At 40.5% G+C, this 144,179-nt stretch overlaps 3 protein-coding genes across 19 annotated transcripts in view; 1 reads left to right on the forward strand and 2 right to left on the reverse strand.

The window, feature by feature from the left end:
- Positions 1-12,408: 12,408 nt before the first annotated feature.
- On the forward strand, positions 12,409-28,388 carry rnf223 (ring finger protein 223). 2 transcript variants are annotated; one of them, XM_016997981.2, is made up of 3 exons: positions 12,409-12,651; positions 21,242-21,375; positions 24,754-28,388. In XM_016997981.2, the coding sequence occupies exons 2-3, from the start codon at positions 21,324-21,326 to the stop codon at positions 25,692-25,694; spliced, it is 993 nt and encodes a 330-aa protein (XP_016853470.2). In that variant the 5' UTR covers positions 12,409-12,651; positions 21,242-21,323; the 3' UTR covers positions 25,695-28,388. The 2 variants fall into 2 exon arrangements, with proteins under 2 accessions (XP_016853470.2, XP_008120318.2); XM_008122111.3 differs by lacking the exon at positions 21,242-21,375.
- On the reverse strand, positions 15,403-111,723 carry LOC100564881 (tyrosine-protein phosphatase non-receptor type 11). 5 transcript variants are annotated; one of them, XR_010001353.1, is made up of 17 exons: positions 91,931-92,442; positions 85,860-85,982; positions 67,617-67,811; positions 63,953-64,145; positions 61,855-61,974; positions 60,186-60,299; positions 57,992-58,088; positions 57,631-57,710; positions 57,357-57,512; positions 51,742-51,873; positions 49,395-49,549; positions 46,193-46,260; positions 45,053-45,204; positions 41,239-41,339; positions 40,627-40,736; positions 40,279-40,526; positions 15,403-15,672 (listed from the first exon to the last, which is right to left on the reverse strand). XR_010001353.1 is itself a non-coding variant. In XM_062965582.1 (16 exons), the coding sequence occupies exons 1-15, from the start codon at positions 111,652-111,654 to the stop codon at positions 40,652-40,654; spliced, it is 1,785 nt and encodes a 594-aa protein (XP_062821652.1). In that variant the 5' UTR covers positions 111,655-111,723; the 3' UTR covers positions 40,055-40,526; positions 40,627-40,651. The 5 variants fall into 5 exon arrangements, 4 of the variants coding, with proteins under 4 accessions (XP_062821652.1, XP_062821653.1, XP_062821651.1 ...); XM_062965582.1 differs by lacking the exons at positions 15,403-15,672; positions 91,931-92,442 and adding an exon at positions 111,641-111,723 and having other exon boundaries at positions 40,055-40,526; XM_062965583.1 differs by lacking the exons at positions 15,403-15,672; positions 91,931-92,442 and adding an exon at positions 98,319-98,452 and having other exon boundaries at positions 40,055-40,526.
- An 11,426-nt stretch (positions 111,724-123,149) lies between these two features.
- agrn (agrin) overlaps positions 123,150-144,179 on the reverse strand; it is a 471,015-nt gene continuing 449,985 nt past the window's right edge. For 6 of the 12 annotated variants that reach the window (XM_062965817.1, XM_062965810.1, XM_062965812.1 and 3 more), the window contains 5 exons: positions 143,115-143,138; positions 141,181-141,213; positions 138,547-138,771; positions 127,518-127,621; positions 123,150-125,981 (listed from right to left, as the gene is read on the reverse strand). In XM_062965817.1, the coding sequence (XP_062821887.1) occupies positions 125,824-125,981; positions 127,518-127,621; positions 138,547-138,771; positions 141,181-141,213; positions 143,115-143,138 (544 nt within the window). In that variant the 3' untranslated portion in view covers positions 123,150-125,823. The remainder of the gene's footprint in view (positions 125,982-127,517; positions 127,622-138,546; positions 138,772-141,180; positions 141,214-143,114; positions 143,139-144,179) is intronic. The other 6 variants (XM_062965816.1, XM_062965815.1, XM_062965820.1 and 3 more) reach the window with 3 other exon arrangements.

Below are 144,179 nucleotides of genomic sequence, written 5' to 3' on the forward strand. Positions count from 1 at the left end.
TGATGGACTAGGACAAAAACCACAGATTATTTAGGACAGAGACCAGAAAAAGAAATATGAGGCAATGTCTCAACAAAAAGATAAGGTTGATCGTGTTGTCGAAGGCTTTCATGGCCGGGATCACAGGGTTGTTGTATGATTTCCAGGCTGTATAGCCATGTTCCAGAAGTATTCTTTCCTGACGTTTCGCCCACATCTATGACAGGCATCCTCAGAGGTTGTGAGGAATATATATCCATGTTCCAGAAGTATTCTCTCCTGATGTTTCAACCACATCTATGGCAGGCATCCTCAGAGGTTGTGAGGAATATATGTCCATGTTCCAGAAGTATTCTCTCCTGATGTTCCGCCCACATCTATGGCAGGCATCCTCAGAGGTTGTGAGGAATATATGTCCATGTTCCAGAAGTATTCTCTCCTGACGTTTCGCCCACATCTATGGCAGGCATCCTCAGAGGTTGTGAGGAATATATATCCATGTTCCAGAAGTATTCTTTCCTGACGTTTCACCCACATCTATGGCAGGCATCCTCAGAGGTTGTGAGGAATATATCTCCATGTTCCAGGAGTATTCTCTCCTGACGTTTCGCCCACATCTATGGCAGGCATCCTCAGAGGTTGTGAGGAATATATGTCCATGTTCCAGAAGTATTCTCTCCTGACGTTTCGCCCACATCTATGGCAGGCATCCTCAGAGGTTGTGAGGAATATATCTCCATGTTCCAGGAGTATTCTCTCCTGACGTTTCGCCCACATCTATGGCAGGCATCCTCAGAGGTTGTGAGGAATATATATCCATGTTCCAGAAGTATTCTCTCCTGACGTTTCGCCCACATCTATGGCAGGCATCCTCAGAGGTTGTGAGGAATATATGTCCATGTTCCAGGAGTATTCCCTCCTGACGTTTCGCCCACATCTATGGCAGGCATCCTCAGAGGTTGTGAGGAATATATATCCATGTTCCAGAAGGATTCTCTCCTGACGTTTCGCCCACATCTATGGCAGGCATCCTCAGAGGTTGTGAGGAATATATATCCATGTTCCAGAAGTATTCTCTCCTGACGTTTCGCCCACATCTATGGCAGGCATCCTCAGAGGTTGTGAGGAATATATGTCCATGTTCCAGGAGTATTCCCTCCTGACGTTTCGCCCACATCTATGGCAGGCATCCTCAGAGGTTGTGAGGAATATATATCCATGTTCCAGAAGTATTCTCTCCTGACGTTTCGCCCACATCTATGGCAGGCATCCTCAGAGGTTGTGAGGAATATATATCCATGTTCCAGGAGTATTCCCTCCTGACGTTTCGCCCACATCTATGGCAGGCATCCTCAGAGGTTGTGAGGAATATATATCCATGTTCCAGAAGGATTCTCTCCTGACGTTTCGCCCACATCTATGGCAGGCATCCTCAGAGGTTGTGAGGAATATATATCCATGTTCCAGAAGTATTCTCTCCTGACGTTTCGCCCACATCTATGGCAGGCATCCTCAGAGGTTGTGAGGAATATATGTCCATGTTCCAGAAGTATTCTCTCCTGACGTTTCGCCCACATCTATGGCAGGCATCCTCAGAGGTTGTGAGGAATATATATCCATGTTCCAGAAGTATTCTCTCCTGACGTTTCTCCCACATCTATGGCAGGCATCCTCAGAGGTTGTGAGGAATATATCTCCATGTTCCAGAAGTATTCTCTCCTGACGTTTCACCCACATCTATGGCAGGGATCCTCAGAGGTTGTGAGGAATATATATCCATGTTCCAGAAGTATTCTCTCCTGACGTTTCACCCACATCTATGGCAGGCATCCTCAGAGGTTGTGAGGAATATATATCCATGTTCCAGAAGTATTCTCTCCTGACGTTTCACCCACATCTATGGCAGGCATCCTCAGAGGTTGTGAGGAATATATATCCATGTTCCAGAAGTATTCTCTCCTGACGTTTCACCCACATCTATGGCAGGCATCCTCAGAGGTTGTGAGGAATATATCTCCATGTTCCAGAAGTATTCTCTCCTGACGTTTCTCCCACATCTATGGCAGGCATCCTCAGAGGTTGTGAGGAATATATCTCCATGTTCCAGAAGTCTTCTCTCCTGACGTTTCGCCCACATCTATGGCAGGCATCCTCAGAGGTTGTGAGGAATATATCTCCATGTTCCAGAAGTCTTCTCTCCTGACGTTTCGCCCACATCTATGGCAGGCATCCTCAGAGGTTGTGAGGAATATATGTCCATGTTACAGAAGTATTCTCTCCTGACGTTTCGCCCACATCTATGGCAGGCATCCTCAGAGGTTGTGAGGAATATATGTTCATGTTCCAGAAGTCTTCTCTCCTGACGTTTCGCCCACATCTATGGCAGGCATCCTCAGAGGTTGTGAGGAATATATCTCCATGTTCCAGAAGTATTCTCTCCTGACGTTTCGCCCACATCTATGGCAGGCATCCTCAGAGGTTGTGAGGAATATATGTCCATGTTCCAGAAGTATTCTCTCCTGACGTTTCGCCCACATCAATGGCAGGCATCCTCAGAGGTTGTGAGGAATATATGTCCATGTTCCAGAAGTATTCTCTCCTGACGTTTCGCCCACATCTATGGCAGGCATCCTCAGAGGTTGTGAGGAATATATGTCCATGTTCCAGAAGCATTCTCTCCTGACGTTTCGCCCACATCTATGACAGGCATCCTCAGAGTTTGACGCAGGGACTACGAATACACAACACACATATACACACATATACACCACCTTCTTTACATTGAGCTGAAGGTATTATTAAGGCCTCCTTTCCCCTTAGGAGCTCATGATAGTGCAGCAGATTAAACCATTGAGTTGCTGAACTTGCGGACTGAAAGGCCGGCAGTTCAACTCCGGGGAGCGGACTGAGCTCCTGCTGTTAGCCCCAGCTTCTGCCAACCGAGCAGTTCGAAAACATGCAAATGTGAGTAGATCAATAGGTACTGCTCCGGCAGGAAAGTAACAGATCTCCACGCAGTCATGCCGGTGGCCACATGACCTTGGAGGTGTCTACGAACAACACCGGCTCTTCGGCTTAGAAATGGAGATGAGCACCGACCCCCAGGGTGTACGTAGATCAATAGGTACTGCTCTGGTGGTAAGGTACCGGCGCTCCATGCCGTCATGCCAGTGGCCACTTGACCTTGGAGGTGTCTACGGACAACGCCAGCTCTTGAGCTTAGAAATGGAGATGAGCACCGACCCCCAGGGTGTAAGTAGATCAATAGGTACTGCTCTGGTGGTAAGGTACCGGCGCTCCATGCCGTCATGCCAGTGGCCACTTGACCTTGGAGGTGTCTACGGACAACGCCAGCTCTTGAGCTTAGAAATGGAGATGAGCACCGACCCCCAGGGTGTAAGTAGATCAATAGGTACTGCTCTGGTGGTAAGGTACCGGCGCTCCATGCCGTCATGCCAGTGGCCACTTGACCTTGGAGGTGTCTACGGACAACGCCGGCTCTTGAGCTTAGAAATGGAGATGTGTACCGAATCCCGGAGTGTGAGTAGATCAATAGGTACTGCTCCGGTGGTAAGGTGCCAGCGCTTTGTGCCATCATGCCAGTGACCACTTGACCTTGGAGGCGTTTATGGACAACACCGGCTTTTCGGCTTAGAAATGGAGATGGGCACCAACCCCCAGTATGAGTAGATCAATAGGTACTGCTCCGGCAGTAAGGTAACGGCGCTCCATGCAGTCATGCCAGTGGCCACTTGACCTTGGAGGTGTCTACGGACAACGCCGGCTCTTCGGCTTAGAAATGAAAATGAGCACCAACCCTCAAAGTCGGACACGACTAAACTTAATGTCAGGGGAAAACTTTACCTTTACATAATAATAATAATAAACTTTATTTAGAAGTAAGGAGTTAAAGCTTAACTCCAGAAGGCAATGCTGAATTAACAACCAGTCTGTCCCAGTCTATCCTGTTTTCTGGGAGTGGTGGCTGTGAGGTTCCAGACTTATGTAAAAGATGTGGTTATGTTTATTAGAGAAATTAAGGCAAGGTATGGTTATGCAGTTAGTGTGTAATAAAGATATTAAGGTGAGTGATCGGTTGGGAGGAGGTGAGTGTACAGAGTGACTCGTGACTGAGCTGGAATGGGATTTTCAAAGGTTAGAACTACAATATCCAGCATCCACAACAGTGAAGGCCAGATTGTAATGTAGACGTCAATTGTAAGATCTGGAGCTCTGTATCTGTTTATGGGCTTTATATTGCATCCTTCCAGATGCTGTTGAGCAGAAACTCCCATCAATGCAGCTTAGAACAGTCAGCAGAGAGTGCTGTTGGGAATTATAGTTCAATGAGCTCTGCAGTAAGACATATTCTTGCCTCCAAATCCCAGAGGTCTATAGAAATTGGTTCAATTTATTTTGATGTCGGTTTCTAGCCATATTCATATTCTATGAACCGTATATACTCAGCAATGGAGCCTGCAGGCTATTGCTTGCAATATGTGATGTATTTCTCTCTTCTCCTCCCTTATCAGTGTGTTTTCTTTTGCAAAGCCTCCCTCGCTCTTAGCCTGCAGGCTATTGCTTGCAATATGAGATCTATTTCTCTCTTCTCTTCCCCTATCAGTGTGTTTTCTTTTGCAAAGCCTCCCTCGCTCTTAGCCTGCAGGCTATTGCTTGCAATATGAGATCTATTTCTCTCTTCTCTTCCCCTATCAGTGTGTTTTCTTTTGCAAAGCCTCCCTCGCTCTTAGCCTGCAGGCTATTGCTTGCAATATGTGATGTATTTCTCTCTTCTCCTCCCTTATCAGTGTGTTTTCTTTTGCAAAGCCTCCCTCGCTCTTAGCCTGCAGGCTATTGCTTGCAATATGAGATCTATTTCTCTCTTCTCTTCCCCTATCAGTGTATTTTCTTTTGCAAAGCCTCCCTCGCTCTTAGCCTGCAGGCTATTGCTTGCAATATGAGATCTATTTCTCTCTTCTCTTCCCCTATCAGTGTGTTTTCTTTTGCAAAGCCTCCCTCGCTCTTAGCCTGCAGGCTATTGCTTGCAATATGTGGTGTATTTCTCTCTTCTCCTCCCTTATCAGTGTGTTTTCTTTTGCAAAGCCTCCCTCGCTCTTAATCAAGGGAATATTTTGAAAAGAGAAAGACGCCCTTGCAAGTCAGGAAGAAGAAAAATATATATTCATTAATCTTATGAAAGCATTTTCCCCTGAAATATTTATTAAACTCTCCTACAGATATATAGGCATTAACCCCTTGCAAGCTTTTGCCATCATCTTTATATGTGTATCTATCTATATACATTAATGTTATATATGAATTTCCCATCATATGTTTGCAGGTCTTTGCAAACCCTTTATACATATAGATCCATGTACATGTGTATCTGTAGCCATACATATACACTATTTTAATATATGAATTTACCCTCATATGTTTGCAGGTCTTTGCAAATCCTTTATGCATATAGATCCATGTACCTGTGTATCTGTAGCCATACATATACATTATTTTTATATATGAATTTCCCCTCATATGTTTGCAAGTCTCTGCAAATATCTATGTAAAGAGAGATGTCTGGATAGATATGAATATATTCTTACCTACCTATATATAGGGTTTGCAAACATTAGAAGGCCCGGGCTATGGCGCAGGCTGGAGAGCAACCCAGCTGAAACCAGCTGCAATGAATCACTCTGACCAGGAGGTCATGAGTTCGAGGCCCGCTCGGAGCCTATGTTTGTCTTGTCTTTGTTCTATGTTAAAAAAAGGCATTGAATGTTTGCCTATATGTGTAATGTGACCCGCCCTGAGTCCCCTTCGGGGTGAGAAGGGCGGAATATAAATCCTGTAAATAAATAAATAAATAAATAAATTACGGGGGGAAATGAACACACAAATATATATAGACATGTCTAGATAGATATGAATATATATATATATATATATATATATATATATATATATATATATGGCTTGCAAATATTGTAGGGGAAATGCACACACACACACAGAGGGATTTGCAAACTTTTCAGGGGAAAATGCTTAAGTGAAATTAGTATCTATAATTATAGATCTATATCTAGCTCTGCATTGTGTATATAAGCATTGAATGTTTGCCTGTTACTATGTTGGAAGTCGGCCTGAGTCCCCATGGGGAGAGAGGGTGGGATCCAAATGAAGTTGTTTATTATTATTATTATTATTATTATTATTATTATTATTATTATTATTTTATTATGGCACAGCAAACAAGATAGATATGCTGGATTTCGTATCACAAAATCACAAGTCGAACACTTCCCACGTCTAGGACTGTGTGATGTATTTTCGGATGATGCGTGCAGATCCCAGTAGAGTGGCCTTTTGCAATTGGCAGATCGTGATTTTGTCAATATCTATTGTTTCCAAATGCCGGCTGAGATCTTTTGGCACGGCACCCAATGTGCCCATCACCACCGGGACCACCTTATTATTATTATTATTATTATTATTATTATTATTATTATTATTATTATTATGTTATTGTTGATACCATATTGTTTTTATAGCCCCTACTTTCCCACTTATAGAGCTAGTTTATTGTTTTTCTTTGAAATACGGTAAATATTCAAAAACATTTAACCTACTGATGCCTCGATTAATGAAATTTTATTGGTACAATAGAGTCTCACTTATCCAACGTTCTGGATTATCCAATGCATTTTTGTAGTCACTGTTTTCGATATATTGTGATATTTTGGTGCTAAATTCGTAAATACAGTAATTACTACATAGCATTACTGCGTATTGAACTACTTTTTCTGTCAAATTTGTTGTATAACATGATGTTTTGGTGCTTAATTTGTAAAATCATAACCTATTTTGATGTTTAATAGGCTTTTTCTTGATCTCTCCTTATTATCCAACATATTCGCTTATCCAACGTTCTGCCAGCCCGTTTATGTTGGATAAGGGAGACTCTACTCAATATTTTTATTTTGAAATTTACCCATAGCTGCTGCATTTCCCACCCTTGGCTTATACTCGAGTCAATAAATTATCCCAGTTTTTTGTGGTAAAATTAGGTGCCTCGGCTTATATTCGGGTCGGCTTATACTCGAGTATATACGGTATTCCCCTTTCCCACTTTTGTTCATCTTTTCCCCATTTTTAATCTGGTAAAAATATGTAAAAAAAAAGCAACGTATTCTCGGCATCCCCACTGCTAGAGATGCATACCAAAGTGAGGAACAGATGCACCCGCCTGCTTGTTCATTTAGTCGCTCTTTCGCTGCATCCTCTGGAAAGCACTGAAATGCTTAAAGAAATGCAAATGACACCCGGCAGAAATACATACATGAATATTTCTTCCGATCATTTGCATAGCCCCTTTGCTCCGAGTGCTTATTATTTGCAGCAAACAAAGCAGCACGTTTATTAACAGCCATTACAGAAGTGTAAAGTACTTTAATTGACTCTGCTTCGCCTTTCTTTTCTCGTCCATAAGGAATAGGAGAAGTTTCAGGCTGATTTGGTACCTAAATGCTTGGATAATTCTGGTGATGGACTAGGACAAAAACCACAGATTATTTAGGACAGAGACCAGAAAAAGAAATATGAGGCAATGTCTCAACAAAAAGATAAGGTTGATCGTGTTGTCGAAGGCTTTCATGGCCGGGATCACAGGGTTGTTGTATGATTTCCAGGCTGTATAGCCATGTTCCAGAAGTATTCTTTCCTGACGTTTCGCCCACATCTATGACAGGCATCCTCAGAGGTTGTGAGGAATATATATCCATGTTCCAGAAGTATTCTCTCCTGATGTTTCAACCACATCTATGGCAGGCATCCTCAGAGGTTGTGAGGAATATATGTCCATGTTCCAGAAGTATTCTCTCCTGATGTTCCGCCCACATCTATGGCAGGCATCCTCAGAGGTTGTGAGGAATATATGTCCATGTTCCAGAAGTATTCTCTCCTGACGTTTCGCCCACATCTATGGCAGGCATCCTCAGAGGTTGTGAGGAATATATATCCATGTTCCAGAAGTATTCTTTCCTGACGTTTCACCCACATCTATGGCAGGCATCCTCAGAGGTTGTGAGGAATATATGTCCATGTTCCAGAAGTATTCTCTCCTGACGTTTCGCCCACATCTATGGCAGGCATCCTCAGAGGTTGTGAGGAATATATGTCCATGTTCCAGAAGTATTCTCTCCTGACGTTTCACCCACATCTATGGCAGGCATCCTCAGAGGTTGTGAGGAATATATGTCCATGTTCCAGAAGTATTCTCTCCTGACGTTTCACCCACATCTATGGCAGGCATCCTCAGAGGTTGTGAGGAATATATGTCCATGTTCCAGAAGTATTCTCTCCTGACGTTTCGCCCACATCTATGGCAGGCATCCTCAGAGGTTGTGAGGAATATATGTCCATGTTCCAGAAGTATTCTCTCCTGACGTTTCACCCACATCTATGGCAGGCATTCTCAGAGGTTGTGAGGAATATATGTCCATGTTCCAGAAGTATTCCCTCCTGACGTTTCGCCCACATCTATGGCAGGCATCCTCAGAGGTTGTGAGGAATATACATCCATGTTCCAGAGGTATTCTCTCCTGACGTTTCGCCCACATCTATGGCAGGCATCCTCAGAGGTTGTGAGGAATATACATCCATGTTCCAGAAGTATTCTCTCCTGACGTTTCGCCCACATCTATGGCAGGCATCCTCAGAGGTTGTGAGGAATATATGTCCATGTTCCAGAAGTATTCTCTCCTGACGTTTTGCCTACATCTATGGCAGGCATCCTCAGAGGTTGTGAGGAATATATATCCATGTTCCAGAAGTATTCTCTCCTGATGTTTCAACCACATCTATGGCAGGCATCCTCAGAGGTTGTGAGGAATATATGTCCATGTTCCAGAAGTATTCTCTCCTGACGTTTCACCCACATCTATGGCAGGCATCCTCAGAGGTTGTGAGGAATATATGTCCATGTTCCAGAAGTATTCTCTCCTGATGTTCCGCCCACATCTATGACAGGCATCCTCAGAGGTTGTGAGGTCCGTAGGTCCATTGGGACTACGAATACACAACACTCACGGGCGCTTAACTCTGTGATGCATTCATAACTGCGACATAGGATTCCAGCCAGCCTTCCCATATACATATACAGTAGAGTCCCACTTATCCAAGTTTCTGGATAATCCAAGCCATTTTTGTAGTCAATGTTTTCAATATATCGTGATATTTTGGTGCTAAATTCGTAAATACAGTAATTACAACATAACATTACTGCGTATTGAACTACTTTTTCTGTCAAATTTGTTGTATAACATGATGTTTTGGTGCTTAATTTGTAAAATCATAACCTAATTTGATGTTTAATAGGCTTTTCCTTAATCCCTCATTATCCAAGATATTTGCTTATCCAAGCTTCTGCCGGCCCGTTTAGCTTGGATAAGTGAGACTCTACTGTACCTCACAACTCCTGAGGATGCCTACCATAGATGTGGGTGAAACGTCAGGAGAGAATACTTCTGGAACATGGCCATGCAGCCCAGAAAATATACAACAACCCTATAAAGATGATCCATCGTAGTCTGGTTTTAGGTCTAGTACTGAGATGGCTTTGGATGCCTTGGTGGATGACCTCTGCAGAGAGCTAGACAAGGGGAGTGTCTACTTGTTGGTTCTCCTGGACATCTCGGTGGCTTTTGACACCATCAAGCATGGTATCCTTCTGGGTCGGCTCTCCAGAATGGGTCTTGGGGGCATTGCTCTGCAATGTCTCCGCTCCTTCCTGGAGGATTACACCCAGTTGGTGAAGCTGTGGAAGACCTGCTCGGACCCCTGGCCATTGACCTGTGGAGTCCCACTAGGTTCCATTTTAACTCCCATACTTTTAACATCGACATGAAACTGCTGGGTGAGGACATCCAGAGTTTTGGAGTTCGGTGCCATTTGTATGCAGATGACACACAACTCTATTACTCCTTTCCACTGAATTCCAAGGAAGCCTCCAGGATCCTGAACCAGTGATGAACTGGATGACAGCTAACAAGCTGAGGCTTAATCCAGACAAGACAGAGGTCCTCCTGGTCAGTTGTGAGGTCAATCGGGTCTAGCAACCTGTTCTCGATGGGAGTTACACTCCTCATGAGGACACAGGTCCGCAGTCTGGGAGTTCTTCTGGACTCAGCGCTGACTCTTGAAACTCAGGTGTTGGTGGTGGCTAGGAGGGCCTTTGTACAAGTCAAACTTGTGCACCAGATGTGACCGTACCTCAAAAAAGCTGATCTGGCCATAGTGGTCCATGCCTTAGTTACATCTCGGATAGATTATTGGAATGTACTCTACGTGGGGCAGCAGCCAGGTTTCTAACGGGAGCTGAATACAGGGAGCACACCACTCCTCTGTTAAAGCAGTTCCACTGGATATCTGAGGTTTGTGGTTTTATGAGGTATTTAGTAGGCATTAGGCATGAGTGAATTCCTCGGAATCATTGTTAATCGTAATAAAATCGTACCATTTTGGGTTCCGAACGGGGTTCCGAGGTTGTTTGGTGATTCGGAATTAACCTTCCAATTCGAAGCGTTGGAGCCCATTTATTTAATGGCCTCGGAAAACCTTCGGATATATGAGAAAGCATTTTAATTCAATCAAACTTTGTTTGCAGAGAGGAGCAGCCTAGCGTGGCCTTGCCTCCTTGTCCAACAATCAGTGCTAAGTCTTGGCAGAAAGGGAAAAGCGTTTAATAAGAGACCCATAGAAAGCAACCAATTCCTATATTTAGCCTTCTCTGGTGTCTCACCAAACTACAATTCCCAGGAATCCATAGCACTGAGCCAGGGAAGATCAAGTGGTATCAAACTGGATTCATTCCATGATTTAGATTTTTTTTTATCGTGTCAGATGCAACTTGAGAACAGGGTTGTTGTATGTTTTCCGGGCTGTATGGCCATGTTCCAGAAGTATTCTCTCCTGACGTTTCGCCCACATCTATGGCAGGCATCCTCAGAGATTGTGAGGTCCGTAGATCCGTTGACGCAGGGACTATGAATACATAACACTCACGGGCGCTTAACTCTGTGATGCATTCATAACTGCGACATAGGATTCCAGCCAGCCTTCCCATATACATATACCTCACAACCTCTGAGGATGCCTGCCATAGATGTGGATGAAACGTCAGGAGAGAATACTTCTGGAACATGGCCATACAGCCTGGAAAACATGTAACAACCCTGTGATCCCGGCCATGAAAGCCTTTCTCTTATGCCCCACAAGCTAGGGCTGACAGACGGCAGCTCACCCAACTTGAGAACATACTGCAAGTCGCTTCTGGTGTGAGAGAATTGGCTGTGTACAGAGATATTGCCCAAGGGATGTCCAGATGTGTTACCATCCTGCTGGGAGGCTTCTCTCATGCCCCACAAGCTAGAGCTGACAGACAGCAGCTCACCCAACTTGAGAACATACTGCAAGTTGCTTCTGGTGTGAGAGAATTGGCTGACTAAAGAGATGTTGCCCAGGAGATGTTCAGATGTGTTAGCTGGGCGGCTTCTCTCATGTCCACGCAAGCAAGAGCTGACAGACGGGAGCTCACCCTGTCTCACAACATTCAGGTTGGCAACCCAACCTTTAAATCAGCAGTTCAGTCGGCACAAGGGTTTAACCCACTGCACCACCATGGCTCTCTCAGCAGTGTAGATGCACCATAGGTTACTAATCCGTAACTGCAATATACTACTACGGACACGCACCCAAAATTGGAAGACAATCATCCTTGAACTACGAGGGATCACCTAAGTAAGTAAGTACTACTACAGTGCCAGCCAAGATTGGTTGTCCTCATGGGAAAATCTCTGCCTTGGGAGGAGAATAAGGATGATGAACAACGTATAAATCTAGGATTTATAGACTGAGGTTCTGCTTGAAATTCAATGCGGGAAGGCGGTCACGCATTCAACATGTTCTGTTCCTAGTACATTCCAAAATGTCCTGAATTCACACAGTCCCAACCAGATTGAAGAGAAAAGAAAGGCCTTGGGAACCATGGATAGTTTCTTGAAAATTAGGACTCCGATCCGGAGCAGATTGACTGTAATTACAGCCCGAGATTGACTTCCTCCTTTATCTTCAAAAATCACTTTCGACACAGTCTGAATGTCAGCATTGTGTGTCGTGGGAGCAGAGCCAGAAATATTTCTAAAGGTATGAGATCCATACAGGAGTGAGCATAAGTAAGATGCCTTGGAAGATGATGTATGTTTAACATCCATCTTCCAGTTTAAGCCGCTCCAAGCAGGAATGTTTTCCCATTCTTCAGAAAGGCCAAGCCAGGAACTTTGCTCAATTGAGCCGGAAGCCCCGCCTCCCCTCACCTGGGAACTGGGCGAGCCAGCCAATGGGAAGCCTCGCATTGCCATGGTGAAGGACAGGTAATGCCGAGGCATCTCACCTGTCCGGCCGGAAAGCATAAAAGAGCCTGGAGTCATGGCCCGGCTGCTAGAGATGTCAAGGCTGTCCTTGGAAGGAAATACTCTGGGAATACTATTCATGCCGTAAAAAAACAACTTTGTAAGCACAGGAAAGTAGAAGCTGGGCCTGAGGACATCCTTTGGGGATAAGAAAAGGAGCCGGAACATGTTTTCAGGTTGCTGAGATTCCTCAATTTTTGGACAGGTAAGTTATTTTTCCTTCTTTGTTCCTTAGAATTCAATGTTTCTTTGAGAAACTGGGAATGTTTGTAATCCACCTGTTTTTATTCCCAAGTTGCTTCTGGTGTGAGAGAATTGGCCGTCTGCAAGGACGTTGCCCAGGGGATGTCGGAAGTTTTACCATCCCGTGGGAGGCTTCTCTCGTGTCCCCGCATGGGGAGCTGGAGCTGACGGATGGGAGCTCACCCCGCTCTCTGGATTTGAGCTACCGACCTTTTGGTTAGCACTCCTGCCGGCACAAGGCACCACCGGGAAATCCAAGCGAAGTCTATCTTTTTTTATGTTTTTATCATCTTTGTGGGAGGCTTCTCTCATGTTCTCGCATGGGAAGCTGGAGCTGACGGAGGGGAGCTCACCCCGCTCCCCGGATTTGAGCCACCGACCTTTTGGTTAGCAGTCTTGCCAGTATAAGGCATCACCAGGGTCTCCAAGCAAAGTCTATCTACAGTAGACTCGCTTATCCAAGCTTCTGGATTATCCATTGTAGTCAATGTTTTCAATATATCGTGATATTTTGGTGCTAAATTCGTAAATACAGTAATTACAACATAACATTACTGCGTATTGAACTACATTAGTCTCACTTATCCCAGACTCGATTATCCAAGGTTCTGGATTATCCAAGGCATTTTTGTAGTCAATGTTTTCAATATATCGTGATATTTTGGTGCTAAATTCGTAAATACAGTAATTACAACATAACATTACCGCATATAAAAGAATAAAAGAGGATTTCCTGTGGCAAGATGTATTGTTTACCCGTAGAAAAAGTCCTGCTTCTTCCATAAAGGATTTTTTTTATTGTGTCAGAAGCGACTTGAGAACATACTGCAAGTCACTTCTGATATGAGAGAATTGGCTGTCTACAGAGATGTTGCCCAAGGGATGCCCAGATGTGTTACCATTCTGCTGGGAGGCTTCTCTCATGTCCCTGCAAGCTAGAGCTGACAAACAGGAGCTCACCCAACTTGGGACCATACTGTAAGTCACTTCTGGTGTGAGAGAATTGGCTGTCTACAGAGATGTTGCCCAAGGGATGTTCAGATATGTTACCATCCTGCTGGGAGGCTTTTCTCATGTTTCCCACAAGCTAGAGCTGACAGACGGCAGCTCACCCAACTTGAGAACATACTGTAAGTCGCTTCTGGCGTGAGAGAATTGGCCATCTACAGAGACATTGCTTGGATGTGTTACCATCCTTCTGGGAGGCTTCTCTCATGCCCCGCAAGATAGAGCTGACAAACGGGAGCTCACCCAACTTGGGACCATACTGTAAGTCGTTTCTGCTGTGAGAGAATTGGCTGTCTACAGAGATGTTGCCCAAGGGATGTCCGGATGTGTAACCATCCTGCTGGGAGGCTTCTCTCATGTCCCCGCAAGCTAGAGCTGACAGACGGCAGCTCACCCAACTTGAGAACATACTGTAAGTCGTTTCTGGTGTGAGAGAATTGGCCATCTACAGAGATATTGCCTGGATGTGTTACCATCCTGCTGGGAGGCTTGTCTCATGCCCCCACAAGCTAGAGCTGACAGATGGGAGCTCACCCAACTTGGGACCATACTGTAAGTTGTTTCTGGTGTGAGAGAATTGGCTGTATACAGAGATGTTACCCAGGAGACTCCCGGATGTTTTACCATCCTGCTGGGAGGCTTCTCTCATGTCCCTGCAAGCTAGAGCTGACAGATGCGAGCTCACCCGGTCTTGCGGATTCAAACCGGCAACCTTCAGTTCAGCAGTCCTGCCGACACAAGCGTTTAACCCATTGCACCATATGAAAGATACAACGTAAAAAGGGAAAGGGAGAAAAATGTGGAGAATTTCCTATTCACCAAGGCATCCAAGCTATCTTGGATGTCAGTACCAATATTTCTTTTTTTCCCAAGTAGATAATAATAATAATAATAATAATAATAATAATAATAATAATAATAATAATAATTGGGACCCTGAAGAAGGAGACAGAAGGCCTGATCCTTGCAGCCCAGGAGCAAGACATCAGAACAAAGGCAATTCAGGCCAAGATCGGAAAATCAGCTGATGACCCAAAATGCAGACTGTGCAAGGAAACCAACGACACCATGGATCATCTCCTCAGCTGCTGTAAGAAAATCGCACAGACAGACTACAAACAGAGGCACAACTATGTGGCCCAAATGATTCATGGGAACTTATGCCTCAAGTACCACCTCCCAGCAGCAAAGAACTGGTGGGATCACAAACCTGCAAAAGTCTTGGAAAATGAGCACGCAAAGATACTGTGGGACTTCCGAATCCAGACTGACAAAGTTCTGGAACACAACACACCAGACATCACAGTTGGGGAAAAGAAAAAGGTTTGGATCATTGATGTCGCCATCCCAGGTGACAGTCGCATTGACGAAAAACAACAGGAAAAACTCAGCCGCTATCAGGACTCAAGATTGAACTTCAAAGACTCTGGCAGACACCAGTGCAGGTGGTCCTGGTGGTGATGGGCACACCAAAAAATCTCAGCCGGCATTTGGAAACGATAGACATTGACAAAATTACGATCTGCCAGCTGCAAAAGGCCACCTGACTGGGATCTGCAGCATCATCTGAAAATACATCACACAGTCCTAGACACTTGGGAAGTGTTCGACTTGTGATTTTGTGATATGAAATCCAGCATATCTACCTTGTTTGCTGTGTTATAATATATAATAATAATAATAATAATAATAATAATAATAATAATAATAATAATAATAATAAACTTTATTTATACCCCGCCACCATGAGATAATCTGAGAACTGCTGAGAGATGGCTAAAGCATAATTGGAATGGCTTCCAGGGGATGAGGCAGCCTTTGAGCCACAGATTTTGTTTTCCGGTGACTCTTCCTCCTTGGAGACACACTGACTCTTGATCATTGAATGGCAATGGCATGAGATGAAAGGAGGAGGAGGAGGAGGAGGATGTTGACGTGGTGCCAAGAGGTCTCTGCAAGCCTCTCGGGCTCTTGCCTGCAAAGCAGAAAGAAATGAATGCAGGTGACAAGCGGTGCAAATATTTCCAGAATTTGTACGGGAATCAGGTGGCGCTCTGGATAGCATTAGCTAATGTCAACAGAAACAATGGAGAGGAATGCTGGGAGTAGAAGTAAAGAAAATATCTGAGCAACCACTCAGTGGGTGGAAAGGAATCAATTTTCAGGTTTATCATGTCAGAAGCGACTTGAGAACATACTGCAAGTCGCTTCTGGTGTGAGAGAATTGCCCGGATGTGTTACCATCCTTCTGGGAGGCTTCTTTCATGTTCCCACAAGCTAGAGCTAACAGATGGGAGCTCACCCGACTTGAGAGCATACTGCAAGTCGCTTCTGGTGTGAGAAAATTGACCGTCTACAGAGACGTTGCCCAGATGTGTTACCATCCTGCTGGGAGGCTTGCCTCATGTCCCCACAAGCTAGAGCTAACAGATGGGAGCTCACCCGAATTGAAAACATACTGCAAGTCACTTCTGGTGTGAGAAAATTAGCCATCTACAGAGACATTGCCCGGATGTGTTACCATCCTGCTGGGAGGCCTGTCTCATGTCCCCACAAGCTAGAGCTGACAGATGGGAGCTCACCCGACTTGAGAACATACTGCATCTGGTGTGAGAGAATTGGCTGTTTACAGAGACGTTGCCCAGGGGTGTTACCATCCTGCTGGGAGGCTTCTTTCATGTTCCCACAAGCTAGAGCTAACAGATGGGAGCTCACCCGACTTGAGAGCATACTGCAAGTCGCTTCTGGTGTGAGAAAATTGACCGTCTACAGAGACGTTGCCCAGATGTGTTACCATCCTGCTGGGAGGCTTGCCTCATGTCCCCACAAGCTAGAGCTAACAGATGGGAGCTCACCCGACTTGAAAACATACTGCAAGTCACTTCTGGTGTGAGAAAATTAGCCATCTACAGAGACATTGCCCGGATGTGTTACCATCCTGCTGGGAGGCCTGTCTCATGTCCCCACAAGCTAGAGCTGACAGATGGGAGCTCACCCGACTTGAGAACATACTGCATCTGGTGTGAGAGAATTGGCTGTTTACAGAGACGTTGCCCAGGGGTGTTACCATCCTGCTGGGAGGCTTCTTTCATGTTCCCACAAGCTAGAGCTAACAGATGGGAGCTCACCCGACTTGAGAACATACTGCAAGTCGCTTCTGGTGTGAGAAAATTGACCATCTACAGAGACGTTGCCCAGATGTGTTACCATCCTGCTGGGAGGCTGGCCTCATGTCCCCACAAGCTAGAGCTAACAGATGGGAGCTCACCCGACTTGAAAACATACTGCAAGTCACTTCTGGTGTGAGAAAATTAGCCATCTACAGAGACATTGCCCGGATGTGTTACCATCCTGCTGGGAGGCCTGTCTCATGTCCCCACAAGCTAGAGCTGACAGATGGGAGCTCACCCGACTTGAGAACATACTGCATCTGGTGTGGGAGAATTGGCTGTTTACAGAGACGTTGCCCAGGGGGTGTTACCCTCCTCCTGGGAGGCTTCTTTCATGTTCCCACAAGCTAGAGCTAACAGATGGGAGCTCACCCGACTTGAGGACATACTGCAAGTCGCTTCTGGTGTGAGAGACTTGCCCAGGGGACATTGCCCGGATGTGTTACCATCCTGCTAGGAGGTTTCTCTCATGTCCCCACAAGCTAGAGCTAACAGATGGGAGCTCACCCGACTTGAGAACATACTGCAAGTCGTTCTGGTGTGAGAGAATTGGCCATCTACAGAGACGTTGCCCAGGGGACATTGCCCCGATGTGTTACCATCCTGCTGGGAGGCTTCTCTCATGTCCCCCACGCTAGAGCTGACAGACGGGAGCTCACCCCGTCTCACAGATTCAAACCGGCAACCTTCAGGGCAGCAAGCCAACCTTCAGGTCAGCAGTTCAGCAGGGGTCACCACAACATGAGAAACTTACTAAGGGATCGTGGCATTAGGAAGGTTGAGCTCTATAATAATAATAATAATAATAATAATAATAATAATAATAATAATAATAATAATAATAATAATAATAATAATAAATTATTATTATTATTATTATTATTATTACATCAACTGCAAAAGGCCACCCTACTGGGATCTGCACGCATCATCCGAAATTATATCACACAGTCCTAGACACTTGGGAAGTGTTCGACTTGTGATTTTGTGATATGAAATCCAGCATGTCTATCTTGTTTGCTGTGTCATACAATATAACAATAACAATAATAATAATAATAATAATAATAATAATAATAATAATAATAATAATAATAATATCACACAGTCCTAGATGCTTGGGAAGTCTTCGACTTGTGATTTTGTAATACAAAATCCAGCATGTCTATCTTGTTTGCTGTCATACAATAAAATAATAATAATAATAATAATAATAATAATAATAATAATAATAATTTATTATTATTTATCTATCTTGTTTGCTGTGTCATAATAATAATAATAATTTTATTTTTATACCCCACCCCATCTCCCCGAGGGGACTCACGGCGGCTTATATGGGGCCGGGCCCAGGTAACAAACAATATAAAACTCAAACAATAGAAAACAAACCAAAACCAGATAAAATCACATATACAGTAGAGTCTCACTTATCCAACACTCGCTTATCCAACGTTCTGGATTATCCAACACATTTTTGTAGTCAATGTTTTCAATACATCATGCTATTTTGGTGCTAAATTCGTAAATACAGTAATTACTACATAGCATTACTGCGTATTGAACTACTTTTTCTGTCAAATTTGTTGTATAACATGATGTTTTGGTGCTTCATTTGTAAAATCATAACCTAATTTAATGTTTAATAGGCTTTTCCTTAATCTCTCCTTATTATCCAACATATTCACTTATCCAACGTTCTGCTGGCCCGTTTATGTTGGATAAGTGAGACTCTACTGTACCAATAAACAATAACATACTTTGGTAAAAACCTGGGTTGGCTCTCTCAGCTCCAGCTCCATGCGGGGACATGAGACAAACCTCCCACAAGGATGGTAAAATAGAAAACATCCCTAGGGCAACGTTCTTGCAGACAGCCAATTCTCTCACACCAGAAGCAACTTGCAGTTTCTCAAGTCGCGTCGGACACACACAAAAAACTATAAATTTGTGCAGTGTAGGACAATCCTTGGATTGAGTTGAAGAATTCTTGGAATGTTGGTTTGAAAACAAAGAGTCAAAGTTAGGCTGCCTTTGATTATATGGAAGCTCCTTTCGGATTACATCAACCACCAGGAATACAGATCCTTAGGCAACCTGAATATCCCAGTCAGCCTGGGCTTGGGTCTAATTATTATCTTTACAGTCCAGTATTGGGTGAGTAATACGTGCTGCTGTTTCAGCGTTAAGGCCGTGGCACCTGACTCGTGGATTCTTTGTCCAGGAATTGTCACATGGAGCAGCAGAAGGTGTGTCACATCCCCACCGGAGTATGCGTTTTGTCAGCATCTCGTGAGGATGACACAGTCCTCCTGGGTTGCATTTGAATTGTCCAGCTCTGCCTCGCTCCTGAAACAGGTTCGACTAGTTTAAGCAGAGGCACATCCATATGTCTTGCTTATGGCTCCAAGCATCGCTGGTTGGCGTTGCAAAACTGACTTCATTAGGCGTAAAGGTTAATTCTGGGGATTTGTGCTCATTTCTAAGCCGAAGAGCCAGCATTGTCCGTAGACACCTCCAAAGTCATGTCGCTGCATATAATTATAATTTACAATAATATATAATAATTATAACATATTGTATATACATATAATATTCATAATATTATATTGTAATACGATATAATACTAATAATACAATATAGTAATATTAATTATATACAGTAGAGTCTCACTTATCCAACATAAACCGGCCGGCAGAAGGTTGGATAAGCGGATATGTTGGATAATAAGGAGGGATTAAGGAAACGCCTATTAAACATCAAATTAGGTTATGATTCTACAAATTAAGCACCAAAACAAATTTGACAGAAAAAGCAGTTCAATATGCAGTAATGTTATGAGTAATTACTGTATTTACGAATTTAGCACCAAAATATCACAATGTATTGAAAACATTGACTGCAAAAATGCGTTGGATAATCCAGAATGTTGGATAAGCGAGACTCTACTGTATTATATTTTACATGTAATATTACTAATAATATTACAATATATTGATACAGTACAATATAGTAATGGAGCGCTGTTACTTTCCCGCCGGAGCAGTACCTATTGCTCTACTCATACCCTGGGGGTTGGTGCTCATCTCCATTTCTAAGCCAAAGAGCCTGCATTGTCCGTAGACACCTCCAAAGTCATGTGGCCACTGGCATGACTGAATGGAGAGCCGTTACCTTTCCGCCGGAGCAGTACCTATTGCTCTACTCATACTCTGGGGGTTGGTGCTCATCTCCATTTCTAAGCCAAAGAGCCTGCATTGTCCGTAGACACCTCCAAAGTCATGTGGCCACTGGCATGACTGCATGGAGAGCCGTTACCTTTCCGCCGGAGCAGTACCTATTGCTCTACTCACACTCTGGGGGTTGGTGCCCATCTCCATTTCTAAGCCGAAGAGCCGGCGTTGTCCATAGGCACCTCCAACGTCATGCGGCCACTGGCATGACTGCATGGAGCGCTGTTACCTTCCCGCCGGAGCAGTACCTATTGCTCTACTCACACTCTGGGGATTGGTGCTCATCTCCATTTCTAAGCCGAAGAGCCGGCGTTGTCCGTAGGCACCTCCAAAGTCATGTGGCCACTGGCATGACTGCATGGAGCGCTGTTACTTTCCCACCGTAGCAGTACTTATTGCTCTACTCATACTCTGGGGGTTGGTGCTCATCTCCATTTCTAAGCCGAAGAGCCGGCGTTGTCCGTACGCACCTCCAAGGTCACGTGGCCACTGGCATGACTGCATGGAGCGCTGTTACCTTCCCGCCGGAGCAGTACCTATTGGTCTACTCACACTCTGGGGGTTGGTGCTCATCTCCATTTCTAAGCCGAAGAGCCGGCGTTGTCCGTAGACACTTCCAAAGTCATGTAGTCATTGGCATGACTGCATGGAGCGCTGTTACCTTCCAGCTGGAGCGGTACCTATTGATCTACTCACATTTGCTTATTTTCGAACTGCTAGATTGGCAGGAGCTGGGGCTAATTCCGCTCACGGGATTTGAACCTGGGACCTTTTGGTCCGCAAGTTCAGCAGCTCAGTGGAAGAGTCTTGTCCTTCCCCATCGGTTCAAGCATAGAATCATAGAATAGTAGAGTTGGAAGAGACCTCATGGGCCATCCAGTCCAACCCTCTGCAAGAAGCAGGAAAGTCTCATTCAAATTTCAAAATTCAATGTCTATTCTTCCTCAATCGCAACTTTGATCATCTCGACTCTACATGTGCTGATTTTCCTCTGAAATGTTGGAAGGTAATAGATGAGCTCCCATGTCTAGACGCAGGTCTCCAAATTCGTCCGTCGGAGACCACTCTTGCAATTTATTGTCCAAATAGGCTGTCTGTTGCCACTCTCCCCAGTCAATTGGGCTTGTCTGTCTGTCTTAGGCTCTGGTCCGGCTGCCACCACCTTTTGCCACCACTGAGCAGGGCAAATAGATTCCCTCTCGGGAGATCCCTTGTGGGTTTCATGGAGACAGCAACACTCCTCTCTTCTCAGCTGAGGAGCAGCACCGGCCGGGGTATGTTTTTTCATGTTTTTCTTCCAGCAACTCTGGCTTGTTTCTTCTTTGCCCTGCTTCAGCGGTGACAGGTGGTGGTGGAATTCATGGCAGCTTCAGGTGGCAAAGGTAAACTTAAGAATGTGCTTGCTTTGCTGGATCAAGCTCCTTTTTTCCAAGATGATGCTACTACTTACATGCCGGGGAGTGGCTTTCCTGTGTTGCTTCTTGTGCATGGCGGATGGTACTGTTTTGGATGTCATGGTGGACGTATTTTTCTGTATTAAACTGTATCCTATACTGTACCAAAGTAGTTAGCATTGGATACTACAGGCACCAGTTTTGCTGCCCAGGACTCGCCATGGGCTATAGGGTAAAGATTTCCCCCCAACATTAAATCTGTGGGTTGATGCTCATCTCCATTTCTAAGCCTAAGAGCCGGCGTCGTTCGTAGACACCTCCAAGGTCATGTGGCCACTGGCATGACTGCATGGAGCACCGTTCCCTTCCCACCGGAGCAGTACCTATTACTCTACTCACACTATGGGGGTTGGTGCCCATCTCCATTTCTAAGCCAAAGAGTCGGCGTTGTCCATAGACACCTCCAAGGTCATGTGGCCACTGGCATGACTGCATGGAGCGCCGTTACCTCACCGCCGGAGCAGTACCTATTACTCTACTCACACTCTGGGGGTTGGTGCTCATCTCCATTTCTAAGCCAAAGAGCCGGCGTTGTCCATAGACACCTCCAAGGTCATGTGGCCATTGGTATGACTGCATGGAGCGCCGTTACCTCACCGCCGGAGCAGTACCTATTACTCTACTCACACTCTGGGGGTTGGTGCTCATCTCCATTTCTAAGCCAAAGAGCCGGCGTTGTCCATAGACACCTCCAAGGTCATGTGGCCACTGGCATGACTGCATGGAGCGCCGTTACTTTCCCGCCGGAGCAGTACCTATTGATCTACTCACACTCTAGGGCAGGGGTCCCCAAACTAAGGCCCGGGGGCCGGATGCGGCCCTCCAATGTCATTTACCTGGCCCTCGCCCTCACTTTTATAATATAATATTTTTATATCAGTTTTAATAATATAATATATTGTATATACATATAATATTGATAATAATCTTATGTTATACAATATAATACTAATAGTAATACCATATAATAATATTAATTATATGTTATATATTACATATTATAGAATAGTATAGTGGTATAGTTCAATATAGTAATATATAATGCTAATATTGTGTTATGCTAATAATATAATATATTGTATGTACATACAGCTGCTCTGAGTCCTCTTCGGGGTGAGAAGGGTGGGATATAAATGTAGTAAATAAATGCAGTAAATAAATAATTAATTTTAGACTTAGGCTCGGCCAAAATCTGACATGACTTGAAGGCACACAACAACAACAACAATCCTAATTAACTTAACTATCTCATTGGCCAGTAGCAGGCACACACTTTCCATTGAAATCTTAATAGGTTTATGTTGGTTAAAATTGTTTTCATTTTTAAATATTGTATTGTTATTTCGTTGTTGTGGTTTTTGCACTACCAATAAGACATGTGCAGTATGCATAGGAATTTGTTTGTATTTTTTTTCAAATGATAATTCGGCCCCTCAACAGTCTTAAGGATTGTGGACCGGCCCTCTGCTTAAAAAGTTTGGGGACCCCTGCTCTAGGGGATGGTGCTCTTCTCCATTTCTAAGCCAAAGAACCAGCCTTGTCCGTAGACACCTCCAAGGTAATGTGGCCACTGGCATGACTGCATGGAACAGCGTTACCTTCCCGCTGGAGCAGTACCTATTGATCTACTCACACTCTGGGGGATGGTGCTCATCTCCATTTCTAAGCCAAAGAACCAGTCTTGTCCGTAGACACCTCCAAGGTCATGCGGCATGACTGCGTGGAGCGCCGTTACCTTCCTACCAGAGCAGTACCTATTGATCTACTCACATTCGAGGGGATGGTGCTCATCTCCATTTCTAAGCCAAAGAACTAGCCTTGTCCGTAGACACCTCCAACGTCATGTGGCCATAGGCATGACTACAATGAGCACCGTTACCTTCCCACTGGAATGGTACCTATTGATCTACTCACATTTGCATGTTTTTGAACTGTTAGCTTGGCAGAAGCTGGAGCTAACAGCGTGAGCTCACCCCACTCCCCAGATTCGAACTGCCGCAAGTTCAGCAGCTCAGCAGTTTAACCTTCTGCGCCATTGGGGCCTCCTACGTCAGTCCTAGAAATGAACAAAAATAACCAAAAAATGATTTAAATCATTAGATTTCTGATTTTACTGTAGGGTCTCGATGAGCCACTGTGTTGCAGGATTGAAGAATATTAGTTTGCATTTTTGAATTAGGGTTAGTAGTTGAAAGGTACAGGGGACACAAAACAGCTTTTGCTCACAGTTGGGTTGGACTCCGGTGGCACAGGGTGTAAAAGCGCTGAGCTGCTGAACTTGCGGACCAAAAGGTTGCAGGTTCGAATCCAGGGAGCGGAGTGAGCGCCTGGTGTTAGTTCCAGCTTCTGCCAACCTAACAGTTCGAGAAAATGCCAATGTGAGTAGATCAATAGGTACTGCTCCGGCCGAAAGGTAACGGCGCTCCATGCAGTCATGCCGGCCACATGACCTTGGAGATGTCTACAGACAACACCGGCTCTTTGGCTTAGAAATGGAGTTGAGCACCAATCCCCAGAGTGTGAGTAAAGTAATAGGTACTGCTCTGGTGGGAAGGTAATGGCGCTCCATGCAGTTATGCCTATGGCCACATGACCTTGGAGATGTCTACAGACAATGCCGGTTCTTTGGCTTAGAAATGGAGATGAGCACCAACCCCCAGAGTCGGACACGACTGGACTTAATGTCAGGGGAAACCTTTACCTAGGGTTGGACTCACACTCCTGGGTCACAATTTGTACCTTTTTCGATCCTATGAAATTCTACCAAAGTCCACAACTGTGCCACACCATGACTTTTTTTTCGTGTCAGGAGCAACCGGAGTTGCTTCTGGAGTGAGAGAATTGGCCGTCTGCAAGGACGTTGCCCAGGGGACATTGCCCGGATGTTTTGATGTTTTACCATCCTTGTGGGAGGCTTCTCTCATGTCCCCACATGGAGCTGGAGCTGATAGAGGGAGCTCATACATGCTCTCCCCGGGTGGGATTCGAACCTGGCAGCTTTCAGGTCAGCAACCCAACCTTCAAGTCATGAGGCTTTTATCCTCTAGGCCACCGGAGGCTCCCTACTGTGTTACTGTATTGGAGGAAGTGGTTTGAGATCTTTAAAAAGTTCAAGCAAATATAGAAATCAATTTTTTAACAGTGCTGCTCAATGCCGATCCACTCATATCCTCACGTTTCCTTCTTGTTTCTCCACAGGTTCCATCATGTCCTGCTTCACTCAGATATGGCGCACGGAAGTGCCGGAATCCCCTCCTCCCAGCCCCACCAGCCCCGTCCCGGCGGCACCCCATGAGATCCCCATCCCGCTCAGCCCCATCGTCATCACCTCGCCCTCTGCTTCGTCCCACTCCTCCGAAAGCAGACCCTCGGTCTGTTCCCCGGTCTCTTCTTCCGTCTCGTCCTCAGTGTGTTCCCCGGTCTCGTCGTCAACCTCTCCCTCCATCCGCTCCCCCATCTGGTCTCTGGTCCGCTCCCCCGTGGACGGGAAGACCCGGCTGGGCTCCCCCACGGACAGACCCACCTCCCCCATCGAGTGCTCCATCTGCTTCAACACCTACGACAACCTCTTCAAGACCCCCAAAGTCCTCCGCTGCAACCACACCTTCTGCTTGGAGTGCTTGGCCCGCCTGGCCGCGGCCCGTCCCCGCAGCTGCCTCGAGGACGAACTCCCGTGTCCCTTTTGCCGCCAGATCACCGAGATCCCCCTCGAAGGGCCGCCGGGACTCCAGACCAGCAAGGACCTCATGGCCACCCTGCCGCCCGAGCACCAGCGGGAGAAGATGATCTGGATGGAAGGCACCAAGATCTGCTGCCGGCAGTCTTCGGATCCCGAGAACGCCGACGCCTGCATCAGCATCGACATCGCGCCCAGCAAACCCGAGGTGCCCCAGTTGCCCCCGGAAACCTTCATGGGCCGGTTGACGCGTTGTGACATGTGTGACGACTGGAAGCGTGTGCTCCTGCTCTCGGTGCTGATCATCATCCTCTTCTGCATCATCCTATGGCCGCTGCACTGCGCCATGAAGACGGGCAACCTCCGCTGCTTCGCCAGGACATACACCAGGCCCAGTTACGTGACGTATCATCACCCCACCACCCCGGCCCCAACAGTGGGTTCTGTGGGTCCTGCAGAGTGACCCGATGCTGTATGATGACTAGAAGCACGTTCTCCTGCTCTTGGTGCTGATCATCATCCTCTTTTGCATCATCTTGTGGACGCTGAACTGGGCCTTGAAGACAGACAACTTCTGCTGCTTCTGGCAATTACGTGACTTATCATCAGCCCACCACCCCTCACCCCACAGTGGGTTCTGTGGGTCCTGCAGAGTGACCTGATGCTGCCGGCACTGTGACATGTATGATGACTAGAAGCACGTTCTCCTGCTCTTGGTGCTGATCATCATCTTCTTTTGCATCATCTTGTGGACGCTGAACAGTGCCATGAAGACAGACAACCTCCGCTGCTTCTGGCAATTATGTGACATATCATCACCCCACCACCCCAGACCCCACAGTGGGTTCTGTGGGGCCTGCAGAGTGACCTGATGCTGCCGGCACTGTGATATGTATGATGACTAGAAACATGTTCTCCTGCTCTTGGTACTGATCATCCTCTTTTGCATCATCTTGTGGACGCTGAACTGGGCCTTGAAGACAGACAACTTCTGCTGCTTCTGGCAATTATGTGACGTATCATCAGCCCACCACCCCGGACCCTACAGTGGGCTCTGTGGGGCTTGCAAAGTGACCTGATGCTTCCTGCACTGTGGGGTGATTTCTCAGGGAAATAAAGCATCTGCCTTTCTGCACAGCTTCATCCCCTGGCATATCCGGCTCGATAACAATATTTCTTTAGAAGGATCAAGATGCACATCACAGAAGAAACCTTCTTTCCAAGATGCTGTCTTGGGTCTCTCTCTAACTTCGACTTGCTACAAAGCAGAGTGAACAGTTCCGGCATAACCCACGGTTTTGTCACTGACTCTTCTACGTTGCCACTTGTCCATTCTTGCTGCTCTTTTAATATATTAAAAATATTGCCTGTTAGGTATTAATGTCACGGTGGCGAAGTGTGTTAAAGCACTGAGCTGCTGAACTTGCAGACCGAAAGGTCCCAGGTTCAAGTCCGAGGAGCGGAGTGAGCACCTGCTGTTAAGCTCCAGCTCCTGCCAACCTAGCAGTTTGAAAACATGCCAATGTGAGTAGATCAATAGGTACCGCTCCGGTGGGAAGCTAACTGCGCTCCATGCAGTCATGCCAATGGCCACATGACCTTGGAGGTGTCTACGGACAACGCCGGCTCTTCGGCTTAGAAATTGAGATGAGCACCAACCCCCAGAGTCGGTCACGACTGGACTTAACGTCAGGGGAAACCTTTACCTTCTACGTTGCCACTTATCCATTCTTGCTGCTCTTTTAATATATTAAATACATTGCCTGTTAGGTATGAGGGCTATCCAGAAAGTAGGTTACGTTTTGGATTTTAAAAAGGACAAAGTATAGGAGAAATAATTTACCATATGCAGCTGAAAGACACCTCCAAAAACTACAATCTCATGTAATCCCCATTGAAATTTAGCCATGTTTCATATAGATAAATGAGTTTGAAAAGTACTGCTCCAGTAGATTCCCCGCTTGTGTCCTCAGCTCTTCCCCCTTCTCCCTTCCTGCAGCATAGACAAAACGCTGCGCTGCCAGCCACGCCCCCATTATTGGAAACGGAGGAGAGAGGCGGCAAATTTACTGGGGCAGACCTTTTCAAACTCATTTATCTATATGAAATGTGGCTAAATTTCAATGAGGATTACATGAGATTGTAGTTTTGGGATGTGTCTTTCAGCTGCATATGGTAAATGATTTATCCTATACTTTGTCCTTTTTAAAATCCAAAACGTAACCTACTTTCTGGATAGCCCTCGTATTAATGTCACTGTATACTAGGCATGTGGAGGAGCCTCCGGTGGCGCAGTGTGTTAAAGCACTGAGCTGCTGAACTTGCAGATCAAAAGGTCCCAGGTTCAAATCCCAGGAGCGGAGTGAGCACCCGCTGTTGCTCCAGCTTCTGCCAACCTAGCAGTTCGAAAACATGCCAATGTGAGTAGATCAAAAGGTACCGCTCCGGCAGGAAGGTAATGACGCTCCATGCAGTCATGCCGGCCACATGACCTTGGAGGTGTCTATGGACAACGCCGGCTCTTCGGCTTAAAAATTGAGATGAGCACCAACCCCCTGAATTGGACACGACTGGACTTAATGTCAGGGGAAACCTTTACCTTATACTAGGCATGTAAAGATGAATCGAGATGACTGGCAACGTCTTAAATACCAATGCGTATTCTCTCTCTGTAGAATGACTCCACAACCAGGGCCAGCTGTGCAATGAGTCCTGTTGCATAAGCTGTGCAAGACATTGTTATGCATTCTTGCAACTCACTAGAAAGGTTAGTGAGATGTAAGTACTGTACACCCCTTTACATTATGGTAAAGTCGAGGCAGCATCTAAACCACGGCTCTTATAAATACCAGAACCGCCCTGACCTCCAGTATATGCCCTGTGGTTTAATCTATTCTCTTTTTTACTGCATATGGCCACATAAAATACTCAGGGGCAGACCTTTCGCAAGGTTGAGACAACACTGTGATTGCCTCTTTCTCTTCTGGACGTCTACCAAAGACCAGTGTTATCTGTTACGGTGGAAGGATAATTAAAAAGAAGAGAAAAAAAAAGACTGATTTTCATCACCGGCTCAGATGAAGCTTATTTGTGCCTTATACTTTTAGGAAAGAGGATGTATTTAATTTTTTATGTCTTAATAAACATTTCAGTTTTATAGAGATGGTGCTGTGTGGTGCTGTTATACGGATAGTGCTTTCCCGAGAGTCGCTTTTGTTTCATTTTGCAAGGTCAGGGAAATCATTCTCAGCCGATAATAGCACGGTAAGAAAGGGCATTTTGACAAGCAGAGTTTCTTATGGTGTACTAGCTGTGCCCGGCCACGCATTGCTGTGGCTAGGATTTAATTTTTCTTTTCTTTTTGTTGTATGAACGTAGAGGCGTGGATGAGAGGTTGTGTTGTCAATTTTCAAGTTTGTGGGGTGTTTAGTTTAGTTGTTTTGTCCGGTGCCGTGATTCCATTACCCTTTTATATATATAGATATAATTGCATGATATGTGAGCCACTCCGAGTCCCCATTGGGGAGATGGAGGCAGCATAGAAAAATAAAATAATAATAATAATAATAATAATAATAATAATAATAATAATAATAATTATTATTATTATTACAGTAGAGTCTCACTTATCAAAGCCTCGCTTATCCAAGTTTCTGGATTATCCAAGCCATTTTTGTAGTCAATGTTTTCAATACATCATGATATTTTGGTGCTAAATTCATAAAAACAGTAATTCCTACATAGCATTACTGCGTATTGAACTGCCTTTTCTGTCAAATGATGTTTTGGTGCTTAATTTGTAAAATCATAACCTAATTTGATGTTTAATAGGCTTTTCCTTAATCCTTCCTTATTATCCAAGATATTTGCTTATCCAAGCTTCTGCCGGCCTGTTTAGCTTGGATAAGTGAGATTCTACTGTATTATTATTATTATTATTATTATTATTATTATTATTATTATTATTATTTTATTATGACACAGCGAACAAGATAGATATGCTGGATTTCATATGTTGTTACTATGTTGGAAGCCGGCCTGAGTCCCCATGGGGAGATAGGATGGGATCCAAATGAAGTTTTTTTTTATTATTATTACTATTATTATTATTATTATTATTATTGTTATTATTACACAGCAAACAAGATCGATATGCTGGATTTCATATCACAAAATCACAAGTCGAACACTTCCCAAGTGTCTAGGACTGTGTGATGTATTTTCGGATGATGTGCGCAGATCGCAGCAGGGTGGCCTTTTGCAGTTGGCAGATCATAATTTTGTCAATGTCTATGGTTTCCAAATGCCGGCTGAGATCTTTTGGCACGGCACCCAGTGTGCCGATCACCACCAGGACCACCTGCACTGGTTTCTGCCAGAGTCTTTGCAGTTCAGTCTTGAGGTCCTGATAGTGGCTGAGTTTTTCCTGTTGTTTTTCGTCAATGCGACTGTCACCTGGGATGGCGACATCAATGATCCAAACCTTTTTCTTTTCCACAACTGTGAGGTCTGGTATGTTGTGTTCCAGAACTTTGTCAGTCTGGATTCGGAAGTCCCACAGTGTCTTTGCGTGCTCATTTTCCAATACTTTTGCAGGTTTGTGATCCCACCAGTTCTTTGCTGCTGGGAGGTGGTACTTGAAGCATAAGTTCCAATGAATCATTTGGGCCACAGAGTTGTGCCTCTGTTTGTAGTCTGTCTGTGCGATTTTCTTACAGCAGCTGAGGAGATGATCAATGGTTTCATCAGTTTCCTTGCACAGTCTGCATTTTGGGTCATCAGCTGATTTTTCAATCTTGGCCTGAATGGCCTTTGTCCTGATGTCTTGCTCCTGGGCTGCAAGGATCAGGCCTTCTGTCTCCTTCTTCAGGGTCCCATTCGTGAGCCAGAGCCAGGTCTTCTCCTTATCAGCTTTTCCTTCAATTTTGTCAAGGAACTTTCCATGCCATGTTTTGTTGTGCCAGCCGTTAGCTCTAGTTTGTAGTGCGGTTTTCTTGTAGTGGTTTCTGATTTTTGACTTCAATCAAAGCAGGTTCTTCACTTTGCTTTCCATATTCTGCCAGGGCATTTTCTTCTTCTTTGACTGCTTGTTTTACTTGTAAGAGTCCTCTGCCCCCTGATCTTCTAGGCAGATATAGCTGGCCAAAATCACTGCGAGGGTGCAGTGAATGATGAATGGTCATGAGTTTTCTTGTTTTTCTGTCCAAGTTGTCCAGTTCCGCCTGTGTCCAATTTATAATGCCAGCAGTATATCTTATGACAGGTATGGCCCAGGTGTTTATGGCCTTGATGGTGTTGCCTCCATTGAGCTTGCTTTTGAGAAATAATAATAATAATAATAATAATAATAATAATAATAATAATAATAATAATCTAAACCAACTCCTCATGCAATAAAGGCAAGAAGTGAGTGTTCCACAGATGATCAGTAACAAAGGGAACTGTAATCTAATTTGGACGGCACCAAAAATGTATTTTGGACTATAACTCACAGAATCCCCATCAACCCACATGATCAATTTCCAAAAAGGAAAAGCTTCTGAGTTCTGATCATGCTGTTGGAGAGTCTGTATCCTGCAGTCAAACAAAACAAACTCTTCAGTTCGATAAATGTCTTAGTAGATGAGCTTCTGATTTTCGGAAGCAAGAAAAACTCCAAAGCTCCACAATCTCAGTAGTCTGTTCCCTGGTGGTTTTTAGCAATCCTCAGTATTAAGACATCAACCAGACAATCTATATCCTTTTAAGCCGGCATCAGTCAATTCCACCACCTCCCTATGTGCTCAGCGTGAGGGGAAATATATATATTATACGTATATCCAGAGCAGCGAGGCATCAACAGTTCCGAGTCACTCATCAGGACTGTTTGCTGAACCTTTTCGGAAACACATGTTCAGCAAAGGTCACCATGTTTGTACTTATTAGGAGCTTGTTTATGTCAAAGTGGATCGCTGTTGGCAATGTTCGAGGCTTACTCAATTTTTTGTTGGTGCTGAGTATATTATATATCCATATGGGAAGAAGATGACGACATAGGATCTACATCCGGCTATGACTCAGATTTTGCAATGCAAAATGGAAACGTACATAAGGCACAAAGCATGGGGAACAAAAAAAATTCAGAGTGGCCCCAATCTTCCCTCAGCCAAGAAGGCCAGCTTTGTATTTTAATGTTGAAACTTGTACTATTTTACGTACCGTATATACTTGAAGACAAGCCGAGTTTTTCAGCCCTTATTTATGAGCTGAAAAAGCCTCCCCGGCTTATAATCGGGTCAAGGTCAGCAACAGAGCCTGCATGCTATTGCTTGCAATATGTGATCTATTTCTCTCTTCTCCTCCCTTATCAGTGTGTTTTCTTTTGCAAAGCCTCCCTTGCTCTTAATCAAGGGAATGTGCTTATAATCTGGTCAAGGTCAGCAACAGAGCCTGCAGGCTATTGCTTGCAATATGTGATCTATTTCTCTCTTCTCCTCCCTTATCAGTGTGTTTTCTTTTGCAAAGCCTCCCTTGCTCTTAATCAAGGGAATGTGCTTATAATCGGGTCAAGGTCAGCAACAGAGCCTGCAGGCTATTGCTTGCAATATGTGATCTATTTCTCTCTTCTCCTCTCTTATCAGTGTGTTTTCTTTTGCAAAGCCTCCCTTGCTCTTAATCAAGGGAATGTTTTGAAAAGAGAAAGACACCCTTGCAAGTCAGGAAGAAGAAAAATATATATTCATTAATCTTATGAAAGCATTTTCCCCTGAAATATTTGTTAAACTCTCCTACAGATATATAGGCATTAACCTTTTGCAAGCTTTGGCCATCTCTGTGTACCTTTATATGTGTATCTATCTATCTACAGTAATTTTATATATGAATTTCCCTTCATATGTTTGCAGGTCTTTGCAAATCCTTTATACATATAGATCCATGTACCTGTGTATCTGTAGCCATACATATACACTATTTTTATATATGAATTTACCCTCATATGTTTGCAGGTCTTGCAAATCCTTTATACATATAGATCCATGTACTTGTGTATCTGCAGCCATACATATACATTATTTTTATATATGAATTTACCCTCATATGTTTGCGAGTCTCTGCAAATATCTATATAGAGAGAGATGTCTGGATAGATATGAATATATTCTTACCTACCTATATATAGGGCTTGCAAATATTACAGGGGGGAAATGAACACACAAATATATATATAGACATGTCTAGATAGATATGAATATATATATATCTATATATATAAAAGGGTAATGAATTTTCGGCCTAGTATAAAACAACAAAACTACACATCCCAGAAACACTAAACTTGGCAGCACAACCCCTCATCCATGCCTCTACGTTCATACAACAAAAAAAAGAAAAGAAAAAAAAGTCCTAATTAGAGGGAGAGGAATAATTGTTTTTATCCCATTGCTGCCAGTTAGAAGGCTAAGCTCCACCCACTTGGTCTCCTAGCAACCCATTCAGCCCAGGGGACAGGCAGAGTTAGGCCTCACTTAGGCCTCTTCCACACTGCCTATAAAATACAGATTATCTGATTTTAACTGGATTATATGGCAGTGTAGACTCAAGGCCCTTCCACACAGCTATATAACCCATTTATAATGGACTTAATGTCCGGGGAAAACCTTTACCCTTTTACCTTTACTACCACCAATTCCTCAATACTCTATTTCCCATACCACCATACTTCGCCACAGCAAGGCGTGGCCGGGCACAGCTAGTATGTATATGTATATGTGTTATGATTGAGCCTCATGGCTCTGTTACTGACAGACGTGGGCGTAAGACTCCTCGAGAGTCAGATACTCTCGAGGAGCGAGAGAGAAAAAGACTGCGAGACATATTTGCAGCACCATCTGACGAGGAGTCTTTCGAAGGGTTTACGGAGAGAATGGAGGAGGGGCTGGTTAGCTCAGAGGAGGATGAGATGGATTGGACTCGGGTAAGGGAGGAAGTGGGTGCCACTGGCCATGATGGGACAGAAGATGAATGGGGACCTTCAGGATTAGACCCATGGTTTAGCTGGAGGGATGGGACGGGATCCACAGCTGGAGATGCTGTTGGGCGTAGTCAGAGGTGTTCCAGCTCTGACGAGGAAAGTGATGAGGAAACGCCCGGGTTAAGGAGGACAGCTGACAGTGATGAAGATTTGTAACTGGCATAAAATGGGGCTTGGGAGCAATTGCAAATTGCGTTGGGCAAGGTAATCTGGGCAAACGCTTGGGATCCGTGTGTGTGTGGGACGCTTCCCTGAAGACTTGTGTGCTTTCCTGTGCTGTGACGTAAGTTGATTGGAATCCAGGGTCAGACGGCGGGAGGGATTGTGTGGGCATTTGTTTGTGCAAACCTGTGCTTACTCTTATTAGCTTGACCTTCCGTCGTCTTCTTGACGGACGCCATCTCCTGCTTTGAGAACTCGGACTGAACTGACTACGGCTTGTCTTCCCCCCTTCTTGGACTTGGAAAAACTACAAACGTCTGCTTCTGGCTTTGATCTACGGAACGGAACTGGTCTACTCAACTGCTACAATCTTTGGCTGATTTACTCGTGTTGGAGATCCTGTCTGCTGTGTGTGTGGGGGAGCGACGCAAGTTACTCTAAGCACAGTGTTGGCAGCAGAGAGGAATCTGCTGCCAATTAGTTGCATTCTTTGTATCTTTTGTTCCTTGGCTTTCGTTTCGTTTATACCCAGGCTGAAGCAAGCAGTTTGTTTTTACCCGGATTAAACTCCGGTTTAATCCGGTTTATCTTTTGAACATTTACTTTTGCCCCTTTTTGCTCCTAAAGGCAAAAACTGCCTGGCCCTTGTGTTTTACGGGCATTTTTGAGTTCTGTAATCTAATAAACTCTGTTACTTTGAATCTTGTGGCGTTCTGTCCTTGACAGATTGCCCAACGCCCATAAAAAGTTTATTGCAGCAATAAACCCGTCAGGAAGACGATGGATGAGTTAAGGGCCAAAGTAGACCAATTGCAAACGGCTTTTACCGTTATCCAAACAGCTCAGGCTGTGAAAGGACATGTTTTGACTCCTGAACGCTTTGACGGAACCAGGTGCAAGTTGCCAACCTTTTTGGCACAAGTGGAGCTTTATTTTTCTCAGCTCAGTGCTCATGCTTTTCCTACAGACACTAGCAAGGTGGCCTTTATTTTGAGTTTATTGACCGGTCCCGCAGGACAATGGGCCACTAATTTAATTTTGGGAAATGACCCAGTCAAGGACAATTTGAATAATTTCAAAAAGTTGTTAACTGATACTTTTGGGGATCCTCTCCGCACGGAGAACGCTGGGTGGGCTCTGTATCGGTTGAAACAGGGAAAGGGGACTGTTTTGGATTACTTAAATAAGTTTAACCTGTATCGCCACCAGCTGGATTGGGGGGAGAATGCATTCATGCTTTTATTTACTGCCGGGTTAAGTGATATGCTCCAGGATGAATTAGCACGCTTGGAGCCGGCTGAAAGCTGGGACGCCTTAGTAGCTAAGGTGCTGCGTTTAGACGCAAGGTTCGAGGCTCGTAAACACTCAAAAGCAATGTGTGCGCCACCCATGCATGTAACCAGGGCACCTGTGGTGATGGGGGAAGAGCCCATGGAGCTTGGGGTCTTTAAAAAGCTGTCTACAGAGGAAAAGAGCCGTAGGAGGCAGCTGGGCTTGTGTTTGTACTGTGGGAATGCTGGGCATTTTGCCAAAAATTGTAATGTGAAACCTTCCCAGCTTTCGGGAAAAGGCCAGCCCTAGTGCGACGTGAGTCCAACGCACTAGGGCTCCTCAAGCAGTCAACTGAGGGGAGGAAGCATGTTTTCGTACCCATTACATTATCTGTTGGGGGAAGGGAACTTGTTTCTACTTTGGCACTGCTGGACTCAGGGGCTACGGTCTCCTATGTAGATATTGAGTTTGCTAAGAAGCATGGCATTCCTAAAGTGCGCAAGGCATGCGACGTGTGGGTGGAAGGAGCAGATGGGAGACTGCTGGAGACTGGGGTGGTTAACCATGAAACCTCAGCAGTAACGTGGGAGGTGCAGGGAGTAACGGGAACGTTTGTGTGGGATATTACGAGCTTGCCTAGATATGATGTGATCCTGGGGATGGATTGGCTAGCTGTAGTAAACCCACATGTAGATTGGGCAACACGTAAAGTGATCTTAAAGAGGCAGGATTGTTGCACTCTAAATGTTACTCATTCTGATATGGAGGGAGTGCCTGCTGAGTATGGGGAGTTCTCTGATGTATTTTGTAAAAGAGAAGCGGACAAATTACCACCGCACAGGCCATATGATTGCGCCATCAAGTTGGCAGAAGGTGCGAAACTGCCAGCAGGGAGGCTGTATGCCTTGACTGTACCGGAGAGGCAAGCTTTGCGGGAGTTTCTAGATGAAAATTTAGCCAAGGGGTTTATTCGCCCATCTAGTTCTCCAACTGCGGCACCGGTATTCTTTGTAGCCAAAAAGACTGGGGAACTTAGGTTGGTCTGCGATTATCGGATCCTAAACAAATACACCATTCGGGATAGGTACCCGCTGCCTTTAATCTCGGAACTGTTATCAAGGGTGCAAGGGGCTAAGGTCTTTACCAAGCTTGACCTGCGGGGGGCCTATAACTTAATCCGTATACGGGAAGGGGATGAATGGAAGACGGCATTTAACACGTGTTTCGGATGCCACGAGTTCCGAGTCATGCCTTTTGGGCTTTGTAATGCTCCTGCGGTATTCCAGAGGTTCATGAACGATGTGTTCAGGGACCTAATTGACCAATTTTTAGTGATTTATTTGGATGATATCTTGATTTTTTCTAAGGACGAGAAAGAACATCGTCAACATGTCAAGCAGGTTCTGCACCGACTGCGGGCTAATGGGCTTTTCGCCAAGGCTTCCAAGTGCGTCTTTCATGTGCCTGAAGTGGAGTTCCTAGGTCATGTAGTGTCAGGTAGGGAACTTAAAATGGACCCACATAAGGTTGACGCCGTCAACTCATGGCAGGAGCTGAAGACTAAGAAGGATGTACAAAGGTTCTTGGGTTTCGCTAATTACTACCGGGAGTTTATTCCGAATTTTGCAAAGCTCACGGTACCTTTGACGCAGCTTCTGCGCAAGAAACAGCCATTTGTGTGGGGGCGGGAAGCTCACGAGGCGTTTCTACAACTAAAGTCTAGTTTTCAATCGGACAACATACTAACCCATCCTGATGTTGACAGACCGTTCGTGGTAGAAGCGGACGCTTCTAGCTACGCGTTGGGGGCTGTATTGTCTCAGAAGGATTCCTCAGGGACCTTGCGTCCCTGTGGATTTTACTCGCGGCAACTAACACCCTTCGAGCAGAACTATACCATATGGGAGAAGGAGTTGTTGGCGATTAAGGTGGCGTTTGAGGTGTGGCGGCACTGGCTTGAAGGGGCACGGCACCAGATCGTGGTCAGATCTGATCACAAGAACTTAGAGCACTTGCAAACAGCAAAGAAGTTAAACCAGCGTCAAATCCGCTGGGCTTTGTTTTTCTCCAGGTTTAACTTCAAGGTGCAGTTCGTGGAGGGGAAGGCAAACTTGCGGGCCGATGCTTTATCCCGCAAGCCGGAATTTAAGACCAATGAGCAGGTAGTATGTCAGACCATCTTGCCTACTGCCTCTCTGTGTGTTGTAGATAATGAGCTTGGGTTACATGACCAGATCCTTGAGGCTCAGAAGGATGATGTGTGGACTCAGGAGCAACTGATGCTGCTCTCTGCAGGTAACCGTACCATACTGCCGCATCTCCAGGATCAAGACGGGGTATTGGTGCGTAGGGGGCAGGTTTACGTACCAGTAGGGACCCTCAGGTTGGAGGTGATTAGAGCCCACCATGACGAACCCATGGCTGGGCACTTTGGCAGGTTCAAGACCGTACAGCTTATCACCAGGAGCTACTGGTGGCCAAAGATGCGGCAAGACATTCTGCGCTTTTGTGACAGCTGCGCCGTTTGTCAGCAGAGTAAGACGCCTGTTGGGCGCCCTAGAGGGTTGTTATCGTCTTTACCTGTTCCGGAGAGGCCATGGCAAATCATTTCCATGGATTTTATTTCAGATTTGCCTAAGTCTGGGGGTTATACTTGTATTTGGGTGGTGGTGGATTTATTTAGTAAACTGGCTCATTTTATTCCTTGTTCAACCATTCCGGCGGCCCCTACGTTGGCCTTACTATTTACAAAGCACATCTATCGTTTGCACGGAGCACCCGAGGTGATTATTTCAGATAGGGCTCCGCAATTTGTGTCACGCTTTTGGAAACACTTCCATGAGTGTTTGGGGACTAAGTTAAACGTGTCTTCAGCTTTCCATCCGCAAACGGATGGACAGTCGGAACGGGTTAATGGGCTCTTAGAGCAGTATCTGCGTTGTTTTTGTTTAGATCAACCCACGGCTTGGGTAAAGTGGTTACCGGTGGCGGAATTTGCTTACAACAATGCGGTGCACACGTCTAGTCAGCATACGCCATTTGAGCTAACTTATGGTTTTCACCCACGGGGAGGTGTGGCGCCGTCGACCAATGTGGTCTCTTCGGACCCTGTGTACCGCTCTTCGGAAATGGCTGCATTGCATGATGTTGCCCGTCGCTTACTGTTGGAAGCTAAGGCAACGCAGAAGACTCAGGCTGACCGCCACAGGCAGGCAGGGGAGGAGTTGGAAGAAGGGGATTTGGTGTGGTTATCTTCCAAACATATTAAACAGGCTGGGGGAAAGTTTGCGCCTCGGTATTTGGGTCCCTTTCCTATCGTTAAAAAGATTTCTTCTGTTGCGTTTCGTTTGCGTTTACCGTCTAGTTTAAAGGTCCATCCAGTCTTTCATCGTTCGCTGTTGAAACTTGATACCTCTAGTCGTCGTGGTGCTATAGCGGAGGGTATCACTGCCATTTCTCCGCCATCGGGGGAGGAGGCCTTTGTGAGAGGGGATAGTGTTATGATTGAGCCTCATGGCTCTGTTACTGACAGACGTGGGCGTAAGACTCCTCGAGAGTCAGATACTCTCGAGGAGCGAGAGAGAAAAAGACTGCGAGACATATTTGCAGCACCATCTGACGAGGAGTCTTTCGAAGGGTTTACGGAGAGAATGGAGGAGGGGCTGGTTAGCTCAGAGGAGGATGAGATGGATTGGACTCGGGTAAGGGAGGAAGTGGGTGCCACTGGCCATGATGGGACAGAAGATGAATGGGGACCTTCAGGATTAGACCCATGGTTTAGCTGGAGGGATGGGACGGGATCCACAGCTGGAGATGCTGTTGGGCGTAGTCAGAGGTGTTCCAGCTCTGACGAGGAAAGTGATGAGGAAACGCCCGGGTTAAGGAGGACAGCTGACAGTGATGAAGATTTGTAACTGGCATAAAATGGGGCTTGGGAGCAATTGCAAATTGCGTTGGGCAAGGTAATCTGGGCAAACGCTTGGGATCCGTGTGTGTGTGGGACGCTTCCCTGAAGACTTGTGTGCTTTCCTGTGCTGTGACGTAAGTTGATTGGAATCCAGGGTCAGACGGCGGGAGGGATTGTGTGGGCATTTGTTTGTGCAAACCTGTGCTTACTCTTATTAGCTTGACCTTCCGTCGTCTTCTTGACGGACGCCATCTCCTGCTTTGAGAACTCGGACTGAACTGACTACGGCTTGTCTTCCCCCCTTCTTGGACTTGGAAAAACTACAAACGTCTGCTTCTGGCTTTGATCTACGGAACGGAACTGGTCTACTCAACTGCTACAATCTTTGGCTGATTTACTCGTGTTGGAGATCCTGTCTGCTGTGTGTGTGGGGGAGCGACGCAAGTTACTCTAAGCACAGTGTTGGCAGCAGAGAGGAATCTGCTGCCAATTAGTTGCATTCTTTGTATCTTTTGTTCCTTGGCTTTCGTTTCGTTTATACCCAGGCTGAAGCAAGCAGTTTGTTTTTACCCGGATTAAACTCCGGTTTAATCCGGTTTATCTTTTGAACATTTACTTTTGCCCCTTTTTGCTCCTAAAGGCAAAAACTGCCTGGCCCTTGTGTTTTACGGGCATTTTTGAGTTCTGTAATCTAATAAACTCTGTTACTTTGAATCTTGTGGCGTTCTGTCCTTGACAATATGTGTGTGTGTGTGTGTGTGTGTGTATGTGTGTGTGTGTGTATGTATATATATATATATATATATATATATATATATATATATATGGCTTGCAAATATTGTAGGGGAAATGCACATACACACACAGAGGGGATTTGCAAACGTTTCAGGGGGAAATGCATATGTGAAATTAGTATCTATAATTATATATCTATATCTAGCTCTGAATTGTTTATATAAGCATCAAATGTTTGCCTGTTACTATGTTGGAAGCCAGCCTGAGTCTCCATGGGGAGATAGGGTGGGATCCAAATGAAGTTTATTATTATTATTATTATTATTATTATTATTATTATTATTATTATTATTGGATTATTGTTGATACCATATTGTTTTTGTTGCCCCTACTTTTCCACATATAGAGCTAGTTTATTGCTTTTCTTTGAAATACGGTAAATAATATTCAAAAACATTTAACCTACTGTTGCCTCGATTAATGAAATTTTATTGGTATCTATTTTTATTTTGAAATTTACCCGTAACTGCTGCATTTCCCACCCGCGGCTTATACTTGAGTCAATAAATTATCCCAGTTTTTTGTGATAAAATTAGGTGCCTCGGCTTATATTCGGGTCGGCTTATACTCGAGTATATACGGTATATGTCAACTGATTTTTTTTTTTAGGGCTTTGTCCCCATGTGAGCCGCCCCGAGTCCCCTCGGGGAGATGGAGGCGACATATAAGAAATAAATTATGATTATAAAAATTATTATTTGTGATCACTCTGCATTTTGGACAGGGACACCTGAAAGAACCATTGGGTTACGCTGGAGCCTTGACAACAACGAAGTGGTGATTGCCCCATTTAGCATTCCCAAAACATAAAATATTAATATAATTGTGAAGCTGATGTATCTCTCTCTCTATATATATATATATATTTAAAAAACAAAGTGAAATGAAATGCGTATATACTCAGCAACAGACGTCCAGAGGCACTTGCAGATCAACTCCAAGTAATCTGTCAAAAAGAGTTGAATCTCTCCTGAAATAAATTAGGCCACGATCTGATCTCTCCCTAAAGAGTCGCTCTCCGCTCTCCGAAGAGCAGCTTATCTGACTTTTTGAATAAGGGGAAGAATCCAAGGCGCTTTGGGAATGAAAAGAACTTGGTTTGGTGGTAAAATAAGCAACCATGTTGGTGGCAAACTCCTGCGGCAGTCCTGAGAATATAAAAACAAAGGTAAACTTGGTATAATATTTTGCCATCAGATTTAAATTCCCAATAACATCTACCAAAACAAGAAATAGAGACCTACCTACCAGTAAACATTTGGTTCCCAAGCTGCTATCTCCCTGAATGAGTTATCCCTGAAACCTTTGCGGCTTTGACGTTGAGGTTCTCGTAAACGGCGGCAGATTCGTCATCGACTCTAGATCATAACACAAAGAAGGACATTGTCAGAAGTAAATACAATTAAAAGCCTCGGCTCACGCCAACTGGAAGTTCCCTCTAATATACCAACATTGTCAGAAGAGCCCTCAGTGGCGCAATGGGTTAAACCCTTGGATATAATATTAATAATATTAATATTATATCCAAGGGTTTAACCCATTGGATATAATATTTATTATAATATTATAATAATAATATAATAGTAATAATATGATAATATACTACAATAATAGAATAATAATAGAATGAATGAATATATATATATATATATATATATATATATATATATATATATGTATGTATGTATGTAATGTGCATAATTCCTATGGAGTAAACAACAAAACCACTTGACGAAATCACACCAAATTTGGCCACAAAAGACATAGTCATCCAATCATGTCAGCAAAAATGGCTAGGCGTGTCAGTGCTGACACGCATGTCATAGGTTGGCTATCACTGTACTAGGAGCTGCATCTTACCCCATTTGGACTCTCGGCGAAGGGGGACGAGCTTTGCCTCTGGGTTGTTCCATTGGTGGGTAGCGGATATTCAAGTATTCTTTCTCCTTCCTCATACTTCTCTAAAAGGCAACAAGAGGAAGGGTGTGATTTGACTCCACGCTTAATCCAATACCCTTCTATATATATAAAAGGGTAATGAAATTTCGGCCTAGGACAAAACAACAAAACGACACATCCCAGAAACACTAAACTTGGCAGCACAACCCCTCATCCATGCCTCTACGTTCATACAACAAAAAGAAAAGAAAAATAAAGTCCTAATTAGAGGGAGATAAATAATTGTTTTTATCCAATTGCTGACAATTAGAAGGTTAAGCTCCGCCCACTTGGTCTCCTAGCAACCCACTCAGCCCAGGGGACAGGTAGAGTTAGGCCTCACTTAGGCCTCTTCCACACTGCCTATAAAATACAGATTATCTGATTTTAACTGGATTATATGGCAGTGTAGACTCAAGGCCCTTCCACATAGCTATATAACCCATTTATAATGGACTTAATGTCAGGGGAAAACCTTTACCCTTGACCTTAACTACCACCAATTCCTCAATACTTTATTTCCCATACCACCAGACTTCGCCACAGCAACGCGTGGCCGGGCACAGCTAGTCTATATATATAAAAGAGTGATGGCATCACGGCAATTCACAAAACAACAAAAGTACAGGCCCCCCAACCTCAAAATTTGACAACACAATCCATCATCCATGCCTCAAGGTTGATACAACAAAAAGAAAAGAAAAATAAAGTCCTAATTAGAGGGAGAGCAATAATTTTTTTATCCAATTGCTGCCAGTTTAGAGGGCTAATCTCTGCCCACTTGGTTGCCTAGCAACCAAGGGACAGCCAGGTTTCAGTTAGGGGACAGGCAGATTTAGGCCTCACTTAGACTTCTTCCACAGATTATCTAATTTGCACTGGATTATATGGCAGTGTAGACTCAAGGCCCTTCAACACAGCTATATAACCCATTTATAATCTTATATTATCTGCTTTGCACTGGATTATCTTGACTCCACACTGCCATATAATCCACTTCAGTGTGCATTTTATACAGCTGTGAATAATCAGATAATCCAGTTCTGAGCAGATAATATAAGAGTAGAAATATACAGTAGAGTCTCACTTATCCAACGTAAACAGGCCGGCAGGATAAGTGAATATGTTGGATAATAAGAAGGGATTCAGGAAAAGCCAATTAAACATCAAATTAGGTAATCGTTATGCAAATTAAGCACCAAAACATCATATTATACAACAAATTTGACAGAAAAAGTAGTTCCATGCGCAGTAATGCTATGTAGTATTTACAGTAGAGTCTCACTTATCCAACACTCGCTTATCCAACGTTTTGGATTATCCAACGCATTTTTGTAGTCAATGCTTTCAATATATCGTGATATTTTGGTGCTAAATTCATAAATACAGTAATTACTATATAGCATTACTGTGTACTGAACTACTTTTTCTGACAAATTTGTTGTCTAACATGATGTTTTGGTGCTTAATTTGTAAAATCATAACTTAATTTGATGTTTAATAGGGTTATCCTTAATTCCTCATTATCCAACATATTCGCTTATCCAACGTTCTGCCGGCCCGTTTATGTTGGATAAGTGAGACTCTACTGTACTGTATTTACAAATTTACCACTAAAATATCACAATGAATTTAAAACACTGACTACAAAAGCATTGATTATGAAAAGGCAGACTGCGTTGGATAATCCAGAACATTGTATAAGCGAATGTTGGATAAGTGAGATTCTTCTTTAATATGAAATAATTACTGGGATAGAATAATGCAGAACAATATAATCTCTAAAACCAGGACAGTAAATAAACGGGAATTCCACACAGGAAACAATCAGGGCCAGCTAACACCTCCCAACAAAGTATTCCCATCATCAAAGTCTGGCAAATCCTGTTTTCTCATGGCCACAGACAGTAGAAGCACATAAAATATTGCAAACAACATCACTCTGAAAACAAGGGTATTCCAGACAGGAAACAATCAGGGCCAGCTAACACCTCCCAACAAAGTATTCCCATCATCAAAGTCTGGAAAATCCTCTGTTTTCTCAGGGCCACAGACAGTAGAAGCACATAAAATATCGCAAACAACACCACTCTCAAAACAAGGGAATTCCAGACAGGAAACAATCAGGGCCAGCTAACACCTCCCAACAAAAAATTCACTCAGGGAGGAAACAGCCAGGCTTTAAAGCTGCAAGGCCATTACATCCTAATCATTTTTCCTAATTGCAGCATTCATACTTGCCTCCAACAAACAAACAAAACCAATCAGAAATATTGTATATTCACAACCTTTAGGAAATAATATCCCCTGATGGCACAGCGTGTTAAAGCGCTGAGCTGCTGAACTTCTGGACCGAAAGGCCGCAGGTTTGAATTGGGGGAGCGGAGAGAGCCCCCACTGTTAGCTCCAGCTTCTGCCAACCCAGAAGTTCGAAAACATGCAAATGTGAGTGCATCAATAGGTACTGCTCCGGCGGGAAGGTAACGCCGCTCCATGTAGTCATCCCACATGTCTACGAACAACGCCGGCTTTTCGGCTTAGAAATGGAGATGAGCACCAACCTCCAGAGTCAGACACGACTGGACTTAATGTCTGGGGAAAACCTTTACCCTTGACCTTAACTACCACCAATTCCTCAATACTTTCTTTCCCATACCACCAGACTTCGCCACAGCAACGCGTGGCCGGGCACAGCTAGTATTCCTATAAATGGCTAGCCAGTGCCTCTGGAAAGCTCATAAGGAGGACACAAAGCTGGGCTCTGTTGTATATTTTCCAGTAACAATATTCAGAGGTAGGCTACTTCTAAACATGGGGACAACATCCCTAACAAATGGGATTGTAAGGATAGAAGGAATCCTCTCACAAAGTATAACCATTCAATAGGATGGATGGCAATTGGAATCCCAAATACCCCAAAAGCAATAAGAAATAGATCTAACTGAAGGAACCAGTGAACTGAGCATCTATATAAATAAAAGAGTGATGGAATCCCGGCCACCAACAAAACAACAAAACTAAACACCCCACAACCTCAAAAATTGACAGCACAACCCCTCATCCATGCCTCTAGGTTGATACAACAAAAAGAAAAGAAAAATAAAGTCCTAATTAGAGGGAGAGGAATAATTGTTTTTATCCCATTGCTACCAGTTAGAAGGCTAAGCTCCACCCACTTGGTCTCCTAGCAACCCAATCAGCCCAGGGGACAGGCAGAGTTAGGCCTCACACTGCCTATAAAATACAGATGATCAGATTTGAACTGGATTATATGGCAGTGTAGACTCAAGGCCCTTCCACACAGCTATATAACCCATTTATAATCTTATATTATCTGCTTTACCCTTTACCTTAACTACCACCAATTCCTCAATACTTTATTTCCCATACCACCATACTTCGCCACAGCAACGCGTGGCCGGGCATAGCTAGTAGTTCTATAGAAGGAGTCAACAGCTATAATATTCTGGGCCAAAGCCATTTAGGGATTTAAAAGCAGCACTTTGGAATTTATTTATTTATTTATTTCCGATATTTCTACCCCGCCCTTCTCCCCGAGGGGACTCAGGGCGGTTTACACAACTGGCAGGATCACTACCAGTATATCATAATACAATAAAATAATAAAACAGTTAAAATAGTTAAATAACGTATTAAAATACAATATATAAAAGATTTAACACAGTGCTGGGCATCCTACGCGGTCTCCTTCTGACATCCAACCAAGTCCCGCTACCTGTTCCTCTTCCAGCTCCTTCTGCTCCGTTGCAATGTAATGCTGGACGGCCATGTAGACAAACTTGTACTGAGCCTCTGTTTGCACCATTCCTGACCGCTGCCTTCGCACCATCTGGATGGTCTTGGGGATGTCAATGTCACAGTCCAGACCTGTTTGGAGAGGCAAAACCCCAGAAATGTGGGGCAAAGAAGAAAAAAATACAATGCAAGTCCACACAACAGCCCTGACTTTCCTAAAGGGAGGCCTTTCCAAAAAGACAACTACCACGTCTATTTAATTACTGTATATACTCGAGTATAAGCCTAGTTTTTCAGCCCCTTTTTTAGGACTGAAAAAGCCCCCCTCGGCTTATACTCGGGTGAGGATCCTGGTTGGCTTATATTTGGGTCCAGCTTATACTCGAGAATATATGGTACATTTATTATTTTTCTCTATTATTATTGGCATTATTACATTTATTATTTTACTCTATTATTATTACATTTATTATTGTACTCTATTATTGTTGCTACTATTACATTTATTTTACTCTATTTTTATTATTATTAATAATACATTTATTATTTCACTCTGATATTATTATTATTACATGTATTATTTTACTCTATTATTATTAAAAGGATACATAAGGGCATTTACATTGAAGAAGATGAGAGTAATGATTTGATCAAAGTTGGACAGTCTTATCTGAAATTAGAGCTTGATGTAAATATTCAAAAACATTTAACCTACTGATGCCTCAATTAATGTAATTTTTGGTATCTATTTTTATTGCTGAAATTTACCACCCTCAGCTGATACTGGAGTCAATGATTTCCCAGTTTTTTTGTGGTAAAATTAGGTGCCTCGGCTTATATTCGGGTCGGCTTATATTCGAGTATATACGGTACTTAGGGTACCTTTTTGACTAGTTGCTATAAGTTTATGTTGATGTGTTCGTTTGCTGTTTTGATTTGGTTTGTTTTATTTTTATTGTTTACTAGGTTGGGTTATTTGAGAAGGGCCTTGTTTGTTTTTGGGTGTTAGGTAATATCAGTTTGGTCATATGTTACGCTATGTTTTAGAAGAAAACATAGCGTATTGTTTTTAGAAGAAAACATAGCGTGTTGTATGTTCAAATAAATAAATACTATTCACCTTGCCTGTGAATGGTGTCCACCAGGATGTCTATGACGATGATGGTCCCAGTGCGTCCAATCCCAGCGCTGGACAAGGAGAGACGAAGAGGAGAGAATGTTTATATCCAGTCAACATGGCAAAGCTGACTGCAAAAGATATGCCATTATTGCTATGGCCAAATCCTGTTCCTCACTGGGAAACTAAATCTGAGGAACCTCCAGATGGTCTACAACAGGAATCCTCAAACTTTTTAAGTGGAGGGCGGGTTCACGGTCCCTCAGACTGTTGGCGGGCTGGATTAGGATGAAATAGTCCAAAATTTGTTGTTGTGTGCCTTCAAGTCGTTTCAGACTTAGGTCAACCCTAAGTCTAGTTTAGGACAGAGGCCAGGTCAATGACCTTGGAGGGCCGCATCTGGCCCATGGGCCTTAGTTTGGTGACCTCTGATCTAGAAGATCTCATAAGGTAAGCAAAGAGACCTCCAAAGACCATCTAGATGGTCTCATAAGACGATAGGTAAGGAAAGGGACTCTCAAAGGCCATCTAGATGATCTCATCAGGCCATCAGAAGACCATAGATAAGAAAAAGGACCTCAAAGGCCATCAAGACAATCTCCTAAAACCATAGGTAAGGAAAGGGACTCTCAAAGGTCATCTACATTGTCTCATAGGACCATAGGTAAGGAAAGTGACCTCCAAAAGCCATCTAGATGGTCTCATAAGATCATAGTGTAAGGAAAGGGAGTCTCAAAGACCATCTAGATCAGGGGTCCCCAAACTTTTTAAGCAGACTTTTTAAGTCCACAATCCTTCAGACTGTTGAGGGGCCGAATTATCATTTGAAAAAAAATACAAACAAATTCCTATGCATACTGCACATGTCTTATTTGTAGTGCAACAACAACAACAAAGAAAGAATACAATATTTAAAAATGAAAACAATTTTAACCAACATAAACCTATTAAGATTTCAATGGAAAGTGTGGGCCTGCTACTGGCCAATGAGATAGTCAAGTTAATTAGGGTTGTTGTTGTTGTTGTTTATTTATTTATTTATTTATTACAATATTTATATCCCGCCCTTCTCACCCAACAGGGGACTCAGGGCGGCTTACAATAAAACAGACATATAAAAACAGTACAATACACTATAAATCAGTTAAAAAATTAACTTACATATAACATTCATAAAATGCATTTATAAAATATAGATAGGTGTGTACAAGTTTAAAAGACTGGGTCTGTCAATTGAGTTCCAGTATACATAATAGTAATTAATGCTGCTGATTCTTATTCGAAAGCCTGGCCCCACAACCAAGTTTTTACCTTCCTACGGAAGGATAGGAGGGAGGGAGCCTGCCTGACTTCAATGGGGAGGGCGTTCCATAGGCGGGGAGCCACTACTGAAAAGGCCCTGTCTCTCGTCCCCGCCAGCCGCACCTGTGAGGCTGACGGGACCGCGAGCAGGGCCTCATCCGACGATCTTAAGCTTCGAGGTGGGTCATAGCGGGAGACACGTTCGGACAGATAAGCTGGGCCGGAACCGTTTAGAGCTTTATAGGCTAAAGCCAGCACCTTGAATTGTGCTCGGTAGCTAATCGGCAGCCAGTGGAGCTGACGTAACAGAGGAGTAGTACGCTCCCTGAACGCCGCTCCAGTTATTAACCTGGCAGCTTCCCGTTGGACTAATTGAAGCTTCCGAACAGTCTTCAAAGGCAGCCCCACGTAGAGTGCGTTGCAGTAGTCTAAACGGGATGTAACAAGGGCGTGGACCACCGTGGCCAAGTCTGGCTTCCCAAGGTACGGTCGCAGCTGGCGCACAAGTTTTAATTGTGCGAAGGCTCCCCTAGCCACCGCTGAGACCTGGGGCTCCAGGCTCAACGATGAGTCCAGGATCACCCCCAGACTGCGCACCTGCGCCTTCAGGGGGAGTGTGACCCCATCCAGCACAGGCTGTAACCCTATACCCTGTTCGGCCTTCCGACTGATCAGGAGGACCTCTGTCTTGTCTGGATTCAATTTCAATTTGTTGGCCCTCATCCAGTCCGACACAGCGGCCAAGCACCGGTTCAGGACCTGGACAGCCTCCTTAGTGACAGGTGGGAAGGAGTGACAGAGCTGGACATCATCTGCGTAGAGATGACCCCGGACCCCGAAACTTGTTGTTGTTGTTGTTGCTGATGTGTGCCTTCAAGTCATGTCAGACTTTGGCCGAACCTAAGTCTAAAATTATTTATTTACTGCATTTATTTACTACATTTATATCCTACCCTTCTCACCCCGAAGGGGACTCAGAGAAGCTGTATGTACATACAATATATTATATTATTAGCATAACACAATATTAGCATTATATATTACTATATTGAACTATATCACTATACTATTATATAATATGTAATATATACCATATAATTAATATTATTATATGGTATTACTATTAGTATTATATTGTATAACATAAGATTATTATCAATATTATATGTATATACAATATATTATATTATTAAAACTGATATAAAAATATTATATTATAAAACTGAGGGCGGGGGCCAGGTAAATGACCTTGGAGGGCCACATCCGGCCCCCGGGCCTTAGTTTGGGGACCCCTGATCTGGATGATCTCATAAGGCCATCAGAAGACCACAGATAAGAAAAGTGACCTCCAAAGACCATCTAGATGGTCTCATAAGACCATAGGTAAGGAAATGGACTCTCAAAGACCATCTAGATGATCTCATAAGGCCATCAGAAGACCATAGATAAGGAAAATGACCTCAAAGACCATCTAGATGGTTTCATAAGACCATAAGTAAGGAAAGGGGCCCCCAAAGGCCATCTAGACAATCTCATAAAACCATAGGTAAGGAAAGGGACTCTCAAAGGCCATCTAGACGATCTCACAGGACCATAGGTAAGGAAAGTGACCTCCAAAAGCCATCTAGATGGCCTCATAAGGCCGTAGCTAAGCAAAGAGACCTCCAAAGACCATCTAGACAATCTCATATCACCATAGGTAAACAATGAGACCGCCAAAGACCAGGTAGACTTAGGCCAACCTTAAGTCTAAAGTTCAGAACAGGTGTCAATGACCTTGGAGGGCCACATCTGGCCCACGGGCCTTAGTTTGGGGGCTCCTGGTCTACAATTTCCATACAGAAGCATCTCCTTTGTTCACCAGTCTGGCCCAGCTCAGGGCCGCTACCTGCTGGCCGCTCACCTGCAGTGCACCACAATGGGCCCAGTGCCGGGAACACTCCTCTGGGCTTTGTTGACTTGATCTAGGAAGCTGAGGACCCCTCCAGGCTCATTGGGCACACCGTGATCGGGCCAGCTGATGTACTGGAAGTGCCAGATCAGTCTAGGCTGCTCTTCCTGCAGAGTTTAGAAGATCAAAGGCAAGCACCACTCTTAGACATCATAGGAACGCACAAAGAGGAAGGTGGGTGGATGGGAAGGAAATAAATATCAGTTACTCTAACGAGTGGAACAATTTGTTATGAAACAGACTTGTAAATATTTGCAATATACAAAACCCACACACATCATCCAGCTTATACAACAAAATCGAGATCCAAACCCTCTTCTCTTCACATCTCTGACTCATGACTATTTGTTGGTCAAAGGGGCAAGACACAGCAGGACTGCCTGCTTTAAGATATTCCCGATTGTTACTAATGGGTTTCAATGAGAAAGAAAACCTTTTGAGACAATTTGATGCAAAGTGAAAAGAAAGAAATCACCAAGATACACAAAAAGTTGTTAGAATGGTCAACTGAACAAGAAACAGTTAAAAATTGTGCGATAAAATGGGCAAAAAACTTGGGTCATTCAATTAAGTTTTCAGAGTGGGAAATGATATGGAATAAAAAAACTGAAATACACATATGCTTCAGACCCGCAAGAAAATTGGTTTAAAATGTTTCACCGTTGGCATATAGAGTAGAGTCTCACTTATCAAACATAAACAGGCCGGCAGAATGTTGGATAAGCGAATATGTTGGATAATAAGGAGGCATTAAGGGTATATTAAGGCCTATTCAACATCAAATTAGGTTATGATTTTACAAATTAAGCACCAAAACATCATGTTATACAACAAATTTGACAGAAAAAGTAGTTCAATATGCAGTAATGCAATGCAGTAATTACTGTATTTACGAATTTAGCACCAAAATATCACGATGTATTGAAAACATTGACTACAAAAATGTATTGGATAATCTAGAACGTTGGATAAGTGAGTGTTGGATAAGTGAGACTCTACTGCAGGGGTAGAGACCTTGGATGCGGCCCTCCAAGGTCATTTACCTGGCCCCCGCCCTCAGTTTTATAATATAATATTTTATATCATTTTTAATAATATAATATTTTATATCATTTTTAATAATATAATATATTGTATATACATATAATATTGATAATAATATTATAATATAATACTAATAATAATACCATATAATAATATTAATTATATGTTATATATTACATATAATATTACAGTATAGTGGTATAGTTCAATCTAGTAATATATAATGCTAATATTATGCTATGCTAATAATATAATATATTGTATCTATATATACAGTTGTTCTGAGTCCCCTTCGGGGTGAGAAGGGCCAAATATAAATAAATAATAAATAAATAATAAATAATTTTAGACTTAGGCTAGCCCAAAGTCTGAAATGACTTGAAGGCACACAACAACAATCCTAATTAACTTGACTATCTCATTGGCCAGAAGCAGGCCCACACTTCCCACTGAAATTGTTTTCATTTTTAAATATTGTATTGTTCTTTCATTGTTGTTGTTGTTTTGCACTACAAATAAGACATGTGCAGTGTACATAGGAATTTGTCCATTTTTTTCCAAATGATAATTCGGCCCCTCCACAGTCTGAAGGATTGTGGACCGGCCCTCTGCTTTAAAAGTTTGGGGACCCCTGATCTACACCATTGATGGGCAACCTTTTGCGTTTGGTGTGTCAAAATTCACCAAAGAACCTAGCATGACTTGGGTGGTGTGTCACTTCGAGAAAAAAACCATAATTTCGCAATATGTATAGCTTAAATAACAAAAATATATAATTGTAATATATAATTGTATCTGAAATGACTTGAAGGCACACAACAACAATCCTAATTAACTTGACTATCTCATTGGCCAGAAGCAGGCCCACACTTCTGTTAGGTTTATGTTGGTTACAATTGTTTTCATTTTTAAATATTGTATTGTTCTTTCATTGTTGTTGTTCTTATGCACTACAAATAAGACATGTGCAGTGTGCATAAGAATTTGTTTGTTTTTTTTTTTTCAAATGATAATTTGGCTCCTCCACAGTCTGAAGGATTGTGGACCGGCCCTCTGCTTAAAAAGTTTGAGGACCCCTGCTCTACTGTATTATTATTACTACTTAGAATCCAAGAGTTGGAAGAGACCGTAAGGGCTACCCAGTTTAGATCTCTTGGGTTTAGACAGAAAAACAGAGTCTCAAAGCAGGAATGGGTCCTTGCAAGAAATAAAAACGACAGGAACAGTAAAAGAATACGCAGAGCAGGATTCTCACCCGGTCTAGCCGTGCGATCTCCAGCTCCCGGATGTGGTAGCCCTGCGCTTCCAGTTCGCTGACGTTCCTGACACTGATGTAGCCGTAGTCTTTGGTGCAGTTCTTATCAGGCCAATAATGGAAACATTTATTCTGGAGGGAATGAGAAAGAGAGAGATGTCATTTCCTTAAAGAGGATCAACTTTGGACAGCAGAATCAAGAGGAATGGCAGGGTAGCTTTACAACTTTCAGATTTTTTTTTTGGTGAATAATTTATTTTATTTTATAGTGAAACATGATACATTGAAAGTGGTGGAACAATATATCAATAGAAAAGTGGGAGAGTATCAAGAGGAAAAAATAAACATAGAAATAGAGGTAAAAAAAGAAAAAAGACCAAAAAAAGGAAAGGAAAAAAAAGAAGAAGAGAGAAAAAAAATCGGGGTATACTTCCCATCTTGGCTTCGGAGTTGTCTCTTTCGTTAATTGTGTCTTTATGTATTCCGTTTAATCTACAGTAGAGTCTCACTTATCCAACACTCGCTTATCCAACGTTCTGGATTATCCAACGCATTTTTGTAGTCAATGCTTTCAATATATCGTGATATTTTGGTGCTAAATTCATAAATACAGTAATTACTACATAGCATTACTGTGTATTGAACTACTTTTTCTGCCAAATTTGTTGTCTAACATGATGTTTTGGTGCTTAATTTGTAAAATCATAACCTAATTTGATGTTTAATAGGCTTTTCCTTAATCCCTCCTTATTATCCAACATATTCGCTTATCCAACATTCTGCCGGCCCGTTTATGTTGGATAAGTGAGACTCTACTGTACTTTATATATTAGACAGGTCTATCATAAAATCCATTCTTCTTTTTGTTAGGAGTTTTATAAATTTTGTCCAGTCTGTTTTGTTTTTCCCTTCTCTTATTTTTTTGTGTTAACTTATCCATTTGGACTATGTCTAGTATTCTTATTATCTATTCTTCGGGGGTTGGGAGTCTTTTTCCTTTCCAGATCTTTGCCATTGTTAATCCTGCCGCTGTGCTTAAATAAAAAAATATTTTATCTTCGTTTTTCTTAAATTTTGCATTTGTGAAACTTAATAAATACATTTCCGGTTCTGATTTGTGATTGTACTTTTATGTCGGGCATGGCCCCATGTGAGCCGCTCCGAGTCCCTCCGGGGAGATGGGGCGGGGTAGAAAAATAAAGTTATTATTATTATTATTATTATTATTATTATTATTATTATTATTATTATTATTATTATTATTATTATTTAAATTTAATTCCTACAATTTCTTGTGTCATTTCGTGAACAATCTTCCAAAGTTCTTTAATTTTCTCACAAGACCACTATTGATGAAAAAATGTCCCAATTTTTTTCCCTGCATTTCCAGCACATATTAGATTTCTTTTTATTAAATTTTGATAGTTTTTCTGGTGTGTAGTACCACCTATATTGCATTTATACCAGTTCTCTCTGATATCAGATTTATTATAGGACAAGCTTCACTTCATCAAAGGCATTAAATAGTCTGGAAAACTTATGGAAGCCGCACTGACTAACTGACAATGAGTCAGTCAACTAATCAATCAAACAGTCAATGAAAAGCCAAAGAGGAGAGAAGTCAAATGAGGACAGTTCTAAGCTGATGAAGAGACAATTGGCTCAGACCATAACCAGTGCCATCTCTACTATTAGGAGGATTGAGGTGGGTATTTGAGGCTGACTCCGTTGTATGGATAATCCCTCCATAAACTAGGTTGCTGTGAGTTTTCCAGGATGTCTGGCCATGTTCCAGAAGCATTCTCTCCTGACGTTTCGCCCACATCTATGGCAGGCATCCTCAGAGGTTGTGAAGCATATTGGAAACTAGGCAAGTGGGGTTTATATATCTCTGGAATGATGTCCAGCGTGGCAGAAAGAACTCTTGTCTGTTGGAGCCAAGTGTTGGGAGATGTTAGCTGGCCCTGATTGTTTCCTCTCTGGAATTCCCCTGTTTTCTGAGTGTTGTTCTTTATTTACTATCCTGGGTTTAAAGTGATGTCCAGGGTGGGAGAAAGAACTCTTGTCTGTTGGAGGCAAGTGTGAATGTTGCAACTGGCAACCTTGATTAACATAGAATAGCCTTTCAGCTTCAAAGATTGGCTGATTCCTGCCTGGGGGAATCCTTTGTTGGGTGTGATTGTTTCCTGTCTGGAATTCCTCTGTTTTCTGAGTGTTGTTCTTTATTTACTGTCTTGATTTTAGAGTGATGTCCAGGGTGGGAGAAAAAACTCTTATCTGTTGGAGGCAAGTGTTGGAAGAGTGCTAGCTGGCCCTGATTGTTTCCTGTCTGGAATTCCTCTGTTTTCTGAGTGTTGTTCTTTATTTACTGTCTTGATTTTAGAGTGATGTCCAGGGTGGGAGAAAAAACTCTTATATGTTGGAGGCAAGTGTTGGAAGAGTGCTAGCTGGCCCTGATTGTTTCCTGTCTGGAATTCCCCTGGTTTCTGAGTGTTGTTCTTTATTTACTGTCCTCATTTTAGAGTGATGTCCAGGGTGGGAGAAAGAACTCTTGTCTGTTGCAGGGAAGTGTTGGGTGATGTTAGCCGGCCCTGATTGTTTCCTGTCTGGAATTCCTATTTTCTGAGTGTTGTTCTTTATTTACTGTCCTGATTTTAGAGTGATGTCCAGGGTGGGAGAAAGAACTCTTATCTATTGGAGGCAAGTGTTGGAAGAGTGTTAGCTGGTCCTGATTGTTTCCTGTCTGGAATTCCCGTTATCTGAGTGTTCTTTATTTATTGTCCTCATTTTAGAGTGATGTCCAGCATGGGAGAAAGAACTCTTATCTGTTGGAGGCAAGTGTTGGGATAGTGTTAGCTGGCCCTGATTGTTTCCTGTCTGGAATTCCCCTGTTTTCTGAGTTTTCTTTATTTACTGTCCTGATTTTAGAGTGATGTCCAGCATGGGAGAAAGAACTCTTGTCTGTTGGAGGCAAGTGTTGGGATAGTGTTAGCTGGCCCTGATTGTTTCCTGTCTGGAATTCCCCTGGTTTCTGAGTGTTGTTCTTTATTTACCGTCCTCATTTTAGAGTGATGTCCAGCGTGGGAGAAAGAACTCTTGTCTGTTGGAGGCAAGTGTTGGGAGATGTTAGCTGGCCCTGATTGTTTCCTGCCTGGAATTCCCATTTTCAGAGTATTTCAGAGTATTGAAATTCTGCCTAGAATTCCCATTTTCAGAGTATTGGGTGCCCAAAGTTCTCCTTGTTCATACCTGAAATATCACCTGGAAAACAAGCCAGGGCTCCCTTCTTTCCTCCTTGTTTTGGAGTGAGCAAAGGGGTTATAATTAACACCGATCAACCTGAACAGCCCTCTTCAAAAGAGGACTTGACAAAGAGCCAGCCAATAATTGCCGTGCTGTTCGGCAGGCTTATTAACTCCTGCGTGTGATGCTTCTTCAAATGACTTTCTTCCCCCTTCTCATTACCGGCAACAAAAATGGGAAACAGTGATGTTAATTTCTTATTAAATTCCCAGCTTAGCTCTGTTTTGGAAACCTGGTGCTTACATGTTGTTGTGTTTTGTGTCCTCTTCACACCCCTACTGTGTTCGGATTGTATCCTCTACCAAACCTCAAGTGGAGTAGTGACATAGTGAAAGTGTTGACAGAGGAGATCCACATTCAGGAGAGACTTATTATTATTATTATTATTATTATTATTATTATTTGAAACACAACAAGATGAGTCCACAGCAGACACTCTGTTGTTTTGGATCACACGTCGGACACTTCCCAAGTGTGTATTATTATTATTATTATTATTATTATTATTATTATTATTATTATTATTATTATTTTATTGTATGACACAGCAAACAAGATAGATATGCTGGATATGATAGATATGCGTCTAGGACTGTGTTGATGTATTATTATTATTATTATTATTATTATTATATTTTATGACACAGCAAACAAGAAAGATATGCTGGATTTCATATCACAAAATCACAACTTGAACACTTCCCATGTGTCTAGGACTGTGTGATGTATTATTATTATTATTATTATTATTATTATTATTATTATTATTATTATTACTGTATGACACAGCAAACAAGATAGATATGCTGGATTTCGTATCACAAAATCACAAGTCGAACACATTCCAAGCATCTAGGACTGTGTGATGTATTTTCGGATGATGCATGCAGATCCCAGTAGGGTGGCCTTTTGCAGTTGACAGACCGTGATTTTGTCAATGTCTATTGTTTCCAAATGCCGGCTGGGATCTTTTGGCACGGCACCCAGTGTGCCCAACCACTTGCACTGGTTTCTGCCAAAGTCTGTCTTGAGGTCCTGATAGCGGCTGAGTTTTTCCTGTTGTTTTTGTCAATGTGACTGTCACCTGGGATGGCGACATCAATGATCCAAACCTTTTTCTTTTCCACAACTGTGATGTCTGGTGTGTTGTGTTCCAGAACTTTGTCAGTCTGGGTTCGGAAGTCCCACAGTATCTTTGCGTGCTCATTTTCCAATACTTTTGCAGGTTTGTGATCCCACCAGTTCTTTGCTGCTGGGAGGTGGTACTTGAGGCATAAGTACCAATGAATCATTTGGGCCACATAGTTGTGCCTCTGTTTGTAGTCTGTCTGTGCAATTTTCTTACAGCAGCTGAGGATATGATCCATGGTTTCCTTGGTTTCCTTGCAGAGTCTACATTTTGGGTCATCAGCTGATTTTTCGATCTTGGCCTGAATTGCCTTTGTCCTGTTGTCTTGCTCCTGGGCTGCAAGGATCAGGCCTTCTGTCTCCTTCTTCAGGGTCCCATTCATGAGCCAGAGCCAGGTCTTCTCCTTGTCAACTTTTCCTTCAATTTTGTCAAGGAACTTTCCATGCAATGTTTTGTTGTGCCAGCTGTCAGCTCTAGTTTGTAGTGCGGTTTTCTTGTACTGGTTTTTTGTCTGCTGTGCTTTGAGGAGTTTCTGATTTTTGACTTCAATCAAAGCAGGTTCTTCACTTTGCTTTACATATTCTGCCAGGGCATGTTGTTGTTGTTGTTGTTGTTGTTATTATTATTATTATTATTTTATTATGACACAGCAAACAAGATAGATATGCTGGATTTCGTATCACAAAATCACAAGTCGAACACTTCCCAAGTGTCTAGGACTGTGTGATGTATTTTCGGATGATGTGTGCAGATCCCAGTAGGGTGGCCTTTTTATTATTATTATTATTAATATTATTATTATTTGAAACACAAGATCCACAAGAGTCCACAGCAGACACTCTGGTGGCTGTTGTTTTGGATCACATGTCGGACACTTCCCAAGTGTCTATTATTATTATTATTATTATTATTATTATTATTATTATTATTATTATCCAACTTTATGATTCTATGCCCTTTGTAGTAAAGTAATTGAGGAAACATCATTATCATCATCATCGTGGGAATTGGCATCACTAAAGCACCAGCATAACGTAATTGCAACAAGGTGTGGAAACGATCATTACAATAACAGCATCATTTGTCCAAAAAGTGTGATAAAGTCCTTGGTTTCGGCACTAAACAGAACCTGGGCCTGGAATGTCTCAGACAGAACATTAAAGCTACGCAAAGTGACACTCACCCTTCCTCTCTCCACTTCTTTGGTGGTCATGACAATGACATGTGTGTTCTCTTGGTACACCATGGCCCAGAAGTCGTTCACGGTGGTTTGGAGGCACCCCTGGGTGGCAATGTAGACTTTGCTGTGCTCAGAGCTTTGGCCATCTTCAGCAATGTTCTAGAATAAGAGAGAAAAAAAACTGGTATTCTACGAAGACAGAAAAGAGAAGGCCTCAGCAAAGCAGGCCCTCATCTTCCACCTCATCCTGTTCCAGCTCCAAAAGGTCTCTGCTCACCCGAATATAATTGGCATTGATGTAGTCGGAGCCTGGAAGACTCTCGTCCACTTCCCGAAGAGCGACTCGTGTTGTGTCAACTACGAGGAGAGAAAAAGCAAGATAACATGGTTATCCCCACATGGAGAACATTTCCACTTCGAGGAGTCAAAACACTGCAGGCAATAGATATATTTACCACCAATATTCCCATCTTTCCTCCAAGGAAATGGACTCAACTCATGCGGCATTATCTCACCTCTTTCTGCGATTACTATTATTCCTATTTCACTAATGAGAAGGTAGAGGTTGGAGAAACTCCCAAAGGCTATGAAACACATTTCCCCTCCCTGGTTTTTGGTATATACTCTCCAGTCCTTACAAGGAAGGATGTTCTTGTAGCGGTTCTTGGCTTTGTTTTCCATCCGCTGTCCTTCTTTCCGGGGGTAGAGAAATTTACACTCCTGTTGCTGCAACATCTGTGTGGGGCAGAGAGATAAAATCTTTCATTCCCAAACAAACTATTTTGCAGAACAGGCCTGCTTTTCCATATTTCAGGTGATGGTGACCAAGGCATATTAAACCATTATATTTATATTTATATAAACAATTATATTAATATATAATATATTGTATATACTTATAATATTGATAATAATATTATAATGTAATACAATATTATACTACTAATAATAATAATACAATATAATAATATTAATTATATATTATCGTATATACAGTAGAGTCTCACTTATCCAAGCTAAATGGGCCGGCAGAACCTTGGATAAGCGAATATCTTGGATAATAAGGAGGGATTAAGGAAAAGCCTATTCAACATCAAATGAGGTTATGATTTTACAAATTAAGCACCAAAACATCATGTTATACAACACATTTGACAGAAAAAGTAGCTCAAGACGCAATAATGTTATGTTGTAATTACTGTATTTATGAATTTAGCACCAAAATATCATGATATATTGAAAACATTGACTACAAAAATGCCTTGGATAATCCAGAAAGTTGGATAAGCGAGTGTTGGATAAGTGAGACTCTACTGTATTCTGCAGAACAGGCCTGCTTTTCCATATTTCAGGTGATGGTGACCAAGGCATATGAAACTATTATATTTATATTTATATAAACTATTATATTAATAAATATATAATATATTGTATATACCATAAATATTCGAGTATAAGCCGACCCGAATATAAGCCGAGGCACCTAATTTTACCACAAAAAACTGGGAAAACGTTGACTCCAGTATAAGCTGAGATACCAATAAAATTACATTAATTGAGGCATCAGTAGGTTAAATGTTTTTGAATACAGTAGAGTCTCACTTATCCAAACCTCGCTTATCCAAGTTTCTGGATAATCCAAGCCATTTTTGTAGTCAATGTTTTCAATGTCGTGAATTTCTGCTTTTAATGTTGACACTTTTTTTAAAAAAAAACTCTGTTTTTTAAACGTTGTGAGGTTTTAAAGTCTTATACTCTTGGTCTGTGACCGTAACAATAACATAAAAAAATACAACCAGCACAAATTTATAAATATATAATATATTGTATATACATATAATACCGTGTTTCCCCAAAAATAAGACAGTGTCTTATATTAATTTTTGCTCCCAAAGATGCCCTAGGTCTTATTTTCAGGGGATGTCTTATTTTTCCATGAAGAAGAATTCACATTTATTGTTGAACAAAAAATGAACATTTATTATATACTGTACAGTAGTTGTCATCCTAAACCAGCATAACCAGACAAACTGTGAATCCTATCAAGAATTTCTTGTTACTACCAATATTTCCATGTACAACGCTTTATGGTACGTATATTTACTGATCCTGCATGCTCTGGTGTTCTGTTTGGCGGTCATGCTTCCAAGCAAAAACTTTGCTAGGTCTTACTTTCGGGGGAGGTCTTATATTTAGCAATTCAGCAAAACCTCTACTAGGTCTTATTTTCTGGGGATGTCTTATTTTAGGGGAAAAAAGTTATTGATAATAATATTATAATGGAATACAATATTATACTACTAATACAGTAGAGTCTCATTTATCCAAGCCTCGCTTATCCAAGTTTCTGGATTATCCAAGCCATTTTTGCAGTCAATGTTTTCAATATATTGTAATATTTTGGTGCTAAATTCGTAAATACAGTAATTACAACATAACATTACTGAGTATTGAACTGATTTTTCTGTCAAATTTGTTGTAAAACATGATGTTTTGGTGCTTAATTTATAAAATCATAACCTAATTTGATATTTAATAGGCTTTTCCTTATCCAAACTTCTGCTGGCCTGTTTAGCTTGGATAAGTGAGACTCTACTGTATTTACATAAAGCTAGGACTTAGGATAATTCGGTCTGGGGGCCTTGTCACAATAATGCATTCAGTATTCAGTATAATGCATACAACGTGATGGATAAACTCCCCAAACATACAACAGGCCAGCACCACATGGATAGGTCCGGCTTCCCACAGTGCCACTGACAAATGTCAGCTCTGGCATAAGGCACCTACAAAATACATGTTTCAAATCCTAGCTCAGAACTGTTTCTGCACCTCAAACTCCTCCCAGAAGCCTTGCTTGGCCTTCTCGCTGTGGTCCGCCATTTTGTTCAACTCCTTCACTCGGTTTTCGATGTTGGCCGCAATGATTCGCGTGGCATTAAAGGGCTGCAAAAAAAGAAAAAGGCGGAGTGTGTCAGAAGTGAAAGCAGTGTTGTGGAAGTGGGCTTATTAATAAAAGACCCTTCCCGTCAATGCACAGCAGCGTAACTTATCATCAGCAGCAAGACTCAGGACCAGTGGCCAAAAGTGATACACAGACCAATGTTAACTCTTTCTTAGGAGGCTTTTCTTTGTAGCAAAATAATATGGTTGCACTATTTGCAAAAACAAGGTTTCCATAATACAAATAAAGTTCTTTATATTTCCTTCTTTGCTTCCACGCTGGACTTCTTTCCCATGCAGATAAACAGCTTTGCTCTCACAGAGTCTCCTCTCACAACAAACTTACACAGGAGCTTCACACAGTAGCTTTATATTTATGTATTTATTTACTAGATTTATATCCTGCTCTTCTCACCCCGAAGGGGACTCAGAGCGGCTTACAAATCAAATGAACATACAATATATTATTAGCATAGTACAATATAAGCATTAAATTACTATATTGCACTATATCATTATATGGTAATATTATTACTAATACAGTAGAGTCTCACTTATCCAACATAAACGGGTTGGCAGAATGTTGGATAAGCGAATATGTTGGATAATAAGGAGGCATTAAGGAAAAGCCTACTAAACATCAAATTAGGTTATGAAGTGGGTGTATATAATTAGTTGTTTTTAAATGTTTCATTTGTCTACAATGGAGGCATAATTAATTACATTATTACTGTAATTTAAGAATGGATGACCACTTCTCACCTTTTGTGATGTGACTGTAAATGTTTCATTTATTTTACAAAGTGTGACTTGACAAGCCTGTCATGTAACTAAACTCCTTTTCACAAATGGAAAAGTAAACGGAACTACAGTAGAGTCTCACTTATCCAATATTCGCTTATCCAACGTTCTGGATTATCCAACGCATTTTTTGTAGTCAATGTTTTCAATATATCATGATATTTTGGTGCTAAATTCGTAAATACAGTAATTACTATGTAGCACTGCTGTGTATTGAACTACTTTTTCTGTCAAATTTGTTGTATAACATGATGTTTTGGTGCTTAATTTGTAAAATCATAACCTAATTTGATGTTTAATAGGCTTCTCCTTAATCTCTCCTTATTATCCAACATATTCGCTTATCCAACGTTCTGCCGGCCCGTTTATGTTGGATAAGTGAGACTCTACTGTATAAGGTTACTTAATTTGGGAAGCGCTGAACTGTAAACTGTCATGATCTCCAATCTTTGACATCTCCGGTCGGCTGACAAAGAACAGATGCCAGACATAAAACGGGCCAACCACAAAACCTCAATTACCCTCTGGTATGTGAGAGCCCCTATATAAATGGGCCAAAGAGAAGGTTCTCGTATTCTGTACAATAAAACCTGTTGGAATCTATCAGCGTGTGTCTTGGTGCTTTTTATGGTGGAAGACTGACCCACAGCACGACTGGGAGAAGAGAACCCGACATGAACATAATGAACTGAAAAGTAACTGTACGAACTCTAGGAGTCCCTTATTCCCACCTTATGGAGCGCTGTGGTCGCAATACCTGTTTCAGGTGCACAACGGCCCCCGATTTCTCCACCATGGGGTTTTTCTTATAGTGCTCCACCAAGTCCGTGAGGGTGTCAAAACGCTCGCCGCCTCCCACATCATACTTTCCATCTGGCTACGGGAGAGAAGGGGAATTATAATTGGACTGCCTGCACTGGTTCCTCAGACGGGTGGAAGCACGCCACCTGTTCTGCTGTCAAACAGCTCTTACTCACAGCGTTTACATTATAGCTGCTTCGCTCGCTGCAATTTCCACATCCTAGGCCCGCGCTCCGGAGCAACGGGGAACAAGTCTGCTCCATTTTCTACATGGCAGCCCAGAGATTTGGAGACAATTATCATGCCTTCCCCCTTAACGTTCTATCCTCCAGGCTAATTCTTTCAACCCATTCTTTGCAGGAATTGATTTCGGATCTTTCCTTGTCTTCTCAGTTTTTCAGGTTTTGTTGCTGGTTCACCCAGACTAGAACTGCTCTGTTTCCCTGAGAGACTAGTTTCTCCCTTCAGTCCTTAAATATATCTAGAGCAGTGGTTCCCAAACTTATTTGTCCTAATTTCGAGTAGTAGGACAAATCTATATATATAAAAGAGTGATGGAATCCTGGCGACCGACAAAACAACAAAACTAAACACCGCACAACCTCAAAAATTGACAGCACAACTCCTCATCCATGCCTCTAGGTTGATACAACAAAAAGAAAAGAAAAATAAAGTCCTAATTAGAGGGAGAGGAATAATTGTTTTTATCCAATTGCTGCCAGTTAGAAGGCTAAGCTCTGCCCACTTGGTCTCCTAGCAACCCAAGCCCAGGGGACAGGCAAAGTTAGGCCTCACTTAGGCCTCTTCCACACTGCCTATAAAATACAGACACCACCAGACAATGCCACAGCAACACATGGCCGGGCACAGCTAGTACTACATATAGTAGCTTTACACACAGCAGCCTTTACACATGAAGCCTTCAAACTTGGGCTTCTTGTTGGTGTATTTTGGTGTATGTGTGAAATGTTAAATCAAGTGTTTTGTTCTTGTGTATTGAGTTTTGCAACTGTGTATTCTGGCATGCTTTCCAGCAGCACATGGGCTAATGGCAGGCCAGCTTGAATGATAGCCTGCCTAGCCAATAGGTCAAGCCTTCTGGTCTTCTCCGGACAGGACATTCGTCATTATGCTATGGAATGTGGGAGTTGCCGGCAGAAGAGCTTCGCAGACAATCGGCAACGAAAGAGCAGGGCCGTAGCCAGAAAAAAATTTCGGGGGGGGGGGGGGGGTGTTGAACCCCTACCCCCCCCCCCCCCACCCTCGCTACAAACCTGTCAATATCTGCTTGAGATAGTGCCTGGAAGGACTCTTAATGTTTTGCGTCTCATAAATTTAAAATGAGGATTTGGTTAACCAGTTAAAATTCATGAGTAAACCAGGTTTTTTTTATAACCTGAAAAATTTGGGGGGGGGGGGTTGAATCCTAACCCCCCCCCCCCCCCCCACTCGCTACAGGCCTGGAAAGAGGACATGCTTTGCCTTTGCTAGGGAAGCATGGGCCCTATGAGCGATGGACTTTGTAGTTGTATATAGTTTGTATATATAATAAAGCCTTGGAACCGCTGTGAACAGCTGAATTATGACTGTGGTGTCGTTTGTTTGCTTACCCGGATGCTTAAGCAGTCTGACGGAGGATGGATTGGTGAGAGGCCTGACTCACCAATAAATCAGGGTGGTTTGGAGCTAATTAGCCCCCTGACACTTCTCTCACCCAAGTTTCTCTCACCAGACCTTCTCACACACAGAGTCCTATCTCATACTGAGGTGTTCTCTCAATGAGACTGACCTCACACAGAGGCCTTCTCTCTGACTAACAATGAGGTCTACCTCACATAGATGCCTTCTCTCACTCCTCAGGATGACACTAGCTTTGGCCCACTAACTCTAACAGGCTTCAGCCTACTCACTCTCCTCAGGGCGACACTAGCATATTTAACCCTTCAAGTGCTTGACTCACATTTTTGCCATGCAGTTTTTTGGCCAAAGTAGAGTAACGCCAACAGAATATGTCATTACTGGGTGCCCTCAAGTTCTTTCCTGCATCACCTTACCTGATAGCGGATCATGATGTGGGTCACCCGGGGCTTCCGGTCCCCTGTGTCAGCTTTGTCTTCATTTGTCAGTACCGACAAGACGAAGTCACCAGGTTTGCTTTGGCTACTGCGCACCAAAAAACTCCCTGGTTTGCCTTTCTCTGTGAGGAGTTTCTCGGCCTCTTTGCCCGTCAGATGACCATGGTACCATCTAGAAAAGGGGAGGCATCAGTGCAATATCGTGAAAGACAAACTGCATTGTGAAATGAGAAATGCAATTTCCTACTGTATCAGAGTTCACTCACTGGCATAGTGGGGAGGGTCACTTGAGTGATGATGATGATGATAATAATAATAATAATAATAATAATAATAATAATAAAACAGGAAAAACTCAGCCGCTGATCCTTGCAGCCCAGGAGCAAGCCAGCAGAACAAATGCAATTAAGGCCAAGATCGAAAAATCAGCTGATGATCCAAAATGCAGACTGTGCAAGGAAACCAACGAAACCATTGATCATATCTTCAGCTGCTGTAAGAAAATTGCACAGACAGACTACAAACAGAGGCACAACTATGTGGCCCAAATGATTCATTGGAACTTATGCTTCAAGTACCACCTCCCAGCAGCAAAGAACTGGTGGGATCACAAACCTGCAAAAGTATTGGAAAATGAGCACGCAAAGATACTATGGGACTTCCGAATCCAGACTGACAAAGTTCTGAAACACAACACACCAGACATCACAGTTGTGGAAAATAAAAAGGTTTGGATCATTGATGTCGCCATCCCAGGTGACAGTCGCACTGACGAAAAACAACAGGAAAAACTCAGCCGCTATCAGGACCTCAAGATTGAACTTCAAATACTCTGGCAGAAACCAGTGCAGGTGGTCCCGGTGGTGATGGGCACACAGGGTGCCGTGCCAAAAGATCTCAGACGGCATTTGGAAACAATAGACATTGACAAAATTACGATCTGTCAGCTGCAAAAGGTCCCCCTGCTGGGATCTGCGCGGATCATTCGAAAATACATCACACAATCCTAGACACTTGGGAAGTGTTCGACTTGTGATTTTCTGATATGAAATCCATCATATCTATCTTGTTTCCTGTGTCATAATAATAATAATAATAATAATAATAATAATAATAATAATAATAATAATAATAATAATAATACAACAGGAAAAACTCAGCCGCTATCAGGACCTCAAGATTGAACTTCAAAGACTCTGGCAGAAACCAGTGCAGGTGGTCCCGGTGGTGATCGGCACATTGGGTGCCGTGCCAAAAGATCTCAGCCAGCATTTGGAAACCATAGACACTGACAAAATCACGATCTGCCAACTGCAAAAGGCCACCCTGCTGGGATCTGCGTGCATCATCCGAAAATACATCACACAGTCCTAGACACTTGGGAAGTGTTCGACTTGTGATTTTGTGATATGAAATCCAGCATATCTATCTTGTTTGCTGTGTCATAAATAATAATAATAATAATAATAATAATAATAATACTTTGTTTATATTTTTATATATTGTATTTTACTATGTTATTCAATTATTTTAACTGTTCTATTCTTATTTTATTGTATTATGATGTACTGGTAGTGATCCTACCAGTTGTGTAAGCTGCCCTGAGTCCCCTCGGGGAGAAGGGCGGGGTAGAAATATTGGAAATAAATAAATAAATAAATTATACCCCGCCACAATCTCCCCACGGGGACTCGGGGCGGCTCACATGGGGCAAGGCTCAACTAGCACAATTTACAAAAACAACAGCATAAATACAATATACAAAAAATAGTAAAACACAGTAAGACAATAAAACAAGAGTTAATACAGCAGTAAATCAATCAACCACCACATCTTCCTCTAAAAACCTGTTTTTCTACTCCTGCCTCTAGATGGCATCTTCATCCTATGACACTCTATTTTAGTACATTCTTGTATATAATGGAACTTGAGCATCAATGGATTTTCATATCCATAGGGAGGAGATCCAGCAAAAACAACGCAGCAGATACCAAGAGCCAACTTATCCTGAAGTCAGGCTTGCAATCTGTCCTGCTAGGGAAGTTTTGGTTGATTTCTCTCATTTCTATCACACAGATAAAGAGCTTATTGGGAGAAGAGTCCAACTTATGCCACAGCTGAAATTATGACTTATTTTATTTGTGCTTTGAAAAGTCCTTAGCCATCCATTTTTAAAGGATGCTTGATAGTTTTGCTGGGTGAACAATTTGTTCTGCAGGGTGAACAATCATTCCTAAGTGGTTCAAAGAAAGAGAGCAGGTTTTATTTTATACTCTCCATGAATTATGTTTTTGTTTCACTGTGTACCAAATTGTAATGGCCTCTGGCTAAACGTCACAAAGATTGGCTTGACCGTTTCTCCCTTGGAAACAGTGGTAACCACAACAGCTCTTAGCAATTAAATGGCCTCTTAGAAATGTCAAGAAACTTCTTCATGGTAAAGTCATTTTTGGTTCATAGCAGTCGCTTTGTTGGCAGGGGAATTGTGACAGTTGTAGCTCAAACTTTTTTTGTCATTCTCAAAACAATCCTATAAGTTATAGCTGCATAAACCTCAAGGACATTTGTGAATGATGCAGACATGTGGCGGGGTTGAAATAAAGTATTATTATTATTGGGTTGTTGTATGTTTTCTGGGCTGTGTGGCCATGTTCCAGAAGTATTCTCTCCTGACGTTTCACCTACATCTATGGCAGGCATCCTCAGAGGTTGTGAGGTCCGTAGGTAATAATAATAATAATCATCATCATCATAATAATAATAATAAGAAGAAGAATCTTTATTTATATACCACCCTATCTCCCGGATGGGACTCAGGGCGGTTTCCAATCATAAAAACAACACAAACATTACATAACAACATAATAACACATTATTAAGCAAAGTAAAAATACAATTATAGAAAGAAATAACACTTACATGACCTGATCAAGGGGACGGGAACCATAAACCCAATATATTAAAATGTATCATTTTAAGTTGGAGAAATCTTATGCAATATATTCAGGTCTGTTGACGCAGGGACTACGAATACACAACACTCACGGGCGCTTAACTCTGTGATGTATTTATAATTGCGACATAGGATTCCAGCCAGCCTTCCCATATACATATACCTCACAACCTCTGAGGATACCTGCCATAGATGTGGGTGAAACGTCAGGAGAGAATACTTCTGGAACATGGCCATACAGCCCGGAAAACATACAACACTGTGATCCCGGCCATGAAAGCCTTTCATAACACATTATTATTATTATTATTATTATTATTATTATTATTATTATTAGTCGGACTCTTCTCCCAAAAAGCCGGGCTGTGGCGCAGGCTGTTGAGCAACCAGCTGCAGTCAGCTGCAATGATCACTCTGACCAGGAGGTCATGAGTTCGAGGCCAGCTCGGAGCCCCGTATTTGTCTTATCTTTGTTCTATGTTAAGGCATTGAATGTTTGCCTTATATGTGTAATGTGAGTCCCTTTCGGGGTGAGAAGGGTGGAATATAAATACTGTAAATAAATATTATTATTATTATTATTATTATTATTATTATTATTATTATTATTATTATTACTTCCCTTTATTCAGACAAATCCAGAGTGCACACAGTTAAGACTTGATCTGGGATGCACACATCCCTACTCACCTTTCCGAGGTGGGATCCTGGCAATTCAGAGGAAACTTGAGCTCAATGATGTTGCTATTCTTCTCCCGCAAGAGACCCTGCTGTTCGGTGTAGTACTGGACCAGTTCAGACAAAGTGGCAAACTTCTCCCCTCCATAGAGGTCATAGTAGTCCCCAGTATTCTGGATTTTGATGTGAGTCACTTCGTCATTCCTCCTGGAGACCAATGGGGTGACGGGAGGCGAGAAAACAAGAATGCCGGATGTTAACAGACCATGATATTCATCATTCTGTATATCAATAAATTGTATATCTTTCACCCAACACAATGCTACCATATTGATACCACTTTAACTGCAGAATCCTGGGTTGTAATTGCAGGAGGTATTTAGTAAAGGTAAAGGTTTTCCCCTGACATTGTGTAGTCGTATATCAATAAATTGTATATCTTTCATGTAACACAATGCTACCATTTTGATACCACTTTAACTGGGAAGACAGTTCCATCTTGTCTCCTTCGGCATCAGCTGGAGGCCCCTCCCTCCAGTAACATGCTATGCTAGTTATATATGTGTATATATATACATATATATATGTGTGTGTGTGTATATGTATAATTGGCATAGCATGTTACTATGCTAATACAGTAGAGTCTCACTTATCCAACACTCGCTTATCCAACATTCTGGATTATCCAACGCATTTTTGTAGTCAAGGTTTTCAATACATCGTGATATTTTGGTGCTAAATTCGTAAATACAGTAATTACTACATAGCATTACTGCGTATTGAACTACTTTTTCTGTCAAATTTGTTGTATAACATGATGTTTTGGTGCTTAATTTGTAAAATCATAACCTAATTTGATGTTTAATAGGCTTTTCCTTAATCTTTCCTTATTATCCAACATATTCGCTTATCCAACGTTCTGCCGGCCCATTTACGTTGGATAAGCGAGACTCTACTGTATATATATATCTATATATATAAAAGAGTGATGGCTTCAAAGCAGCGGACAAAACAACAAAACTACAGGCCGCCCAACCTCAAAATTTGACAACACAACCCATCATTCACGGCTCTAGGTTGATACAACAAAAAGAAAAGAAAAATAAAGTCCTAATTACAGGGAGAGGAATAATAGTTTTTATCCAATTTCTGCCAGTTTGAAGGCTAAGCTCCACCCACTTGGTCTCCTAGCAACCGACTCAGCCCAGGGCACAGGCACAGTTAGGCCTCACTTAGGCCTCTTCCACAGATTATCAGATTTTAACTGGATTATATGGCAGTGTAGACTCAAGGCCCTTCCACATCTATATAACCCATTTATAATCTTATATTATCTGCTTTGTACTGGATTATCTTGACTCCACACTGCCATATAATCCACTTCAGTGTGCATACTAAACATAAAGACAACCATACAACAGACATTCAATACCACCACTAACTCAACAATTTCTCACCAACACCACCAGACAACGCCACAACAACGCGTGGCCGGGCATATAGTATAGTATATAATACACAACTTAATTTATAATATTATATAATATATTGTATATACATATAATATTGATAATATTATAATGTATTACAATTTAATACTGAGAATAATACAATTTAATAATATTTATTATCTATATATATAAAAGAGTGATGGAATCAGGGAACCGGACAAAACAACAAAACTACAGGCCCCCCCAACCTCGAAATTTGACAACACAACCCATCATCCACGCCTCTAGGTTGATACAACAAAAAGAAAAGAAAAATAAAGTCCTAATTAAAGGGAGAGCAATAATTGTTTTTATCCAATTGCTGCCAGTTAGAGGGCTAAACTCCGCACATAGACCCCCTCTATCGTCACTACTTTCACAGTACACAAACAACCAAATGCATACTAAACATAAAGACAACCATACAACACACATTCAATGCCACCACTACCTCAACAATTTCTCACCAACACCACCAGACAACGCCACAGCAACGCGTGGCCGGGCATAGCTAGTATAGTATATAATATACAACTTAATTTATAATATTATATAATATATTGCATATACATATAATATTGATAATATTATAATGTATTACGGTATAATACTGATAATAATACAATTTAATAATATTAATTATATATTATATATTAAATGTAATATTACTAATAAGATTACAATGTAATGATATAGTACAATATAGTAATTTAATGCTAGTATTGTACTATGCTAATAATATAATGTTTTGTATGTGAATGTAATTTTTAAGCTGCCCTGAGTCCCCTTTGGGGTGAGAAGAGCGGCATATAAATGTAGCATATAAATAAATAAACTGCAGAAAACTGGGATGTAATTGCAGGAGATATTTAGTAAAGGTAAAGGTTTTCCCCTGACATTAAGTGTAGTCATATATCAATAAATTGTATATCTTTCACGCAACACAATGCTACCATTTTATACCACTTTAACTGCAGAATCCTAGTATGTAACCGCAGGGCATATTTAGTTTCCCTTGACATTAAGTCTAGTGGTGTTTGACTCTGAGGGTTGGTGCTCATCTCCATTTCTAAGCCAAAGAGCATAGTCCGTAGACACCTCCAAGATCATGTGGCTAGCATGACTACATTGAGCGGTATCTATTGATCTACTCACATTTGCATGTTTTTGAACTGCTAGGTTGGCAGAAACTGGGGCTAAGAGTGGGAGTTTTATGTGTTTATGTGTTTTACGCTGTTGTATATTTATTTATATTGTTTTAATTCATGTACTGTGTTTTTAACCTATGTTTTGTTGGGCTCGCCCCATGTGAGCCGCCCCAAGTCTCTTTGGGGAGATGGTGGCGGGATATAAGAATAAAGTAATTATTATTATTATTATTATTATTATTATTATTATTATTATTATTATTATTATTATGTCACAGCAAACAAGATAGACATGCTGGATTTCGTATCACAAAATCACAAGTCGAACACTTCCCAAGTGTCTAGGACTGTGTGATGTATTTCCGGATAATGCGTGCAGATCCTAGTAGTTTTTTTGCAGTTGGCAGATCGTGATTTTGTCAATGTCTATTGTTTCCAAATGCCGGCTGAGATGATTTATTATTATTATTATTATTATTATTATTATTATTATTATTATTAGAGCTCACCCTGCTCTCCGGATTTTAACCACTGACCTTTCGGACAGCAAGTTCAGCAGCTGAGCGGTTTAACCCGCTCCGCCACCGGGGGCTCCAGTATTTACAATTCTCTAAAATAAACCTCTGATAACCTACCATACTATATATCCCATGGTACTATAGGATTCATCTATGGCGGTATCAAAGTACTACAATGGTGTAGTAAAAAAAATAGTAATTTGAGATGATTTTCAGATTTTTATACTGTATATACTCGAGTATAAGCCTAGTTTTTCAGCCCTCTTTTTAAGACCAAAAAAGCCCCCCTCGGCTTATACTTGGGTGAGGATCCTTATATTTGGGTCAGCTTAAACTTGAGAATATATGGTACATTTATTATTTTTCTCTATTATTGTTGCTACTATTACATTTATTTTACTCTATTATTATTATTATTATTATTATTATTATTATTATTATTATTATTATTGTTATTATTATTACATTTATTATTTCACTCTGATCTTACTATTATTATTGCATTTATTATTTTACTCTATTTATTATTACATGTATTATTTTCCTGTATTTATTATTATTATTACATGTATTATTTTACTCTATTCTTATCAAAAGGACACATAAGCACATTTACATTGAAGAAGATGAGAATAATGATTTGATCAGAGTTGGACAGTCTTATCTTAAATTAGAGCTTGATGTAAATATTCAAAAACATTTAGAATCATAGAATCATAGAATAGTAGAGTTGGAAGAGACCATCCATCATGGGCCATCCAGTCCAACCCCCCGTTAAGAAGCAGGAAATCGCATTCAAAGCACCCCCGACAGATGGCCATCCAGCCTCTGCTTAAAAGCCTCCAAAGAAGGAGCCTCCACCACATTTAACCTACTGATTAATCCATTTAACCTACTGATGCCTCAATTAATGTAATTTTATTGGTATCTACTTTTATTTCTGAAATTTCCCACCCTCGGCTTATATTTGAGTCAATGATTTCCCAGTTGTTTTGTGGTAAAATTAGATGCCTCGGCTTATATTCGGGTCGGCTTATATTCGAGTATATACGGTAATAATAATAATAACAACAACAACAACTTTTTTTTTATACCCTGCCTCCATCTCTCCGAACTGACCGGGAAGGCTAACATGGGGCCAAACCCAAGCAATTACAATAAAACAAAATAAAATACATACAAGACACACGACAACATCCAGTAAAAATACTAGTACAACAACATAGTGAAATATAGTAAATATTGCCGCTTGTTTTACTGTTTTGCTGGGTGGGCTATACACCTGGGTAAATTTATTGATGGATTTTACTTTCTGTCCCAACTTTCTCCCAACCTGGGATCCCAGACCTTTAAAACACAATACAACTATAAAACTTTCAATACACAACTAAATCAAACATCGATTTCAAGATCACAAATTGTGAACAGAACCCCATCTTCTGATAACGCCCTTACTTGCAATCTGATGGTAGCCTAGCAATGTCATTTGATTCAAAGGCCATTTCATGCTGGAGATGCTAAACAAAAATCACACAATATGGCCATTGTACAATTCCGCTTGTCACTTAGCCTGCAGACAACTGCTTCACCGCCCCCCTCAAAAAGTCCTTTGTCCACATATTCAAGAAACTTTGGCAGTAAGTTCCCATTAATCCCAATTCGGGACCCTAAAAACCAAAAGTAGGCAAGAATATTATTTAAAACATATTATAGAGACCCATCGATCACTTATAAAGTTGCAAAGTTTTGTGCGGCAGCTATAAAAATAAGGAAATAGTTTGTGGATGATTTTAGCAGTTTTAACTCACTCATTTTATTACTCATAGACTTTCTGCTTTTCATGTCGTGAATTTTTGCTTTTAATGTTGACACTTTAAAAAAAAAACCCTCTGTTTTTAAACGTTGTGAAGTTTTAAAGTTTTATACTCTTGGTCTGTGAACGTAACAATAACATTAAAAAAATACAACCAGCACAAATTTATAAATATATATTGTATATACATATAATATTGATAATAATATTATAATGGAATACAATATTATACTACTAATACAGTAGAGTCTCATTTATCCAAGCCTCACTTATCCAAGTTTCTGGATTATCTAAGCCATTTTTGTAGTCAATGTTTTCAAAATATCGTGATATTTTGGTGCTAAATTCGTAAATACAGTAATTGCAACATAACATTACTGTGTATTGAACTGCTTTTTCTGTCAAATTTGTTGTAAAACAGGATGTTTGGGAGCTTAATTTGTAAAATCATAACCTAATTTGATGTTTAATAGGCTTTTCCTTAATCCCTCCTTATTATCCAAGATATTCGCTTATCCAAGCTTCTGCTGGTTCGTTTAGCTTAGATATGTGAGACTCTACTGTAATACAATGTAATAATATTAATTATATATTATATATTAAATGTAATATTACTAATAATATTACCATATAATGATATAGTACAATATAGTACCGTATATAAGCCGACCCGAATATAAGCCGAGGCGCCTAATTTTACTACAAGAAAACTGGGAAAACATTGACTCAAGTATAAGCTGAGGGTGGTAAATTTCAGAAATAAAAATAGAAACCAATAAAATTACATTAATCGAGGCATCAGTAGGTTAAATGTTTTTGAATATTTACATAAAACTCTAATTTAAGATAAGACTGTCCAACTCTGATTAAATCATTATTCTCATCTACTTCCATGTAAATGCCCTTGTGTATCCTTTTAATAATAATAGAGTAAAATGATAAATGTAATAACAATAATATCAGAGTGAAATAATAAACGTACAGTATTACTAATAATAAAAATAGAGTAAAATAAATGTAATAGTAGCAACAATAATAGAGAAAAATAATAAATGTAATAATACCAATAAAAATAGAGAAATATAATAAATGTACCATATATACTCAAGTATAAGCCAGCCAGGACCCTCACTCAAGTATAAGCTGAGAGGGGCTTTTTTCAGTCCTAAAAAAGGGCTGAAAACTGGGCTTATAATCGAGTACAGTAGAGTCTCACTTATCCAACATAAACAGGCCGGCAGAACGTTGGATAGGTGAATATGTTGGATAATAAGGAGGGATTAAGGAAAAGCGTATTACACATCAAATTAGGTTATGATTTTACAAATTAAGCACCAAAACATCATATTTAACAAGAAATTTGACAGAAAAAGTAGTTCAATACGCAGTAATGCTATATAGTAATTACTGTATTTACGAATTTAGCACCAAAAATTTTGACTACAAAAATGGCTTGGATAATCCAGAACGTTGGATAAGTGAGACTCTACTGTAGTAATTTAATGCTTATATTGTGCTATGCTAATAATATATTGTATGTTCATTTGTAAGCCGCTCACCCTTCGGGGTGAGAAGAGCGGGATATAAATGTAGTAAATAAATAAATAAAATAAATAAAAGCCAAATAGCATAAAATGTCACATACATCACACTGATGTGACGGTGTTTCATCCCTTTTTAAAAATATTTTCTATTAATTTATCAATAAAAATGTATAAGTTTACATTTTCCTCATTTTACAATATCTTAAACATATCATGTTGTATACAATCAGACAGTAAAAATAATCAAAACATCTTTAAACATATTTCTTATCAGTTTTAGATTTTTCCCATTACATCTTTACTACATATCTCTCTACTACACCCTTTTATCTACTTATACAGTAGAGTCTCACTTATCCAACGTTCTGGATTATCCAACACATTTTTGTAGTCAATGTTTTCAATATATCGTGATATTTTGGTGCTAAATTCATAAATACAGTAATTACTACGTAGCATTACTGCATATTGAACTACTTTTTCTGCCAAATTAGCTGTATAACATGATGTTTTGGTGCTTAATTTGTAAAGTCATAACCTAATTTGATGTTTAATAGGCGTTTTCTTAATCTCTCCTTATTATCCAACATATTCACTTATCCAACGTTCTGCTGGCCTGTTTATGTTGGATAAGTGAGACTCTACTGTACATAATTTTATTTATTATTATTATTGTTATTGTTATTATTGTTATACCTTTCTCCCTTCTTCCCTTCTCCTTATTTTGTGCCACCTTCCCCAGGACCAACCACACCGATATGACGGTGTTTCATCCCTAAATGGTGGTGCAATAGGTTAAACCCCTTGTGCTGGCAGGACTGCTGACCTAAAGGTTGCCGGTTCGAATCTGGGGAGAGCGGATGAGCTCCCTCTGTCAGCTCCAGCTTCCCCTATGGGGACATGAGAGAAGCCTCACAAAGGATGGTAAAACATCAAATATCTGGGATTCCCCTGGGCAACGTCCTTGCAGACTGTCAATTCTCTCACACCAGAAGTGACTTGCAGTTTCTAAAGTTTTAAAAAAACTTCTTTTTTTGGAACTGCAGAATTTGTCGAGCTTGCCTTGCAGTTAAGATGGAAATGCAGAGCAGTGGAATCCCTTGGTTTATTATCATCCACCCCCTTTTAAACAATAAGATTAGGATAGGGGCCTTTCCTGACCCAACTCATCCATCAAGCGTCTGGCGTCTGGGTGAGCTCAGCAGGCAGCTAGCCTCTAAGTGCCTTTAAAATGCAATTAGCCTTCCCACTCAGGAAGGCTACCCAGGACAGAGCAGGGCCAAAAGGGACTCTTTGCTCCCCTAACAGCCAAATGGAATTAACCCCTCAAAGGATCGCTTTGCTCCTATGACCGCCTCACCCCCCCAAAAACTCTGGATTGCTATGCTATATTTTCTTTTTCCTCTTTGATGAAAGCAAACCTACACTATGCAAGATATATCTATCTATCTATATCTATATATATATAAAGGTAAAGTTATTTGCGCTGTGACTATAACAACACAACTATGCACCCCAGAAACACCAAACTTGACAACACAACGCAAAAGCCTTGCCTCAAGGTTCATACAACACAACCAAACCCCCAAAACGGAACCGGGACCCGCAAAACCCCAAAAAACACTATAATAAGAAAACAGAACAATATAATCTCTAAAATCAGGACAATAAATACAAATCAACACTCACCAGACAGGAGAATTCCAGACAGAAAACAATCAGACCCAGCTAACACCTCCCAACAAAGGATTCCCTCAACCAGGAAACAGCCAGGCCTCGAACCTGCAAGACCATTCAATGCTAATCGAGGTAACTAATTCCAACATTCATACCATGTTTCCCCGAAAATAAGACAGTGTCTTATATTATTTTTTACTCCCAAAGATGTGCTAGGTCTTATTTTCAGGGGATGTCTTATTTTTCCATGAAGAAGAATTCACATTTATTGTTGAACAAAAAATGAACATTTATTCTATACTGTACAGTAGTTGTCATCACAAACCAACATAGCCAAACCAGACAAACTGTGACTTCTGTCAAGAATTTCTTGATACAGTAGAGTCTCACTTATCCAACATAAATGGGCCGGCAGAATGTTGGATAAGCGAATAAGGAGAGATTAAGGAGAAGCCTATTAAACATCAAATTAGGTTATGATTTTACAAATTAAGCACCAAAACATTGTGTTATACAACAAATTTGACAGAAAAAGTAGTTCAATATGCAGAAATGCTACGTAGTAATTACTGTATTTACAAATTTAGCACCAAAATATCACGATTTATTGAAAACATTGACTACAAAAATGCGTTGGATAATCCAGAACGTTGGATAAGCGAGTGTTGGATAAGTGAGACTCTACTGTACTATCATTATTTCCATATACAACTGGTATGTACATTTACCAATCCTGCATGCTATGGTGTTTTGCTTGATGGGCGCCGGGCATGCTTCCAAACAAAAACTTTGCTAGGTCTTACTTTCGGGGGAGGCCTTATATTTAGCAATTCAGCAAAACCTCTAGGTCTTATTTTTTGGGGATGTCTTATTTTAGGGGAAACAGGGTACTTCCTGCATTCAGACTATTCATTGCTATTCGACCTGGCCAACCAACAATTCCACAAGGTAGAAAGCGGCCAGGCTTCCAAGCAGCAAGACTATTCACTCCTGTTCAAGCAGCCCAACCAGAATATACCCTACATCAGGGGTCCCCAAACTAAGGCCCGGGGGCCGGATGCGGCCCTCCAAGGTCATTTACCTGGCCCCCACCCTCATTTATAATATAATATTTTTATATCAGTTTTAATAATATAATATATTGTATATACATATGATATTGATAATACTATTATAATGTTATACAATATAATACTAATAATAATACCATATAATAATATTAATTATATCTTATATATTACATATAATGTTACAGTATAGTGGTATAGTTCAATATAGTAATATATAATGCTAATATTGTTCTATGCTAATAATATAATATATTGTATGTACATACAGCTGCTCTGAGTTCCCTTCGGGGTGAGAAGGGTGGGATATAAATGTAGTAAATAAAGGTAGTAAATGAATAAATAAATAATTTTGGACTTAGGTTCGCCCAAAGTCTGAAATGACTTGAAGGCACACAACAACAACAACAATCCTAATTAACCTTTCTCATTGGCCAGAAGCAGGCCCAGACGTCCTATTGAAATCCTGATAGGTTTATGTTGGTTAAAATTATTTTCATTTTTAAATATTGTATTGGTCTTTCATTGTTATTGTTGTTGTTTTGCACTACAAATAAGATATGTGCAGTGTGCATAGGAATTTGCTCAGTTTTTTTTTTTCAAATGATAATTCGGCCCCTCAACAGTCTGAAGGATCTGCTTTAAAAGTTTGAGGACCCCTGCCCTACATGGATAACCCTCAGGTTTGTAAGCCATCAGGCCACTCCATCTCATTCAACCAGCCCAAGCAAGGAGGCCCCTATATAGAAACTGCCCAGGCTTAGAAGCACAAAGGCTATTCAGTGCAATTCCAATTGGCCACAGCAAGGCGTGGCAGGGCATAGCTAGTCTATACATAAAAGGGTAATGAAATTTCGGCCTAGGACAAAACAACAAAACTACACACCCCAGAAACACTAAACTTGGCAGCACAATCCCTCATCCATGCCTCTACGTTCATGCAACAAAAAGAAAAGAAAAATAAAGTCTTAATTAGAGGGAGAGGAATAATTGTTTTTATCCAATTGCTGCCAGTTAAAAGGCTAATTTATTATTTATTTATTTCCATCATTTCTATGCCGCCCTTCTCACCCGAAGGGACTCAGGGCGGCTCACAATCTGGCAAATTCAATGCCGGTATACAGTACAAAAATAAAACATAACAATTAAAACAATTGATTTAAAATAATCCAATAAATACATTTAAAACAGTACAATAAAAATACTTAATCCATTCGTCCACATAAACCTTGCACGTAAACCTTAATCCGGACCGAGTTATCTAATCTCTGCCCACTTGGTCTCCTAGCAACCCACTCAGCCCAGGGGACAGGCAGAGTTAGGCCTCACTTAGGCCTCTTTCACACTCCCTATAAAATACAGATGATCATATTTGAACTGGATTATATGGCAGTGTAGACTCAAGGCCCTTCCACACAGCTATATAACCCATTTAGAATCTTATATTATCTGCTTTGAACTGGATTATCTGGACTCCACACTGCCATATAATCCACTTCAGTGTGCATTTTATACAGCTGTGAAGAAGGGGCCTCATATAATCCAGTTCTAAGCAGATAATATAAGATTATAAATATAATATGTAATAATTACTGTGATATAATAATACAGAACAATATAATCTCTAAAATCAGGACAGTAAATAAAGAGCAACACTCTGAAAGCATAAGCCACAGCAATGCGTGGCCGGGCAAGGTGTGTGTGTGTGTGTGTGTGTGTGTGTGTGTGTATATATATATATAAATAATGCATTGGAAGTATGATACTATTTTTTAAATTCTGGAAATTGTACTGAGGGATATCAAATGCATCCCGTGCTGTGAAATATAAAAATGCCCAAATATTCCATTGATGGACGACACAATCAGATGTTTGCAATAGGAAAAAATGGATTTTTGCTTTATTGTAGGATAGGGAAGCCTTTTCTAGGCGGAATTAGGGACATTGCAATTTACATTGTATATGTCCTTTGATGCAATAAACATTCATTTCCCATTGGTGTCCTTCTTTTAGCGGTGGCTGCTTTATAGTTTGTAATTTCTTAGCACTGTTAGCTACATTGGGGATTTTTGTAGCACTGAGTAAGGTACAAACATTCATAAATAATATTATAATACAGTAGAGTCTCACTTATTCAACACTCACTTATCCAACTTTCTGGATTATCCAACACATTTTTGCAGTCAATGTTTTCAATACATCGTGATATTTTGGTGCTAAATTCGTAAATACAGTAATTACTACATAGCATTACTGCATATTGAACTACTTTTTCTCTCAAATTTGTTGTCTAACATGATGTTTCGGTGCTTAATTTGTAAAATCATAACCTAATTTGATGTTTAATAGGCTTTTCCTTAATCCCTCCTTATTATCCAACATATTCGCTTATCCAAGCTTCTGCCGGCCCATTTAGCTTGGATAAGTGAAACTCTACTGTATATTACGACTTCTGCTAGAATTGTTTTCGCTAGAGAATGGAAACAGGAATCAGTCCCAAAAATTGAGGAATGGGTGGAGAAGATAAGAGAAATAAAGGATATGGATGAATTGACTTTTTTGTTGAAGAAAAATACAGGCAAGATAATGAAAAGAACGAATTGGGACGATCTTCAGGACTATGTGGATAATTTGAGAAAATGAAGATTACGAGAGACAATTTTGCTATTTTTTTTCTCCTTAGCAAGAAAAAATATTAAGAAAATATTATCCAAGAAGATGGAATGGAAGTCATTTTTTTTTTGCTTTTTGTTTTTTTGTGTGTGGGTATATTTTTGTAGATTGTAGACCAGGGGTCCCCAAACTAAGGCCCGGGGGCCGGATGGGGCCCTCCAAGGTCATTTACCTGGCCCCCGCCTTGAGTTTTATAATATAATATTTTATATCAGTTTTAATAATATAATATATAGTATATACATATAATATTTTAAAATATCATAATGTTATACAATATAATACTAATAATAATACCATATAATAATATTAATTATATGTTATATATTACATATAATATTACAGTATAGTGGTATAATTCAATATAGTAATATATAATATTAATATTGTGCTATGCTAATAATATAATATATTCTATGTACATACAGCTGCTCTGAGTCCCCTTCGGGGTGAGAAGGGTGGGATATAAATGTAGTAAATAAATGTAGTAAATAAATAAATAAATAAATAATTTAGGCTCGCCCAAAGTCTGAAATGATTTGAAGGCACACAACAACAACAACAATCCGAATTAACTTGACTATCTCATTGGCCAGTAGCAGGCCCACACTTTCCATTGAAATCCTGATAGGTTTATGTTGGTTAAAATTGTTTTCATTTTTAAATATTGTATTGTTCTTTAATTGTTGTTGTTGTATTGCACTACAAATAAGACATGAAGTGTTCATAGGAATTTGTTTGTATTTTTTTTTCAAATGATAATTCGGCCCCTCAACAGTCTGAAGGACTGTGGACCGGCCCTCTGCTTTAAAAGTTTGAAGACCCCTGTTGTAGACTTTTATCTTTCTCTCTTTTCCCTACTTTTCTATACCTTGGTTGTTCTCACTCCTTCAATGTAGTATATATATAAAAAAAGAATTACGAAGAACAAGATACAAATAGTTATCTACCAATCCCGTTCATGGCACTCTCTCTACTTGCAGATGTGGAAAGCATGTACTTTATCACTGAACTGTAGCCCTTCCCCAAATGTCATGTCCCATTAGCATCTTTCATTCGGATGTTACCCGGATGGCGATCTGGGCCACTGAATCTCCGCAACGTCTCCTTTGGACTTCTGCCAAATCCATTAGCAGCTAACAAGGCAAGAGCCATTGTACATGGGGCCACGCCTGGAAATAACCGGCTGAACATTCATCTGTTTCTCCGACTTCTTTTTTTTATAAACCAGAACATCTTTAAATGCTAATAAGGTTACATTTTTGACATGTTGGGTTTGTTTCGGGGTGGCCATTGGCTCTTTTAAGTCTTTTTAAAAAGCGAACTGACACATTCATAGCATAGTAATAACAATTCACAGATCACTTGTAATTTTGTCTGATGCAAATGTGGTGATACACAAACCACCACAAAAATCTAATGTTAGCATAAATGCTAACACTTCCAGTCATAGGCAGAATGACTTTATGTGGCCACAGAGGGATGGAGTGTGAAATTACAATGTACAAACGCATGTGAAAATCAGTCATGGTCCAGGGATCTAGTCACCGGCAGCTGGTGGCTCCATAATATTGAGGCGATGAATCTGCCTGGGGTTGAGTTCAGACTTTTAAAGGAATCCAATGGTGCTCAAAGGAAAATTTCAGCACCTTGGATAACATCTGTAAAGTCTCAACTGCTGGGCCCAGCATCCAAGAATGTCTGCTTTTCGTTTTTAAACGTGCAAAGCTTTCAGCCCTTAGATAGGTTAGAAGCTATGTAGGCAACACTCCACTGTATTTCACTAGCCAAAAACTAGTGCCAAAGACTCTTAGAAAAGAGATAGAATTCTGGAAAGAAATACATAGGAATATACAGAGAATACTTCAAATTAAGATCAGTTTAGACCCCAAGTTGCTCCTCCTGGGTAATTCCAAAACGTAATCTACTTTCTGGATTGCCCTCGTGTATGTATGTGTATGTGTGTGTGTGTGTGTGTGTGTATATATACAGTAGAGTCTCACTTATCCAACGTTCTGGATTATCCAACACATTTTTGAAGTCAATGTTTTCAATATATCGTGATATTTTGGTGCTAAATTCGTAAATACAGTAATTACTACATAGCATTAATATGTAATGAACTACTTTTTCTGTCAAATTTGTTTTATAACATGATGTTTTGGTGGTTAATTTGTAAAATCATAACCTTTTTTGATGTTTAATAGGCTTTTTCTTAATCTCTCCTTATTATCCAACATATTCACTTATCCAACATTCTGCCAACCCATTTATGTTGGATAAGTGAGACTCTACTGTATAAAAGGGTAATGAAATTTCGGCCTAGGACAAAACAACAAAACTACACATCCCAGAAACACTAAACTTGGCAGCACAACTCCTCATCCATGCCTCTAGGTTCATACAACAAACAGCTCCAGGTACTCCAGAAAACGGCCAGGTTTTGAGGCTGCAAGGCTATTCACTGCTATTCCACCTGCCCAACAAAGGATTCCCATAAGCCACAGCAACGCGTGGCTGGGCAAAGCTTATATATGTGTGTGTGTGTGTGTGTGTGTGTGTGTATACCTAGACTATCAAAAAATGGAGGCCCTAACAATGTTTGGTGTAGCCTATCTGAAACCCTTACCCTATTAGAAAATCAATACCCCTCCACAAAGGTCCTTCTGTATATTTTACCTAAAGTTGGAAGTCCGAATGTGAAAATTATCCTAAAGGAGACTAACAGTAAATATATAGATTAAACAACAACAAAGCTACAACTAAAATACCGTAATTCAAATTCAAATATTGCAAGTCAATTTGGGATTGGGAGGAATTACAAAAACAAAAAAAAAAACAAAAAAAAAAAACAGGTTGTTGTATGTTTTCCGGGCTGTCTGGCCATGTTCCAGAAGTATTCTCTCCTGATGTTTTGCCCACATCTATGGCAGGCATCCTCAGAGGTTGTGAGGTATGGAGAAACTAAGCAAGGAAGGTTTATATATATCTGTGGAAAGTCCAGGGTGAGAGAAGAACTCTTTGTCAGTTGGAGGCCAGTGTAAATATTGTAGTTAATCACCTTAATTAGCATTGAATAGCTTCATCTCCTGGCTTCTTCTTGCTAATTAAGGTGATTAACTACAACATTCACACTGGCTTACAACTGACAAGAGTTCTTCTCTCACCCTGGACTTTCCACAGATATATATAAACCTTCCTTGCTTAGTTTCTCCATACCTCACAACCTCTGAGGATGCCTGCCATATTAGATATGGGCGAAACATCAGGAGAGAATTCTTCTAGAACATGGCTAGACAGCCTGGGAAACATACAACAACCCTGTGATCCCGGCTATGAAAGTCTTCGACAACACACACACAAAAAACCCCCAGCACTGACATTAGACTAAAACCCAAATAAGCAGCAATCAGACTTCAATGGTTGATACATCTTCCTCCTTTCACAACAACCCTGCGAGGCAATGAGTTGGATAGCTATGGAGGGGATTGACAGCCCTTTGTTCCCACAACAGACAACTTCTTTCTCTGTTCCTTCCTTCCTGCTCCCAAAGCCAAAATTAGAAGGCTTCAGTCTTTCTAAAAAATACCCTCTCCTCTGTCACTGCGAGCCAAAAACCCTCCGGCATTTTATGAAAAATGGACAATCAGATCCATTTAGCTGGATATTTCCCACAAAGCTGTACCAGAATACAGATATTTCATTACTCTCCAGCCCTCTCTTCCATTGCATCCCAAACATCTCAGCTTGGCATATCACAAAAATTTCTATACAGCTTGCCTATCTGGTAATTTTGCGGACAAAATCAGGCAAACCTGTCCATGCAAAGGAAACTAAATATTTCAGCAGGAAATGATCCCAATAGAAGTTGATACATTAAGGAAGTCAGGACCCAAGTTGGGTTATTTGATGACTGCTGACCGCCATGAAAAGCATTTGCCAAATTTTGGCCCTGGTAGTCCAATCTGAGTGCATATGACAAACATCTAGTCGCAGCCAAAACAGTCCAGATTTTATTCTGAACTTTAAAGGTTGTTTCAATGTGCAGAATTAGTTTTGTATGGCTGGGCTTTGGCACTTTAAATTGACACGAGATGCATCAAACACCTATATTTATTTATTAATATATATTATTAATAATAATTAATATATTAATAATAATATATATTAATAATAATATTTATATAATATAAATAAAAGGGGGCCCCTAGTGGCACAGTGTGTTAAAGGGCTGAGCTGCTGAACTTGCAGACCAAAAGGTCCCAGGTTCAAATCCCGGGAGCGGAATGAGCACCCGCTGTTAGCCCCAGCTCCTGCCAACCTAGCAGTTTGAAAACATGCAAATGTGAGTAGATAAATAGGTACTGCCTCGGCAGGAAGGTAACAGCACTCCATGCAGTCATGCCTGTGGCCACATGACCTTGGAGGTGTCTATGGACAACGCCGGCTCTTCGGCTTAGAAATGGAGTTGAGCACCAACCCCCAGAGTCGGTCATGACTGGACTTAACGTCAGGGGAAACCTTTACCTTTACCTTAATATATATAAATAAATAAAATTTATTAAATAAATATATAATATAATATAATATAATATATTCTTTTCCCTATTGTTCCCTGCCTTCTCTTCTTTCCTCTTCACCTTCTCCTGCTCATTTCCTCTTAAATTCTCCATCAAAGTGCCAAACGCACTTGTTTTGACACTTGTTTCAAATAGAAGCAAAGGAGCTGACCCTGTAACAGTAGATCTAGCCAGGTTCTTCCTTTCTTTCCCCTACCTGCAAACCATCCATATAACCAAACAAAATCAGATCAATTAGGATCAAAACACACTCCATTTACCATTTTGAGTGGCTTGCCATCCTTCATAAGTATTTCAAGCACCCTCCTTAACAGTTCCATTTTTCTACGGCTGGCCGGAGGCCCAAATACCTCTTAGGGAAGCGCAACAACGCCAATTCTTGGCCTTTAAATTATTTACAGAGATCCGGCTACAGTTGTTAAATGGATGCTCTTATTTTTTTTTTTCCCCTGAAGCAATAATGCTAAACACTGGGAGGATTCGGAAACTCAAAATGAGATGTTTGGAGCAGGCGTCCCTCCGTCCCTCTTTCTCATATCATAATAGAACTCAGCAATATCAAATGAAGTTACATTGGTAGAAATTTGGTACAGATCAAAAAGGACATACAATTCTATGAATGAAGCAGGCTGCTCACATAGTATTACTGCATTCATATGTTCTCATTCTCAGACACATATACTATATATACTCGAGTGTAAGCCTAGTTTTTCAGCCCTTTTTTAAAGACTGAAAAAGCCCCCTCGGCTTATACTCGGGTGAGGGTCCTGGTTGGCTTATATTTGGGTTAGTTTATACTCGAGAATATATGGTACATTGATTATTTTTCTCTATTATTATTGGTATAATTACATTTATTATTTTTCTCTATTATTGTTGCTACTATTACATTTATTTTACTCTATTTTTATTATTATTAATACAGTTATAATTTCACTCTGATATTATTATTATTGCATTTATTATTTTCCTGTATTTATTATTACATGTATTATTTTCCTGTATTTATTATTATTATTATTATTATTATTATTATTACATGTATTATTTTACTCTCTTATTATTAAAAGGATACATAAGCACATTTACATTGAAGAAGATGAGAATAATGATTTGATCAGAGTTGGAAGTCTTATCTTAAATTTGAGCTTTATGTAAATATTCAAAAACATTTAACCTACTGATACCTCAATTAATGTAATTTATTGGTATCTGTTTTTATTTCTGAAAATTACCAGTCTCGGCTTATACTGGAGTCCACGTTTTCCCAGTTTTTTTGTGTACAATTAGGCTTATATTCAGTGTCTTATATTATTTTTTTACTCCCAAAGATGTGCTAGATATTATTTTCAGGGGATGTCTTATTTTTTCATGAAGAAGAAATCACATTTATTGTTGAACAAAAAAAATGAACATTTATTATATACTGTACAGTAGTTGTCATCACAAACCAACATAACCAAACCAGACAAAATGTGACTCCTGTGAAGAATTTCTTGTTACTACCATTATTTCCATTTACATTTACCAATCCTGCATGCTCTGGTGTTTTGTTTGGCGGGCGCCGGGCATGCTTCCAAACAAAAACTTTGCTAGGTCTTACTTTCAGGGGAGGCCTTATATTTAGCAATTCAGCAAAACCTCTGCTAGGTCTTATTTTTTGGGGATGTCTTATTTTCAGGAAAACAGGGTAGCTCTAGTTATTTCAGTGACTTTATCCTTTAATTAAAGTTTAGAGACCATACCTGACTGATAGCGTAAAGTCTCCTGGGTTGCTTTTACTGGGCCGGGCCAAAAAGCTCCCATGGACGCCTCTGGTGAGCAGCAATTTCTCTGCTTCGATTCCATTGATGTTCGGATGAAACCACCTGGAAAAAAGACAAAGATTTAATAATCTTATGAAAACTGGATGGAACCTCTGAAACCTTAGGCTTTGGGGTTGAATCTGGCCTTCCTGGAATCTAAATCTATTCCTTCCACAGGCATTACACACCCGTCATCCATTACATTATTTTTTATTACTTAAGAAGGCGTCCCCGATGGTGCAGTGGGTTATTTATTTATTTTCATTTATTTATTTATTACAATATTTATATCCAGCCCTTCTCACCCAACAGGGGACTCAGGGCGGCTTACAATAAAACGCATATATAAAAATTGTACAATACACTACAAATCAGTTAAAAAATTAAACCACTGAGTTGCTGAACTTGCTGACCGAAAGGTCAGTGGTTTGAATCCGGGGATAAGATATTCCACTGATGGTATATCACACCAAAAAAACTTGGAATTATGTACAAAAATATTAAAAATAAATGTTGGAAATGTAATTCGCAAGAGGGAACTTACTTCCATTCCTGGTGGTCATGCTTAGAAACAACTAAATTTTGGAAAGAAGTCCGCAAAGACACACACACACACACACACACAAAAATTTAGAAAAAGAATTTCTGATGAAGCCAGAATTTTATCTATTAGGTCTAGGAGAAAGTATAACAACATTTACCGAGAATGATGATGTTATTTTTACTTATATATCAACTGCCGCAAGGATAACCTTTGCTTGACAATGGAAATCGGATAAAATACCAATAAAAGGCCTCTGGTTAGAAAAGCTTGATGAAATTCACGACATGGATAGATTTACATATTTAATGAAAGAAAACAGAGGCAAACCAATAAAGATGACTTACTAGAAAAAAATGAAGCATATAGAAAAGTAGCAACAGATTGAATGAAACAAAAAGGAGAATCCGGTGAATTCAAATTACGATGGTGACCAACAAACAAGAAAAGACAATTAAACACTTAAATATAAGCACGAAAAGTAGAAAACGGAAGACCAAAACAAACTCTACCCTCATTACCCTACCCCAATTAACCTTCCCTTTGAACTCCCTTCTTCTTCCTTTTTCTCCTTCCTTCTTTCACCTATCCTTTTCTCTTTTGTCTTCCCCACTTTTCCTCTTCCTTTCCCCACTCATACCCACCCACATTTTTTTATGTAAGCACTTAACATTTGAATAAAAAGCAAAAAAAATAATAAAAAATAGGTACAGCTCCGGCGGGAAGGTAACGGCACTCCATGCAGTCATGCCGGCCACATGACCTTGGAGGTGTCTATGGACAGCGCCGGCTCTTTGGCTTAGAAATAGAAATGAGCACTAACCCCCAGAGTGAGACATGAGTAGACTTAATGTCAGGGGAAAACCTTTACCTTTACTAAAATGTAGCAGAAAATGTTTCATTCATAATGTGTTAAGTCAGCTATTCTAAATAACAACATTTATGAGCTACTATGTGTCACTAAAAAAAATCCAAAACAATGAATAACCATTTGCTTTTGAACAGTTACATTCAACACAGGAGTATATGTGGATGTTTGTTTGGATTTGATGTTTTTATATAATTTTGTTTGACTACATGTAGTTTAATTTATTGATGTTAGGTTTAATTTACTGTTGTTAGACTTTAAATTGATGTTAGGTTTTAATGTTATTTATATATGTGGGGTTTCTCTTGGATTTTTATGTCAGCATTTGTTTGTTTATGGAGACATTGAATGTTTGCCATTGTATGTTGGAATCCGCCCTGAGTCCCCTCAGGGAGATTGGGCGGAATACAAATAAAGTTTTATTATTATTATTATTATTATTATTATTATTATTATTATTATTATTATCCGCCTTTTGGTGTCCCCCTCGGGGAGAAGGGCAGGGTAGAAATATGTGTATAATAACTATAACATATTATATATACATATAATATTCATAATATTATATTGTAATACAATATAATACTAATAATACAATATAATATTAATTATATATTTTATTTTACATGTAATATTACTAATAATATTGCAATATATTGATACAGTACAATATAGTAATTTATTACAAGTATTGTACTATGCTAATAATATAATATTATATGTAAATTTATTTTATAAGCCGCTCTGAGTCCCCTTTGGGGTGAGAAGGGCGGCATATAAATGTAGCAAATAAATAAATAAATAAATAAATAAATAAATAAATAGAAATATTGGAAATAAATAAATGGAAATAAATATCTGCAGGAAGGAAATTAAGTTGGAGCAAAACAGCCCCAGATGGCCATTTCAAAGTCTTTCTCCAAGTGTCTGGCCCACAACCAAGCTAACAACATGTTTAAAATATATAAATATAATAGGGGATAAGGGCTCTACGCTTAACTTCTCAATGGAGCAAGGACAAAGCCGATCTGGAAGTTATCCAGGACTAAAAAAACTCTCCCAATTTCAATTTCAATAGACAGCAAACACATGTTTTAAAGATTTATAGTGCCCAACTTCACAGAAACTTGAAACAGCTTCCAGCAATGAAATAAATCTACAAAGTTAGCAGTGAATCTACTAGCAATGTCTACAAGAACGGAGGGCTTTTTCGCAACACGTGCAAGCCCTGCTTCTCTAAATATCTCACCCACAGCAGCTGGGAGAACGAGATAATGAGGTTTGATGATGCTTAAGGACAAGACTATGTTGGATTAATGTTCATCATGAATTAATGTTCTGGTGGACTGAAAAGCTGTAATGAAGATTGAATGCAAGGCGCACAGTCTGCTGTTCCCGGAGAGCTGTGGCTCATCAAGTGCAAACTGCTTGAGCTTTTTGAAAATGCTGGATCAGTAAGGAAAAAAGAAAAGCCAACTTAGATCGATTTACTGTTTTGAACACTGCTTGAGATGGCTATTGAGAACCAACAAATCGGCTCAAATATTTTCCAAAGAAGACACAGCCTTCTACAACGCTAGGTCAAAGCATCTCAGCTTCTGCAAAGTTACTAATGCAGAGTTTCCAAAGCAAACACAGCCAAAGTTCTCAAATTGAAGTTGTCCGATCTCTGAGGTCTCTTATGCTTCCTTAAGGAAGGCTCAGCTTTGTTCAACCCAAACAGCGAGACATATCAGATCTGTGAGTTCCAAACCGGCCTCAAAGGAGAGCCTGAATTCAAAATGTTTTATAAGCGGAGTGGGACACAGACCTCTTTTGTTCCGTTTCAAAGTGATCTCATTCGCTTGGGGTAGATTTGCCTGACCATCATACTGTGCATCCCACAGCTCTTCTTCATTGCAACTAGAACAGCCTTCTCATAAAGAACAGGATCATGAGATGACATTCAGATCACATTTTAATGCCAATCCCAAAACACGTTGCAAAGTGAAACACATTTATTTATTATTTATTTATTTGCTACATTTATATCTCGCCCTTCTCACCCTGAAGGGGACTCAAGAGCGGCTTACAAATTAAATTTACATACAATATTATATTATTAGCATAGTACAATACTGGTAATAAATGACTATATTGTACTGTATCAATATACAGTAGAGTCTCATTATCCAACATAAACGGGCCAGCAGAACATTGGATAAGCGAATATGTTGGATAATAAGGAGGGATTAAGGAAAAGCTTATTAAACATCAAATTAGGTTATGCTTTTACAAATTAAGCACCAAAACATCATGTTATACCACAAAATTGACAGAAAAAGTAATTCAATACACAATAATGCTATGTAGAAATTACTGGATTTACGAACTTGGTACCAAAATATCACGATGTATTGAAAACATTGACTACAAAAAAGCGTTGGATAATCCAGAACGTTGGATAAGCGAGTGCTGGATAAGTGAGACTCTACTGTAATATTACATGTAAAATATAATATATAATTAATATTATTATATTGTATATTGTATTATTAGTATTATATGGTATTACAATATAATATTATGAATATTATATGTATATACAATATGTTATATTATATATTATTGTAAATTATATTGTGTATATATATATATGTATATATATACACACACACACATATATATGTGTGTGTGTGTATATATACATACACACATATACACATATATAAAACTAGCATAGCATTTATGCATCAGAAATGGTACTTTTGACAATTTTTCAACTGAGTTTCCCAGTAGAAAAAGAATAAACACATTCTGGGGACGCACAGGCGGATATGCATATGTCAACAAAAATACTCTCCTTTAAATGCATAATATTAACAGTTATTATTTCATGGGAGCTCCCGATAGCGCAGCATGTTAAAGTGCTGAGCTGCTGAACTTGCTGACCAAAAGGTCACCAGTTCGAATCCGGGGAGCAGAATGAGCACCCATTGTTAGCCCCAGCTTCTGCCAACCTAGCAGTTCGAAAACATGCAAATGTGAGTAGATAAATAGATACCGCTTCGGCCTAAAGGTAATGGTGCTCCATGCAGTCATGCCAGGCACATGACCTTGGAGGTGTCTACAGACAATGCCGGCTCTTCGGCTTAGTATTGGAGATGAGCACCAACCCCCAAAGTCGGACACAATTAGACTTAAATGTCAGGGGGAAATCTTTACCTTTAATAGGCAGATAAGTATATGTCAACAATACTCCCCTTTAAATGCATAATATTAAGCATTATTGTTGACACAAAGACAGAGTATGACACAGCAAACAAGATGTATATGCTGGATTTCGTATCACAAAATCACAAGCTGAACACTTCCCAAGTGTTAAGGACCGTGTGATGTATTATTATTATTATTATTATTATTATTATTATTATTATTATTATTTCATACATTATTAATATTTCATACATATTTCATACATTTATACCCCAGCCTTCCCACCCCCAGATACACAGCAAGATTAGTACACAGCAAACAAGATCACTATGCTGGCTTTTGTATTGGATTACACGTCGGAAGCTTCCCAAGTGTCTAGGACTATGTGATGTATCGGTGAATAATGCATGAAGCATTATGATTATTATCATGATTATTACTAGACATCAAGCAATAGTCCTTAGACTCATAGAATCAAAGAGTTGTGAGAGACCTCATGGGACATCCAGTCCAACCTCCTGCCAAGAAGCAGGAAATAATAATAATAATAATAATAATAATAATAATAATAATAATAATAATACATCACACAGTCCTTAACACTTGGGAAGTGTTCGGCTTGTGATTTTGTGATAATACGAAATCCAGCATATCTATCTTGTTTGCTGTGTCATAATAAAATAATAATAATAATATTTTTGTATCCCGCCCCATCTCCTCAAAGAGACTCGGGTGACTTACATGGTGACCAAGCCCAAATACAGCATAAAATACAATATCAAAATGCATTTAAAACATCTATATATATAAAAGAGTGATGGAATCCTGGCACCGAGCAAAACAACAAAACTAAACACCCCGCAACCTCGAAATTTCACAACACAATCCATCATCAATGCCTCGAGGTTGAAACCACAAAATATCACGTCACAAACCTCCACGGGACCTAAAAAAACCCCAAACCCGGAGCTATTCAGTGCAATTCCAATGGGCCACAGCAACGCGTGGCAGGGCACCGCTAGTGTAAACATATAAAGACAAGGCATATAAAATACAATAAAAACATACTCAACCAACCAGTAACCAAGGTGCAGTTAGCATATTCAAGATTGGAGTGAGTCAATAGAATTTATATATGTGCAATATCTTGCAACCTCTTGAGCATACAAAGCACCCCCGACAGATGGCCATCCAGCCTCTGTTTAAAAGCTTCCAAAGAAGGAGCCTCCACCACACTCCGAGGCAGAGAGTTCCACTGCTGAACAGCTCTTCCTAATATTCAGATGGAATCTCCTTTTCTGTAGTTTAAACCCATTGTTCTGCGTCCTAGTCTCCAGAGTACCTTCTCCAACCGTACCAAATGTATTGCAAATATATTTCCGTTTAGCCTTTAGGAAAAACACTGACCTGTATGGAAACAGTAGTGAACTTGAAGTTGGAAATGCAAGAAGCCAAATTTGGGGATCACTCATCTCTTGTCTTTTAATTTTTTTCTCCTCTAAGCCTTCCTCCAATTGGGGCAAATTGTAGAAGGTTGCAGTAGTTCAGTGAAGTATGGTGTGTGCCAAGGAAATTGCCGTGCTTGCTAGATCCCTACAGATGTATGCGGAGGTGGGGAAAAGAGTCACAAAAGGGATGAGGCAGGAAACGCATCCACCAAGTTTTGACTCCAGAAGGTGGCTATGTGCAGATGGACAGGGCAGATTGCTGGCTGTCGTGTTCGCAAGTTAACCGCAAACATTTACAGCACAAAGCAACATGTTGCTAAGACCACAGGAGTTTATCTGCACACAGTGCTCCCAGCCAAGAACGTCAGCCTCCTTTCCTGCCTGCTCACAGCGCCAGAGCGAAGGCACGGCCTCCAGCACGAAGGCTGGGAATTCAGCATTGCAAGGGTACAACCAGGGCAGCCTTTTCTAAATAGTGCAGACAAAAAGTTTTCAAAGTCCCTTTTTTCAAAGTAAACATCCTTGATTTAAGTTACAAAACAAAAATCCTTTGCGTAAACAAGCATGCAGGTCTCCCTAGTTGTTCCTACTGGCGAAATATTAAGAAACAGGCTTCATGCACAAAGGAAAACAGGCTATTATTATTATTATTATTATTATTATTATTATTATTATTATTATTATTATTATTATTATTATTTTATTGTATGACACAGCAAACAAGATAGACATGCTGGATTTCATATCACAAAATCACAAGTCGAACACTTCCCAAGCGTTTAGGACTGTGTGATGTACATCACACAATTATTATTACAGTAGAGTCTCACTTATCCAACATAAACGGGCCGGCAGAATGTTGGATAAGCGAATATGTTGGATAATAAGGAGGCATTAAGGAAAAGCCTATTAAACATCAAATTAGGTTATGATTTTACAAATGAAGCACCAAAACATCATGTTAGACAACAAATTTGGCAGAAAAAGTAGTTCAGTACGCAGTAATGCTATGTAGTAATTACTGTATTTATGAATTTAGCACCAAAATATCACGATGTATTGAAAACATTGACTCCAAAAATGCGTTGGATAATCCAGAACGTTTATCCAACGTTCTGGATTATCCAACGCATTTTTGGAGTCAATGTTTTCAATACATCATGATATTTTGGTGCTAAATTGGTAAATACAGTAATTACTACATAGCATTACTGTGTATTAAACTACTTTTTCTGTCAAATGTGTTGTCTAACATGATGTTTTGGTGCTTAATTTGTAAAATCATAACCTAATTTAATGTTTAATAGGCTTTTCCTTAATCTCTCCTTATTATCCAACATATTCACTTATCCAACATTCTGCCGGCCCGTTTACGTTGGATAAGCGAGACTCTACTGTATATGTAATATATCACATATAATTAATATTATTATATGGTATTATTATTAGTATTATATTGTATAACATTATAATATTATTATCAATATTATATGTAAATACAATATATTATATTATTTAAAATGATATAAAAATATTATATTATAAAACTGAGGGAGGGGGGCCAGGTAAATGACCTTGGAGGGTAAATGACCCCGGGCCTTAGTTTGGGACCCCTGTCTTAATTAGTCGCTCTCCACCAGAGTGCTCCGAACAACTTACAATTTAAAATATCATTCCACAATATAAAAACATTCAACATAAAAACATTCAACAGTGACTATTTGGCAAATTAGATCTGATTTACTTAAATGCACAACCAAACAGCCAAGTCTTGAGCGCTTTTACAAAAGGTTGAAGACTGAAGTGCCTTTATGTCGCCCGTGGCCACTGGCTGCACTTCTATTTTGTGATGTTGCGTATTATAGTTTTGATGCATTAATTGCTGTGATTGGTATGCATTTTATATTGTTATATTTTATTGTGTATTGTTGGGCTTGGTCCCCATGTAAGCCGACCCGAGTCCCCTTGGGGTGGTGGGGTGGGATACAAACATAAAGTTGTTATTGTTATTATTATTATTATTATTATTATTGATACAAAGACATAGTATGACACAGCAAATGAGATATATATGTTGGATTTTGTATGATTATAGCTATATATATATATATATATATATATATATATATATATATGATGGCGCTCCATGCAGTCATGCTGGCCACATGACCTTGTAGGTGTCTCCGGACAACGCTGGCTCTTCGGCTCAGAAATGGAGATGAGCACCAACCCCCAGAGTCAGATTTCTAAGCCGAAGAGCCATCGTTGTCCGTAGACACCTCCAAGGTCAATATATAAATTTATAAATATACTAGCTTTGCCCGGCCACGCGTTGCTGTGGCTTATGCTTTCAGAGTGTTGTTCTTTATTTACTGTCCTGATTTTAGAGATTATATTGTTCTGTATTATTATATCACAGTAATTATTACATATTATATTTATAATCTTATATTATCTGCTTAGAACTGGATTATATGAGGCCCCTTCTTCACAGCTGTATAAAATGCACACTGAAGTGGATTATATGGCAGTGTGGAGCCCAGATAATCCAGTTCAAAGCAGATAATATAAGATTATAAATGGGTTATATAGCTGTGTGGAAGGGCCTTGAGTCTACACTGCCATATAATCCAGTTAAAATCTGATAATCTGTATTTTATAGGCAGTGTGAAACAGGCCTAAGTGAGGCCTAACTCTGCCTGTCACTTGGGCTGAGTGGTTTGGTAGGAGACCAAGTGGGCAGAGATTAGCCTTCTAACTGGCAGCAATTGGATAAAAACAATTATTCCTCTCCCCCTAATTAGGACTTTATTTTTCTTTTCTTTTTGTTGTATGAACGTAGAGGCATGGATGAGGGGTTGTGCTGCCAAGTTTAGTGTTTCTAGGGTATGTAGTTTTGTTGTTTTGCCCTAGGCCAAAATTTCATTACCCTTTTATATATATAGATAAATTTTAAACATTTATAAAATGGGCAGATCATCATCACAAGCAGGTTTCCAGGCTTCTCTGGCCCAGAGCCTTCCCTGTATTCTTCTCCCACATCCGCTCCTCCAGCATCACTTAGCCTCAAAAGGGCATAAGCAATGTTTCCCTCCCCCTTTCGCTCAATACAACCAAACAGGATGTGTTCAATTGACGTTGGGACTATCTGGTTTGAGCCAGAAGGAAAAACATCTCCATGGGATACAACACTGGCCGCAGCAGACACTACAGCTAGTAAATCTGTCATCAAGGCTCCACTAAATATAGAACTGGTATCAAAATAAATAGACACATAATAAGCATACTTTTGTGCACAAACCAGCCTAGTTGATTATCCCCAGTTATGTTCAATTGTTTTAACTGGGAGCTGTGGTCCAAAATTGGAACCTCTCCAGGGTCTGTTGCATCCAGGCCACACAAATTGCCTTGCGGAGGGGATACTACAGGTGTAGTGAATATGTTGGATAATCAGGAGAGATTAAGGAAAAGCCTATTAAACATCAAATTAGGTTATGATTTTACAAATTAAGCACCAAAACATCATGTTATACAACAAATTTGACAGAAAACGTAGTTCAATATGCAGTAATGCTATGTAGTAATTACTGTATTTACGAATTTAGCAACAAAATATCACGATATATTGAAAACATTGACTACAAAAATGCCTTGGATAATCCAGAACCTTGGATAAGCGAGTCATGGATAAGTGAGACTCTACTGTATTTACAAATTTAGCACCAAAACATCACAATGTATTGAAAACATTGACTACAAAAACATTGGCTACTAAGTAATTGACTACAAAATATAGAATTGCATAAAATGAACTTATAGTATCAACCTTGTTGGAAATTAAATCCGTAAAAGTTCAGTCCTACTGTATATATACACACACACATATATATTGGAAATATATAAATATAATTTCCTTGTTGGAAATTAAATCCGTAAAAGTTCAGTCCTTGCTGCCTAGAGATACAGCTGTGGATTGGGGAGGGAGACCGACTGCGTTGTATAATCCAGAATGTTGGATAAGCGAATGTTGGATAAGCAAGACTCTAATGTATATACATACACACATATATATTGGAAATATGTTATATAATTTCCTTGTTGGAAATTAAATCCGTAAAAGTTCAGTCCTTGCTGCCTAAAGAAACAGCTGTGGATTGAGGAGGGAGACCGACTGCATTGGATAATCCAGAACGTTGGATAAGCGAATGTTGGATAAGTAAGACTCTAATGTATATATATATATATATACACACACACATATATATACTCTACTGTAATTACTATATATGTGTGTGTGTGTGTGTGTGTGTGTGTATATACACATTAGAGTCTTTCTTAGCCAACATTCGCTTATCCAACGTTCTGGACTATCCAACACAGTCGGTCTATCTATGTATCTATGTGTGTGTGTGTGTATGTATATATATATATATATTTGTATATACATTAGAACAGGGGTCCTCAAACTTTTTAAGCCGAGGGCTGGTCCACAATCCTTCAGACTGTTGAGGGGCCGGATTATCATTTGAAAAAAAAAAAATCTCAGTTACCCTTGTTGTCTTATATGTGTTTTATTGTATCGAGAAATGAGAATTTTTGTTGTTGTAAGAAATGTATGGAGTTGCTCGGAAACCTCTCAATAAAAATTAATTATAAAAAAAGAAAAAAAAATACAAACAAATTCTGATGCACACTGCACATGTCTTATTTGTAGTGCAAAAACAACAACAACAACAACAACAACAACAACAACAACAAGAACAATGAAAGAACAATACAATATTTAAAAATAAAAACAATTTTAACCAACATACATTTAATCAGGATTTCAATGGGAATTTTGCTTCTGGCCAATGAGATAGTCAAGTTAATTAGGGTTGTTGTTGTTGTTGTTGTTTGCCTTCAAGTCATTTCAGACTTTGGGCGAGCCTAAGTCTAAAATGTATTTATTTATTATTTATTTATTTACTGCATTTATTTACTACATTTGTATCACACCCTTCTCACCCCAAAGGGGACTCAGAGTGGCTTACAAATTATATGTACATACAATATATTATATTATTAGCATAGCACAATATTAGCAGTATATATTACTATATTGAACTATACCACTATACTGTAATATTATTAGTAATATTATATGTCATATAGAATATATAATTAATATTATTATATGGTATTATTATTAGTGTTACAGTAGAGTCTCACTTATCCAACACTCGCTTATCCAACGTTCTGGATTATCCAACGCATTTTTGTAGTCAATGCTTTCAATATATCGTGATATTTTGGTGCTAAATTCATAAATCCAGTAATTTCTACATAGAATTACTGTGTATTGAACTACTTTTTCGTCCAAATTTGTTGTCTAACATGATGTTTTGGTCCTTAATTTGTGAAATCATAACTTAATTTGATGTTTAATAGGCTTATCCTTAATCCCTCCTTATTATCCAACATATTCGCTTATCCAACATTCTGCCGGCCCGTTTATGTTGGATAAGTGAGACTCTACTGTATATTGTATTACATTATAATATTATTATCAATATTATATGTATATACAATATATTATATTATAAAACTGAGGGCGGGGGCCAGGTCAATGGCCTCGGAGGGCCGCATCCAGCCCCCGGGCCTTAGTTTGGGGACCCCTGCTCTACTGTATATATATATACACACATATATGTGTGTGTATGTGTGTGCTCATACACACAAACACACACACACACATCTATATATATAAAAGAGTGATGGCATCAGGGCAGCAGACAAAACAACAAAACTACAGGCCCCCCAACCTCGAAATTTGACAACACAACCCATCATTCACGGCTCTAGGTTGATACAACAAAAAGAAAAGAAAAATAAAGTCCTAATTACAGGGAGAGGAATAATAGTTTTTATCCAGTTGCTGCCAGTTTGAAGGCTAAGCTCCGCCCACTTGGTCTCCTAGCAACCTACTCAGCCCAGGGGACAGGCACAGTTAGGCCTCACTTAGGCCTCTTCCACAAATTATCAGATTTTAACTGGATTATATGGCAGTGTAGACTCAAGGTCCTTCCACACAGCTATATAACCCATTTAGAATCTTATATTATCTGCTTTGCACTGGATTATCTTGACTCCACGCTGCCATATAATCCACTTCAGTGTGCATACTAAACATAAAGACAACCATACAACAGACATTAAATACCACCACTACCTCAACAATTTCTCACCAAAACCACCAGAAAATGCCACAGCAACGCGTGGCTGGGCACAGCTAGTATAGACATAAAGAAAGGGCTATTCCTACAACTGTTTCATAGAATACTTCCACTCCTAAAGATGCTTCTCACCTCATTTACAAATGGCGCGAAGTTCATAGGCGGAACCAATCTGAGCCAATGCTATTCAGCGGCAAAAGGAGCGAAAGAACATGGAAGTCGGGTTTGTTCTTCGGCAAATGGCCATTTCTTGCCGGCGGAACCAACGCTGGTGACCAGCTTTGGCCTACTAACTCTCCACAAGCCGAGAGCCAGTTTCAGTCACAGTTTGGTGCTAGGCTTCGGCCTAAGCCTCTCCACAGGGAAATAATAGGCTTGGGCCTAGTAATTCTCCTCAGGACGACGACTACTCTCGACAGGCTTGGGCCTACTAACTCTTCTCAGCTTGTAAGGAGATTCGGCCTACTGTCTCTAGCAGGCCTCGGCCTAGTCAGTCTCCTCAGGAGAAAGTAACAATTCACACCAGACACCTTTGTGACCTCAACTCCGTGTCACCTCATCAAAATGGAAGGCATGTGAAAGCTTGGGCCTTGGTGGCAGGTGTTTTGGACTCCAACTCCCAGAATTCCTCACAGCCTCAGGCCTCTTCCTTTTCCCCCTCAGCCGCTAAGCGGCTGAGGGGGAAAAGGAAGAGGCCTGAGGCTGTGAGGAATTCTGGGAGTTGGAGTCCAAAACACCTGCCACCAAGGCCCAAGCTTTCCCCAACTTTCTGTGAGATTTGCATGCTGTATACAGCCATCTTCCAGAAGCATTCTCTCCTGACGTTTCGCCCACATCTATGGCAGGCATTCTCGGAGGTTGTACGGTAAGCCGACCCGAATATAAGCATTAGCATCGAATAGCCTTGAGGTTCAAGGCCTGGCTGCTTCCTACCTGGGGAATTCCAGACACAACCCCTCCCCCCAAAAAAAAAAAAAAAAAAAAGGATTCCCCCCAGGCAGGAAGCGGCCAGGCTGTATGTTAACTATAAATCCCGGCAACGACAACTCCCAAATGACACAACCCCACAAAAGGACTCAAATTTGGGCGTGTTGGGTATTTGCTCCGAATTTGTGAATGAAAATACATCCTGAATATCGGATACAGTAGAGTCTCACTTATCCAACATTCGCTTATCCAACGTTCCGGATTATCCAAGGCATTTTTGTAGTCAATGTTTTCAATACAGTAGAGTCTCACTTATCCAAGACTCGCTTATCCAACGTTCCGGATTATCCAACGCATTTTTGTAGTCAATGTTTGCAATACAGTAGAGTCTCACTTATCCAAGACTCGCTTATCCAAGGTTTCTGGATTATCCAACGCATTTTTGTAGTTAGTGTTTTCAATACAGTAGAGTCTCACTTATCCAAGACTTGCTTATCCAACGTTCCGGATTATCCAAGGCATTTTTGTAGTTAATGTTTTCAATACAGTAGAGTCTCACTTATCCAAGACTTGCTTATTCAACGTTCTGGATTATCCAATGCATTTTTGTAGTCAATGTTTTCAATATATCGTGATATTTGGGTGCTAAATTCGTAAATACAGTAATTACTACATAACATTACTGCGTATTGAACTACTTTTTCTGTCAAATTTGTTGTCTAACGTGATGTTTTGGTGCTTCATTTGTAAAATCATAACCTAATTTGATGTTTAATAGGCTGTTCCTTAATCCCTCCTTATTATCCAACATATTCGCTTAGCCAACATTCTGCCGGCCCGTTTACATTAGTTAAGCAAGACTCTACTGTATCTTAACCTGTTTTTATTTGGCGGTTTTACTTACCATTATATTGCTATCAAATGTTGATCTGTGTAATGTTAAATGTTAATGATGTTTGTTTTATTGTGAATGTATTTTATTATTATTATTATTATTATTATTATTATTATTATTATTATTATTGCTGCAACAACATAGTCTGACACAGCAAACAAGATATGCTGGACTTCGTATCACAAAATCACAAGTCGAACCCTTCCCAAGTGTCTAGGGCTGTGTGATTATTATTATTATTATTATTATTATTATTATTATTATTATTATTATTTTATGACACAGGAAACAAGATAGACATGCTGGATTTTGTATCACAAAACCACAAGTCGAACCCTTCCCAAGTGTCTAGGACTGTGTGATGTATTATTATTATTATTATTATTATTATTATTATTATTATTATTATATTGTATGATACAGCAAACAAGACAGATATGCTGGATTTCGTATCACAAAATCACAAGTCGAACACTTCCCAAGTGTCTAGGACTGTGTGATGTATTTTCGGATGATGCGTGCAGATCCCAACAGGGTGGCCTTTTGCAGTTGGCAGATCGTGATTTTGTCAATGTCTATTGTTTCCAAATGCCGGCTGAGATCTTTTGGCACGGCACCCAGTGTGCCCATCACCACTGGGACCACCTGCACTGGTTTCTGCCAGAGTCTTTGAAGTTCAATCTTGAGGTCCTGATAGCGGCTGAGTTTTTCCTGTTGTTTTTCGTCAATGCGACTGTCACCTGGGATGGCAACATCAATGATCCAAACCTTTTCCACCACTGTGATGTCTGGTGTGTTGTGTTCCAGAACTTTGTCAGTCTGGATTCAGAAGTCCCACAGTATCTTTGCGTGCTCATTTTCCAATACTTTGGCAGGTTTGTGATCCCACCAGTTCTTTGCTGCTGGGAGGTGGTACTTGAGGCATAAGTTCCAATGAATCATTTGGGCCACATGGTTGTGCCTCTGTTTGTAGTCTGTCTGTGCGATTTTCTTACAGCAGCTGAGGATATGATCAATGGTTTCGTCGGTTTCCTTGCAGAGTCTGCATTTTGGGTCATCAGCTGATTTTTCGATCTTGGCCTTAATTGCCTTTGTCCTGATGGTTTGCTCCTGGGCTGCAAGGATCAGGCCTTCTGTCTCCTTCTTCAGGGTCCCATTCGTGAGCCAGAGCCAGGTCTTCTCCTTATCAGCTTTTCCTTCAATTTTGTCAAGGAACTTTCCATGCAATGTTTTGCTGTGCCAGCTGTCAGCTCTAGTTTGTAGTGCGGTTTTCTTGTACTGGTTTTTTGTCTGCTGTGTTTTGAGGAGTTTCTGATTTTTGACTTCAATCAAAGCAGGTTCTTCACTTTGCTTTACATATTCTGCCAGGTTGTTGTTGTTGTTGTTGTTGTTGTTGTTGTTGTTGTTGTTCTTCTTCTTCTTCTTCTTCTTCTTCTTCTTCTTCTTCTCCTCCTCCTCCTCCTCCTCCTCCTCCTCCTTCTCCTCCTCCTCCTCCTTCTTTCTTCTTCTTCTTCTGGAGAACCACTGCATTAGAAGTATCTAGCACAGGTATGTCCTCTTGCCATTTTAATAGCACACAATATCTCCCCACAAAGCCTTTGCTTCCTGTAGGTAAATGATTTTTTTAAAAGCCGTGTGTTTTCCCTCGCACACAAATTGCTTTAATGCTTTGCGAGGCATCCCTTTCAATCTTTTGGGGGGAAAGCACTTAATCGGATAAAGAAATAAGGCACTGCTTTCACAATATCAGCAGGAATTCAATCTCGAGGGTTTTCCCAACCATTATACTTGCCGTGCAAGGATTCAGACTGCTACTCTTTGCAAGAGGAGGGGAGAATCCATCCAGGAAGCACCGTATTTCCTGAGACATGGCCTCGTTTCCGATCGTCCCTTCGGGCCCGAGGCAGGAAACCCACATAGCGGACAAGCTCTGCCTCCTGATTAAACAACTTTCCTAGACGTGTTTCCTGGACCTGAGCCATGGAGCGAAGAGGAACATCAGAATAAAAATTCAAGTAATGGGCCCAGCTCTCCTTCCAAAGGCCACCAAAGTGTGGACAATAACATTGGGGTTCCATCACTTTTACATCTTGGTGTGTGCTGTGTGTTTTGAGATCCTAACAGAAAATCCTAACACCAGTATGCCAACTCTTTTGTGAATTTAAAGACTGAACTCTGCATGTTTGCCTCCTAAGTTCTAAATTCTTTACAGCCACATGGCACTTCTCGCTCTGCTTGCTGTGAGCTGAATGCTCAACTATAAGTATCTTGCTTTTGCATATTTTGGATGTTCTGCTGTATTTTGGGAATCTTCCCTAACTTACACAGAAAATCCTAACACCAGTATGCCAACTCTTTTGTGCTTTTAAAGACTGAACTCTGCATGTTTGCCTCCTAAGCTCTAACTTCTTTACAGCCACATGGCACTTTATGTTCTGCTTTCTGTGAGCTGAATGCTCAACTATAAGTATCCTGTTTTTATATCTCTGCCTCCTAAGCTCTAAATTCTTTACAGCCACATGGCACTTCACGCTCTGCTTGCTGTGAGCTGAATGCTCAACTATAAGGATTCTGTTTTTACACATTTTGAATGCTCTGCTGTATTTTGGGAATCTTCCCTAACTTACACAGAAAATCCTAACACCAGTATGCCAACTCTTTTGTGATTTTAAAGATTGAACTCTACATGTTTGCCTCCTAAGCTCTAAATTCTTTACAGCCACATGGCACTTCACGTACTGCTTGCTGTGAGCTGAATGCTCAACTATAAGTATTCTGTTTTTGCATATTTTGAATGCTCTGCTGTATTTTGGGAATCTTCCCTAACTTACACAGAAAATCCTAACACTAGTATCCCAACTCTTTTGTGATTTTAAAGATTGAACTCTACATGTTTGCCTCCTAAGCTCTAAATTATTTACAGTCACATGGCACTTCACGCTCTGCTTGCTGTGAGCTGAATGCTCAACTATAAGTATCCTGTTTTTGCACATTTTGGATGCTCTGCTGTTTTTTGAGTCAGAAGGTGGGTGACCGTGGCCAGCAGCTTTCAACCGGGGATCAGGGGAGGTCGGTATTCTTAGCCTGACCTCTTAAGCGAGCCAACTGGGGTGACTGAGCAAAATGCCCCACCAACAAGCCTTGAAGTCATGCCAGCAGGATGTCCGGCAGCTTTGATTCCGGGGTTTGTTTCTAATAAGATCGGACCAGGAGAAAGGCTGAAGCATTTGGAGAAAAAGGATCATATAATGCTAGAGTTGGAAGAGACCAGTTCAACTCCCTACACGTAAAGCACTCCTGCTAGATGTCCACACAGCCTCGGTTTTCAAAACCTCCAGAGAAGGAGACACCTCCACACGCCAAAGAGTTTTCAAGACGTTCTTTCTAATGTTGAAGTGGAATGTATTTTTTCTGCAATTTGGATCCATTGCTCCATTGTGTCCTAGTCTCTAGATTATAGTTCCCAACCTGTGGTCCGTAGACCACCAGTGGTCCCAAAGAACTAAAATATGGTCCACGGCCTCACAGTTACTACACCGTTGCAACAAGAGCGACCGATCTCGCAAAACCATTACTATCCCATTGCAACGAGAGCGACTGGTCTCGTAAAACCCTTATCGTGCCGAGACAACGGGGATGTCGGGAGAGGAGAGGCTGACTACCCATGAAAGGTGCAACAGTAGGTCATATTATTATTTGAGAACACAGAAATGCTGGACCATTCCAACAACTATCATGTCAGACTACACAGAGAAGCCACTGAAATCCACAAGCATGTGGATAACTTCAACAGAAAGGAAGAAACCATGAAAATGAACAAAATCTGGCAACCAGTATTAAAAAAAACTCTAAAATCAAAACAGTGGATGGGAACCAACACTCTGAGGGCAGAGCACAGCTAATGACTAACAAAGGATGCCTCCAGGCAAGAGACAAAAACCTTTCCAATGCTAATTAGGGTGATTAACTGAAACATTAATGCTGGCTTCCCAGTGACAAAGGACTCTTGCCACACCCTGGATTCTCCACAGATATATATTCTTTCCTTTCCTTACTTAGTTTATCCATACCTCAAAACCTCTGAGGATGCCTGCCATAGATGTGGGCGAAACGTCAGGAGAGAATACTTGTGGAACATGGCCACACAGCCCGAAAGACACACAACAACCCAGTAGGTCATATATTCATATGAATATATGACCTACTGACAGACCCCACTTGGACATGAAAAGTGCCTTAATTGTATATTTAAATGTATAATTATGTATATTTTTAAATGTATACTCTTAATTTTATTGTAATTTTTAATCTCGATGGATTTTAAGATCTGATGTAAACTGTTTTTGATGTGTATGTTTATATTGTAAGCCGCCCTGAGTCCCCTGATGGGTGAGAAGGGCGGGGTGGAAGTGATGTAATAATAAATAAAATAAACAACAAGCCTCCTGACTGTTGCTTCTCCTCCTCCCCTAACTCACCCTGTGGCACTGGAAGCGGGGGGCGTCTTGGTGTTTTTGTTTTTAGGCCTCTTCCTGGGGTTATTTGGGGTGCTGATTCTGAAAATTGCATTGGATAGACCAGGGGTCCCCAAACTAAGGCCCGGGGGCCAGATGCGGCCCTCCGAGGTCATTTACCTGGCCCCCGCCCTCAGTTTCATAATATAATATATTGTATATACATATAATATTGATAATAATATTATAATGTAATACAATATGACACTAATAATAATACCATATAATAATATTAATTATATGTTCTATATTACATATAATATTATTAATAATATTACAGTATAGTGGTATAGTTCAATAAAGTAATATATAATGCTAATATTGTGCTATGCTAATAATATAATATATTGTATGTACATATAATTTGTAAGCCACTCTGAGTCCCCTTTGGGGTGGAAGGGTGTGATACAAATGTAGTAAATAAATGCAGTAAATAATAAATAAATAAATTTTAGACTTAGGCTCGCCCAAAGTCTGAAATGACTTGAAGGCACACAACAACAACAACAACCCTAATTAACTTGACTATCTCATTGGCCAGAAGCAGGACCACACTTCCTATTGAAATCCTGATAAATGTATGTTGGTTAAAATTGTTTTTATTTTAAAATATTGTATTGTTCTTTCATTGTTGTTGTTGTTATTTTTGTACTACAAATAAGACATATGCAGTGTGCATCGGAATTTGTTTGTATATTTTTTTTCAAATGATAATCTGGCCCCTCAACAGTCTGAAGGATTGTGGACCGGCCCTCTGTTTTAAAAGTTTGAGGACCCCTGCTCCTGACTGTTGCTTCTCCTCCTCCCTAACTCACCCTGTGGAGCTGGAAGCGGGGGGCGTCTTGGTGTCTTTGTTTTTAGGCCTCTTCCTGGGGTTATTTGGGGTGGTGATTCAGAAAATTGCATTGGATAGACCACATTAGCTCTAGATTATTAAATATGGTTTTGTGTGGGTGAGCAGATGGAGACTACTGGATGGCATATGTTCTGTATCAGAAATTAGAGCTGATGTGGTCAATCTGATGCAATTTTCGGAATCAGCACACCAAATAACCAAACCGAATCTAAAGTTGACCAAAAACAGATTCGTAACCCTTTTGGTACTAATGTTGGAGAGTGGTCCCTGGTCAAAAAAAGATTGGGAACCACTGCTCTCGAATAGGAGGAAAAAGAAGCCGAGGAGTAGATAGAATTCTTATCAGAGAAGCAAGCCTTTAGCCCTCCCAGAGCTACACCTCTGTTGTTTCCCCTCCAAAAGATTCTCCCAGGCTTTGGTCAGTTTACCACTGAACTTGAAAAACTGGTCCTTTTTAAGGCAGAGGTGGAAGACGCAAACCGTCAGAAACGCGTGTTTTTCAAACAAGAGCCACCAAAAAGTTTCCACAACGGTTATTGCTTGTTCACCTGCAAGTGGAAACTGGTTGCCTCTGTTTTTTCCATCCAGTCAGCGCTCTCAAGAGGAAACAGCCAAAGCGAGGAAAAGGCATCGAAAGCGGCGTCTCCCATAGGCGTTGGGTGCAGAAGAGAGCCTGATACATGGAGAGCAGCAGAATGGCCTTGCAGCTTCAAAGCCTGGCTGCTTCCTGCCTGGGCGCATCCTTTGTTAGGTGGCCCCGATTGTTTCCTACCTGGAATTTCCCCGTTTTTTTTTTTTAGTGTTGCTCTTTATTTGCTGTTGTGACTTTCGACTTTTTAAAATACTTTTTCCAACACTCACTTATCCAACGTTCTGGATTATCCAACGCATTTTTGTAGTCAATGTTTTCAATACATCGTGATATTTTGGTGCTAAACTTGTAAATACAGTAATTACCACATAGCATTACTGCGTATTGAACTACTTTTTCTGTCCAATATGTTGTATAACATGATGTTTTGGTGCTTAATTTGTTAAATCATAACCTATGTTTTCCCAATTTTTGTGTGTGTAAAATTAGGCTTATATTCGGGTCGGCTTATACTCGAGTATACTGTAAGACAGTCCAACTCTGATCAAATCATTCTCATCTTCTTCAATGTAAATGTGTTTATGTATCCTTTTAATAATAATAGAGAAAAATAATACATGTAATACAGTAGAGTCTCACTTATCCAACATTCGCTTATCCAACATTCTGGATTATCCAACGCATTTTTGTAGTCAATGTTTTCCATACATCGTGATATTTTGTTGCTAAATTCGTAAATACAGTAATTACTACATAGCATTACTGCGTATTGAACTACTTTTTCTGTCCTATTTGTTGTATAACATGATGTTTTGGTGCTTAATTTGTAAAATCATAACCTAACTTGATGTTTAATAGGCTTTTCCTTAACCCCTCCTTATTATCCAAGATATTCGCTTATCCAAGCTTCTGCCGGCCCGTTTAGCTTGGATAAGTGAGACTCTACTGTACTTGGAATTAATTGGATAAAAGGTAAAGGTAAAGGTTTCCCCTGATGTTAAGTCCAGTCGTGACCGACTCTGGGGCTTGGTGCTCATCTCCATTTCTAAGCCGAAGAGCCGGCGTTGTCTGTAGACACCTCTAAGGTCATGTGGCCACTGGCATGACTGCATGCAGCACCGTTTCCTTCCCACCGGAACAGTACCTATTACTCTACTCACACTCTGGGGGTTGGTGCTCATCTCCATTTCTAAGCCAAAGAACCAGCCTTGTCCATAGACACCTCCAAGGTCATGTGGCTGGCGTGACTACATTGAGCGCCGTTACCTTTCCGCCAGAGCGGTATCTATTGATCTACTCATATTTGCATGTTTTTGAACTGGTAGGTTGGCAGAAGCTGGGGCTAACGGCGGGCGCTCACTCCGCTCCCAGGATTTGAACCTGGGACCTTTTGGTCCACAAGATCAGCAGCTCAGCACTTTAACACACTGTGCCACCAGGTGCCCCAACATATTCGCTTATCCAACGTTCTGCCAGCCCGTGTATGTTGGATAAGTGAGACTCTACTGTACTGGTAGCCAGATTGTGTTCATTTTCATAATTTCCTCCTTTTTGTTGACATTGTCCACATGCTTGTGGATTTCAGTGGCTTCTTTGTGTCGTCTGACATGGTGGTTGTGAGAGTGGTCCAGCATTTCTGTGTTCTCAAATAATATGCCGTGTCCAGGTTATTCCATCAAGTGCTCTGCTATGGCAACAGAAAGGCATCAAGTGCTCTGCTATGGCTACGATTTCAACAGAAAGCAGGAAACCATGGAAATGAACAAAATCTGGCGACCAGGAATTTAAAAAAATCTAAAATCAGGAAGGTAAATAAAGAACCACACTCAGAAAAAAGGGGAATTTCAGACAGGAAACAATCAGGGCCAGCTGACACCTTCCAACGAAAGATTCCCCCAGGCAGGAATCACCCAACCTTTGAATCTGCAAGGCCATTCAATGCTAATCAAGGTGTCCAATTGCAACATTCACACTTGCCTCAAACAGAAAAGAGTTCTTTTTCCCACCCTGGACATTATTCCACAGATATATAAACCCCACTTGCTTAGTTTCCAAAAGATTGTCCCATTGTGCTCAAAGTGATCAGGAAAAGGGCCTGTCTGGGCATTGCCGAACATCCTCAACCAATGACAACATGACTGTTCAGGATGACGTTTTTGGAATGTTGTGGGGGATTTTTTAAAGTTCCTTTTTTTAGAGAAAGGCCACGAGGTCAAAGCGAGTGACGTCAGGCTCTCCGATCAGCAGCTCAGAAAGCCTTTGAGCATAAACACAACTTGATGCAAGCCAGGCTGCTAAACTGGACAGAGCCAAGGACTCACCTAATAATAATAGTAATAATAATAATAATAATAATAATCACACAGTCCCAAACACTTGGGAAATGTTCAACTTGTGATTTTGTGATACGAAATCCAGCATATAGATCTCGTTTGCTGTGTCATACTCTGTCTTTGTGTCAATAATAATAATAATAATAATAATACATCACAAAGTCCTAGACACTTGGGAAGTATTTGACTTGTAATTTTGTGATACGAAATCCATCATATAGATCTCGTTTGCTGTGTCATACTCTGTCTTTGTGTCAATAATAATAATAATAATAATAATAATAATAATAATAATAATAATAATAATAATAATAGTACATCACACAGTCCCAGACACATGGGAAATGTTCGACTTGTGATTTTGTGATACAAAATCCAGCATATAGATCTCGTTTGCTGTGTCATACTCTGTCTTTGTGTCAATAATAATAATAATAATAATAATAATCACACAGTCCCAAACACTTGGGAAATGTTCAACTTGTGATTTTGTGATACGAAATCCAGCATATAGATCTTGTTTGCTGTGACATACTCTCCGTGTATGTGTCAATAATAATAATAATAATAATAATAATAATAATAATAATAATAATACATCACACAGTCCTAGACACTTGGGAAGTGTTTGACTTGTAATTTTCTGATACGAAATCCATCATATAGATCTCGTTTGCTGTGTCATACTTTGTCTTTGTGTCAATAATAATAATAATAATAATAATAATAATAATAATAATAATAATAATACATCACACGGTCTTAAACACTTGGGAAGTATTTGACTTGTGATTTTGTGATACGAAATCCAGCATATAGATCTTTTTTGCTGTGTCATACTCTGTCTTTGTGTCAATAATAATAATAATAATAATAATAATAATAACAAAGTCCCAAACACTTGGGAAGTGTTTGACTTGTGATTTTGTGATACGAAATCCATCATATAGATCTCGTTTGCTGTGTCATACTCTCCGTCTATGTGTCAATAACAACAACAACAATAATAATAATAATAATAATAATAATAATAATAATAATAATACATCACACGGTCTTAAACACTTGGGAAGTATTTGACTTGTGATTTTGTGATACGAAATCCAGCATATAGATCTTGTTTGCTGTGTCATACTCTGTCTTTGTGTCAATAATAATAATAATAATAATAATAATAATAATAATAATTGGATACACAACAAGATGAGTACACAGCAAACACTATGCTAGCTGTTGTATTGGAAGCATGTCGGACACTTCCCAAGTGTCTAGGACTGTGTGATGTATCGGCAAATAATAAAGATGGTAATTTTGTCAGTGCCAATTGTGTTTAAGTGCAGGCCAAGGTGTTCAGGTATTATTATTATTATTGTATTTATTTATATAAAGTTATTATTATTTCTGATGATAATCATTTTATAACATTTTATAATATTTATATAAGCTATAGTAATAAAATTATATTGCACATTATATTATATAATAAATTATATTACAGTAGAGTCTCACTTATCCAAGCTAAACGGGCTGGCAGAAGCTTGGATAAGCGAATATCTTGGATAATGAGGGGTTAAGCATTAAACATTAAATTAGGTTATGATTTAACAAATTAAGCACCAAAACATCATGTTATACAACAAATTTGACAGAAAACGTAGTTCAATACGCAGTAATGTTATGTCATAATGACTGTATTTACAAATTTCGCACCAAAATATCACGATATGTTGAAAACATTGACTACAAAAATGCCTTGGATAATCCAGAACCTTGGATAAGCGAGTCTTGGATAAGTGAGACTCTACTGTATAGTAATTCCTACGTAACATTACCATGTATTGAACTGCTTTTTCTGTCAATTTGTTGTATAACATGATGTTTGGGTGCTTAATTTGTAAAATCATAACCTAATTTTCCTTAATCCCTCCTTATTATCCAACATATTCGCTTATCCAAGGTTCTGCCGGCTCGTTTATGTTGGATAAGCGAGACTCTACTGTAGTATTAATTTTATAACATTTTATAATATAGCATAATAATAAAATTATATTATGGATTGTTATATTATATAATACAATTGTGTTATATATACATATAATATTAATAATAATATATCAATAATATATTGATAATAATATTATTTATTTTATAACCTTTTATATAATGTATTGTTATATCATATAATACAATTATGTTATATATACATATAATATTGATAATAATATATCAATAATATATTGATAATAATATTTATTTCATAACCTTTTATATTATGGATTGTTATATTATATAATACAATTAAGTTATATATACATATAATATTGATAATAATATATCAATAATATCTTGATAATAATATTATTTATTTTATAACCTTTTATAGTATGGATTGTTATATTATATAATACAATTAAGTTATATATACATATAATATTGATAATAATATATCAATAATATATTGATAATAATATTATTTATTTTATAACCTTTTATAGTATGGATTGTTATATTATATAATACAATTAAGTTATATATACATATAATATAGATAATAATATATCAATAATATCTTGATAATAATATTATTTATTTTATAACCTTTTATAGTATGGATTGTTATATTATATAATACAATTAAGTTATATATACATATAATATTGATAACAATATCTCAATAATATATTAATAATAATATTTATTTTATAACCTTTTATATTATGGATTGTTATATTATATAATACAATTATGTTTTATATATACATATAATATTGATAATAATATATCAATAATATCTTGATAATAATATTTATTTTATAACCTTTTATATTATGGATTGTTATATTATATAATACAATTATGTTATATATACATATAATATTGATAATAATATATCAATAATATCTTGATAATAATATTTATTTTATAACCTTTTATATTATGGATTGTTATATTATATAATACAATTATGTCATATATACACATAATATTGATAATAAAATTATATTATGGATTGTTATATTATGTAATAATATATTATTAATTTTATAATATTTTGTAATATTATAACAAATGCATAAACATATTATTATTATCATTATTATTATTATTATTATTGATTATGAATCCATGTGGTCAGGGCTCAGAATCACCCCGATCTGCTCCAATGGGGGAATTCTGCACTCTGCACATGCTCAGAGGCACCCTTCTACTGACTTGTCAATCATCCTTTCCATTCTTTTGTGAAGCCATGTGTACCAAGCTCTCAAATGATTGTCCCCATCCCCACCCCAAGGAGTAGCACCTCCTCCTGACTGTTCAACCCCCCCAAGGCTCCTACCTGCGGGAGGTCATGGCAAAGGCTCCACTCTCTCCACCGCCAATGAAAGGAGTGGCCGCCCCAAGCTCAGACCAGCCGGCGGCCCAGGCCACGCCCCCTGCTTCCTTATATGGCCAGGCGCCCGGGCCGCCGATTGGCCGGAGGAGGGAGAGACCACGCCCCCTGGCCCCGCCCCGCCCATGTGCCTGCCTAAGGGGAAGCCCTCCCTGTGCGTGACGAAAGCAGGGGGAACCCCCACTCCTCCAATCCCCTTCGCCTAGCAACAGGCACCTCCTAGCGACGCTGAAGCTTGCCTTTCAACTTAAAGAGACAGTGTCTCTTTAAGTTGTGTCCCCAGTTTGATCAAGTTTGGATGTAGGTGAACTACAACTCCCCCAAATCAAGGTGACTTTCCACCAAAGACCTCCAGTATTTTTTGCTGGTCATTTTTGCTGAGACATCTGGTCTCAGCCTGCCACTTTTGGACTCTTGCTTGCTGAGGTGTTCCTGTGTAGATCTTAGGAAGCTGTTTCTTGATTTAAGGCATTGCCATGCTGGCTGATATCCAAACAGTGGATGGGCCGGAGATGCGAATGCCTTCCTCATTGAATGCACTTTAATTCGCTGTAGCCACAGGGTTTATTCCCCTCCCAAGTTGCCCTCTCACTAATCTGCAGCACTTTGTCACCTACCTCAGGTTTGAAATTTATACGGTGCAGTTTATTTAGTCTATTTTTAACTTGTGTTTTAAGTACGTTATTAAGTTTGCTATTTTACCTGTATATGTAAATATCTGTTTTTATAATTGCACATGTGTTTGTACATTGGATGTGTTTTATGTTGTTACTGTTTTTATCTGGGTTTGACCCTTGTAAATCGCCCTGAGTCCCTTCAGGGAGATGGAGGCGGGGTATAAATAAAGTATTATTATTATTATCAACACAACGACGTTGTATGGCACAGCAAACAAGATAGATATGCTGGATTTCGTTTCGCAAAACCACAAGTCGAACACTTCCCAAGTGTTTAGGACTGTGTGATGTATTTTCTGATTATGTGTGCAGATCCCAGTAGGGTGGCCTTTTGCAGTTGGCAGATGGTGATTTTGTCAATGTCTATTGTTTCCAAATGCCGGCTGAGATCTTTTGGCACAGCACCCAGTGTGCCCATCACCACCAGGACCACCTGTACTGGTTTCTGCCAGAGTCTTTGAAGTTCAATCTTGAGGTCCTGATAGCGGCTGAGTTTTTCCTGTTGTTTTTCGTCAATGCGACTGTCACCTGGGATGGCAACATCAATGATCCAAACCTTGTTCTTTTCCACAACTGTGATGTCTGGTGTGTTGTGTTCCAGAACTTTGTCAGTCTGGATTCGGAAGTCCCACAGTATCTTTTCATGCTCATTTTCCAATACTTTTGCAGGTTTGTGATCCCACCAGTTCTTTACTGCTGGGAGGTGGTACTTGAGGCATAAGTTCCAATGAATCATTTGGGCCACATAGTTGTGCCTCTGTTTGTAGTCTGTCTGTTATTATTATTATTATTATTATTATTATTATTATTATTATTATTGTTCTTTCATTGCTGGTTGATACTTCCCGATGGATATCAGGTGGTGCAATACAGGCTAAACAGTATAATTTCTCCAGTGCTGGGCATAGGCATCCTGTGATAATGTGGCATGTCTCATTAAGAGCTCCTCTGAGGCAGGCCGTTCTGTTTTCTGTAAATAATAATAATAATAATAATAATAATAATAATAATAATAATAATAGGTGCCGTGCCAAAAGATCTCAGCCGGCATTTAGAAACAATAGACATTGACAAAATTACGATCTGCCAACTGCAAAAGGCCACCCTACTGTGATCTGCACGCATCATCCTAAAATACATCACACAGTCCTAAATGCTTGGGAAGTGTTCGACTTGTGATTTTGTGATACGAAATCCAACATATCTATCTTGTTTGCTGTGTCATAAATAATAATAATAATCATCATCATCATCATCATCATCATCATACTGCTGGCATTATAAATTGGATGCAGGCAGAACTGGACAAAAAAAACAAGAAAACTCATGACCATTCATCATTCACTGCACCCTCTCAGTGATGTTGACCGGCTATATCTGCCTAGAAGATCAGGTGGCAGAGGACTCTTACAAGTAAAACAAGCAGTCAAAGAAGAAGAACATGCCCTGGCAGAATATGTCAAGCAAAGTGAAGAACCTGCTTTGATTGAAGTCAAAAATCAGAAACTCCTCAAAGCACAGCAGACAAAAAACCAGTACAAGAAAACCGCACTACAAACTAGAGCTGACAACTGACACAAAAAAAATTGCATGGAAAGTTCCTTGACAAAATTGAAGGGAAAGCTGATAAGGAGAAGACCTGGCTCTGGCTCACGAATGGGACCCTGAAGAAGGAGACAGAAGGCCTGATCCTTGCAGCCCAGGAGCAAGACATCAGGACAAAGGCAATTCAGGCCAAGATCGAAAAATCAGCTGATGACCCAAAATGCAGACTGTGCAAGGAAACCGACGAAACCATTGATCATATCCTCAGCTGCTATAAGAAAATCGCACAGACAGACTACAAACAGAGGCACAACTATGTGGCCCAAATGATTCACTGGAACTTATGCCTCAAGTACCACCACCCAGCAGCAAAGAACTGGTGGGATCACAAACCTGCAAAAGTCTTGGAAAATGAGCACGCAAAGATACTGTGGGACTTCCGAATCCAGACTGACAAAGTTCTGGAACACAACACACCAGACATCACAGTTGTGGAAAAGAACAAGGTTTGGATCATTGATGTCGCCATCCCATTTTTTTTTTTTTCGTGTCAGGAGCAACCGGAGTTGCTTCTGGAGTGAGAGAATTGGCCGTCTGCAAGGACGTTGCCCAGGGGACACCCGGATGTTTTGATGTTTTTACCATCCTTGTGGGAGGCTTCTCTCGTGTCCCCGCATGGAGCTGGAGCTGATAGAGGGAGCTCATCCACACTCTCCCCAGGTGGGATTCGAACCTGGCAGCTTTCAGGTCAGCAACCCAACCTTCAAGTCACTTAGTCCACTACGCCATCTGGGGGCTCCGCCATCCCAGGTGACAGTCGCATTGAAGAAAAACAACAGGAAAAACTCAGGACCTCAAGATTGAACCAGAAACCAGTGCAGGTGGTCCCAGTGGTGATGGGCACACTGGGTGCCGTGCCAAAAGATCTCAGCCGGCATTTGGAAACAACAGACATCGACCAAATCACTATCTGCCAACTGCAAAAGGCCACCCTGCTGGGATCTGCGCACATCATCCGAAAATACATCACACAGTCCTAGACACTTGGGAAGTGTTCGACTTGTGATTTTGTGAAACGAAATCCAGCATATCTATCTTGTTTGCTGTGTCATAATAATAATAATAATAATAATAATAATAATAATAATAATAATAATAATAATACATCACACAGTCCTAAACGCTTGGGAAGTGTTCGACTTGTGATTTTGTGAAACGAAATCCAGCATATCTATCTTGTTTGCTGTGTCATAATAATAATAATAATAATAATAATAATAATAATAATAATAATAATAATAATACATCACACAGTCCTAAACGCTTGGGAAGTGTTCGACTTGTGATTTTGTGATACAAAATCCAGCATATCTATCTTGTTTGCTGTGTCATACAATAAAATAATAATAATAATAATAATAATAATAATACCATCAGATGGGAATCCTGTAGCCCTCCAGATGTGCTTGGATTACAACTCCCAGGATCCTTTGCCATCGGCTGGGATCTGCAGTCCGAAAAGATGGAGAGCCGTCTGGTTTCCATCTCTTGTTACTGGGGATAATTATGAATTAACTTGCAAGTCGAACTGAAACAAATGAGGTGCCATTTGCATTTCCCCATTTTTCACCCATTGGGTGGCCAGACAGAGATTCTCTGTTTTTCTTCTCAATCTGAATTAAAGACAACAACAATGCGCACTCCGGGTCGGAGCCAGCTGTGGCTCTCCAGATGTTGGGCTGACACTCCGATCATCCCTCTCCATCTGCTGTGATGGATGCAGTCAACAGGAGCCCAACAACATCTGGAGAGTCCACAGGTCTCCATGTCTTTACTGGCGAAGAGCGTCGCCTACATCTTTTTAATGGTCTCCATTGTCATGGGAATAATGGGAGAACTGAAGTGAGGCTAGAACAATATTTATATCCCATCCTCGCTCTTGTTATCTCGGGGTGTCTGAAGGGTTTGATTCAGATTTGCTGAAGTAATTAAAAGATATTTTTAGAAAGTGGTGGTTAGTTACTTTTAAATCAGTTATAAATGTTAATTGCCTTTTCCAGGCTAGCTTTGAAAGACCTGTTTTTGAAGCACGAACCATCCGTTTCCATGAGAACTGTCGGACACAAAGAGCTGATGCTGGGGGTTTTGTGTGCTTTTCCTTTCCTTTTTCCTCCTCCCGTGTGTTGGAAGAGACCCCAAGGGTCATCCAGCCCAACCTGCTTCTGCCATGCAGGAAAATACAATCAAAGCACTTTGTAACGGATTAGCCTACCTTACCTACTATAGCTTACCTACTACAAGGCCAGTGTATAGGTTGCTTCAGGCCTTGCTTGCAAAGCTAAGCAGAGCAAGTAAGAGGAGCGATCAGGCAGCCATTAACTGGAAATGCAGCCGGATTGGCTGATGTAAATGGGGAGAGCTGCTTAGCAACTGGAGATGGGCGGAGCCAAAGTGACAGTTGGAGCTACCCTGTTTCCCATAAAATAAGACATCCCCTGAAAATAAGACCTAGTTGTTGTATCCCAGCCACAGGCTGGCCAGATTCAGGATGAAGATGAAGGGGATTCTGGTTTTGGGATTCAAGAGCAGCAGTCTCAGGCTAAAGCCAGCTCAGAGATGCAGTTTCAGTTTGAGCAGGATGAACTGCTGATCCCAGGAGAAACAGATAACGGTCAGGCTGACATTCTTCCCTTGAGAAATGATGAGGGAGAAACTTCAGCTTTGGAAAATAATGAGGGAGACGGTTTAGCCCCAGGCCAGGTGCAAGATAACGGTAGCACAAGCAATGAGTTATCCAGAGAGGACCGTTTGTCTTGGATGGGTTCCCAGTTTTGTAGAAGTGAGCGTTTAGCACGCAAACGAGAGTCTAGCTGTGGGAAAAGGAACGCCTTCCTGAGTTGTTATTAAAGTGTGCTTTTGCGGATCACTCTTTGTCAGAGCAATTCATCGCTTCATCTATGTGGATGTTCTTCCTTGTCAGTGTTCTTGGATTCTTGGGCCTTGTTCTTTGGACTCTATGGACTAATACCTTGCCTTGTGGATTATCTTGGATTCTTGGCCCTTGTTCTTTGGACTCTATGGACTAATACCTTGCCTTATGGATTATTGCTCTTGCCATGCTCTTTGAACTTATGGACCTTGCATTTTGGATTATTGGACATTTATTTACCTTGTGATCTTATTGGACTTATTGACTCTCTCACTACAACTTTGAATTACCTTTTGATTGCTTGCTTGAGTTACATTCTGCTTTGCTTAATAAAAACCTCAAAAGACTACCTGTGTGTCTGACTGGGTATCTATAGCAAGGTGAACTTAGCCTGAGGTGCGACACTAGTAGAGGTTCTGCTGAATTGCTAAATATAAGGCCTCCCCCAAAAGTAAGACCTAGCAAAGGTTTTGTTTGGAAGCATGCCCGCCAAACAGAACACCAGAGAATGCAGGATCGGTCAATGTACATACCATAGATAGTTGGGCGCAGAAGTAATGGTAGTAACAAGACATTCTTGATAGGATTCACAATTTGTCTGGTTATGACACAACTATTGTACAGTATATAATAAATGTTCTTTTTGTTTTGTTCAACAATAAATGTGAATTCTTCTTCATGTTAAAATAAGACATTCCCTGAAAATAAGACCTAGCACATCTTTCGGAGCAAAAATTAATATAAGACACTGTCTTATTTTTGGGGAAACACGGTATGCATCCAGAGAATTATTCATTCAGTTAGGAAGTTGGTTGGTGTTTAAAGTGTGAAGATATAGTTTTGGGAACTGTGTTATTAGAGAGATACCTCTTTGAGGAATATAGTTAAAAGCCTTCAGGGAAGGAAAGGCTGAGAACTATATAGAGATTCTATAATTTAGAGTGCTGGTGTTAAATCCCAGGAGAAGTGGCTTTAAAGATTTAAATAGTCCTGTTTGTATTTTCTGTGTGAAGGAATATTTCCACAGAATTGAAGTTATAAAACCATCCTTTGTAAGAGAAAAGCCTAACTTGTTCTTGAAACCGTTATTGCATACTAGCTGTGCCCGGCCACTCTTTGCTGTGGCAAAGTCAAGGCCAAGTGGGCGGAGCTTAGCCTTCTAACTGGCAGCAATTGGATAAAAACAATTATACCTCTCCCTCTAATTAGGACTTTATTTTTTCTTTTCTTTTTGTTGTATGAACGTAGAGGCATGGATGAGGGGTTGTGCTGCCAAGTTTAGTGTTTCTGGGATGTGTAGTTTTGTTGTTTTGTCCTAGGCCGAAATTTCATTACCCTTTTATATCTATTGCATATCTGTTGCATCAGGTTCAGTCTGTCTTGAGTTCGAGTCGAATTTGAGATCTGTTGGAGAACAGATCAGTCCTGTGTTTGTTCATCGTCTGCAAGAGTCTGTTTGTGCTGTTTACTGCTCCATTCAGTAAAGCTTTGTATATTGCGCATCTTTACTGTTTAAGAACAAATAAACACCTTATTGTTTTTCCTCACATAAAGTGTCTTTTGTGACTCTCTAAATATCCTAACTCAGAGGAGTCTCCTGAATATTTATTTACAGTAGAGTCTCACTTATCCAACATAAATGGGCCGGCAGAATGTTGGATAAGCGAATATGTTGGATAATAAGGAGGCATTAAGGAAAAGCCTATTAAACATTAAATTAGGTTATGATTTTACAAATGAAGCACCAAAACATCATGTTAGACAACAAATTTGGCAGAAAAAGTAGTTCAATACGCAGTAATGCTATGTAGTAATTACTGTATTTATGAATTTAGCACCAAAATATCACGATATATTGAAAACATTGACTACAAAAATGCATTGGATAATCCAGAACGTTGGATAAGCGAGTGTTGGATAAGTGAGACTCTACTGTATTTATTTATTTGTTTACAGTATTTATATTCCGTCCTTCTCACCCCGAAGGGGACTCAGGGCGGATTACAATGAACACATATATGGCAAACATTCAATGCCAACAGACAAACAACATTCAGTTTTAGACAGACACAGAGGCATTTTTAACATCTTTCCAGCTTCACGATTCCGGCCACAGGGGGAGCTGTTGCTTCACCATCCAATGGTGGCTTTTCTTCCTCTTCTTTTCCTCGTGAGCAGTTTTATGGTGTTGTAGATTAGTTAAATTAGCCTCCCGCATAAAGCGTACCTAAATTTTCCCTACTTGACAGATGCAACTGTCTTTCGGGGCTGCTTGGTCAACAGCAAGCCGGGGCTTTTTTTTTTTTTTTAATGGTCGGAGGCTTAACCCGACCCGGGCTTCAAACTCATGACCTCTCGGTCAGTAGTGATTTATAGCAGCTGGTTTCTAGCCAGCTGCGCCACAGCCCGGCCCACCAATATAACATTGGTGGAAGTGCTAGTTGTGGTAACAAGTTCGAATTCTCCATATATTGGTGTTTGTGGGTGGCGATCCATCTAACATACATCGAGACCTCCATATTTTTGGTGGCAGCTGAAAGCAATCCTCTGCACACTCCCAAGAGATGGGATCAAGGAGGGAAGTGGGAGCAACAGAAAGAACTAGGACATTTTAAAGTCGTCCGAATAAACACAATGACGGAAGATCAAGTGGACAGTTTGTGCCACTCAAGACAGCTGGCAAGTATTCCGTTCGAGGCCTCAGTCCTGCTTCAGTTGCACCAACCATGGCAAGGATCCAGGCAGGCCTACTGACTTCCTCCCGCTGCCCGCTTTCTTGGCGTGTAGTTGGCCTGGGCCCGTTTTCATCGCCTGCCAGCAGACACCAGCCACTGCCTTTCCCCGGCTTGCTCTGCGTCATGGTCGTCAAAGAGGCACGGATGTTATGAGGCGCAAGGACAACAAGGCCATTGTTGGGGAAACCACCGTTGTCCGAGGCTCAGATGAAGCAGAAAACGAACAGCCCGGGTTGTGCCAAGGCATTGGGAGAGCTCCTCTCCTCCTTGGCCCAAGGTAAAGCCTTGGATTATGGCATGGGAAGCTGTGAGTCCGCCTGTGCTACTCCAGAAAACCATGTAGTCAAAACATCAAAACGTGTGGTAATGCCGGAGAAGAGACAGAACTGAGAACCCTCTCCAATCAATTCCAAGTATACTTTAGCCAACACGATTACTTAAGGGGTGTATTCATATGCATGTGTCCGCAAGTTCAGTGAGGTCATTGATATCATTTATGCTAAGTAGGTGTGGAAGGTGAGGAAGGTCCTCGGCCATTGGTCAATTTTAGATAAGCCAAAGGTATATATTCATTTGATGTGTTTTTAATGTAATTTTTTATCCTGTATTGTTGTTTTAATTGATATATTGCATTACTGTTTTATCTGTTTTATATTGTATTATGTTGCTTATATTTTGTGCTTGTGTTGTTTGGGCCTCTGCCCCATGTAAGCCGCCCCGAGTCCCCATGGGGAGATGGTGGCGGGGTATAAATAAAGTTTTATTATTATTATTATTACTATTATTATTCATTGTTTGCTACGCACATGTTGCGGCAGCTGTTTGCATTGAAATGGACCCTTTGAAGGTAATTGTCTTTTAAAAAGGTAAAGGTTTCCCCTGACGTTAAGTCCAGTCGTGACCGACTCTGAGGGTTGGTGCTCATCTCCATTTCTAAGCCGAAGAGCCGGCGTTGTCCGTAGACACCTCCAAGGTCATGTGGCCATAGGCATGACTGCATGGAGTGCCGTTACCTTCCCGCCAGAGCGGTACCTATTATTCTACTCACACTCTGGGGGTTGGTGCCCATCTCCATTTCTAAGCCGAAGAGCCGGCGTTGTCCATAGACACCTCCAAGGTCATGTGGCCATAGGCATGACTGCACGGAGCGCCGTTACCTTCCCGCCGTAGCGGTTCCTATTGATCTACTCGCATTGGCATGTTTTCGAACTGCTAGCTTGGCAGGAGCTGGGGCTAACAGCGGGTGCTCATTCCAGTCCCGGGATTTGAACCTGGCATGTAATGCATTCATGAGTGGCTACTAAACAAGTTGTTTACCTTAATGTCAGTTCAGGCAATGCTGCGTTAGAGTGAGAAGCTAAGCCTGAATTCTTTTGTTCATGGTTCAAGTCAAGTCTTAATTTTGAATTTAATATATCCTGGGAGTTTTTTCTATAGTTTTGTTCATGCACTCCTGATCAAGTCTTACTGATTGTGGATTTATACTGTGTCTGTGATTCCTGGACTTTGTCACCTTTGTTTTACTAGTTATATCTTCCCGATTGTGGATTTGTGCTGTATCTGTGATTCGTGGCTAGAACTTTATGAGACACTAGCTGTGCCCGGCCACGCGTTGCTGTGGCAAAGTGGTGGTGGTATTGGTTAAAAATTGTTGTGTAATTTTTATTTGACGTTATTTGTATTTTTTAATTTGATTTTATTGTAAGTTATCTGTTTATTTATTATACTAGCTGTGCCCGGCCACACGTTGCTGTGGCGTTGTCTGGTGGTGTTGGCGAGAAATTGTTGAGGTAGTGGTGGTATTGAATGTCTGTTGTATGGTTGTCTTTATGTTTAGTATGCACACTGAAGTGGATTATATGGCAGTGTGGAGTCAAGATAATCCAGTTCAAATCAGATAATATAAGAGTCTAAATGGGTTATATAGCTGTGTGGAAGGGCCTTGAGTCTACACTGCCATATAATCCAGTTAAAATCAGATAATCTGTGGAAGAGGCCTAAGTGAGGCCTAAATGTGCCTGTCTCTTGGGCTGAGTAGGTTGCTAGGAGACCAAGTGGGCAGGGCTTAGCCTTCTAACTGGCAGCAATTGGATAAAAACTATTCTTCCTCTCCCTGTAATTAGGACTTTATTTTTCTTTTCTTTTTGTTGTATCAACCTAGAGCCATGAATGATGGGTTGTGTTGTCAAATTTCGAGGTTGGGGGGCCTGTAGTTTTGTTGTTTTGTCCGCTGCCCTGATGCCATCACTCTTTTATATATATAGATTTTATTATTTTCTTGTATTATTTTTAGTTATTTTCTGTTATTATAGTATTTTATTGTATTAATTTTTTAGTGTTTTTAATTATTTTTTTAGTGTTTTTTATTATTTTTATTGGGTCGCTAGGAGACCAAGTTGGAGGAGCTTAGCCTTCTAATTGGCAGCAATTGGATAAAAGCAATTACAGTAGACTCTCACTTATCCAACATAAATGGGCCGGCAGAACGTTGGATAAGTGAATAACTTGGATAATAAGGAGGGATTAAGGAAAAGCCTATTAAACATCAAATTAGGTTATGATTTTACAAATTAAGCACCAAAACATCATGTTAGACAACAAATTTGACAGAAAAAGTAGTTCAATACGCAGTAATGCTATGTAGTAATTACTGTATTTACCAATTTAGCACCAAAATATCACGATGTTTTGAAAACATTGACTACAAAAATGCGTTGGATAATCCAGAACGTTGGATAAGCGAGTGTTGGATAAGTGAGACTCTACTGTATTTTATTGTATTAATTTTTTAGTATTTTTAATTATTTTTTAGTGTTTTTTTATTATTTTTATTGGGTTGCTAGGAGACCAAGTTGGAGGAGCTTAGCCTTCTAACTGGCAGCAATTGGATAAAAGCAATTATTCCTTTCTCTCTAATTAGGACTTTATTTTTCTTTTCTTTTTGTTGTATCAACCTAGAGGCGTGGATGATGGGTTGTGTTGTCAAATTTCGAGGTTGGGGGGCCTGTAGTTTTGTTGTTTTGTGCGTCGCCGCGATGCCATCACTCTTTTATATATATAGATTTGGATTGTTGTTTGGTTCTCACCTTTTACTAAACCTTTTCGGATTATATTCCTTCCTTATTCCTGATTTTTAATATACTTTTTATCTGTCCTTACTTCTATTCCTGGGCGTTTGTGTGGTGCAGTGGTCATAGTGGTTTCCAGGACTGAACAAAGTGATCCAAAATGCTCTGTATAGGGTTCCTGGGAACTCTTCTTTCGGGGCGGTCGGAGCCACAACACACACACAGACCATCTCCAAGGATCGCTTTCCTGCGACGTGTCTCGGGTCACGGCTTGTTGACAGGTTGTTGTAGACAACAAAGAGAGGCAAGGCCCGGCAGAGACGAGACATGTCTGGATAAAAATAAAGTGTGGAAATAGGTTCCGCAGCTGCCCTCGCGCAGGGAGATATTTAAAGCGGGTCAGTGAGGTTGCCAACTTTTTCGCCTGACCCTTTGGATAGGGCAAAGGAAGCCTACTTCCCGTGTTTTGGGAAATTTGAGAATATCATGAAAAGCCAAAAATGTCAGTTTAGTTTTTTATTACATTGTTTACCAACAAGTAGGGAGAGTGCCATGTCCCCCTTCCTTAGGTCCCCAAAAGGTCCTCATCCCTGATGCTACTTTCTGCAAACTTCTGGAAAGTTCGACATGAATCAGAGATCAATGGGCACAATCCATGACACACAACTTTGTGTGTGTTGAGCGTGTGAGAATAGGGACCCGACATTAGCCGGGTAAGGCAGAGCACCAGAGAGATTTGAGAGAGGCCGATACGTCAAATATTCCACTCTCAAGCTCTAAGAGAGTTGATATGGAAATCTAGTGATTTTGGAAGGCATCCTATTTTGCTACCTTTCCTGGAGAGGCTTCCAGGTATTGGCAGCTGAGAAACGCATGGCCCATCGTCCTTGGTCTTTGCAACAAATACAGCGAAAGCACTCGCTCTGCTCACAGAGGAATGCCTCCGGAATCTTCCTCTAAGGAAAAGGAAATGAGAAGAACCAATCTCAACAGAACCGATCTTATTATAGTCAATACAAACCAAAAATGGGGTCTTGCCAAGTGTCGGCATTGAGCGACAAAAACATTATCTTCCAACTGCCTGTGAGTTTTCCGGGCTGTATGGCCATGTTCCAGAAGCACTCTCTCCTGACATTTCGCCCACATCTGTGGCAGGCATTCTGAGCTTGCGATGTGTTGGAAACTAGACACGTGGGGTTTATAGATCTGTGGAATAATGTCCAGGGTGAGAGAAAGAACTCTTTTGTCTATTAGACGCAAGTGTGAATGTTGCAATCGGCCACCTCGATTAGCATGCTTCAATGAGACTTTGCCCCGGTGGCGAAGTATGTTAAAGCGCTGCGCTGCTGAACTTGCGGACCGAAAGGTCCCAGGTTCAAATCCCGGGAGCGGAATGAGCGCCCGCTGTAAGCCCTAGCTCCTACCAACCTAGCAGTTCGAAAACATGCCAATGTGAGTAGATCAATAGGTACCGCTCCAGCGGGAAGGTAATGGCGCTCCATGCAGTCATGCCAGTGGCCACGTGACCTTGGAGGTGTCTATGGACAACGCCGGCTCTTCTGCTTAGAAATGGAGATGAGCACCAACCCCCAGAGTTGGATACGACTGGACTTTTGCTGTTACTTTTAATTATTATTATTATTATTATTATTATTATTATTATTATTATTACTACTACTACTCTGAGTGTTGCTCTTTATTTACTTTCCAGATTTAAGACTTTTTTTTAATAATACTGATAGCCAGTTTTGTTCATTTTCATGGTTTCCTCCTTCCAGGACAGTAAATAAAGAACAACACCCCAAAATAGGAGATTTCCAGATAGGAAACAATCAGGGCCAGCTGACACCTCCCAACAAAAGATTCCCCCAGGCAAAAGAGTGGAGATTTCACAGCTATATCAACCCCACTTGCCTAGTTTCCGACAGATGTCACAACCTCTGATGATGCCTGCCATAGGTGTGGGCGAAATGTCAGGAGAGAATGCTTCTGGAACATGGCCAGACATCCCGGACAACTCACAGCAACCTAGCGATTCCAGCTATGAAAGCCTTCGACAACACAGACCTCACAACCTCTGAGGATGCCAGCCATAGATGTGGGCGAAACGTCAGGAGAGAATGCTTCTGGAACATGGCCAGACAGCCTGGAAAACTGACAGCAACCCAGTGATTCAGGCCATGAAAGCCTTCGACAACACGGACCTCACAACCTCTGAGAATGCCTGCCATAGATGTGGGCGAAACGTCAGGAGAGAATGCTTCTGGAACATGGACATATATTCCTCACAACTTCTGAGGATGCCTGCCATAGATGTGGGCGAAACGTCAGGAGAGAATGCTTCTGGAACATAGCCATACAGCCCGGAAAGCTCACAGCAACCCAGCCATTCCGACACAGACCTCACAACCTCTGAGGATGCCGGCCATAGATGTGGGCGAAACGTCAGGAGAGAATGCTTCTGGAACATAGCCAGACAGCCTGGAAAACTAACCACACATTTTTGCGCCCTGTAGCTTCAGAATGAAGGAAAATGCCCAGTTTGTTTCGGAATCATTGGAAGCATGTCAAACAAGGGGGAGAAAAGAACATACAGCATTCCGTGTTTTTCATCCTAATGGTGAGTACAAGAAGATAAGAGCAAACCTAGGAAAGAAGACGAAAGGGTGAGTCCGAGGCCAGGCGTGGAAGGTTTTGGTCCGGCGGCACCCACAACATAACCCAACCCACGTCCCCATAGCCATGGATCTTCCCTTTCTCTCTCAACGGCGAGTCTTTGTTCAAGGATGCGGCACACCAACATCCCATCTTCTCCTTATCCGTATCTTCAAGTATGAATGAAATAAAAACATGACGTCCAAAAGCAGGGTGGGCAGCCAAGCAGGAAGAAGCACGTTGGTTCCTTGGAGTTTTTGTTCTTTCGGCTCCCACTCTGGCTTGGACGAGATAACCGAACGAGTCAACCCAAAATAAACGGTCCCGTCTCCCGCGAGGTCCTCTCTTTGTTGTCCTCCTCTTGGTCTCCCTCCCTCCCCCCCCCACAAAAATATAAAAAGCAATAAGTTTACAAAAATAGAAAATAATTACAGCAATAGCCGGGAGGAGGAGGGAAGAGAGAGGGAAGGAGAGGAGGGAGAGGAGGGAGAGGAGGGAGAGGAAGGGCGGCAGGGAGTCTTTATTTGGCCGAACACTGTAAGATGGTGGGGTTGTTTAGCGCGTCCTCCACCAAATGCAGTTCTTGGCGGTCGACGACGACGTCTCGGATGCAGCCAATGAAGCCGGTGCTGTAGGCCTTGGGCAGCTTGTGAGCCACGCTGAGCTTCTCCAGCCCTCCTGTAACGGTAGAAGGGGAAACTGAGTCAATGTGAGATTTGTGGAATGAAAGTGTTTAAATGTAATTTGTGCCATGCTTGTATCTGCAATTGCGTCATCCGGAGTGTGTGATAATGTGTAAAGAGTTAATCACTAATGAGCTATGATGACCTTGGTGTGTGGCTGGAACTAGGGAGTATCCAGACACAAGAGTATGTGCATATCTATTGCATCAGGTTCAGTCTGTCTTGAGTTCCGAGTCGGGTTTGATATCTGTTGGAGAACAGATCAGTTCTGTGTTCGGTTGTTGTATGTCTTTCGGGCTGTGTGGCCATGTTCCAGAAGTATTCTCTCCTGACATTTCGCTTCTGGAACATGGCCACACAGCCCGAAAGACATACAACAACCATGTGATCCCGGCCATGAAAGCCTTCGACAACACATAGTCCTGTGTTTGTTCGTCGTCTGCAAGAGTCTGTTTGTGCTGTTTACTGCTCCATTCAGTAAAGCTTTGTATATTGCTTTTACTGACGTCTCGAAGTGTCGCTTCATTCTGCGCTCCATTGCTTTTCATACTACTACTGATCAGGGGGCAGAGGACTCTTGCAAGTAAAACAAGCAGTCAAAGAAGAAGAACATGCCCTGGCAGAATATGTAAAGCAAAGTGAAGAACCTGCTTTGATTGAAGTCAAAAATCAGAAACTCCTCAAAGCACAGCAGACAAAAAACCAGTACAAGAAAACTGCACTACAAACTAGAGCTGACAGCTGGCACAGCAAAACATTGCATGGAAAGTTCCTTGACAAAATTGAAGGAAAAGCTGATAAGGAGAAGACCTGGCTCTGGCTCACGAATGGGGCCCTGAAGAAGGAGACAGAAGGCCTGATCCTTGCAGCCCAGGAGCAAGACATCAGGACAAAGGCAATTCAGGCCAAGATCGAAAAATCAGCTGATGACCCAAAATGCAGACTCTGCAAGGAAACTGACAAAACCATGGATCATATCCTCATCTGCTGTAAGAAAATCGCACAGACAGACTACAAACAGAGGCACAACTATGTGGCCCAAATGATTCATTGGAACTTATGCCTCAAGTACCACCTCCCAGCAGCAAAGAACTGGTGGGATCACAAACCTGCAAAAGTATTGGAAAATGAGCACGCAAAGATACTGTGGGACTTCCGAATCCAGAATGACAAAGTTTTGGAACACAACACACCAGATCTCACGGTTGTGGAGAATAAAATAGTTTGGATTATTGATGTCGCCATCCCAGGTGACAGACGGATTGTGAAAAACAACAGGAAAAACTTAGCCGCTATCAGGATCTCAAGATCGAACTGCAAAGACTCTGGCAGAAACCAGTGTAGGTGGTCTCGGTGGTGATCGGCACATTGGGCGCTGTACCAGAAGATCTCAGCCGGCATTTGGAAACAATAAACATTGACAAAATTACGATCTGTCAACTGCAAAAGGCCAAGCCAGAACATCCACTGGGATGGCAGATCTGTTGTCGCTCATCTGGTGGCCGTGAGTAAAGGCTAAGACTCAACTCACCTAGCCAAAGGGCTCCGTCTGTGTCCAGCTGTGTTGCCCCCAGAGGGGAGGAACCCGTGATGGGGGCCTCGTTGCCGACTTGGAGGGACCCCTCTCGATGCACCCTGCAGAAGGGGTAAAGGGCAAGTTGTCATTAAAAAAATTGGAGTTTGCTCTGTTTCATAACTTACCCAGACTCTGGAAGCTGATTCCCCCGTAATTTTGGCAATTGGCCACCTTGATTGGCATTGAATGGCCTTGCAGTTTCAAAGTGTGGCTGCTTCTTGCCTGGAAGGGGGGGGGGGGATTCTTTATTGGAAGGGGTTAGCTGGCCCTGATTGTTTCCTGTCTCTAAATAAAGGCCTCTCCCACCAGTAACATGCTTTGCTAATTATATATGTGTGTGTGTGTGCGCATACACATACACACATGCATATATACATATATACAATATAATTTACAATAATATATAATATTATAATATATTGTATATGCATATAATATTAATAATATTATTTTGTAATACAATATAATACGAATAATACAGTATAATAATATTAATTGTATATTATATATTACACTAGCTGTGCCCGGCTGTGGCAAAGTGGTGGTGGTATTGGTTAAAAATTGTTGTGTAATTTTTATTTGATGTTATTTGTATTTTTTTATTAATTTTATTGTAAGTTATCTTTTTATTTATTATATTATATTATATTTATTTATATTTATAAATAAATTATATTTATTTATATTTATATTTATTTATTATATTATATTGTATTATTTGTATTATTGTATTATTTTTAGTTATTTTCTGTGTTATATTTTTTGTTATTATAATAATAATAAATAATAATAAAACTTTATTTATACCCCGCCACCATCTCCCCAATGGGGACTCGGGGCAGCTAACATGGGGCCATGCCCAGAGCAATACAACATAATAAAATATAAAAACAACATATCATAACACCATTTAAAATACAATAAATAATAATAAACAGAACATCAAGAAATCAAAAAACAAAAAAAAAACAAAAAAAAACGTATAGTATAGTATTTTATTGTATTAATTTTTTTAGTGTTTTTAATTTTTTTTTTAGTGTTTTTTATTATTTTTTATTGGGTTGCTAGAAGACCAAGTTGGAGGAGCTTAGCCTTCTAACTGGCAGCAATTGGATAAAAGCAATTATTCCTCTCTCTCTAATTAGGACGTTATTTTTCTTTTCTTTTTGTTGTATCAACCTAGAGGCGTGGATGATGGGTTGTGTTGTCAAATATCGAGGTTGGGGGGCCTGTAGTTTTATTGTTTTGTGGGTCGCCGTGATGCCATCACTCTTTTATATATATAGATGTAATATTAATAATAATACTGTATTACAATACATATATATAGTACAATATGGTAATTTATTGCCAGTATTGTGCTATGCTAATAATATAATACTGTATGTAAATTTAATTTGAGTCCCCTTTGGGGTGAGGAGGGCGGGATATAAATGTATCAAATAAATAAATAAATAAATACAGTAGAGTCTCACTTATCCAACATAAATGGGCCGGCAGAATGTTGGATAAGCAAATATGTTGGATAATAAGGAGGGATTAAGGAAAAGCCTATTAAACATCAAATTAGGTTATGATTTTACAAATGAAGCACCAAAACATCATGTTAGACAACAAATTTGGCAGAAAAAGTAGTTCAATATGCAGTAATGCTATGTAGTAATTACTGTATTTATGAATTTAGCACCAAAATATCACGATATATTGAAAACATTGACTACAAAAATGCGTTGGATAATCCAGAACGTTGGATAAGCGAGTGTTGGATAAGTGAGACTCTACTGTAGTTCAATACGCAGTAATGCTATGTAGTAATTACTGTATTTATGAATTTAGCACCAAAATATCACGATGTATTGAAAACATTGACTACAAAAATGCGTTGGATAATCCAGAATGTTGGATAAGCGAATGTTGGATAAGTGAGACTCTACTGTAGTACAATACAGTAATTTATTGCCAGTATTGTGCTATGCTAATAATATAATACTGTATGTAATTTTAATTTGAGTCCCCTTTGGGGTGAGGAGGGCGGGATATAAATGTATCAAATAAATAAATAACTAAATAAATAACACTAAAAAAAATCATGGAAGACAAGAAACAATCAGGGCTAGCTAATACCTCCCAACAAAGAATTCCCCCAGATAGGAAGCAGCCAGGCTTTGAAGCTGTAAGGCTATTCAGTGCTAATCAAGCTGACCAATTGCAATATTTACACTTGCCTCCAACAGACAAAGAGTTCTTTCTTCCACCCTGGATGTATAAATCCCACTTGTCTAGTTTCCAACAGACCTCACAATGTCTGAGGATGCCTGACAGAGACGTGGGCGAAACGTCAGGAGAGAATGCTTCTGGAACATGGAAAACGTACAGCAACCCAGTCTTGGGCAACAGAAGAGATTTAAGTGCATCAAGAGGAGCAGTGCCATAAATCCGATGCTGCATGAACGTATTTCATTGATTATTATTAATAGCCGGCGCTTTTAGAAGCTGAAACTTTTGAGAAAGCCGAACTTCAAACACGAAACATTTGCCTTCCATCTTCAGCTGAAAGCGTTCCTTTTGAATGGAGAGAAAGGGCCTTCTCAGCAGTGGCTCCTTTGCTGCCAAATGCCCTCCCGGCCTCCTTGGCATCTCTATTTTCTCTATTTTCATCGGCTTTTGAAATCTCTTTTCAGCCTGTCTTACTCTCGGGAACTTTCAGATCTGCTTTGGCCGATAAGATGTCTGTAAAGGCTCTTCTCGTGCTTTTATATCTGTGTCACTGCTGGCCTTTTGAAAAGTATCGTGGCATTTTCTGTGTGTGATTTTAAATAGATTCTGGGAGGAAAAAGTAGTCTCATTGTCAGTTTCATTCAGAACTAGTTCCTGTATGTACATTTAGTTGGGTTATTAATGCGAACCAAATTTAAGCTCATTGGTTTGGGATTGAGAGGAGATGTAGTTCACCTACATCCAGAGCACACTATGAATCCAAACAAGGATGGATCTGGACCAAACTTGGCATGCACACCCGATATGCCCATATTTGAATACTGGTGGATTTTGAGGGAAATTGGCCTGGACATTTTGGAGTTGTACCTACTGGGATGTATAGTTCACCTGGAATAAATGAGCACTATGAACTACAGCAAAGATGGAATTGGACCAAACTTGGCACACAGAGTCCCCATGACCAGCAAAAAACATTATTAGTATAGCACTATATAAGCATTATATATTATTATATTGTACTATATGACTATATTACAATATTATTAGTAATATTAAATGTAATACAAGTATACAATAATAGTGTATTATTATATTGTGTTACATTATAATATCATTATCAATATTATATGTTTATACAGTAGAGTCTCACTTATCCAAGCTAAACGGGCCGGCAGAAGCTTGGATAAGCGAATATGTTGGATAATAAGGAGGCATTAAGGAAAAGCCTATTAAACATTAAATTAGGTTATGATTTTACAAATTAAGCACCAAAACATAATGTTAGACAACAAATTTGGCAGAAAAAGTAGTTCAATACGCAGTAATGCTATGTAGTAATTACTGTATTTACGAATTTAGCACCAAAATATCACGATATATTGAAAACATTGACTACAAAAATGTGTTGGATAATCCAGAATGTTGGATAAGCGAGTGTTGGATAAGTGAGACTCTACTGTATGTTGGAAACCACCCTGAGTCCTCTCGAGGATATAGAGCAGTATAAAAATAAAGCTTTATTATTATTATTATTATTGACAAAAAGACATAGTATGACACAGCAAACGAGATCGATATGCTGGATTTTGTATCACAAAATCACAAGTTGAACACTTCCCAAGTGTTTAGGACTGTGTGATGTTTTTATTATTATTATTATTATTATTATTATTATTATTGACACAAAGACATAGTATGACACAGCAAACGAGATCTATATGCTGGATATCGTATCACAAAATCACATGTTGAACACTTCCCAAGTGTTTAGGACTGTGTGATGTATTATTATTACTATTATTATTATTGACACAAAGACATAGTATGACACAGCAAATGAGATTGATATGCTGGATTTCGTATCATAAAATCCCAAGTGTTTACGACTGTGTGATGTATTATTATTACTATTATTATTATTATTATTATTATTATTATTATTATATTGTATGACACAGCAAACAAGAAAGATATGCTGGATTTTGTATCACAAAATCAGAAGTCGAACACTTCCCAAGTGTCTAGGACTGTGTGATGTATTTTCGGATGATGTGTGATTATTATTATTATTATTATTATTATTATTATTATTATTATTATTTGAAACACAACAAGATGAGTCCACAGCAGACACTCTGCTATTATTGTTGTTGTTGTCATTATTATTATTATTATTATTATTATTATTATTTTATTGTATGACACAGCAAACAAAGATATGCTGGATTTTGTATCACAAAATCACAAGTCGAACACTTCCCAAGTGTCTAGGACTGTGTGATGTATTTTCGGATGATGCGTGCAGATCCCAGTAGGGTGGCCTTTTGCAGTTGGCAGATTGTGATATTATTATTATTATTATTATTATTATTATTATTATTATTATTATTATTATGACACAGCAAACAAGATAGATATGTTGGATTTCGTATCACAAAATCACAAGTTGAACACTTCCCAAGTGTCTAGGACTGTAATAATAATAATAATAATTATTATTATTTTATTAAGTACTGATGAAGTTTCTCGGGGTTAACCTGTAGTTAATCTACAACTTTATGCATTTTGTACAATAAAAGAATGACTTTTTTAAATAACCCGTGCAACGCCGGGTACGCAAGCTAGTTTTAAATAATTCTCCATTTTCTTTGTTATTTATCTTCAAAAGGCTTTTGCCTTTGGACATTCCCATACATGTGAGCATACCATCCTTTGCTTATCCCACAGTGTGAAAAAGTTGAACTTTTTTCATGGTCATGTTTGATCTATATCAGCAGGGGAATGGCTTGAGGGGATTTCTGTCTCCCAGGCCGAAATAACTAGGCTGTCTCAGCACCTTGAGGCGAGTGGCTGGCTGGCAGCATCTGCTCCTCCAGGGTTGGCCCTGCAACGCTATCCCGGGATGCTATAAATAAAATCCCAGGGAGAGTTTTGGCCCTCAAAGCAGCAGGGAGGGATTGCTGCCTCTGCTCATCCCCTGGGGCTCAAAACGGACAAGTCCAGGCGTGGGACCTGAGACCCGAGGATGGACGGCTGCCCGTGCCTGGTGAGTCACCCAGGGTTTCCCCTTCTCTGCTTGTCTTGGTGGCCCGCCAAGTCTAGAGGACATCAATCAGGCCGGCCTTGAAAGGTGACCCTTTGCTCACTTTTGTGGAGAAGGACTTGAGCTACAGGCTTTGGGACAGGGGTCCCGAAACTAAGGCCAGATGCAGCCCTCCAAGGTCATCTACCTGGCCCCTGTCCTAAACTTTAGACTTAGGGTTGACCTAAGTCTACCTGGTCTTTGGAGGTCTCTTTGTTGCTGAGAGGAGACATGATAGCCATGTACAAATACGTGAAGGGAAGTCATAGGGAGGAGGGAGCAAGCTTGTTTTCTGCTGCCCTGCAGACTAGGACACGGAACAATGGCTTCAAACTACAGGAAAGGAGATTCCACTTGAACATCAGGAAGAACTTCCTCACAGTGAGGGCTGTTCGACAGTGGAACTCTCTCCCCGGGGCCGTGGTGGAGGCTCCTTCTTTGGAGGCTTTTAAGCAGAGGCTGGATGGCCATCTGTCGGGGGTGCTTTGAATGCGATTTCCTGCTTCTTAGCAGGGGGTTGGACTGGATGGCCCATGTGGTCTCTTCCAACTCTACTATTCTATGATTCTATGATTCTATGATCTATGGTCTAGATCAGGGGTCCCCAAACTTTTTAAGTGGAGGGCCGATTCACAGTCCCTCAGACTGTTAGGGGGCCGGACTAGGATGAAATAGTCCAAAATTAAGATTGTTGTTGTTGTGTGCCTTCAAGTCATTTCAGACTTAGGTCAACCCTACGTCTAAAGTTTAGGACAGAGGCCAGGTCAATCACCTTGGAAGCCCATGGGCCTTAGTTTGGGGACCCCTGATCTAGATGATCGTAAGACCATAGGTAAGGAAAGGGGCCCCCAAAGGCCATCTAGATAATCTCATAAAACCATAGGTAAGGAAAAGGACCCTCAAAGGCCATCTACATGGTCTCATAGGACCATAGGTAAGGAAAGTGACCTCTAGATCACTTCTAGATAGTTTCATAAGGCCATAGCTAAGCAAAGAGACCTTTAAAGACCATCTAGACGATCTCATAAGACCATAGGTAAGCAAAAAGACCTCCAAAGACCAGGTAGACTTAGGTCAACCCTAAGTCTAAGGTTTAGGGCAGGGGCCAGGTCAATGACCTTGGAGGGCCGCATCCGGCCCCCAGGCCTTAGTTTGGGGACCCCTGTTCTAGATGGTCTTTGAAGGTCTCTTTGCTTAGCTACGGCTTTATGAGACCATCTAGATGGCTTTTGGAGGCCCCTTTCCTTACCCATGGTCCTATGAGACCATCTAGATCAGGGGTCCCCAAACTAAGGGCCGGGGGCCGGATGCGGCCCTCCAAGATCATTTACCTGGCCCCCGCCCTCATTTATAATATAATATTTTATATCAGTTTTAATAATATAATATATTGTATATACATGATATTGATAATAATATTATCATTTTATACAATACTAGCTATGCCTGACCACGCGTTGCTGTGGTGTTGTCTGGTGGTGTTGGTGAGAACTTGTCGAGATAGTGGTGGTATTGAATGTCTGTTGTATGGTTGTCCTTATGTTTAGTCTGCATTTGGTTGTTTGTGTACTGTGAAAGTGGTGAGAGTAGAGGGGGTCTATGTCCCTGTGTAGTATTGTATAGTATTTATACGTTGTCCATGTGTTGTGAGTGCTTGGATTGTGTCCTGCTGCATAGTAGAAAGGGTTGGGCTGGATGGCCCTTAGGGGTCTCTCCAAACTCTTGTGCCTGTCCCCTGGGCTGAGTGGGTTGCTAGGAGACCAAGTGGGTGGAACTTAGCCTTGTAACTGGCAGAAATTAGATAAAAACAATTATTCCTCTCCCTCTAATTAGGACTTTATTTTTCTTTTCTTTTTGTTGTATCAACCTAGAGCCGTGGGTGATGGGTTGTGTTGTCAAATTTCGAGGTTGGGGGGCCTGTAGTTTTGTTGTTTTGTCCGCTGCCCTGATGCCATCACTCTTTTATATATATAGATAATATTAATAATAATACCATAATATTAATTATATGTTATATTTTACATATAATATTACAGTGTAGTGGTATAGTTCAATATAGTAATATATAATGCTAATATTGTTTTATGCTAATAATATAATATATTGTATGTACATACAGCTGCTCTGAGTTCCCTTCAGGGTGAGAAGGGTGGAATATAAATGTAGTAAATAAATGTAGTAAATGAATAAATAAATAATTTTTACTTAGGCTCGCCCAAAGTCTGAAATGACTTGAAGACACACAACAACAACAATCCTAATTAACCTGACTATCTCATTGGCCAGAAGCAGACCCACACTTCCTATTGAAATCCTGATAGGTTTATGTTGGTTAAAATTATTTTCATTTTTAAATATTGTATTGGTTTTTCATTGTTATTGTTGTTGCTTTGCACTACAAATAAGATGTGTGCAGTGTGCATGGGAACTTTTTCGTTTTTTTTTTCAAATGATAATTTGGCCCCTCAACAGTCTGAAGGGTGGTGGACCGGCCCTCTGCTTTAAAAGTTTGAGGACCCCTGATCTAGATGGTCTCTGAGGGTCCCTTTCCTCATCTATGGTCTTCTGAAGGCCTTATGAAATCATCTAGACAGCCTTTGAGGGTCCTTTCCTTTACCGATGGTCTTATGAGACCATCTAGATGGCCTTTGGAGGTCTCTTTGCTTAGCTACGGCCTTATGAGGCCATTTAGATGGCTTTTGGAGGTCACCTATGGTCCTATGAGACCATCTAGATGGCCTTTGAGGGTACCTTTCCTTACCTATGGCCTTATGAGATCGTCTAGATGGTCTTTGAAGGTCTCTTTGCTTAGCTATGGTCTTATGAGGCCATCTAGATGGCTTTTGGAGGTCACTTTCCTTACCTATGGTCCTATGAGACCGTCTAGATGGCCTTTGAGGGTCCCTTTCCTTATCTATGGTCTTCTGAAGGCCTTATGAAATCATGTAGACAGCCTTTGAGGGTCCTTTCCTTTACCGATAGTCTTATGAGACCATCTAGATGGCCTTTGGAGGTCTCTTTGCTTAGCTACGGCCTTATGAGGCCATTTAGATGGCTTTTGGAGGTCACCTATGGTCCTATGAGACCATCTAGATGGCCTTTGAGGGTACCTTTCCTTACCTATGGCCTTATGAGATCGTCTAGATGGTCTTTGAAGGTCTCTTTGCTTAGCTACGGTCTTATGAGGCCATCTAGATGGCTTTTGGAGGTCACTTTCCTTACATATGGTCCTATGAGACCATCTAGATGGCCTTTGAGGGTCCCTTTCCTTACCTATGGCCTTATGAGACCATCTAGATGGCCTTTGGGGGGCCCCTTTCCTTACCTATGGTCTTATGGAACCATCTACATGATCTTTGAGGGTCCCTTTCCTTATCTATCGTCTTCTAAAGGCCTTATGAGATCATCTAGATGGCCTTTGAGGGTTCCTTTCCTTACCTATGGTCTTATGAAACTCTCTAGATGGTCTTTGAGGGTTCCTTTCCTTACCTATGGTCTTATGAAACCATCTAGGTGGTCTTTGGAGGTCTCTTTCCTTACCTATGGTCTTATGAAACCATCTAGATGGTCTTTGGAGGTCTCTTTGCTTACATATGGTCTTATGAGATTGTCTAGAAGTTTGGGAAGAGGGTAGTGGGCAGGTCAAGACCTTTCTCTGCCGTAAGCATGAGCACAATGTCCTCAAAGTTGCACCCAATGGAAATCCCCTTTTTGCAAGCCATTCCATATCTTTTCTGTGTAGGCTGAAAAGCAGATAATGTTAAGAGATGGATGGCACAATGACAGCGGGGCCATACATTATTTGTCGATCCTACATATCTTTATTTCAAAGTTAAATGATTGCTGAAAGCATCATTTGTTCTCGCTGCTCTTATAGGAATTGGGAACGAAAGCAACTATTTTTGCGTTCCTCACTCATGTTGTTTGCCGATAAGAGAATGATAAGAGACTGGCATCAATCTTGAAACAAATGGACACAAACATTATTAAACAGAGGAATTAAATAGGAAATGCGGCTTTTTAGCCAAAGAAAGGAAAAGGGAGAGTAGAGAAAAAGAAGATAATAGAAAGAGAAACAAGAAGGAGGGGAAGGGGAGGAACATTATTTTATATTTAATGTAATATTACTAATAATATTAACGTATAGTGATATAGTACAATATAGTAATTTAATGCTTATACTGTGGTATGCTAATAATATATTGTGTGTACATTTGATTTGTAAGCCGCTCTGAGTCCCCTCCGGGGTGAGAAAAGCGGGATATAAATGTAGTAAATAAAAAATAAAATAAATAAAATAAAATAAATAAAATAAAATAAAAGAAGGAAAAGAGATAAAATTTTACAGATAGCTATGTTAGCTGTGACTTCGGTTGGTTGGTTACGTATTAATAATATTATGCTATACTAATAATATAATATATTGTATATACAGTAGAGTCTCACTTATCCAACATAAACGGGCCGGCAGAACGTTGGATAAGCGAATATGTTGGACAATAAGGAGGCATTAAGAAAAAGCCTATTAAACATCAAAATAGGTTATGATTTTACAAATTAAGCACCAAAACATCATGTTATACAACAAATTTGACAGAAAAAGTAGTTCAATATGCAGTAATGTTATGGTGTAATTACTGTATTTACAAATTTAGCACCAAAATATCACAATGCATTGAAAACATTGACTACAAAAATGCATTGGATAATCCAGAACGTTGGATAAGTGAGACTCTACTGTACATATAATATTGATAATAATATTATAATGTAATAAAATATAATAATAATACACTATTATAATTGTATATTATATATTACATGTAATATTGCTAATAATATTGCAATATAGTGGTATAGTACAATATAGTAATATATAATGCTTATATTGTGCTATACTAATAATACAATTTATTGTATGTACATATAACTTGTAAACTGCCCTGAGTCCCCTTCGGGGTGAGAAGGGTGGGATATTAATGTTGCTAATAATAATATTAATATTAATAATAATAATACTGCAAGTCGCTTCTGGTGTGAGAGAATCAGCCGTCTACAAAGATGTTGCCCAAGGGATGCCTGGATGTGTTAGTATCCTGCGGGGAAGCTTCTCTCATATTTACACAAAGGACCAGCCATTGCCAGAAGGGATAGAGTTTCATCTATGCTCAAGCAGAGAGCTTTGAAATGCTTGAACACAAGCTCTCTGAAGCTTTAGGTGGTCTTACTGCCTATTGTAGGGAACACCAGCTGATTCCTAATCCATCTAAAACACAGACCAGCCACTGCCAGAAGGGACAGAGAGTTTCATCTATGCTGACGATCGTGCCATCACCGCTCAAGCAGAGAGCTTTGAAATGGAAGAACAGAATCTCTCTGAAGCTTTAGGTGGTCTTACTGCCTATTACAGGGGAAACCAGCTGATTTCTAATCCATCTAAAACACAGACCAGCCACTGCCAGAAGGGACAGAGTTTCATCTATGTTGACGATCGTGCCATCACCGCTCAAGTAAGAAGCTTTGAAATGGTTGAACAGAAGCTCTCCAAAGCTTGTGTTTTTGAATACATTATAACTGTATCCTTAATTCGCTTCTGACACGATAAATAAAATAATAAATACATAAAATAATCGGTGGCTTCTTCATTCCAATCTCGGTTGTCTCTATGTTTGTTCAGCAACCTACCTGTATGCTTTGATCTGGACCCACTGGTTTGTGTTGACCAGGACGGTGGAGTGCAGGACGACGGGCTTGGAGCCGAGGTCGTAGGTCATCTGTACACGGCCGTCCACAATGGCCAGGGCAATGTAGTCGGATCGGTCCAGAGCCTTCCCGCTCCAAAGGATGAGGCCTTGCGTGGCTTCCGTCTTGATGCTCAGCTCAAAGTGGTTAGACTGCAGGGCCTTCTCGCTGCACCAAGATGAGAAAAGAGGGCATCAGCTTTTGGCATGGAGAGGGGACCCCATTCTGCACCCAACACAAAGTTTTTTGGGGTGGAGAAGCATCCTTGACATTTGAGTGACTGTCATATAATCACCCTCTGGACATAGCAATTGATGTTTTGGTTTTAATTATTGTTATGTTGCTTTATAACTATATTAGTATATTGTGTTCTAAATTTATGGACTGTTTTTCTTATGTAAGCCACTCTGAGTCCCTTTGGGGAGATGGAGGCAAGATACAAGAATAAAATTATTATTTATTATTATTGACACAAAGACATAGTATGACACAGCAAACGAGATCTATATGCTGGATTTTGTATCACAAAATCACAAGTCGAACACTTCCCAAGTGTTTAGGACTGTGATGTATTATTATTATTGTTGTTATTATTATTTTATTATGACACAGCAAACAAGATAGACATGCTGGATTTCATATCACAAAATCACATAATAATAATGCAAAAGGCCACCCTACTGGGATCTGCGCACATCATCCGAAAATACATCACACAGTCCTAGACACTTGGGAAGTGTTCGACTTGTGATTTTGTAATACGAAATCCAGCATGTCTATCTTGTTTGCTGTGTCAATAATAATAATAATAATAATAATAATAATAATAATAATAATAATAATAATAATAATACATCACAAAGTCCTAAACACTTGGGAAGTGTTCGACTTGTGATTTTGTAATACGAAATCCAGCATGTCTATCTTGTTTGCTGTGTCAATAATAATAATAATAATAATAATAATAATAATAATAATACATCACAAAGTCCTAAACACTTGGGAAGTGTTCGACTTGTGATTTTGTAATACGAAATCCAGCATGTCTATCTTGTTTGCTGTGTCATTAATAATAATAATAATAATAATAATAATAATACATCACAAAGTCCTAAACACTTGGGAAGTGTTCGACTTGTGATTTTGTGATACGAAATCCAGCATGTCTATCTTGTTTGCTGTGTCATAAAATATAATAATAATAATAATAATAATAATAATAATAATAATAATAATAATAATACATCACACAGTCCTAAACGCTTGGGAGGTGTTCGACTTGTGATTTTGTGATACGAAATCCAGCATGTCTATCTTGTTTGCTGTGTCATAAAATATAATAATAATAATAATAATAATAATAATATAATAATAATAATAATAATAATAATAATACATCACACAGTCCTAAACGCTTGGGAAGTGTTCGACTTGTGATTTTGTGATACGAAATCCAGCATATCTATCTTGTTTGCTATGTCATACAATGTCATTGTGTCAATAATAATAATAATTATAAATACTATTAATATGAATATTAATATCATTATTATTGTTCTAATATCCATAACACAAATCCACTCAAAACGAGGAGGAAGTGTTATGAGAAAACTGCTTCCCAACAGTCATGGTTCACACACACACACGTGTTATGGAAGCTTCATACAACTGCTTCTCAATATTCATGAAATGGGCTAAAGCTCTGAAAATGGCAACAAAAAAGGGAAGACTCTTATTTTTGTCTTCAGAGGCACATCAATCACCAAAAAAATCCCATTTTCTGGCCCGGACTGTACGTCAAGGCATCATGTTTTCCCAGAGAAGGCAAAGAGACAGTTGTTTGGACAGGTTTAGAGAAGAACGGAGTCCCGGAGGAAAGGTTTTCAACATTTTTTGGCTGCCACAGAAATGTACATGAACCACACAAGATGACAACACATACACAATAACAATAACGGAAGGGAAAAAAAGTGTTTCGTCCCCACGACAGACGCATGATAGAAATAACCAGCAGCTCTTGAATGAACTGAAAGTGGAGTAAGGAAGAAGTTTGAATGCAGTTCAGCCACAGAGAGGCATTGAATTATTGCCATAGTTTGTAAGCCTTCTTGAGTCTCCCTTTGGGGGTTCGAAGAGTGGGGTAGAAGTACAGTAAATAAATAAATTTACTGAAAGATTTTTAAAGAGAAAAAGAGTGATCCAACAGCTCTTTGCTAAATAAGAAGGGACAGAAAGTTTCATCTATGCTGACGATCGTGCCATCACTGCTCAAGCAGTGGCTTTGAAATGGTTGAACAGAAGCTCTCTGAAGCTTTAGGTGCTCTTACTGCCTAATACAGGGAAAACCAGCTGTTTGTCCAGAGTCCTGTTACTAAGCTAGCCATATAAACATTTGGTCTTGGCAACTAGACATTTGAATGAATCAATGAATATATTGTCCGTCATTACAAAGAAAATAAATCAAGGTTGCAATGAGATAGTCGTCATGCAATAGGGCAAGGCGCAATGCGGGAAAGACAACGACAATGGACATCAACAACACCAGAGACACGAGTGCAAAGCCTTCTTGGGACTCACCTGATATCCAGAGGATAATCCAGAGCATCAGGACTTAGAAGCAGGAAGAAAGGGGAGGCATGCAATAAGCATTCATGTGGCAAAGAGGGAACTGCATGGCGGGGAAAGTGCACTGTGAGCAATCCCTGCAGCCCTTTCTGAACACAGATCGGGGGTGTCGTCCATTAGAAGTGCAAAACCATCGCTGAAATAACAGTCCCTCAATAGTAGAGGTGAAAGCAAGGAACACAGCCCCTTCATCGTTCCCATTTCAATCCCAAGAAATGCCCATATTGCTTGCTTCTCGCCTGGATCATTGCATGTGAGAAGGAGGATTGAAAAGTCCCCATCTCTTGGCTGATCAAGAGGTCCAGAGCTTGCCAAACTGTGTCAGCGTGTCAGCTGTGGCATCGAGGTGTGTAGCCAGCTGGTATAAATCACTACTGACCGAGAGAGGTCGTGAGTTCGAACCCAGCTCAGGTCAGAGTGAGCTCCCGACCATTAATAGTCTAGCTTGGTGTTGACCTACACAGCCCAAAAGACAGTTGTATCTGTCGAGTAGGAAATTTAGGTACCGATTTATGTGGGGAGGCTAATTTAACTAATTTATGACACCATAAAATCCTTCAGCAGCGTGCAGAAGAATGAGGAAGTACTCCATCAAGGACTCGGTGTCACAAGTGGACGGTGAAGCAGTTGGAATCAAGTGCACCTTCATGAAGCCGGAAGCTGGAAAATGTGAAATTGCTTCTGTGTCTGTCTAGATATGTCATATGTCTAATGGCATTGAATGTTTGCCATGTATATGTGCATTGTGATCTGCTCTGAGTCCCCTTGTTGTATGTCTAATGGCATTGAATGTTTGCTGTGTATATGTGCATTGTGATCTGCCCTGAGCCCCTTCGGGGTGAGAAGGAAGGGCGGAATAGAAATACTGTAAATAAATAATAAATAAACAAGGCCTGGCTGCTTCCTGCCTGGGGGGAAACACTAAAAAAAACAGGGGAATTCCAGACAGGAAACAACCAGGGTCAGATAACACCTCTCAAAAAAGAATTCTCTATTATTACTTTATTTGCTTGGTTATTTATGTCTTATGGTATGCAATGTTTTTAATTGATTATTTTATATGACTGTTGTATCTTTGTTCTTAATTTTTGCCATGTGTTTTAAACTGTTTATACTTTCTTTCTGTTTGGGCTGTGCCCCATGTTAGCTTCCTCGAGTCCCTTCGGGGAGATGGTGTTGGGATAGAAAAAATAAATAAAGTGTAAGTAAGCAAGTAAGTATTCCCCCAGGCAGGAAGCAGCCAGGCTTTGAAGCTGCAAGGCCATTCAATGCTAATCCAGGTGGCCAACTGCAACATTCCCACTCGCCGCAGACAAGAGTTCTTTCTCCAACCCTGGGCATTTCACAGATATATAAACTTCACTTGCCTAGTTTCTAACAGATTTCACAACCTCTGAGGATGCCTGACATAGATGCGGGCGAAACGTCAGAAGAGAATGCTTCTAGGACATTGGCACACAGCCTGGAAATACTCTGAGCAATCCTTTGCATAGAGTATTTGCCTAGACAGAATATTTGCCTAGATTGCAATAACACTGTGCCAGAGGGGGGCGGGAATGAGAGACATAACATCTTTGTAAAAGTTTCACACCGGACTAGATCTAGACTTCAGTATCAGAGCATCCGTCTTAACGGAAGGATCAAGTCCCGACTGGGAACATTTGCCATCCCAAAGATCGTGGTTTTCATTTCAGAGGGGAACCTACACTGAGCTTCAACCCAAACTTTAACTACGCTCTCCATGGTGCTGAACCTCACTCCGTTATAGATTCAGCACATTGGATAGCTCCACTTTCTGTGCTTATTCCCAATTAATGGACCGGTGACATGGCGGTTAGTGGGGAGAAGTGTTTACAAGTGTGCGGAAAGGAAGGACGTCTACTTACGCTGGAATCTCATTGGTCAGTTGGCTTGAAAACAAAGAAACAGAGACATTCAGGACAAACAAAGAGAGTGAAGGAGAGACAGAGAAGCGAAAGAGAGAGAGATGGACACTGAAAGACAACACAAGAGAGAAACAACATACAAAATACTCCAAATGGGACTATGGGAAACAAAGGGTGGGGAACAAAGCTGCTGAAGCAGTGTCAATAAATCCCAGAATCCCCCAAGAAAATACAGAAAAGGGCTCAGAGACATAGCTAAAAAGCCGGGCTTGAAATCATAAATTTTAAGTAAATTCTTCATGAGACAAGGAAATACACACAATGGTAGTCAGACATGATGGTTGAAAGAAGGGTTTGGCAAAAGTATTATTATTTTTTAGCCATTGGGCATAGTGGTTCGGGGATTCTGGGAATTGTGGTATCTTTTCTACTCTCTAGTGTAGTATCAACTGGCAGAAAGTGACCTCTGTGAACATGGGCTGTAAACAGCAATTGTGGGAGAAGCATGAAATTCTTCAGAAGCATGAAACGAGAAACCCTCTCCCCCATGAAAATCGGCTCGACAAGAAATCCTACTTTCATGTGCATCCGAATTTGCCTCCTTGCCTTGGAAAGAAAGTGTGTGTGTGGTGGGGTGTGCAGGCAGACTGCCAGTGCCTGCAGCCAGGCGCCTTTTACTCTAGAGTCAGAGAGGCTCAGCTGCAGGCATGCTCTGGGTCTGTCTGCACATCCCGCCACACATACACTCTCGGAGAGTGTGGCAGGTCATGTGTGGTGGGGTGTGCAGGCAGACTGTCAGTGCCTGCAGCCAGGCGCCTTTTACTCTAGAGTCAGAGACGCTCAGCTGCAGGCATGCTCTGGGTCTGTCTGCACATCCCGCCACACATACACTCTTGGAGAGTGTGGCAGGTCATGTGTGGTGGGGTGTGCAGGCAGACTGTCAGTGCCTGCAGCCAGGCGCCTTTTACTCTAGAGTCAGAGACGCTCAGCTGCAGGCCCGCTCTGGGTCTGTCTGCACATCCCGCCACACATACACTCTCGGAGAGTGTGGCAGGTCATGTGTGG

Source organism: Anolis carolinensis, unplaced genomic scaffold (assembly GCF_035594765.1).
Source record: "Anolis carolinensis isolate JA03-04 unplaced genomic scaffold, rAnoCar3.1.pri scaffold_15, whole genome shotgun sequence".
Taxonomy (NCBI): domain Eukaryota; kingdom Metazoa; phylum Chordata; class Lepidosauria; order Squamata; family Dactyloidae; genus Anolis; species Anolis carolinensis.

What these genes read in the sequence shown, in the direction of transcription:
- rnf223 (XM_016997981.2), top strand. Translation starts at nt 21,324, where the DNA reads ATGGAGACAGCAACACTCCTCTCTTCTCAGCTGAGGAGCAGCACCGGC. An exon ending in GAGGAGCAGCACCGGCCGGG is followed by an intron (nt 21,376 to 24,753) that starts GTATGTTTTTTC and finishes GTTTCTCCACAG; the next exon opens with GTTCCATCATGTCCTGCTTC.
- LOC100564881 (XM_062965581.1), bottom strand. Translation starts at nt 91,995, where the DNA reads ATGAGTGATCCCCAAATTTGGCTTCTTGCATTTCCAACTTCAAGTTCA. An exon ending in TCACTACTGTTTCCATACAG is followed by an intron (nt 85,983 to 91,930) that starts GTCAGTGTTTTT and finishes TCTTTTTTCCAG; the next exon opens with GTGGTTTCATCCGAACATCA. An exon ending in CAGGATCCCACCTCGGAAAG is followed by an intron (nt 64,146 to 67,616) that starts GTGAGTAGGGAT and finishes CCCCTTTTCTAG; the next exon opens with ATGGTACCATGGTCATCTGA.